General features: G+C 36.0%; 8 protein-coding genes and 2 long non-coding RNA genes across 19 annotated transcripts; 4 read left to right on the top strand and 6 right to left on the bottom strand.

Annotated features, from left to right (window-relative positions):
• Positions 1 to 51,904: 51,904 nt before the first annotated feature.
• On the bottom strand, positions 51,905 to 52,732 carry LOC147483469 (uncharacterized). 2 transcript variants are annotated; one of them, XM_086580737.1, is made up of 2 exons: positions 52,191 to 52,732; positions 51,905 to 52,091 (listed from the first exon to the last, which is right to left on the bottom strand). In XM_086580737.1, exons 1-2 carry the CDS (start codon positions 52,675 to 52,677, stop codon positions 52,027 to 52,029), a joined length of 552 nt encoding a protein of 183 aa, XP_086436863.1. In that variant the 5' UTR covers positions 52,678 to 52,732; the 3' UTR covers positions 51,905 to 52,026. The 2 variants fall into 2 exon arrangements, with proteins under 2 accessions (XP_086436863.1, XP_086436864.1); XM_086580738.1 differs by having other exon boundaries at positions 51,905 to 52,088; positions 52,191 to 52,731.
• A 1,935-nt stretch (positions 52,733 to 54,667) lies between these two features.
• On the bottom strand, positions 54,668 to 59,452 carry LOC147483468 (uncharacterized). 2 transcript variants are annotated; one of them, XR_015205917.1, is made up of 4 exons: positions 59,279 to 59,452; positions 56,255 to 58,748; positions 55,988 to 56,144; positions 54,668 to 54,856 (listed from the first exon to the last, which is right to left on the bottom strand). It is a non-coding gene; the product is annotated as an uncharacterized LOC147483468 (long non-coding RNA). The 2 variants fall into 2 exon arrangements; XR_015205916.1 differs by lacking the exon at positions 59,279 to 59,452 and having other exon boundaries at positions 56,255 to 59,215.
• A 606-nt stretch (positions 59,453 to 60,058) lies between these two features.
• Positions 60,059 to 61,208, top strand: LOC147483467 (uncharacterized). Its single transcript, XM_086578358.1, has one exon. It carries the CDS (start codon positions 60,081 to 60,083, stop codon positions 61,122 to 61,124), a length of 1,044 nt encoding a protein of 347 aa, XP_086434484.1. The 5' UTR covers positions 60,059 to 60,080; the 3' UTR covers positions 61,125 to 61,208.
• A 267-nt stretch (positions 61,209 to 61,475) lies between these two features.
• LOC147483466 (uncharacterized) lies at positions 61,476 to 62,888 on the top strand. The gene is made up of 5 exons (XM_086580388.1): positions 61,476 to 61,530; positions 61,692 to 61,804; positions 61,882 to 62,004; positions 62,202 to 62,304; positions 62,398 to 62,888. The coding sequence occupies exons 2-5, from the start codon at positions 61,710 to 61,712 to the stop codon at positions 62,638 to 62,640; spliced, it is 564 nt and encodes a 187-aa protein (XP_086436514.1). The 5' UTR covers positions 61,476 to 61,530; positions 61,692 to 61,709; the 3' UTR covers positions 62,641 to 62,888.
• A 1,058-nt stretch (positions 62,889 to 63,946) lies between these two features.
• On the bottom strand, positions 63,947 to 68,937 carry LOC147483465 (inactive receptor-like serine/threonine-protein kinase At2g40270). The gene is made up of 9 exons (XM_086576548.1): positions 68,804 to 68,937; positions 68,586 to 68,724; positions 68,005 to 68,076; positions 67,555 to 67,698; positions 67,313 to 67,453; positions 66,508 to 66,977; positions 65,965 to 66,155; positions 65,731 to 65,863; positions 63,947 to 64,694 (listed from the first exon to the last, which is right to left on the bottom strand). The coding sequence occupies exons 1-9, from the start codon at positions 68,886 to 68,888 to the stop codon at positions 64,102 to 64,104; spliced, it is 1,968 nt and encodes a 655-aa protein (XP_086432674.1). The 5' UTR covers positions 68,889 to 68,937; the 3' UTR covers positions 63,947 to 64,101.
• Positions 68,938 to 73,391: 4,454 nt separating this feature from the next.
• LOC147483464 (uncharacterized protein At5g39865-like) lies at positions 73,392 to 74,468 on the top strand. Its single transcript, XM_086577861.1, has one exon. It carries the CDS (start codon positions 73,678 to 73,680, stop codon positions 74,407 to 74,409), a length of 732 nt encoding a protein of 243 aa, XP_086433987.1. The 5' UTR covers positions 73,392 to 73,677; the 3' UTR covers positions 74,410 to 74,468.
• A 2,877-nt stretch (positions 74,469 to 77,345) lies between these two features.
• LOC147483463 (ribosomal RNA small subunit methyltransferase NEP1-like) lies at positions 77,346 to 91,010 on the top strand. Of its 8 annotated transcripts, none has more exons than XM_086576929.1 (10): positions 77,346 to 77,449; positions 77,952 to 78,244; positions 78,564 to 78,697; positions 79,807 to 80,068; positions 84,972 to 85,064; positions 85,489 to 85,633; positions 85,734 to 85,844; positions 85,921 to 86,003; positions 86,122 to 86,179; positions 90,319 to 91,010. In XM_086576929.1, exons 2-10 carry the CDS (start codon positions 77,954 to 77,956, stop codon positions 90,543 to 90,545), a joined length of 1,404 nt encoding a protein of 467 aa, XP_086433055.1. In that variant the 5' UTR covers positions 77,346 to 77,449; positions 77,952 to 77,953; the 3' UTR covers positions 90,546 to 91,010. The 8 variants fall into 8 exon arrangements, with proteins under 8 accessions (XP_086433055.1, XP_086433059.1, XP_086433061.1 ...); XM_086576933.1 differs by lacking the exon at positions 90,319 to 91,010 and adding an exon at positions 89,516 to 90,054; XM_086576935.1 differs by lacking the exon at positions 90,319 to 91,010 and adding an exon at positions 86,939 to 87,173.
• A 595-nt stretch (positions 91,011 to 91,605) lies between these two features.
• LOC147483462 (uncharacterized) lies at positions 91,606 to 108,182 on the bottom strand. Its single transcript, XM_086576936.1, has 6 exons — positions 108,046 to 108,182; positions 107,445 to 107,496; positions 106,941 to 107,005; positions 106,401 to 106,483; positions 106,232 to 106,286; positions 91,606 to 91,861 (listed from the first exon to the last, which is right to left on the bottom strand). The coding sequence occupies exons 1-6, from the start codon at positions 108,173 to 108,175 to the stop codon at positions 91,782 to 91,784; spliced, it is 465 nt and encodes a 154-aa protein (XP_086433062.1). The 5' UTR covers positions 108,176 to 108,182; the 3' UTR covers positions 91,606 to 91,781.
• Positions 108,183 to 124,046: 15,864 nt separating this feature from the next.
• LOC147483461 (uncharacterized) lies at positions 124,047 to 124,502 on the bottom strand. Its single transcript, XM_086579570.1, has one exon. The coding sequence runs from the start codon at positions 124,500 to 124,502 to the stop codon at positions 124,047 to 124,049; it is 456 nt and encodes a 151-aa protein (XP_086435696.1).
• Positions 124,503 to 131,329: 6,827 nt separating this feature from the next.
• On the bottom strand, positions 131,330 to 132,392 carry LOC147483460 (uncharacterized). The gene is made up of 3 exons (XR_015205803.1): positions 132,219 to 132,392; positions 131,723 to 131,835; positions 131,330 to 131,606 (listed from the first exon to the last, which is right to left on the bottom strand). It is a non-coding gene; the product is annotated as an uncharacterized LOC147483460 (long non-coding RNA).
• Positions 132,393 to 144,179: the final 11,787 nt, after the last annotated feature.

The raw sequence follows: 144,179 nt of genomic DNA, 5'->3' as shown, positions 1-144,179 counted from the left end.
CATACACTTGGGATATGACCGACATGTATGTAGAAAGATACAGTTTCTGGTGTTGCATAAAGATTATGAAAACAAAAGTTGTACATGTCACTTCGTGGGGCCTTGAATTGAAACTTGTCTCCAGATGTTCCCTCCAAAGAGTGTACCACATTACCTGCAAGAAGTCTAGCGGATCAAAAATAGCTGCAATATGTAGTTGCTTGTTATCTGACAAATTAAAAACATTTGGCTTGTTGGTTGAAAAGGAGGATCCAAGATTTTCCATCATTTTCAATTATGTTTATCATTCTTTGTGATCTTTACTTTCCATCTTCAAATCTTCTTTTCCTTTCTTTCTTTAAAACTCTGATTGTCACTGGAAGACATGTCAGAAAAAAAAACTTGGTAACACAGCAACAATAAACTAATAAAATTGTAAGAACAAACAGACCACAAATTTTATCCCAAGTACATTGCACAACAATATGTAAGTGATATATCTAAGGACTTCCAAAAAATAACTACAACCTAGCTAGGTTACATTGACTAACACGGGTAGGTGTGTCCGTGTCGGACACGGATATGAATTGTCGGACATAGCAAAATATCAAAATTCGAGGTAAATTACATACAATGTGTTCGATATGTGTTCGACACGACAACGCGGGGCCGGATACGTATCCGATATAGATTTTTTTCAAAATATGGCGTGTCCATGTAACCTAGACTACAACAAAAGGAGTGCTAACCCAAAAAACAAGGAGAATAAAATAAATAAATAAAACTTTCTCAAAATGTTTTAAAATGCACATAGAGAGGTGAAAAATGACATGAAAAACACTGATGACTCGAACAATCCTTAAATCCACTCTAAGAATCATTTGAATCTTATATACAACTCCACCAATTCCTATCATTATCAGCTTTAAATAACACAACCAATCAAAAATTAATATCTACATTATATCTCCTTCAATCCATTTCAAAATCCAAAAGCATCAAAGACATACGACGAAGGGGCGGGGAAGGTCGACAACTACATGAGGGGTAGCTATTGTAAAAACAATTCAAACCTAAGTGTTGCATCATTTTACCCAACAATATGACCATGTGATTTATCGAGAAGAACTTCAGAGCATTCTCACGCCATCTCCTCCAATGATAACTCACAAACTAAAATGAGAATTTAAGACCTCTGAACCCCTAAAGGCCAAATCATCTCAAATGAAAGATATGAACCATTATTGTTAATTAATTAAAATCCACTTCCAATACGTTAATAAACAATCTATCTAAATTAATGAACTTAATGAATATGCATGACTTAAGAAGATCAAATCGGGGCTCTTTACCCTCTTCGGGGTCTCTTAACAGATGTTTGGATATATATTATCATCAATTCTTAGACAAAAATGCAACCGAGGAACTGATAACACTGTAACTGAGATTGAGAGGTATCTAATTATGTATGCAGCTCAAAATGATAAGTACCATTTCATGAGCCACAATCGTAACTGTAGGAAAGTGAGATTCAACTTAGTGTGCCTTCAAAAGCAGACCCACACACACATGTAACAAACAACCTTTGATATGCCAAACTACCATAGCCCATTAATACTTTATTCACCTCTACACTTCTACTTTTCACTACTCAAAACTAATTGTCTTTTACCTTTATAGCCTACATGAATAGATTGACTTCATGATTTCTTGCTATGTGTGCTAGGTAGTAGGTATAACACACAAAACTAAAAGATAAAAATAATTTGACTATAAGATGCAATGCTCTATAGCACATAGAAAACTACATAATAAAATAACCCACACAATTTATTTAAAACACTCGACAACAATGTTATGTTGCATTAAACCAATTCACACTTTCAAGCTCGAGTTCAAAACTCCGATTTATATCAAATTCTATTGTCTGAATATATGCACCTACCAAGTACCTTAATAGCTATATTTGAAGTCTCCACCACTATCTATGTAGAACTGTAACATGTAGAAAATATATGCAGATCATAAACTGTGACGTAACAGTAGTTCTAGATCTCCACTTGACATGTATGAATAAAGCTCTCAACAGAACAATAGTTATAGGCATCCACTCGCTACACCCACTACATATGGTATTTCCAATACCTTTGACCACTTGACAGGCCTTCTGCACTCGAAGACATGCCCATCCAAGGCTACAACCCCCAAGATATTTAGGAGCATTTGCTACATTATAATCAAGTCTAATCATATACAAACTCAATGATGTTAATATAGTAATTTATAAGTACGACAGTCTACCACTTTTTACAAATTGATGATTGAATTCTAACATCTAGTACTATCGGAATCATAAGTCAACAGAAACACTATGTGATAATTTGTATAAGCCGCATTGAACCACCTTGCCCTGAACCACATGAGTGTTCCCTTGGGTTAAGGACTTCACAAACCGCTCCCAAAATGTTGAATTGTAAGTAAAACAAACAAATTCATTAAAGAAACCTGCTTGATTAGCGGATTCGTTTTGCAAGAGTTTGAATCGAAATAGAAGGCTTCAAAGATTCATTTGATCCAGATTTGACAACACCCATGAAATCGATAAGAAAATTGGAGTAATTGTTTCAAAGAAAAAACAACAAATAATAGCACTTAATACTGTCAATTTCTAAGAAAAAAACCACTCATTTAAATTCAACAGAACATCAAATTCGAATTTTTAAGAGTTTGAATCGAAATAGAAGGAGGCTTCAAAGATTGATTTTATCCAGATTTGACAACACCCATGAATTCTATAAGAAAATTAGAGTAACTGTTTCTAAGAAAAAACAACGAATAATAGCACTTAATACAGTCAATTTCTAAGAAGAAACCACACTCATTTAAATTCAACAGAACATCCAATAATATCTAGACACTAAGAAAATAATATATAGTGCACTATTAAATAATATACTTCAAAATGGAAAACTTGTTTTTGACCGTGTAGAAAATTCGAATGATTGTCTATGCATACTTTTGAGGGTAAGGATGTGCACAATTTCACTCCATTCTTTTTGGTCCAAGATATCAAAACAAATCACATTGGTTTAGTTTGGTACTGGAAGCAAAATTGGAGTATGCATCATCTTTAAAGTAAAAATGGCCATGTGACGACCTCAAAACCAAGGCGATTCTAAAGCCTTATCAATTCTTTTTTAGTTCACTTAGTATCTTCCTCAAGCTTCAAGTGCACGTGTGTGAACCTGCCTATACAATAGTTATAATAAAATTAAAACTAACTAATATAGCTAAAATAAACATAATATATGTAGGAGTGGATATCGATTAGAGACGGATTTATGAAGAGATTGAAGCCAATTCAGGTCGAAGGAATGAGAACAACCTGTTCTTGTTGGGAAAATTGTTCTCCTAGATTTGTTTCCGTGTTGCTTGTCTTTATGAAAACTCAAAGGATTACTGCAGCATATTCATTGCAGTTGCTTGATCTAGTAAAAAATGAAAGTGTTAAACTATAATTCGGATGGAAGAAAAGTTGTTGAACGGTAGCATCCCTCGCATCATTATAGTTGGAAAAAAAATATTTATTTCGCTTCTTAACAACATTTCAGCTTTAGTAGAAATAATAAATCACTGACTTAATATAAATAAGTAAAAATTGTATTCAAGCAACACCATGAAGGCCACCCTACAAAATAAGAGTATAAGCAAAAGATTTTTTTTTAGTTGATCATACCTTCCAAGAAAGATATGATGGAGCTACTAATATAAAATAAGAGTACATGCTTGAAAATATTGCACAATTTTGCACAAAAAATGCACACTAAGTTGGAAGTATAAATAGATAAAACATAATATCAACAACATCAATAAGAAGGATAATGGAACAAATGCACAACTTGATGTTTAGTTACTCACCATTCAAGATAAATTTCATCCTCTCTTCAAGCGGTTTATGTAGATCAGGTACTGCGGGGTTAGAATATGAAGTTCCACTCCATGAAAGCATAAACACCACACAACTATCGATCTCTTGGTGTTATGGACTAAATAGTTGTTCCAACAAAAAAAATCAGTTGCATAGGTTATGGTATAGAGCTCAGGTGCCCTATACCATCGAGCAAAAATCTGCTCAAAATGATTTTTGTCAAATTCATGTTTAAAATGTTTTAAGAATTCACATCGGAGGCAGTGAATTTGAGCATGCTAAACAGATTCAGTTCAAATGAAGGCAAGCATTCTCAAACGGCATCTGAGGTATGAAAAGGCATGTCGTATGGGGTTATTAGTTACTAAAAAGGACTATCGAGCCTTGGAAAGATTAATTGCAAAGATCAACTTAAAGTAATGATGGCAATTAGAAAAATTGTTCAGCCTTTTCAAAAAATGTTATGTGACTTATCTTAGTTATTCCTCTTTTGTTATTGAAATGGTTCAATATGAAAAGTATTATTTGTTATCCGCTCCGTTTAGCTAGCCTTCTAGGTTCATAGTACACACTAAAATATTCTTTTGAATCTAACTATATGCCATTTGCTTCATGATTTAACAACATGGGTCATAACCAAATTCAACCCAATAAACATGGTGCACTTATATCTACTTGTGTCCAAACAAAGTCCAATACTAACTCACACTCGCCTTCATGTCCACCAATACCTAAGTAATCTAACTAATAAACCAACTTGCAAACAGGATACCCGTCAAAGAAAGATAAAGCACCACCAAATGATGAAATTAACTCCAACCTCATCAAACTACTCAACAACCATACCCAGTTACATTAACATAAAAGACACCACACCTACAAAAAAATATTCAAAGGCAAAACAAAACAAAACAACATACTTGATGAGTAAACCTGCCATTGGGGCTACCAAAAATCTGGGCTAACCCAAAATCAACGAGTTTAAGCTACCCATCAGCTTCAATCAACAAATTATTCGGCTTCATATCCCTAAAAACCAAAAACCATCACACCCCAAACTCATAAAAACCACAACAAAAACAAACAATTCCATAACAAAAATAATATATATACATTACCTATGCAAGACCCATTTCTTAATTATGACAATAAGCAAGTCCTTTCAGAGTCATTTGAATATATGGCAAAAAACAGTTAAGATTTTGAGTAAATTTTGATGTCAAATAATTTAACTCTCAGGGCTTCACATTCAGCCAAGAAATACCCTTGGAAGCTTTATGTTCTGTGAGGTTGAGTGCTTTCACGGCAATTGGACCTTCATCAGGTTGAAGAATTCCTTTGTACACATATCCATAACTACCCATACCAATCAAATTTTCCAAAGTAAAGCCACCTGTTGCTTTATGAAGATCATTGTAAGTAACCCTTCTAAGGTCTACCAAAAACTATTCAATAGCACCTTTTGCCTTAGGCTTTTTCCTCAAATAGTAGATTATAAGGAACAATGCCACAGTGAAAGATGAAGTAAGAATACCAAGTGATATCTTTAAGGGAAAAGAAATTTCATGTTTCTTAGACTTTTGGATGTTGCACTTAGGTAATTTAAGTTCTAGAATGCCTCCACATAACTTCTTGTTTCCAACAATCAAAATTGCACTTGCATTTCCAAAGATTCCTGTTATTGTTACCTCACCATCAAGGTTATTGAAAGATAGGTTTGAACTTTGTAAAACTGAGAGCTTCTCCAATTCTTTCGGAATTTCTCCAATTATGTTGTTGCCTAAAATATCCAGAACTTCGAAGGCCTTCCTTTTAAAGAACCAAGCGAAGACGGAAGAGCTCCTTGAAGGAAATTGTGTTGAAGAAAAAGATATTCCAAATTGTCACAACTACCAAGTGTGACAGGAACTTCTGCCGATATTTTGTTCTCAGATACATCCAAGTAACCAAGATTTTTCAAGTTACCTACTTCCAATGGTATGGAACCACTCAACGAATTGTGTCCCAAGTTAAGGTAAAGCAATTGCAAGGATAGACTAATCTTTGGTTCTAGAATGGTGCCTAAGAAATTGTTATAGGAAAGGTCCAAAATCTGTGTGTTTTGATTTCTGAGACTTAAAGCAATGTCTCCTTCAATCTATGGAATTGTTATGCAAATCAAGATGGAACAATAGCGACAAATTCCTTAGGGAGGAAGGGATCCGTCCTGACAATTGGTTTGAATTTAGAACTAATTCTTCTAGGTTCTGAAGATCTCCAACGTTGGTGGGAATACTACCAGTGAATAAGTTAGAACACAAATCCAAATCAATCAAACTTCTTATATTCCCAATTTCATTAGGAATATTTTCATAAATTTAATTATGTCCTATATACATTGTTGCAAGTTGCTTTGAGAAATTAGCAATTGAAACTGGTAATGTACCTCCACACTAGGTTAACAAAGGTCTATTGAGTTCGATTTTTTTTTTTTTTTTTTTTTTTTTGACTTTGTGAGAGTATTTGGAGTTTTTGTTGGGGTTTACCTCTTTTCGTGAGTGGAGAAAGGCCGGCACAAAAAAAGTAGATGAATGGTTGAGTTTAGGGAGGAGTCCGATTGTTTTTTATTTCTTATTTAAACTTCCGATTTTATGAAAACCTTTTGCAAACTTCCGTTTTTTTCTCCCTATTTTTCGTAATTAGCTTTCCCTATTTTATCGTAATTAGTTTTGGCCACGTGGACACTCTCAAAACTCTCCCTCAATTGATGAGGAGAGAGCTATAATATATATATAAAGATTAGTTTTACTTTAAAATAAACTTATGCAAACAATGTTTCTTTTGCATATGACTTTTGCAATCCAAATAGTCAAATACCCTATATTGGTAGGTGTGTGTTTGTTTTTCTTCTGTGAGGTGGCATACGGCAACTCTTGCCTATGATTTTCCCTCTAAAGGCCATTAAATTTTGTCAGAATTCTCTCTGAGCTAGAGACTAGAATGAAAAAAATAATAATAATAATAATAAATATATAAATCAAATAAAAACAACACTCGGTTTTTTTTGTAACTAAACAACACTCAGTTATCTCAAACCTTTGTATTTCGATTTAAGGTTCAAATTTCTAACTTCAAACAACCACCAATATTTTTTGGTAAAGTCAAATAACCGCCAATCGTTCAACCTAATTTAAAGAACACAACCTTTAACTTAAATTGTAAGCTTGTAGCTATAAAACCTTGCCAACTTAAGTTTGCTTCTTACTTGAACTAAAGAGGGCTCGACTGTCCTCTTTACAAACAATTTCTCATCTTAATTGGTTTTGGAACGTTAGTTGACTAACTTTTTACTTTCGTTTATTTTTCGAATAAAGTTATGGCGATCTATCCTCTCAATCAGAGGCAGTTGGAAAATCCCCAAAGTTTATCTTAAAAATAGGCTTTAATTTCACTTATAAAGCCTAAAAGAAATGTAAATCCCTTCCTGAAAAATAGGCCTCCACACAGAATACGTGAAAAACAAATTTTTCCATTTATAGGCTTCAATTCTTAGTTTATATACCATTTTTTTTAATTAAATTTTTGAGAAAAAAAGGCCTGTGAAATCAGCCTTAGACCACACTTTGGATTGAGCCGACCCTGCTCTCAACTCAAAAGTTAGTTTATAGCACCCCGTGTTTTTATTATTTGTTTTTTTTCTATAATAATAATAAAGATAATAATAATAGATAATAGATATAATAAAAATAGGATAAGTGTTAGTGGAAATAGGAGACATGGGTTTATGGGATAAACTCTCGTCCCTATTTCGGGGGTTTTGTTTTGAACAGAACAGAAAACAGGATAGGGTTGGTAAAAACAAAAAACACCGCGAGAGTTTTTCAGAAAAGGGAGAAGTTTTACTGACAACAGAAAAGGAAGGTTTTTCCTGGTAGCTGGTTGATAATCGGAGAGCGCTACAGGTGAGTAGAGTTTATCTCTCACCACTACTAAAGCTATGATTTTCGTCTGTTTAATATTTACGTATTTTACTGTCGAGTGTTTCCGACCAGTTGTTTTAAAATTTTTAGTTCTGTCGATATGTTTAGAGTTGATTTGAACTGTTGAATCTCTGAAATCGGTTTTGGAACTGTTGGAACTCGGAAGTCGTCAATGGCGGCGTCGCGAGTCCAACAGGGAGAAATCGCCAGTATTTTTGTCGAGCTTTGTTTGGGCCTGTTGAGGGGCAGCGCCAACCCAACAGCCACAAGTCGTCCCATATTTTGGTTTGAAACCGTACTGATGGTGGTTGTGAAACCGTACTGATGGCGGTTTTGGTCGAACTCGGTTTTAGGTGTGATGCTAGATTATTATTTTGTATGGTGTTGTGATTGGGTTGTGTAGTGCGGGATGTCGGGGCAGTGAAGTTTGGAGGGAGGCGTCAATGGCGTTACTGCCATTACTGTGATACTGAAGGTTTTGATTTTTGTTTTGATTTTCGTGTTTGAACTGTTTTTTTTGTATTGTGGGTTGGTGGTTTGATGTATAGTGGTAGTAGGGAGTTTGTGGGGACTGTTGAAAGGTGGTGGAAGCCATTAATGGCGGCGGTAAGGTTTTAGATCTAGATTTGATGAAGGGGGATTGAGGTAGCAAATCGAGGTGGAGCTTTCATTAAAGTTATAGGGTTTTTGATTTGGGCCAAAACCGACTTGATGAAATGGGAGTGGGTGGCTGGTGGTGGAAGAGAATGGGTGAGGAAGAAGAACTGTGGATCGGTTTGGGCTTGGGCCTGGGTCGGTTTCAGTTCTTGGGCCTTAGTTGATTGTTGGGCCCTATTCATATCTATTTTCTGTTTTGGGCTGATTTTAAATCTTTTGAGTTTGGGCCGATCCAAATCTTTTAAGTTTGGACCAGTTCTATTTTGTTTTGATTAGGGCCCAGTTCTATTTTAATTTGTGGACCAGTTAAATTTTAAGTTGTTGGGCCGGACCAGTTCAACTAATTTTGGACCAATTTGGATTAGTTTTTGGGCCGGTTTCAGTTCAATTTTTGGGCCGAACCACTTAACTGTTTTGGGCCAGTTTATAATATTGCTTGGGGCCAGTCCATAGGACTTAATATAGATCCCAATTGGGTCAGGTGGAATAAATAAGTTGGTTTTAGACTTTCGGGTTCTAAGGTTTGGGCTTGGCCAGTTGGGTCTGAACCATTACCTTAGTCATGAGCCCATGAGCCATGCACATTGACCTTAGCCATGAACCATAGCTATGACCCCGAACCTGTTGAACATGAAAACGACAGTTTGACTTCGACCATGATGGTTGACTTTGACCAGGGTTGACTTTGACCAAAGTTGACTGTTGACCAGGGTTGACTTTGACCAGTTGACCCAATTTGACCTTTTAACTCGGATTATGATTTGGGTTATTAAGATAAGTCTAGGGCTATTAGCATACTTGACTTTAGGCTAAGACCTCTATATATAATGTGTATGTGTATTAACTACTCGTGATTTTGCGATTTTTATGATATGCAACGTTATGACACTAAGACATCTCTGAAATTAATAACGCGTAAATAAAAAATACAGGAATCAAGATACTCATTTGTTCTCTGAAATGATATATAAAATAAAGTTCAATAATCGAAATAAATTCTTGCACTCTTTTAGAACTCTCCACGCTTAAAGTTTTGGAATTGAGTTTTATGACTGTTGATGTCATATGTTAGGTGGGCATTTATGGAATGTGCCATAAATGGCCCGTTAGCGTTATCTATGGGTATTCATTGAATGTGCCATGAATGACCAGATTCTTTGGACTACCCTAGAGAGGAACTAAGGTATTAAGCCTTGCTTGGGTTAGTTGTATTCCTTGAGTGTAATGCGGGAATGTAGGGTTGGGTATTCCTTGAATGTGACGGGAATGACCTAAGGTACATAGGTTGTGAAATATGTGTATAAGAAAAGTAATTGATTATTTGATAAGAGAAATTGATTTGATTGTGCAAGTGTGCTTGGGTTTACTTTTGAATACCTATAGGATATCGACAAATGTTAGAAGTTCTAACTTTCTTTTGCAGGAGGGTAGGACTTAATAACATTTTTGTGCAGGGACGCGGTCCTACCCTTATACAGCAGTGGATATCGGTAAGTTTTAATTCAATGATTTAGATATTAAAACGAGTATTATAATGAGTTAATATAATGGAAGTTTTGCTTGGGAAGAAACTATGCCGGTTGAAATGACGGAACTACCTATCTTCCAAGCTAAGAATGAGTAAGTTATGGGAAAATATAACGTGATTGTTTGGATAATTAAAGTATAATAATGTTTATATGTGGTTAGTCTACTCATACCAGCAAATTCCATTTTGCTGACCCATGTTTGCTTTGTTTTGTTAGCGTGGGTGTGTTCTTAGGAACACTGTGGAAAGCGATGGAACTACTTGGCGTGTGATTAGGATTCTCGCTTTGGAAGCGATCTGGGAGTTTAGTTTATTAGGTCCGATCTTTTGGAAGGATGTAATAACGTAGGTTACATTTTTATATGACATGAGAATACGATGTTGGAAATTGTTATTCTTAAAGTTTGTTTATGTTTGTATTGGGATGGAAGAAAGTTTTTAATAAAGTGATAGTTGAGGAATTTGGAGATTTTTGTTGTTAAGTTGATCCTGTTGTGATGTGGGTTTTAGGTTTTGACATGTGTTGTATCCCCCCGTCATAGCCTGGGTTTTTAGACAACTGAACCAAGTGATGGTTGAGATATTTATATTTCGATTATTCATTTTTTTTAATTGTTTAGAAATTCGGGCTGTGACATAGTTACTCTCCTTCGGCTCCACTATTGACTATCAACATAATCTCGATCATTTTCGACCCAACCTGAAGCAAGTTACTAGCCTAGTGTTGGAATTACAATCAAACACAACTTAACCTCAGCACATAGATAGTAGATGTACTACTACTTTCATGAATACTTTTGGTTAAATTTGTTGAAGTTACGGAACACCCCGAAATAGAGAATAGAGAAAACAGTAACTAGTAACTGGGTTCACCTCAATTTGATTTTACCTTTATTAGATTCCCAGGCATTGTCAAGAAGTATTCACTATTCTTTTTTTTATATAGGTAGAAGTATTCACCATTAGAGGATTTAGAGCATCATCAACACGTTGTGATATTTCATTTTCAATGTGACAGTTGACAATTTTTATAGCAATTTTCGTCACTAACGCGTTGTCAAATGATCGTTTTGATTTTAAGAATTGTCAAAACTGGACCCAAATTGGTGAAGAATATAGAAATGGTGTGCACAGGACAACTTGACCTGTCCAAGAGTGGGACGGGACTACTTTAGCCGTCCAGCATTTTTTTGTTTTTTTTAATAAAAAATTCAAATCTGGAACCAAAATAGAAATGTCTCGCATGGGACAATTTGACCCGTTCAAGAGTGAGACTGGACTACTTTAGCCGTCCAGATTTTTTTTCGTTTTTTAATAAAAAATTCCAAATGGCTGGATTTTGTACCGTTGGGCTTTTGGACTATTGGGCTTTTGTAATTTGGCACGGGACAATTATTCCCGTCCAAAATTTAAAAACAAATTTTGCCCAAAATACATTGGTTCTTCCCATAAATTTAGAAATTTTAAACTGCCAAAACTGATGAGGTGTCACAAAGCAAAATAGAAATGCGTTGATGATGCTCTAGCACATCTATATATATATATATATAAAAGCTCGCGCACATTCTCTCTCCTCACCATATCGATCCATTTTGCACCTTAAGCAATATGATTGGCTCCTAAAAAATTGGATCTAATAATAATTAGTCACACCTCCCCAAATTTATTTAAATCTCCTTCATTTTTTTTTTGTATTACTCTGACCTCCTCAAATTTTATATTTGGGGGCCTCTCCAACTTAAACTTATCGCACAATTATTTATGTAAACTAATACTCAAATTCGCACCTCTGCTTGGCGCCCAGCAAGTAATCTAACACCATGTGCATCATACATCACCTGTCAAGTAATGCATCAATAAGCAATCTCCAAAGTTGACATTTGTAAACAAAACAAAATTCCTTTATTGAATAGCCGTTCTTAAAACTAAGGCCTAAACCTGATACCATGCTAAACAAAACAAAAATTCTATATGTAAATCTGTCTCTAAACCTAAGTGACGTTAGCACCTGTACATTTGCCATTGTCCTGGAAGCACTTGGATACATTGGCACGGCTGCGTTAATATTCTATATTCAGGAAACCCCCACGAGTGTTTATTCTGAACCATAACCCCCTCCTCCCCCCTTCTGTTTTTTTTCTCTGGTTGTACCATAACTTCACAGAACTTGAATTTTGCGTGTAAAATTACATTTTTCATTTGGATTCCTAGATTCTTCTAGTGTTTAATGAGTGGTTTATGCTGTTTAGCCTTTATTTCCGAGAAAAGTGGCGTTGATCACCGGTAGAAGTAATCAAGGTTCACAATCGCTTTACTTGATGGTGTTACTTACGCTCATTCTTAACATGCTTCATCTCTAAGGATTCTTTTGGTTTTATGTCAGGTCTTGGGGACCCCAACCAGAGAAGAGATTAAATGCATGAATCCAAATTACACCGAATACAAGTTTCCTCGGATCAAAGCCCACCCATGGCACAAGGTGAAAACTTTATAATGGAGTGGATGCATTTTATTTTGATATTTCCTAATATGCAAAACCTCTTCTCTTTCACCACCACTAAATCTCATCCTCCAATCATGGCGACCGAGATGAGCAAAAAAAGAAATTATATTCCATCTCTTCCCATTCTCTTACTATATATAATATTATTATTTTTTTTTTTTCTAATGTGTTCATTTTGGGTTAACAGTTTGTGGCTGACAGAAATATATTCTGACCGGTTCACCTGATCCTATTTTCCATGTTTGTTTCGGTAGGATGATTTTTCTCTTACTTGGTTGCTCTTCCTGAAGAACGTCGTCATCTTGCTCATGCCCGAGAACATGCTGCTCATTAATTGTCAGGTATGTCATATCATCCTTTTAATTATAATTAGATTCATTGATTTGCTTTAATTATTAGTCTGGTAATTATATTAATTGAATTGATTGGTTAATATAAATTGGGCATTTTGGGTATTGTTGTTTGTTAGTTGAATGTGGTTAGTTTTTAGATATGAATATAGAGGAAGTATGTTGAATAATGAATATAAAATGAGTATTTTAAAGAGGGGTTTAGTGGACGTAGTCGTCAGGAGAGTTTTGATACAATGCTTGATTATTCGTTCTTTAGCATGTTAAAGAACACGCCGATCATTAATCAGGTAGTGTTAAATTAGATTGATTGAGTTGATTGGGTTTTTATGTCCAATCTTAATGCTTATGGGATATGTAGTTATTTTGGAATGTTGGTTTACTATGAGCATTTTTTATTTGACCGGGAAAAGTTATATTTCATTCTCTAATTCTTTTTTACAATCACCACATTATTAGCATGATGCTAACAGTTACGCTCCATATAACCCGACAAACGAAAAATGCAAAGATTTTGAGACTATATTATCCCAATTCACAATAAAATCTTGAAATCTCAATTCCGTGGAGTAAGCATCGCTCCTCGACCAATTATACAAAGTCTCTTTAACTTCAATTAAGATCTTTCACAATTCTTTCTCCTTACTTTTAAAATTTTCCGATTTCGCTCTAACCAAAGAACCCACACTATTGCGTTCGGAAGATGCTCGGCAATCCACTTTTCTTTTGGTGTAAGAAACTCTATGAGTTTATAATGCTATTGCTGAATTTGGATTGTTTTGGATATGAAGGTAGATAAAGTATAATGATTGAAATGGGGTAGTTAAAGAGGGGTTTAGTTAGTGTAAGTGTCAGTATTTATCAATTATATAAAAGCGATAAAACTAAAATCATCATATGTGCCACCCGTACCCAAAAGTTCTAAGTAAATTAAATCAAAATAAAATTCTCATTTTTTTCCCGATATTTATATTTTGCTTATTGGGCTATTTGGTTTGTTAAAGGTGAGAAGGGGAGGAGGATTAGGGAACTGACATCTGTCGTTCAGAAAAGGTTCAAGTTTCCTAAAAACAGTGTTGTGCTTGCTCAAGTTGAGTCTCTTCGAAATAAGCTTCTCGGTGGCCTCGCTATTTGCAGGTATAATCTCATTTCGTTCATTAGAAATTAATATTGATTTTATGTCTGTGATTTGAGTAGCATCTTGATTAGGTCATTATTACAGTGTCTTGGTTATGTTTTTCAAAAACTCAATGGAGCAAGTACCAGTGGAAGCACCACCAGGTATCAAAAAATTTACAACTTCTCTTGAAAATTTGTTGTTTAATTTTGCATGGTCTGCATTTTTCAATATCATTTTGTTGATCGTGTTTTCATTGCGATTATTTTTATTTTCTTGCTTATTCAATATTTTGTATTGGTTTTTTTTTTTTTTTTAATGAAATAATTTCAGTTAACTTGACACAATCCTTATCAAAGATATTATCATTAAGATCATTGAATATTTCTTTTTGGTATAATATATTTTACAAACTTATGTTTTTCAGAACTTTTGATATAATATGATTTATTGTGGTACAATACGAATAGAATTTCCACAATTTTTGTAGACTTAAATATAGGGGTCTCTATTGTACTAAACTTTACAGGGTTTAGGTATTATCTCTATGATATCTTTTCAATTCCCTTAATATTTCTCTGAAAAAAGCTTACGTAATCCAGGAATCTATTGCGTAACAAAAATTAGTACTCTAGCACACGATTGCTAAGGAAAAATAATTGCATTATTTTACTAGCACAACTAGCGTGTTAAATAATATTTCTAATTTATGTTTACGGTAAGGCAGTTAGAGGAAAACAAATAGTTTGGGATTTTTGAGCAAGTAAGCTCAATAACTTTTGAACTTCTTTCAATGGAAGATGTAGTTTTTTTAGATAAAACAACAACAAAATCATTTTGTGGTATGTTGAGCTTAATCACTGTATTGTTCTTATAATCGCCCATTTAAACTGTAATGGAATCAACAGCTTTTGAATGCATAGCCTTTCACAATTTTTGCTCTTATATGGACCGAGCTCATACCAACTCAAATGTTGTAGTACTCTTAACACACTACAACTAAGATGTTTATATTTTCCGTATTTATATATCTTTAAGTTTCTTTTGATCGAGGAAGTTCGGTGCTTGAGAAATTAATTCTTGGACCCGAACAATGAATCCAACACATTCCATCGCTCTTTATTATCGTAATTTAAGCAACAACCATGCTTGCATTCAAGTCCACCTTCTTTTAATTGTTTCTATATATATTATTTGTTTATGAATGTATTTTTCCGATATAAAGTCAATAGTACGAATTCATGTTTGGATGAAAGACATCGGTTGGTTGGTATGGCGATTTTAAACCATGGTATAAATTGTTGGAAATGTGAATGAATTTGTGTCCTCATGGGTTTGAACCCATGACCTTTTGTATCTACTACACTCTAATGTGGGGGGCTTTAGTCCCACATTGGTTACTAAACTTAAGACTCTTAAGTTTATATTGGTTGTGTCCTTATGGAGGGATAGTGTAGAGATATAAGGAGGTGCTTTCGCTGTACACAAAAGGCGTCCTTGGTTTGGGGGCTCTCGGGAGGTGGGAGCTCCAGAAAACCTTAGTGCGCGTGTGCCCACACACGTCGCGCGCAGGGGGGGTGCAAATCCACCCAATTGGGCTTCGCGTGGGTGCGAGTACTGGGCTTGTTTTTGCAGAATCTTTTGGTCTTCTTTCTTTCCAAAAATAAAACTGTAACCGTTTCAAAATCTTTCCTTACTGATTCGAGTCAACACGTTTTTTGCTCTCACATTAAAAACTGGACGTGACTCTCGCCTTGAGGCGAAAGTGTGGCGAATCTATAAAATAAAACACTCTCTTGTTTATCAAGAGAGCTTTAAACGCAGCTTTTTGTTTAGTTCTTCAAATCAAAACCTAGTCCGGTATCCCGAGAGTTTCTCTTGGCGTGTCATTGGTTGGTGACACGCTTCGTCCATTGTTGTATCCTCGGAGGCGTGCGGCGAGAGGCTGGCGGCAACCACACCGGGCGTTTTTAGTCTTAAGGAAATTGTGTCGAAAGCACAATCCTCGATGATAAGTTTTACTTGCTTTATTATTACTGTTTTTCGATACTAGATTATTACAATCTTAAGATGAAAAAAGCGATTGTCTAATAACGATCATTATTATCTAGTATTGTGCTTTCGTTGTTGTAATAATTTTGCTAAGATGGAAAAACCTAGTGGTAAGTCCGTCAAACCCGAAGATTTTGATGGCAGAAATTTTAAAAGCGGTGGCGATGAAAATGCGGTTTTATCGACTACTCTGAAATTGGTTGAATGGATTTCGATTGTGAAACCCGTTTACAATGAAAATGAAGATGAACACAGTGGATTACGGTGGTGTGGAGAGATGGGAAAAGAAAGACTATTTATGTAGAAATTATATACTTGATTGTCTTTCCCTTGATTTGTATGATGTTTATCTTTGTGTGTCAATGCGCCCTCTTGAATTGTGGAGTTTACTTGATAAGAAGTATGCTCTCGAAGATCACGAGGTTCTAAGAAGTTTCTTGTAGGAAAGTTTCTGGAATTCAAGATGGAAGATGGGAAATCTGTTGTTTCTCAAGTGGAGGAGCTGCAAATAATTATTCATGAGATTTTGCAGGAAGGTTATAAAATCTGCAAAGGCTTCCAGGTTGCTTCCATCATTGAGAAACTCCCTTCCTCGTGGAAGGAGTACAAAAACAGTCTCAAACATAAGAAGAAAGAGATGACACTAGAAGATCTGATCGTCAACCTTCGGATCGAGGAGGATAACAGGAAGGCTGAACTCAATGTGGAGACTTCAGAAATGAAGGCTAAGGCTAACCTGGTGGAAGGTAACGCTGCTAGTTCTTCTAAGTCTAAATCAACTAAATTCCCCGTCAAAAAGAAACCATATGCGAACAAGAATAAACAGTCCCAACCTCACTTTAAAAAGAAACCTTACAATCCTGAAATTCATTGCTATGTGTGCGGATCTCGAGGTCATATAGCCCCGGACTGTAAATTCAAAAAAGGTCCGAATGATGGGAAGAAAGACAAGGCACAAGCAAATGTAGTTCAGGATGGTAACTTTTCTGCTGTGGTTACTGAGGTTAACTTGGTGAGTAACATGACTGACTGGTGGGTAGACACTGGGGCTACCAAACACATCTGTGGCACTAAAAGTGCATTTGCGTCCTTCACTCCTCGGGGAGAAGGAGAAAGTCCGTTCATGGGTAACTCATCCGCTTTCTAGAGTTGAAGGAAAAGGACCTGTAATTTGAAGTTCACTTGAAATGTTCTTAATTTGAAGGATGTTCTTTATGTTCACCGATATTAGGAAAAATCTGGTTTACGGTTCCCTTTTAAGTAAGAAGGGGTTCAAACTTGTCTTTGAGTCGGACAAATTTGTTACGACTAAGGGGAGCCTTTGTGGGTAAAGGTTATTTAGATGAAGGCTTGTTTAAGCTCAATGTAACTGATTTTGATTTAAATAAAGCATCTACTTCTTCTTATATGGTTGAGTCATTTGATCTGTGGCATAGTAGACTTGGACACGTTAATAATGTTTCAATTAAAAACCGATGCATCTAGGTAACATATCCAAGAATACTATTTCTGAAAATAAGAGATGTGAAGTATGTGTAGAATCTAAATATGCTAGGAAACCTTTCAAAAAGGTAGAAAGAAACACTGAGTTGTTGGCATTGATTCACACTGACCTATGTGATCTTAAAGGTTACATGACTAGAGGAGGTAATAAATATTTTGTTACATTCATTGATGATGCTTCACGTTTCTGTCATGTTTATCTTCTTAAGAGTAAGGATGATAGCTTAGCTAAATTTATTTCCTTTAAAACTGAAGTTGAGAACCAGTTAGACAAGAAAATAAAAATAGTTAGGTCTGATAGAGGAGGAATATTCCGTCCTTTCAATAAATTTTGTGAAAATAATGGTATTGTACATGAGACCATCGCCTTTATGCTCCCCCCCGAATCCAATGGGATAGCAGAGAGGAAAAATAGGACTCTCAAAGATATGATCAATTCAATGATCAATAGCTCACGGGGCTTCTATGAACCTATGGGGAGGCTTTGCTAACGGCCTGTTATATTCTGAATAAGATACCTTTTAAAGACACAGATAAAACTCCATATGAGATGTGGAAAAATAGGACACCGACTTATAGATTCTTTAAAGTGTGGGGGTGTTTGGCTAAGGTATCTATACCAACACCCAAGAGGACTAAACTTGGCCCTAAAACTGTAGATTGTGTCTTTATTGGGTATGCACAGAATAGCAGTGCCTACAGGTTTTTAGTCTTCAAATCTAAAAATAAATTTGTTGATGATAATACCATTATTGAGTCTAGGGATGCTGTCTTTTTTGAGGATAAATTCCCATTTATTGAGAGATCGGGAGGGACTCCGAGTTCTTCTACACTTGCTCCTAGAGTTCGAGAAGATTCTTCTGCTGAAGATGAAATTGAACTCAGGAGGAGCAAGAGACCTAGGACTAACACCTCTTTTGGACCTGATTTCCTTACTTTCTTAGTAGAGGAGGATCCTCAGACCTATTCAGAGGCCATGTCATCTTCTGATGCGATTTTTTGGAGAGAGGCCATTCTAAGTGAATATGAGTCCATTATAACCAATAACACTTGGGAGCTGGTTCAGTTGCCCCCTGGTTGTAAAACTATTGGGAATAAATGGTTATTTAGAAAGAAACTTAAAGGCGATGGATCCATTGATAAATATAAAGCGAGATTAGTAGCAAAAGGCTATAAACAGAGAGAAGGGTTTGATTTCTTTGATACCTACTCTCTGTGTGACAAGGATTACATCTATCGTAATGTTAATAGCCTTTGCTTCTACTCGTAATCTCAAGTAATTCACCAAATGGACGCGTTAAAACGGCATTTCTAAATGGGGAATTACAAGAGGAGATATATATGGATCACCCGGAAGGGTTTGTCTTAGAAGGCCTTGAGAGAAAAGTTTGTAGGCTAAAGAAATCTCTTTACTGGTCTCAAACAAGCTCCTAAACAAAGGCATGAGAAATTTGATAGTGTGCTAATCTCTAATGGTTTTAATATTAATGAGGCAGATAAATGCATTTATTGCAAATTTGAGGAACAATCTGGTGTAATTATCCGCTTATATGTGGATGACATGTTGATCATTGGAACCAGTTTAGAGAGACCGTCAATAAGACTAAATCTTTTTTGTAAGCATTTTGACATGAAAGATTTGGGTATCATTGATGTCATTCTTGGCATTAAGATAGTGTATAATTCTGATGGAATTACTTTGTCTCAATCTCATTATGTAGAAAAATGCTTAAAAGATTTAATCAATTTGACTGTGTACCCCGCTTGACAACACCATATGATCCTAGTATACATTTGACAAAAAATAATTGGATTAGGTGTATCTCCTTTAGAGTTTTCTAGGGTTATAGGTAGTCTCATGTATCTTATGAACTGCACTAGACCCGACATAGCTTACTGTAGTAAGCAAACTTAGTAGATACACCATAAATCCCAAAGAATGAGCATTGGGATGCTCTTATCGTGAGTATTGAGATATTTGAAATACACTTCAAATTATGGTGTTCATTATGGCGATATCCAAACCGTGTTTGTGAGGGGTACAGTGATGCCAATTGGATTGCTGATTCTCGAATCTAAATCCACTAGTGGCTATGTGTTCACTATGGCGGGGGTGCAGTGTCTTGGAAATCATCTAAGCAAACTTGCATTGCCGTTCCACTATGGAATCTGAGTTTATAGCTTTAGACAAAGCTAGTGAGGAAGCGAGTGGATCGGAATTTTTGATGGATATCCCGCTTTGGCCTAAACCTGTTCCACTGTCTCTATTCATCGTGTGATAGCCAAGCCGCTATCTTGAGGGCCAAAAATACTTCCTATAATGGGAAATCTCGACATATTAAATTAGAAGACATAACACCGCGGCGACAGCTTGTTAAGAGATGGGATCATAGCTATTGACTTTGTGAGGTCAAAAGAAAATTTAGTGATCCTTTAACTAAAGGCCTAGCTAGAGAGCTGGTTTTAGTACATCGAGGGGATGGGGCTAAAGTCTATTAAAGACTAATTGCCTATTTAATTAAATCACCGATAACCCACACCCAACCTTCGTGAATGGAGATCCCGGGATCAAGGTTCAATGGGGAAACAAGTTATCTGCGTGATTTGTGGGGTACTACACCTAGAGTGAAAAACTCGTACCCATCCCTATGATGTAGTAGTACCTTCTGTATCATTTAAAGGATGAGTGAATACTCTTAATGCTTTCTATAGCTGGTTTTCCAGTGGGGTGTAAAGATACAGTACACTCCTGATAGAGGCACCTATATGAGTGAGGAAGTAAAAGCCGCTTCCTATGAGAACTTATAGGCTTGTTCTCTAGAGCACTCATGAAACCTGGGAAGCTCATGGCTATACGAGCACAACTGAGGGAACTCTATGATGATTTTTGAAGTTATGTGTGTTACCTGTTGACTTGGCTTACATATATGTTGAACAGTTCAAGACTAAGGTCACTGGTCAACTAGTAATCCCGACAGACAAACACCAAGCGAAGGTTCAAGTCGTATGACACCTTCAGCCCATTCATAACTTCTTCATACTCCAGACATTCTTGTTTTGTTTTTTCTTTTCTTCTGTTTCTTAATAATTCCATTCATGTGGGGGATTGTTGGAAATGTGAATGAATTTGTGTCCTCATGGGTTTGAACCCATGACCTTTTGTATCTACTACACTCTAATGTGGGGGGCTTTAGTCCCATTATTGGTTACTAAACTTAAGACTCTTAAGTTTATATTGGTTAATGTCCTTATGGAGGGATAGTGTAGAGATATAAGGAGGTGCTCGCCTTAACAAAAGGCCTCCTTGGTTTGGGGGCTCTCTGGAGGTGGGAGCTCCAGAAAACCTTAGTGCGGCGTGTGCCCACACACGCCGCCTTGAGGGGGTGCAAAAATCCCAATTGGGCTTCGCGTGGAGTGCGAAATCTTGGGCTTGTTTTGCAGAATCTTTTGGTCTTCTTTCTTTCCAAAAATAAAAGCAGTAACCGTTTCAAAATCTTTCCTTCTGATTCGAGTCAACACGGTTTTGCTCTCACATTAAAAAGATGGGCGTGACTCTGAAGGGCGAGTGGCGATCTATAAAATAAAACACTCTTTGTTTATCAAAGAGGCCAAAAACGCAACTTATGTTTTAGTTCTTCAAATCAAAACCTAGTCCGGAGTATCCCCGAGAGTTTCTCTTGGCGAAAGGTCATTGGTGGTGACACGCCTCGTCCATTGTTGTATCACGGGAGGCGTGCGGCTTGAAATCGGCGGCCATACCGGGCGGCGTTTTTAGTCTTAAGGAAATTGTGCGAGCACAATCCTCGATGATAAGTTTTACTTGCTTTATTATTACTGTTTTTCGATACTAGATTATTACAATCTTAAGGCGAAAAAAGCGATTGTCTAATAACGATCCGTTGTTATTATCTAGTATTGTGCTTTCGTTGTTGTTATCTTTGCTAAGATGGAAAAACCTAGTGGTAAGTCCGTCAAAACCGAAATTTTTGATGGCAGAAATTTTAAGCGGCGGATGAAAATGCGGTTTTATCGACTACTCTACGAAATTGGTTGAATGGATTTCGATTGTGAAACCCGTTTACAATGAAAATGAAGATGAACACAGTGGATTACGGTGGTGTGGAGAGATGGGAAAAGAAAGACTATTTATGTAGAAATTATATACTTGATTGTCTTTCCCTTGATTTGTATGATGTTTATCTTTGTGTGTATGCATCGCTCTTGAATTGTGGAGTTTACTTGATAAGAAGTATGCTACTCTTGAAGATGCGAGGTTCTAAGAAGTTTCTTGTAGGAAAGTTTAAGATTCAAGATGGAAGATGGGAAATCTGTTGTTTCTCAAGTGGAGGAGCTGCAAATAATTATTCATGAGATTTTGCAGAAGGTTATAAAATCTGCAAAGGCTTCGGGTTGCTTCCATCATTGAGAAACTCCTTTCCTGTGGGAAGGAGTACAAAAACAGTCTCAAACATAAGAAGAAAGAGATGACACTAGAAGATCGATCGTCAACCTTCGGATCGAGGAGGATAACGGAAGAAGGCTGAACTCAATGTGGAGACTTGAAAAATGAAGGCTAAGGCTAACCCGGTGGAAGGTAACGCCGCTAGTTCTTCTAAGTCTAAATCAACTAAATTCCCGTCAAAAAGAAACCATATCACGAACAAGAATAAACAGTCCCAACCTCACTTTAAAAAGAAACCTTACAATCCTGAAATTCATTTGCTATGTGTGCGGATCTCGAGGTCATATAGCCCCGGATCATAAATTCAAAAAGGTCCGAATGATGGGAAGAAAGACAAGGCACAAGCAAATGTAGTTCGGGATGGTAACTTTTCTGCTGTAGTTCTTGAGGTTAACTTGGTGAGTAACATGATCGGTGGGTGGACAACAGGGCTACCAAACACATCCAATGGCACTAAAAGTGCATTTCGTCCTTCACTCCTCCGGGAGAAGGAGAAAGTCCATTCATGGGTAACTCATCCGCTTCTAGAGTTGAAGGAAAAGGGACATTAATTTGAAGTTCACTTCGAAATGTTCTTAATTTGAAGGATGTTCTTTATGTTCACGATATTAGGAAAAATCTGGTTTACGGTTCCTTTTAAGTAAGAAGGGGTTCAAACTTGTCTTTGAGTCGGACAAATTTGTTCGACTAAAGGGGGAACCTTTGTGGGTAAAGGTTATTTAGATGAAGGCTTGTTTAAGCTCAATGTAACTGATTTTGATTTAAATAAAGCATCTACTTCTTCTTATATGGTTGAGTCATTTGATCGTGGCATAGTAGACTTGGACCGCGTTAATAATGTTTCAATTAAAAAGCGATGCATCTAGGTAACATATCCAAGAATACTATTTCTGAAAATAAGAGATGTGAAGTATGTGTAGAATCTAAATATGCTAGGAAACCTTTCAAAAGGTAGAAAGAAACACTGAGTTGTTGGCATTGATTCACACCGACCTATGTGATCTTAAAGGTTACATGACTAGAGGAGGTAATAAATATTTTGTTACATTCATTGATGATGCTTCACGTTTACATCATGTTTATCTTCTTAAGAGTAAGGATGATAGCTTAGCTAAATTTATTTCCTTTAAAACTGAAGTTGAGAACCGGTTAGACAAGAAAATAAAAATAGTTAGGTCCGATAGAGGAGGTGAATATTACGGTCCTTTCAATAAATTTTGTGAAAATAATGGTATTGTACATGAGACCACTGCCCTTTATGCTCCCCAATCCAATGGGATAGCAGAGAGGAAAAAAATAGGACTCTCAAAGATATGATCAATTCAATGATCAATAGCTCAGGGCTTCTATGAACCTATGGGGGAGGCTTTGCTAACGGCCTCTGTTATATTCTGAATAAGATACCTTTTAAAGAACACAGATAAAACTCCATATGAGATGTGGAAAAATAGGACACCGACTTATAGATTCTTTAAAGTGTGGGGGTGTTTGGCTAAGGTATCTATACCAACACCCAAGAGGACTAAACTTGGCCCTAAAACTCAGATGGGTGTGTCTTTATTGGGTATGCCTGAAATAGCAGGTGCCTACAGGTTTTTAGTCTTCAAATCTAAAAATAAATTTGTTGATGATAATACCATTATTGAGTCTAGGGATCTTTGTCTTTTTGAGGATAAATTCCCATTTATTGAGAGATCGGGAGGGACTCAGGAGTTCTTCTACACTTGCTCCTAGAGTTCGAGAAGATTCTTCTGGCGAAGATGAAATTGAACTTCGGGAGGAGCAAGAAAGACCTAGGACTAACACCTCTTTTGGACCTGATTTCCTTACTTTCTTAGTAGTAGAGGATCCTCGGACCTATTCAGAGGCCATGTCATCTTCGATCTCGATTTTTGGAGAGAGGCCATTCTAAGTGAATATGAGTCCATTATAACCAATAACACTTGGGAGCTGGTTGAGTTGCCCCACAGTTGTAAAACTATTGGGAATAAATGGTTATTTAGAAAGAAACTTAAAATGAGATGGATCCATTGATAAATATAAAGCGAGATTAGTAGCAAAAGGCTATAAACAGAGAGAAGGGTTTGATTTCTTTGATACCTACTCTCCTGTGACAAGGATTACATCTATCGGAATGTTAATAGCCTTTGCTTCTACTTTCGTAATCTAAAAATTCACCAAATGGGCGTTAAAAGCGGCATTTCTAAATGGGGAATTACAAGAGGAGATATATATGGATCAACCCGGAAGGGTTTGTCTTAGAAGGCCTTGAGAGAAAAGTTTGTAGGCTAAAGAAATCTCTTTACGGTCTCAAACAAGCTCCTAAACAAATGGCATGAGAAATTTGATAGTGTGCTAATCTCTAATGGTTTTAATATTAATGAGGCGGATAAATGCATTTATTGCAAATTTGAGGAACAATCTGGTGTAATTATCTCGTTTTATGTGGATGACATGTTGATCATTGGAACCAGTTTAGAGACCGTCAATAAGACTAAATCTTTTTTGAGTAAGCATTTTGACATGAAAGATTTGGGTATCGCTGATGTCATTCTTGGCATTAAGATAGTGTATAATTCTGATGGAATTACTTTGTCTCAATCTCATTATGTAGAGAAAATGCTTAAAAGATTTAATCAATTTGACTGTGTACCTGCCAGAACACCATATGATCCTAGTATACATTTGACAAAAAATACTGGATTAGGTGTATCTCCTTTAGAGTTTTCTAGGGTTATAGGTAGTCTCATGTATCTTATGAACTGCACTAGACCCGACATAGCTTACGCCGTAAGCAAACTTAGTAGATACACCATAAATCCCAGCAATGAGCATTGGGATGCTCTTATCAGAGTATTGAGATATTTGAAATACACTTCAAATTATGGTGTTCATTATGGCAGATATCCAAAAGGTGCTTGTGAGGGAATACAGTGATGCCAATTGGATTGCTTTGATTCTCGGGAATCTAAATCCACTAGTGGCTATGTGTTCACTATGGCGAGGGTGCGTCTCTTGGAAATCATCTAAGCAAACTTGCATTGCCCGTTCCACTATGGAATCTGAGTTTATAGCTTTAGACAAAGCTAGTGAGGAAGCAGAGTGGATCAGGAATTTTTGATGGATATCCCGCTTTGGCCTAAACCTGTTCCACCCTGTCTCTATTCACTGTGATAGCCAAGCTGCTATCTTGAGGGCCAAAAATACTTCCTATAATGGGAAATCTCGACATATTAAATTGAAGACATAACAACGTCTTGACAGTTGTTAAGAGATGGGATCATAGCTATTGACTTTGTGAGGTCAAAAGAAAATTTAGCTGATCCTTTAACTAAAGGCCTAGCTAGAGAGCTGGTTTTTAGTACATCGAGGGGGATGGGGCTAAAGTCTATTAAAGACTAATTGCCTATTTAATTAAATCACCGATAACTGACACCCAACCTTCGTGAATGGAGATCCCAGGATCAAGGTTCAATGGGGAAACAAGTTATCTGCGTGATTTGTGGGGGTACTACACCTAGAGTGAAAACTCTGTACCCATCCCTATGATGTAGTAGTACCTTCTGTATCATTTAAAGGATGAGTGAATACTCTTAATGCTTTCTATAGCTGGTTTTCCAGTGGGGTGTAAAGATCTGATACACTCGATAGAGGCACCTATATGAGTGAGGAAGTAAAAGCGCTTCCTATGAGAACTTATAGGCTTGTTCTCTAGAGCACTCATGAAACCACAGGAAGCTCATGGCTATCTGAGAGCACAACCGAGGGAACTCTATGATGATTTTTGAAGTTATGTGTGTTACCCGTTGACTTGGCTTACATATATGTTGAGCAGTTCAAGACTAAGGTCACTGGTCAACTAGTAATCCCGACAGGACAAACACCAAGAAGGTTCAAGTCGTTATGACACCTTGACCCATTCATAACTTCTTCATACTCCGGACATTCTTGTTTTGTTTTTTTCTTTTCTTACGTTTCTTAATAATTCCATTCATGTGGGGATTGTTGGAAATGTGAATGAATTTGTGTCCTCATGGGTTTGAACCCATGACCTTTTATATCTACTACACTCTAATGTGGGGGCTTTAGTCCCATTGGTTACTAAACTTAAGACTCTTAAGTTTATATTGGTTAATGTCCTTATGGAGGGATAGTGTAGAGAGATATAAGGAGGTGCTTTCGCGCACACAAGGCCCTTGGTTTGGGGGCTCTCGGGGAGGTGGGAGCTCGAGAAAACCTTAAGTCTTGCGTGTGCCCACACACGCCGCGCCTTGGGGGTGCAAATCCACCCAATTGGGCTTCAGCGTGGAGTGCGAGTCTTGGGCTTGTTTTTGCAGAATCTTTTGGTCTTCTTTCTTTCCAAAAATAAAAGCTGTAACCGTTTCAAAATCTTTCCTTCTTGATTCGAGTCAACACGGTTTTGCTCTCACATTAAAAATCGGGCGTGACTCTCAGCCTTGAGGGCGAGTGGCAAATCTATAAAATAAAACACTCTCTTGTTTATCAAGAGGAAGCGACGCACTTGCATTTTAGTTCTTCAAATCAAAAACCTAGTGCGGAGTATCCCGAGTTTTCTCTTGAAAGCGGTCATTGGTGACCGACACGCTTCGTCCATTGTTGTATCTGGGAGGCGTGCGGCTTGAAATTTTGGCGGCAACCATACCCGGGCGTTTTTAGTCTTAAGGAAATTGTGCGAAACACAATCCTCGATGATAAGTTTTACTTGCTTTATTATTACTGTTTTTCGATACTAGATTATTACAATCTTAAGACGAAAAAACGATTGTCTAATAACGATCTGTTATTATCTAGTATTGTGCTCGTTGTTGTTAATACTGCTAAGATGGAAAAACCTAGTGGTAAGTCTGTCAAACCTGAGATTTTTGATGGCAGAAATTTTAAGCGCGGATGAAAATGCGGTTTTATCGACTACTCTCGAAATTGGTTGAATGGATTTCGATTGTGAAACCCGTTTACAATGAAAATGAAGATGAACACAGTGGATTACGGTGGTGTGGAGAGATGGGAAAAGAAAGACTATTTATGTAGAAATTATATACTTGATTGTCTTTCCCTTGATTTGTATGATGTTTATCTTTGTGTAACGACTCTACTTGAATTGTGGAGTTTACTTGATAAGAAGTATGCTACTGAAGATGCAGGTTCTAAGAAGTTTCTTGTAGGAAAGTTTAAAGATTCAAGATGGAAGATGGGAAATCTGTTGTTTCTCAAGTGGAGGAGCTGCAAATAATTATTCATGAGATTTTGCAGGAAGGTTATAAAATCTGCAAAGGCTTCCAGGTTGCTTCCATCATTGAGAAACTCCCTTCCTCGTGGAAGGAGTACAAAAAACGTCTCAAACATAAGAAGAAAGAGATGACACTAGAAGATCTGATCGTCAACCTTCGGATCGAGGAGGATAACAGGAAGGCTGAACTCAATGTGGAGACTTCAGAAATGAAGGCTAAGGCTAACCTGGTGGAAGGTAACGCTGCTAGTTCTTCTAAGTCTAAATCAACTAAATTCCCGTCAAAAGAAACCATATCTTGAACAAGAATAAACAGTCCCCAACCTCACTTTAAAAGAAACCTTACAATCCACGAAATTCATTGCTATGTGTCTTGCGGATCTCGAGGTCATATAGCCCGGACTGTAAATTCAAAAAGGTCCGAATGATGGGAAGAAAAAGACAAGGCACAAGCAAATGTAGTTCAGGATGGTAACTTTTCTCTTGTGTGGTTACTGAGGTTAACTTGGTGAGTAACATGACTGACTGGTGGGTAGACACTGGGGCTACCAAACACATCTGTGGCACTAAAAGTGCATTTGCGTCCTTCACTCCTCTGGGAGAAGGAGAAAGTCTGTTCATGGGTAACTCATCTGCTTCTAGAGTTGAAGGAAAAGGGACTGTTAATTTGAAGTTCACTTCTGGAAATGTTCTTAATTTGAAGGATGTTCTTTATGTTCCTGATATTAGGAAAAATCTGGTTTCTGGTTCCCTTTTAAGTAAGAAGGGGTTCAAACTTGTCTTTGAGTCAGACAAATTTGTTCTGACTAAGGGGGGAGCCTTTGTGGGTAAAGGTTATTTAGATGAAGGCTTGTTTAAGCTCAATGTAACTGATTTTGATTTAAATAAAGCATCTACTTCTTCTTATATGGTTGAGTCATTTGATCTGTGGCATAGTAGACTTGGACACGTTAATAATGTTTCAATTAAAAAACTGATGCATCTAGGTAACATATCCAAGAATACTATTTCTGAAAATAAGAGATGTGAAGTATGTGTAGAATCTAAATATGCTAGGAAACCTTTCAAAAAGGTAGAAAGAAACACTGAGTTGTTGGCATTGATTCACACTGACCTATGTGATCTTAAAGGTTACATGACTAGAGGAGGTAATAAATATTTTGTTACATTCATTGATGATGCTTCACGTTTCTGTCATGTTTATCTTCTTAAGAGTAAGGATGATAGCTTAGCTAAATTTATTTCCTTTAAAACTGAAGTTGAGAACCGTTAGACAAGAAAATAAAAAATAGTTAGGTCGATAGAGGAGGTGAATATTCTGGTCCTTTCAATAAATTTTGTGAAAATAATGGTATTGTACATGAGACCACTGCCCCTTATGCTCCCCAATCCAATGGGATAGCAGAGAGGAAAAATAGGACTCTCAAAGATATGATCAATTCAATGATCAATAGCTCTGGGGCTTCTATGAACCTATGGGGGAGGCTTTGCTAACGGCTGTTATATTCTGAATAAGATACCTTTTAAAGACCTGAGATAAAACTCCATATGAGATGTGGAAAAATAGGACACCGACTTATAGATTCTTTAAAGTGTGGGGGTGTTTGGCTAAGGTATCTATACCAACACCCAAGGGACTAAACTTGGCCCTAAAGCTGTAGATTGTGTCTTTATTGGGTATGCCGCAGAATATAGCAGTGCCTCTGAGGTTTTAGTCTTCAAATCTAAAAATAAATTTGTTGATGATAATACCATTATTGAGTCTAGGGATCTTTGTCTTTTTGAGGATAAATTCCCATTTATTGAGAGATGGGGAGGGACTCGAGTTCTTCTACACTTGCTCCTAGAGTTCGAGAAGATTCTTCTGGCGAAGATGAAATTGAACTTCGGGAGGAGCAAGACCTAGGACTAACACCTCTTTTGGACCTGATTTCCTTACTTTCTTAGTAGAGGAGGATCCTCGGACCTATTCGGAGGCCATGTCATCTTCCTCTCGCGATTTTTTGGAGAGAGGCCATTCTAAGTGAATATGAGTCCATTATAACCAATAACACTTGGGAGGTTGGTTCGAGTTGCCCCCAGTTGTAAAACTATTGGGAATAAATGGTTATTTAGAAAGAAACTTAAAGGCGGATGGATCCATTGATAAATATAAAGCGAGATTAGTAGCAAAAGGCTATAAGCAGAGAGAAGGGTTTGATTTCTTTGATACCTACTCTCTGTGACAAGGATTACATCTATCGAGAATGTTAATAGCCTTTGCTTCTTTCTCGTAATCTAAGTAATTCACCAAATGGGCGTTAAAAGCGGCATTTCTAAATGGGGAATTACAAGAGGAGATATATATGGATCAGCCAGAAGGGTTTGTCTTAGAAGGCCTTGAGAGAAAAGTTTGTAGGCTAAAGAAATCTCTTTACGGTCTCAAACAAGCTCCTAAACAGTGGCATGAGAAATTTGATAGTGTGCTAATCTCTAATGGTTTTAATATTAATGAGGCAGATAAATGCATTTATTGCAAATTTGAGGAACAATCTGGTGTAATTATCTGTTTATATGTGGATGACATGTTGATCATTGGAACCAGTTTAGAGACCGTCAATAAGACTAAATCTTTTTTGAGTAAGCATTTTGACATGAAAGATTTGGGTATCGCTGATGTCATTCTTGGCATTAAGATAGTGTATAATTATGATGGAATTACTTTGTCTCAATCTCATTATGTAGAAAATGCTTAAAAGATTTAATCAATTTGATATGTACTACGCCGAGAACACCATATGATCCTAGTATACATTTGACAAAAAATACTGGATTAGGTGTATCTCCTTTAGAGTTTTCTAGGGTTATAGGTAGTCTCATGTATCTTATGAACTGCACTAGACCCGACATAGCTTACGCCGTAAGCAAACTTAGTAGATACACCATAAATCCCAAAGAATGAGCATTGGGATGCTCTTATCGAGTATTGAGATATTTGAAATACACTTCAAATTATGGTGTTCATTATGGCGGATATCCAAATTGCTTGAGGGTATGCATGATGCCAATTGGATTCTTGATTCTCGGGAATCTAAATCCACTAGTGGCTATGTGTTCACTATGGCGGGGTGCGCGTGTCTTGGAAATCATCTAAGCAAACTTGCATTGCCCGTTCCACTATGGAATCTGAGTTTATAGCTTTAGACAAAGCTAGTGAGGAAGCCAGAGTGGATCAGGGAATTTTTGATGGATATCCCGCTTTGGCCTAAACCTGTTCCACCTGTCTCTATGCACTGTGATAGCCAAGCTGCTATCTTGAGGGCCAAAAATACTTCCTATAATGGGAAATCTCGACATATTAAATCGAAGACATAACAACATCTTGACAGTTGTTAAGAGATGGGATCATAGCTATTGACTTTGTGAGGTCAAAAGAAAATTTAGCTGATCCTTTAACTAAAGGCCTAGCTAGAGAGCTGGTTTTTAGTACATCGAGGGGGATGGGGCTAAAGTCTATTAAAGACTAATTGCCTATTTAATTAAATCACCGATAACTGACACCCAACCTTCGTGAATGGAGATCCCAGGATCAAGGTTCAATGGGGAAACAAGTTATCTGTGCGTGATTTGTGGGGTACTACACCTAGAGTGAAAACTCTGTACCCATCCCTATGATGTAGTAGTACCTTCAGATCATTTAAAGGATGAGTGAATACTCTTAATGCTTTCTATAGCTGGTTTTCGATGGGGTGTAAAGATCTGATTACACTCGATAGAGGCACCTATATGAGTGAGGAAGTAAAAGGCTTCCTATGAGAACTTATAGGCTTGTTCTCTAGAGCACTCATGAAACACAGGGAAGCTCATGGCTATCTGAGAGCCTGGTGAGGGAACTCTATGATGATTTTTGAAGTTATGTGTGTTACCTTGTTGACTTGGCTTACATATATGTTGAACAGTTCAAGACTAAGGTCACCGGTCAACTAGTAATCCCGACAGAACAAACACCAAGCGAAGGTTCAAGTCGTTATGACACCTTGACCCATTCATAACTTCTTCATACTCGGACATTCTTGTTTTGTTTTTTCTTTTCTTACGTTTCTTAATAATTCCATTCATGTGGGGGATTGTTGGAAATGTGAATGAATTTGTGTCCTCATGGGTTTGAACCCATGACCTTTTGTATCTACTACACTCTAATGTGGGGGGCTTTAGTCCCACATTGGTTACTAAACTTAAGACTCTTAAGTTTATATTGGTTGTGTCCTTATGGAGGGATAGTGTAGAGAGATATAAGGAGGTGCTCGCGCGCACACAAGGCGTCCTTGGTTTGGGGGCTCTCGGGAGGTGGGAGCTCCAGAAAACCTTAGTGCGCGTGTGCCCACACACGTCGCGCGCAGGGGGGGGTGCAAATCCACCCAATTGGGCTTCGCGTGGGTGCGAGTACTGGGCTTGTTTTTGCAGAATCTTTTGGTCTTCTTTCTTTCCAAAAATAAAACTGTAACCGTTTCAAAATCTTTCCTTACTGATTCGAGTCAACACGGTTTTTGCTCTCACATTAAAAACTGGACGTGACTCTCGCCTTGAGGGGCGAGTGGCAGATCTATAAAATAAAACACTCTCTTGTTTATCAAGAGAGCGAAAACGCAGCTTGCTGTTTTAGTTCTTCAAATCAAAAACCTAGTCTGGAGTATCCTGAGAGTTTCTACTGAGCAGGTCATTGGCTGGTGACACGCTCGTCCATTGTTGTATCCTGGGAGACGTACGCTTGAGGCTGGCAGCAACCACACCGGCGGCGTTTTTCGTCTTAAGGAAATTGTGCCGAGCACAATCCTCAGTGATAAGTTTTACTTGCTTTATTATTACTGTTTTTCGATACTAGATTATTACATAAATCAGTCCACACACAGACCCACAACTTATTGAGCCAGAATGAATATTTTGTAGCATATGTGATTGTGTGGTTTATACTATTTCTTACCAAGTAGCAACAGTTTGATATAACTACTGGGCTTGAAAACCTGTTTTTAAAGATCTTTTTGTGTGTGATTTTGTTGTGGGGTTTCCACATTGTTAAATAGGGTGTTTAGAGTGCTTCGAGATAGAAAGACTCTTATCTACTGTTAACTAGATCGACCACGTTCTACGCCTCTCTCAAAGCTCATAGCATTGATATGTAAGTTGCACTATCTTTCTTTCTTCCCTATATCTATTCTTTGTATAAGGAAATTTGATTTATATATAGTTAGGATGTTTTCGATATATTTCATGGTTCTTGGTCACAAAATAACCTATACAAAGGATCAAGTTATATAATTCAAATCTATGTTGATATATGTACTTTAATTTGTTCTCAACTTCCACTTCCTTTCACTTCTCTGGTAATTATATAAAAATATCAGCCATGCATGTCTTTCAAATGTAAACTACAGATACGGAAAAAAAAAGGTTGGGACTAGAGAGATGATAATCTCTAGATAAGGATTTCTAATTAGGTGATTGTGGGTTCGAGCCCTACTGGGGCTTTGTTCGTAATGCCCATTTTCATGGGGGTTTGTTCGTCGCATAGAATCTCAGGTTTGTGTCTCTCTATGTACATTTCTATTTCTAATTTTTGTGCCTTCTATCATAGTCTATTTTGGTGCTTTCTAATCTTTGTTTTCGTTTGATTATTCAGATTCCATGCTTCAAGTGAAAGCGAACATCCAAAGAAAAAGATGTTTGCCTTCTTCTAAGGTAGACCTGTTTCGGTATAGTATAAGTTCATCATTTTTGTTCTTTGCATATTTGTTCAGTATTGATTTTCATGTTTGACTTTTAAGCTGTTGGTTCATTGATTCAACTTTCTGAGCATAAATAAAAAATGTACATGAGTCATGAAATAGCAATGCCTAGAGTGTTTCAATCTTTCAAGGTCTTCCACAATGTGATAAGTATGCCAATAAAAGCCCAAGCTGGCCACTATAGTTTAAAGTTCGCAAGTAATTTTATTTATCAATTTGATGGTGAGTATATCCTTTAATGAAAACTTATCGTGAACTGTAGATTAGATTGTTTATTGTATTAATACGGATTTAGTGAATGTTAGTTGAAAACTTGAAATCATATTAAAAAAAAATCTCTATATGACCGAAAATTGATCCTGTAAATTTTTTTTGGATAATCAAGACTATATGATGGTTTTATGCAATCCATTTAGGTTACTCAGTATCGATCTTGCTCTTATTGTATTGTTCTTTGAAATGTATTGTTTTCTCATTGATTTGCTTGAACCTCCTTTTGTGTTTCTTGCCCATGATTTTTGTTCGTTATTATCTCTATGATATCTTTTCAATTCCCTGAATATTTTTCTGAAAAAAGTTTACGTAATCCAGGAATCTGTTGTGTAACAAAAATTAGTAATCTAGCACATGATTGCTAAGGAAAAATAATTGCATTATTTTACTAGCACAACTAGCATGGTAAATAATGTTTCAAATCTATGTTTACGGTAATGCAGTTAGAGGAAAACAAATAGTTTGGGATTTTTGAGCAAGTAAGCTCAATAACTTTTAGAAATATGGGATTTGTACATTGCATTCTTTTAGAAATAGATTTCATTTAGAAATGACGTCTTAGTACTTAAACCTACCAAATCTTAAGGGCAAAAAATAAAAATAAAAAAAATAAAATAAAATAAAATAAAATAAAAATCACTAAACCCATATTTCTTCTTTTTGAAAAAAAAGTTTTATTTCTCATGCTCTACAACCAAAACCCACAAAGCCTCAATTTGCCAACCAAAAAACAAACAACAAAGCCATTCTTTTCAATCCCTCGGTCTCCATTCTCAAGCCAATCTCTTTCACTTTATGTCAAATATTTACGGGTATGTTTTTTTTTAAAATATCCTTCACTTGATTTACTTCAGTTCTAAGTTTCATCTAACAGTAACTATCTTATCTCTTGATCACAACTTTAAAAACTAACAAGAGGAAAGATTCGTCAGGTGTGAAATCTCATTGTATTCGAAAATAGTTTGGACTATTGACAGCCTTGATTCAAGATTTTGTAATGATGTGATGACTGTAATTGATGATATCTCATCATGATTTTCATTTTTTGTGTTGTTTCAATGATTTTTTATTTTGGTTTTTGTAGAAAAAGGGATTATTATACAATAATCAATTCGTTCAAGAGGTGGGTTTTCTTGGTCTGATTTTTCTGGGAATCTCAACCTCTTCTTCGTCACCAGGTATTCATGCCTATCAACCTATCATGCCTTCCTATTCTATCAAGTAAGATGTCTTCAGTGTCTTCTTATCTCTTCATGGTTGATAAGCTTTTTTTACACGAAATGTTCATTGTCTTCTTATCTATTTTGTTTTATTAATTTTATTTATTTTTTGATATATGGGGGGTTCTTATTTTTTGAATTTGTTGAATTGAGTTATTTTCAACATGTTGAAAATAAGTATGTGAATGGTGGAGAAATTTACTGGCCAGTCCAAGTGATTGATGCTAAGGACTCAGTTGTTTGTTAGATTATTTACGTTGGTGCAAGAAGAGCAAAAATAAAAGGAAAAACAACATCACTATTAGTTTTGTTGGTCGTTGGTATTGTTGTGCCTATTTAAGTTGAACTCGGGTGATGGAAAAAACTTTGTATTATTTTTCAGTTTCAAAATTGAATATCCAATGCCAAAGCCACTAATGGCTTCTAGCGCATGTAATTTTGGTTTGCGCCAGGGTATTTGTGTACCTTGATTAATTTCAGTGACTCAAGTATAGGCAAAAAATCAAAAGTTGGTAACTTAGTAAAAGCCACTTTAAATGGAAATGTATGACAAATCAAGACTAAGTTTTTTTTGGTACAATTGATTCCTTCTTTTTTATATTAGGTTTTACATGCAATCGCGTTGTCATTGGATGACACCCATTTTAATAGCTGTTGAGAATGTATGTCAGATCCAAGTGAAACTCTTATTAGTTTTGTGTTTTTATGTTTCACTGTTTACAATTTTTATGATTGGAGCTTACCTAAATCATGTGTAACCAAAATCATGTGTAGTATAATCACTTGGAATTATATGTTGATTTCTTCAATGGTCACTTATTTTATTCTCTTTATTGTTCTTCTTATCTTTCATTTGTCAAGCTTAGATTAAAAATTATTCTGCTTTCTGCCTGGGTAAGGGAATTCCTTTGCAATGGATAGTAAAATCTTTCAATCTAAACTTGATCAAGTTGAGTAGCTTAGTGTTGGTAAGTAATTATCGTTGTTGATCAATAATTTTTGAAGGGTCATACAAGAACTATGTAATCCCTTTTGGCGGATTGGTTTTACTTTGAAACAAGGTTATTTGGTTTCATCTCAATCGACACTATGCTAAGTTGAAACTGAAAGTGTAACACTATGCTTATTTCTTCTTTTAGGTATGTGTTCAACAGTTATTTGCTGTTTTCCCTTTTAGGCATTATGTTATGTGGGAAAAGATACTGTGGTGCATATCCATCTATTAGTGTTCTCAAATTCAGGGGAATACGGTGTAGTACATATCTATGTAATAGGGCAATTATCACTCACACATATTAGTATATCATTTGTTGTCCTAGACTCTTTGATAAATGATACCTCTTCTGCAAATAATGATACTGATAGTTTAGATTTGACAGTGCTACTCATTCATGGAAACATGTTTTGGTTGTCTTGATTTCTATATATTTGAATAAGCCATTGATTGTATTGTGGGCTCTTATTTGGAGGAACCATTTTTGTGCTTCATTAAAGAAGGTTCATTTGATTTAAGGTTTAATTTTTTTGTTTCCAGTTAAAGATGCGCCTTGGCAGGGTTATTCAAATGTGAAGGATCAATGTCATCCACTATTGTTTAGGTATTTTCTCACTTATTGCATACATAACTAATATTGTTTCTCTTTTTTCATAGTTGATAAGTGCTCAAAAAGTGCTATTTAACCCTCGATTATGCCTCTTGTTTAGCCATCTTAGTGGACTAATAGTGTTTATAAGTTGTGTTTTAAGATTCTACAGGTGAAAAAGAGAGTTTTGTAGAATATTAGAAAAAATGGGGTAAAACGGAAAATCAATTGAGCATTAATGATCACATGGGAGGTCCGTGGACAATCATGGAGAAGGCTAAGGAATTGGAGCTGTTAAAGGTGCGACTTGGACCTATATTAAAGTCTATTTGGAAGCCCAAGGCCAAAGGATTCGTTGCTTGGACCAAAGCCCGCAAAAGGATAGAAGGATAGAGCGAAAGAGAGAAAATCGGCTTATGCGTGCGGGGCCACGATGGATCGAGCGTCGAGGCACGCGTTGATTGAGTCTCTGGGACGATAGATCGCGTCGGCCCAGACGCATTGATTGAGTCTGAGACGCATGGATAATGCGCCTAGGCGCATGAATCGACAATGTAGCCAATTCCTTCTCCGGTTTTGGACATGAAGTTGGACTCTCGAAAGAAACCTATTTGTATTAGGAAACAAATGGCGGTTTGGAATGCTTCTAGAGCTCATTGTAACCCCTATAAATAGAGGACCTAAGTGCCTCATGTAATTTGCCAATTCACTTATATTCTTGTCTCGAACTTGAGGCAGAGAGATTAATAATAAAAGATCGGTTTTAACTAGTTTGAGTCTTAATAAATTAGTCTTTCTAGTCTTATGTTCTTCAACTCTTCTTCTTCCTGGCTTCTTAGTGTTCTTCCTTCTTTATGGAAGGCTAATCTTCTCCTTCAAGGGAGGAGATGAAGCCGATGTTTAAGGTTTAATGATTCTTCCGGTTCATGATGTTCTTCAATCGGGTTAGTTCTTTATGTTTTTAGTTATTAGTTCCATTGCCCACACCGGGGATGGAAGTATAGATTAAGGTTTTATTTATTACAATTGAATATCATGCTAGTTTAGGGTTTTATTTATTGCAATTGAATATTTGCTAGTAACATGCTTTTATTTATTACAATTGAATATAATGCTAGAATAGAGTTTTATTTATTGTCATTGAATATTATACTATTATTCTCTACTTTTCTTCTAGTTGTGTAGTGTTTTAGAGTAAGGGAAGTATTCCTTGTGTTTTGCCTTAGATGGTGATTCATTGAATAGCTGCCCAAGCTCACATAAAAGGAAAGAAGATACTAGTAACATGAACATAGGAACAACCTTAAAGTAGAGTTAATTGTTTAACGATGTTTCACCCAAAAGGCATCGGCACTTTTCGCCTCGATTGCCCGATTGTAGTCTACTTGGAGAACAACATAAAGCAAAAGGTCATTGAATCAAAAGCATTGGTGGATTTGAATCTCTTGAATATATCTCTCTCATATTCTCTCCTTATTTCCAATTCTTAGCTTTAGTATAAGTTTAGTTAGTTTAGTTTAGCATTAGAATCTACAATATCTATAATTATAGTTTTTAATCCCTCAAACCCCTTTCAAATCCGTCCCTTCATATAAACATACACTTAAAAGTGGAACGATACCTTACTCATCCTTTACTTATTGAGGGATAATTAGGTTTTGATAAGCTTCTTTTTGTTCAACGACCATCATCTATCTACATCATCCATACCACATTACATACGCAAAAAAAAAGGTAGTGTCAATGGCGCCGCTGCCGTTTTAAGTTGTTTATGTTTAAGGTTTTCTTTCAAGATTAGAATTTTGGATCTTGAGGTACTTTTAACCGCATCATCCATCCTTTTAAGAAAGAAAGAAGCTTGAAGGACATCTCGAAGATAAGATCTACCATCCAGGTTAGTCGAATCTTCATTCTTTTTATTGCTTTCTTAGTTTAGTTGCATCATATTTAGTTTTATTCTTTTCTAGTATAATTGCATTTAGGATCTTTTCAACAATTGAAGTTGTAAGCCAACACAGCGAAAAATCAAACTCTAGTGTTTCTTGTCTGAATCTTGACAAACGGACTATCGATCCGGTGGGCGGTGGTACTTAAGCAATCCAAGTGATTCACCATAACCCTAGAAGAGATAACTTTGGAACAACGGGCGAGATACTAGTCTGCAAAGCCCAACCCAAATGAAGGAAAGTAGTTTTGCATATTAGTATAATTTATAATAGTTGCATATTAGTTTAATTGCATTCAAGCATAATAGGATAGTTTTCATCATCTTCGCATAGCAAGAATACTAGACAGGATTGATATAATGGCCGCACGCAATGATGGAAGTGTTTTAGACACCAATAATCCTGAAGCTATCCCACCAATGCAAGCACAACAGAGGAAGAAGTTGAACGATTTCTATTCGCCAATCATTGGAGACCCACCCAAAGATATTGTTTTTTCGAAAACGAAGCTAACCAGTTTGAGCTTAGAGCATCGATAATCTCTATGCTTCCAAAGTTCAACGTTCGAATAATGTTCAAATTATTATGTTCACATGAACAAATTTCTATCGATCCCTCGAGAACTTTCAAGAACCAGAATATCAAAGATGAGAGTATCAAGTTGATTCTTTTTCCGCTCTCACTAGAAGGTCAAGCATCTGAATGGTTAACTGCCTGACCCGATCAATTCAATAGACAACCGGAGAAGTTGAGAACAAAGTTTATGAACAAGTTCTACCCACCCTGTAGACATGATGCCATGCAGCAGAAGCCATTAGCAATTTCAAAGGAAAAGTGGTCAAGAATATCATCAAAGCCGGGAGAAATTCAATAATCTGCTAGTCTCATGTCCACATCATGGATATGACAAGAGCATCTTGGCTCATTTTTCTATCGAGGACTCTCGATGATGAACAAGCGAGATGATACAATCAATGCACAAAGGCAAGTTTACATCGATGGATGGAGAGGAAGCTTACAACTTTCTCGAAATTTAGGCAAGAAACACAACAATGGACTACTAGCAACGAGGATGTCGCTAGCATGGAGGGGAGCCAAAGCAATTTGGTTACCAAGCACATGAACAATCGATCAAGAACTGAAGTCTACATTGGCGGCCGGCCACCAACATTGAAACTCGAGTAAGAAATTTAATCGGTTCTCTATGAATCCCTCCAAGTTCAACAAGTCTCAAGTTAAATCTCTCCCACCATGCAAGCTAGCCATCATATCGAAGTGCGTTCGGACACTTCTCATGCAACTCTAGAATGTCACGGTTACTATCAACATGCATTAGTTGGAGAGTACAATATAAACTCATTTCGAGAGGCCCAACCAAGGTGGTAATAACTTTCAAGGTAATTATGGAGACAAAATCTTTGGACCCCAAGTTCTCAAGATCAAAGTTATATTCCACGGACAAGTCAAGTTTCACAGTTGGTCCCTCAACAACAATTATACTCTCAACAAAATTCCAATATAAATGGAGAGTTAGTGCCGATCCTAGGAGAAATTATGTATGCACTGCCAACCCGAGAATGCAATTACTTTGCTATCACGTAAAAATCAGAAGTTTGAAAGTGTTCTAGAGCTTCTTGCACAATCTCAGCTCAATCTCCGGCAATCTCGGGCAAGTCAATGTTCTAGAATGGAGTCTCTAGAGGCTAAGGTCGACCAACTCACCACTTGCTTTGTGCAGAAGACACAAGCCACTCAACCTAGCTTATTGGAACCAATATTGAAGAGTGAAGATGTATGCCACATTGGGACAACTTCTAGTATTGATCACCTCCATGATCATGTTAGCTCAGTTACTACTCTCAGATCAGGATTGAAGATAGACAACAAGGTTGACTTACCTTCTCATGATGACATTCTTCTGAGCAATCGGTCAAGATTTCTAATGAAGTTCAAAAGAAGTGGGGAAATCCTTTCCACTCCCATTTGTCAAGATGACCAAGACAAGATATGCAAGAATGCCAAAGAGAAAGAAGAGCAAACACATGCTTAATGTGTTTGTAAAAAACACCTTTTCCTATGTTTTTTGCTCAAAGCAAAAAGGACAAGCAATTTTTAGAGATGAAGGAGGCATTTGAGAAAGATAACATCAATATCCCCTTTCTCAAAGCGATCAAGCAGTTGCCATCATATGCCAAATTCTTGAAGGATGCATGCAACATAAAGAGAAGTACTCATGTTCCAAAGGCGTTTCTAATTTGGACAAACAACATCTATTATCCATCAGCAAGCTCCGGTCAAGCTCAAAAGATCCGTGAAGTCCTACAATATCATGCAGGATAGGAGAAAAATTCACGGGTAATGCTCTCTTAGACCTTGGTGCTAGTGTTAATCTCTTGCCATATCATGTGTACCAAGCGTTGGGCCTGGAGAACCTAAAGCCTACACAAGTCAAATTGAAGTTAGCTGACCGCTCTACCAAGATTCCCAGAGGCATAGTTGAGGATGTTCTTGTTCAAGTAGCCGATTTCTACTATCCAGTGGATTTCATTGTGATAGACACCCAGGAAGCCTTTGATAAAATACCAATTATTCTAGGCCGACCTTTTCTCGCTACTGCAAAAAAGCTTTGATATAAATTGTCACAACGGTGAAATGAAGATCAACTTTGGTAAGATGTCCATGGACATAAATATCTTTCACCCTGTTGCATAAGGATTGTGATGAAGCGAAGGTGGAGAGGTGTACTTCCTTGATAGCATGATACAAGAATTAGTCCCATTCAAGATACAATTGAAAGTGCTCAATCTACAAAAACTATGATGAACCCGAGAACCACACCACGAGGCGTTGCTAGCCATGTTCTTGGAATCTCTGCAGAAAATTCAGAATTTAAGTGAGCGAATGGAAAATTGACGGAGAGTATCATACCTTGAGAAGATGAACTCTACATTTCGGGATGAACAAAAGACTTACGCCCGAAAAAATCGGTTACTAGAAAATCAGCTTAGAAGTTTTGGAAAAACAACGGAATCTAGAAAACTGAAATGAGTCTTCTAAAACGAAAAGTGAACCATATTGATAAGGAGAATTGCCTTTGTTGGAAGCTTCTTCTACACCATCATTAATGAACAAGAGAAGTATGTGAACCGGTCTTCATCGCCCACCCCGAAATAGTCACCGGACATCCATTATCATCACTATAGTGGTAAAAGGCACATCGATATACTATTGTCTGTTAGAAAGAGAGATTTTCGTCAACCTTCTACACGGGGGAACCACAAGGCCTATCACACAATCATCATCGGACTGAAATAATTCAAGGTAGAGAAGCAACTTCACCAACAATCTTTCCAAAGATATCAAGGAGTATTTTTAACAACCCACAAGGTGAGACCTCCTCGTCCTCCAAACATTCGTCAGATTTGGGTAAGAAAATCTGATCTCCTCACTCCAAATTGATAATGCATGATATAAAGTCTTGAGAATCTGACTTTAAAAGACTCACATTACGTCTTAGGGATCTGACGTAAAAAGACCTAAAAATTTGTTTCTTGAACTAATTCTGATATTCGGCATCAATGGTAATATCCTACCTTTTTCTCATCCATTTCATTTACTTCTTTATACATTGAGGTCAATGCATGCATAAGTAGGGGGAGGGTGTACTTAAAAAGTACTTGAGAAATGAATTTCGAAAATTAGTTTTCAAAAACTAAAATATTTTTGTTTCTATATCAGCAGCATGAGAAAAATGAATTTTAATGATGAGTCTGGGATATAGATTCTATAACTTTTTAGTGTTGAGTTTGATAGATAGTTGATATTATTGATTTCATTACCTTTTAGACTATTTATTATGCTTTCGGACATAGTTCTTGTTGATAGAATTCTTTATCAAGGCACCACCATAATACTTGGTCGGTTTTGTGTACTTTTGCTAGAAGAGATTTAAACCCCTAGTAAACTGGAAGTAGAATTTTTAGACTTAACCCGTGAGACTTGAGCTTTATACCCATTCTTTGGAGAGTTCTTACGAAAAATCCGAAGTCTTAGTGACTCATTATCTTTCGGTTCTTTATGTCGTTGTAATATAGTCTCATTATTAGTTGATTTGGTTAATCACGAAGTGACATCAACCGGGGAGATAGCCATTAGGTCTTGTAGTCTATTCGAAGCAGTATCATCTTGATAAGTCAAGTAGTGAACCCATTCAAATTTTTATCCCACCTAGTAGGACCATCATGTTAAACCCTTTTGAGCCTTACAATAAGCCATTTTCTTTCATAAAACCCTTCACCCGTCACCAATTCTCTCCGACAAGGAGTATAGCCAAAATCTTTATCACCATACCCATATGTTTACGAATCACGAGGGCACAAGGAGGAAGAAAGACCACAAAAGGAAGATTACAAGGAAATATCGGAGATACAATGAAGTCCATCATTCTGTTCAAAGTGAAAGAAGCTAGTGGAAAACAAGCATATCCAAGACTAATCAAGGATATACCACTTTGAGTCTTAAAAAAAAAAAAAAAAAAAAAAAAAAAAAGAAATGGATGGAAAAGCTAAACAAAGGAAGAATTTTTCTGCAATACAGAATTTGAAGAAATCTTCCAAAGAAATAAGCAAAACCCTTAGTGTTTTTGAAAACAACCTTAGAATCCTTTTTTACCTTTCCTTCATAAACCAATACCCAAGCCAAGTTACAACCCACTGACTTATCACTTCAAGATGGTAATGCGAAGTCTAGAATAGGTGAGAGGATGCTAAAGTGAAGGACCCGACACTTCATATGTGATTGACATTCTTTCCATGAGACTACTTTTATTCAAGTCCGTTTTTCAAGGTAGTATGTGGGATGTTAGGATGCATTATTCTTTTCCCCACATACATGAGGTAAAATAGTAGACCATCTTCCGAGAGATTCTTTTCCTCGAGTATGACCGGTGAGGATTGAAAGTCAAGATTATCTACCTATGGTAAACTAGGGATTCCGTTTCTTGGATAGGAGAGTATAGGAGATTGACTAAGTACACACATAAGCCTTGATTGAGAATTTTGTCAATTTTACTATCTCCCATCATAATCTATGAGTCTTTTGCAAAGAATGTAGTTAGCAATGGAGACCGTCTCATTGGAGTAAGCACTAAGTGGGTAAGAATTTCTCTCTCGAAAAATACTATCATTCTTGGACATGCTATTGATTGATTTTGTGGGTATATCACTTCGAAAACCCCTCAGAGACTATAACTTCGTCCTTTTTGGGAACTTAAAGGTTTAAAGCCTTGTTGCATATGGTAAATGCAATCGCGATGCCTCTTGAAAATGAGTTAGGATTTTATTTTTGTTATTAGGATGTGATTTTGATCACTTATCTATTTTTTTATCTTATTTGCTAAAGAGACTAGCAAAAGGCTAGTTGGGAGTTGTGATAAGTGCTCAAAAAGTGCTATTTAACCCTCGATTATGCCTCTTGTTTAGCCATCTTAGTGGACTAATAGTGTTTATAAGTTGTGTTTTAAGATTCTACGGTGAAAAGAGAGTTTTGTAGAATATTAGAGAAAATGGGGTAAAACGAAGCAATTGAGCATTAATGATCACATGGGAGGTCCGTGGACAATCATGGAGAAGGCTAAGGAATTGGAGCTGTTAAAGGTGCGACTTGGACCTATATTAAAGTCTATTTGGAAGCCCAAGGCCAAAGGATTCGTTGCTTGGACCAAAGCCCGCAAAAGAGGATAGAAGGATAGAAGCGAGAAGAGAGAAAAATCGGCTTATCGCTGGGGACGATGTATCGGCGTCGTGACGCATTGATTGAGTCCGGGGCGATAGATCGAAAGCCCGACGCATTGATTGAGTCCGAGACGCATGGATAATGCGTCTAGACGCATGAATCGACAATGTAGCCAATTCGCTTCGGTTTTGGACATGAAGTTGGACTCTCGAAGAAACCTATTTGTATTAGGAAACAAATGACGGTTTGAATGCTTCTAGAGCTCATTGTAACCCCTATAAATAGAGGACCTAAGTGCCTCATGTAATTTGCCAATTCACTTATATTCTTGTCTCCTAACTTGAGGCAGAGAGAGATTAATAATAAAAGATCGGTTTTAACTAGGCGAGTCTTAATAAATTAGTCTTTCTAGTCTTATGTTCTTCAACTCTTCTTCTTCTCGTTCTTCGTGTTCTTCCTTCTTTATGGAAGGCTAATCTTCTCCTTCAAGGGAGGAGATGAAGCCAGTGTTTAAGGTTTAATGATTCTTCCGGTTCATGATGTTCTTCAATCAAAGTTAGTTCTTTATGTTTTAGTTATTAGTTCCATTGCCCACACCAGGGGATGGAAGTATAGATTAAGGTTTTTATTTATTACAATTGAATATCATGCTAGTTTAGGGTTTTATTTATTGCAATTGAATATTTGCTAGTAACATGCTTTTATTTATTACAATTGAATATAATGCTAGAATAGAGTTTTATTTATTGTCATTGAATATTATACTATTATTCTCTACTTTTCTTCTAGTTGTGTAGTGTTTTAGAGTAAGGGAAGTATTCCTTGTGTTTGCCTTAGATGGTGATTCATTGAATAGCTGCCCAAGCTCACATAAAAGGAAAGAAGATACTAGTAACATGAACATAGGAACAACCTTAAGTAGAAGTTAATTGTTTAACGATGTTTCACCTAAAAGGCATCGGCACTTTCCGATTTCGATTGGGACAGTAGTCTACTTGGAGAACAACATAAAGCAAAAGGTCATTGAATCAAAAGCATTGGTGGATTTGAATCTCTTGAATATATCTCTCTCATATTCTCTCCTTATTTCCAATTCTTAGCTTTAGTATAAGTTTAGTTAGTTTAGTTTAGCATTAGAATCTACAATATCTATAATTATAGTTTTTAATCCCTCAAACCCCCTTTCCAGTCCTGTCCTTCATATAAACATACACTTAAAAGTGGAACGATACCTTACTCATCCTTTACTTATTGAGGGATAATTAGGTTTTGATAAGCTTCTTTTTGTTCAACGACCATCATCTATCTACATCATCCATACCACATTACATACGCAAAAAAAAAGGTAGTGTCAATAGTCAAGAAGAAAATTGAAAAACAAAAACCTCAACTAAAGATTATTGCTTCTTTCTCCTATTCATTCCAGTCTTTTTTTTTTTTTTTTTTTTACTAAAACTCTCAATGGTTATGGCTCCATTCTTATAGATCTATAACTTTCTAACATCTCATTTTTATACCAAAAATTTGGTTATCTGCAAAGTTCAAACATAAAAGAAGAGTCGGTCTTTATATATACTTGAGGCCTTTTAGGCCCTTGGCAGGATTTTTTAAGTAGGATATAGAAAAATGTGAATTTCTTTAAATATTAATTTGCATGTCCGTGGGTCAATGAGATTGAGAACTATATGTCTTTGATACCAATTAAAATTATTATATATATAGCTTTTTCATATTTCTTTTTATGATTCCATGTGTATTCCTTTTTGTAGATCTACTGATTAGAGGAAGTAAATTTTCCCTTTGTAGTTAATTGCTTATATATGTTTTAAGTAATCTGATCTTAACTTTTCAATCTACAGTTGAACTAGAGATTTTTCGTTAAAGGACACTTTGTGCACAGTCAACATGTCAATAAATCACGAGGGATATGTATTTTTTTACCTACACAGGAGGAGGGTCAAAGAGTTCAATATTGTAATAGGAACTCAAAGCAGTGGAGATGGGATTTGATATCTGTGTGCAACTAAGCATCAATAAAGTCTCTGTCTATTCAAACTATCTTAGGAAAATTTAAATTCTCAAAAGTTTAGGAGGTGAATATTTATTCATGGTTTGATTTTTTTGGCAAGCAACACAACTAAACCTCAGCTATTCTTCATCAGGTATTCATGTTTTTCATGTCTCCTATAATGTTATGCCTTTCTTTGCTCTTCTTCATGACTATTTTTTTTCTCCACGAGTACTCAATCCATTACTTATAATGTTTTTGTAAAAAATTGATCTTTGCATTGCTAGCTTGAGATGGTTCAACTGTATGCATTCTTGCTTCTTTCGATATGCCATATATATATTTTCAAATTACTACATTGTTACTGGCTTGCTACTATATGTTACTTGAAATTTAATATGTAAATGGTTGGGTTGCCTTAGTCTTAGTGGAATGAGTGTATATGAATGTGCACACCGATCTTGATTAGATCGTAAAGGGTGGTAATAGATGAAAACCAATATATGGACGATGCTATATAACATGTCTATTCCTATATATATAACTTGATTTCTTGATAATAGTATATAGAGATCTACTCATCTTATAGATAGATAGTTACGGAAAAAGTCAAACTTAGAGTGTTGTTTTACTATTAAATTTTCACATTCATAACTTGATCGCTCTACCTTTTGTATTTTGACATGCATAACTTGGTGTTATGAATTTGTAGGTTTCATTGTATTGTTATGGAGATGAAGAAATATCGGGGACTGATGGGTTGACGTCTGATTTGCTTTGGTTGTTGGATAAGCCCAAGATAGGAAGCAGGAACCAAAGTCTATCCAGAAAGCAAGAGTTTTGAGTTTTTGAAACTCTACCCAACCTAATTTCAACGGCAATTCAACATCCTGCTCTTCCATTCTCTTCGTTATTGGCCTGAAGTTTAACCTTTTTTCTTTCTGGCTTTGTGGCTTTCTATCCAAAAGCCCCCTAAGCACAACAATAAACTTGGGTGCATCGATCATGTCAAACATGGTGAGGCTCTGTGAGACACAAATCATCGTGTTTTAATATTTTCTCAAGTTTGTTTGAAATCAACATGTGTTTGAGAACTAATGTAAATAATACCATTGTGGACGCACTTAAGTTGCAAAATCTTCAAGCAGTCTTATTGTCATTTTGATTTTTTCCAACATGATATATCTTCTTACATTTTTCTTTCACACATTCATTTCATTCCTTATTATGTTTACTTTTATTGTGAATATATATTGCAGTTTGATTATAAAAGGGATATGATAAAAGAAATGTTAGCAAGTTTCATTGTATATAAGCGTGTGCAACAATGGAAACCAAATAGTTTGTAAGGAATATTCATACTACGCCACTTGAGAAGCATAGATCATTGGAGTTGTTGTTAGGAAAGAGTGGTCGGGCATGATGTTCAAGGAAATTTTAAAAAATGAAGACTAAGCCATCTTAATCCCTGCTTGAATGGTTTGAAAGGAAGTGTTGGTCGATGAATCCTCTCTCTCTAAGTGAGAAAACCTCTTCGTTTTGATCAAAACTTGAATCATTCAAATATTTTGGAGTTAAAATTTTTTATACATAATAATTCAAAAAATTAAATTATAAAATATTTTAAAAAATATATATATGGATTGTTTCTTTTTATTCATCTCATTGATCGAACTCAAAATCTAATATGCTTCTTTAGTATATAGATAGCATAGCACCTCCCTATATTAAAGCAGCTAAGGTGGACAATTTCTTTCCTATGTGGCAATTTCCCAATACTTGGTTTTGTCACGTGGATCACTTAAATTTCAATTTGAGTGCAAGTGCAATTTTGAGACCGGAAGGCTATTGGTTGTTTCCTATTAAAAGTACAACTCTCTCATCTATTTCACTTCTTCTACAACTTCTATAATCTCTATGTGTGAGTAAATATAGTAGAATCAATTAGTAATATTTTTGTTTGTTGTATAGTATAACAAACTCGAATATATTGAAGCACCACCGAGAAAGAGTTCGTATATGGAATTAGAGAAGAAAGCTCCAATGGAAAAGTCTTGGACGGTGATCGCAAAAGAGGTTAGATCACCTGTTTATTCGATCTATTTTCAATTTATAGGACAAAGTTTAAGGTGTGTGATTTTGTTGTGGAGTTTCCACATTGTTAAACAGGGTGTTTAGAGTGCTTCGAGATAGAAAGACTCTTCTCTACTGTTAACCAGACCACTATGATAGATGAAACAAAAGGAACTGTCATCACGCCTGACACATAAAGTACGTCATTTTGAACGACAAAAGTGGAGAAAATAAAATATAGCTAATCAAATATTTGCCTGAGGGATTAAGAAGGGACATCAATGATATCTATGCTTGGGTTTAATCAAGAAGGTGACACGAATTACTATGCTTTGATGTACTCAGTGTTTTCATTATAAAATTGTAGAGTATTGGTTTACTTCAGAGTTATATATATGTAGGTTGATGTTTTCATTATAGAATTGTAGAGTATTGGTTTACTTTAGAGTTATATGTAGGTTGAATCATTAATTATTTGTAATTTTAACAAATGTAATCATTATGATTATGTGTATTTTTCATCAACCCATGACCTTAAACTCTATCACGTGGGTCACAACTAGCTAACAAGTTTTTTCTTTTTTTGGTAATCTAGCTAGCAAGCTTATAATATGGCATTCATGATCTTTTGATGTCTAAAACAAGTAGTGTTTTATCACGTGTATGTCATTGAACCTTAAGGCGTTGTGCTAACATCATGCTTAATTTGAATTGAATGATATGTTTTTTTTAGGAATTTCATAACTCTATTTATCGGGATTGAATTGGAATTGGATGAAAGATGACCCCCAAAAAAACACTTCATATATACCTTTGTTTTGAAGTGTGAGTGAGAGGTTTTTGGATAAGATGCTAACTTCAATTCTTTGGTGTGTATCATCAGTTAGTGCTCAAGGATCCAGTAGAACTATTTGGAATCTAGAACAGTCGAGAATATATCTTAGCAAGGAGTATAGGTTCAGACTTTTGGAGAGTTATCCAGGTTATAGAGAAGAAAGGACATCGCCCATGGAGTTGCTACAATCTAACACAGTACCATAACACATAAAACACAATGGATTTATAGTTGCATTGGATTGAGAGGTTGCTTTACTAAAAGGAGAGTTGCCTCTCCACCTACCTATTGAATCTCTACTCCCTAGAGCTTTTGATAATGAAACGACACAATAATTCTCAGACATGCACAAAAATTTGAATTATTACAATAATCTATAGTTAAAACTTTTTGGTACATAATAATTCAAAAATTAAAATTTATAGTGTAATATTCCATGACTGCATATATAATATTTTGATATGTAGTATATTTTTGTTCGGTCACTTCCTCTAACAGCCAATTACTCACAATGTGGCTGAGTTTCTCTCCCCATCCTGAATTAAAGAACCACTATAATAATTAGAGAATAGAGAGTACCTGAAGAAGCTTACTGAGAAGATTTGGAGGAGTGTCTAAAGAGAACAAAATGGGAAAAATAAAAGTTACCTTTAAGAGCGACTGACCTCACTTCTTGCTTAAGTGAACTGAAATAGATACTCAAGAGATAAGTTAAAAATATGATTGATTGACTACACCTGTAGAAATTAGAGAAACAAGTGGTGAAAGAGACACCACGTGTTAAGTAGACTAATAAAGACATTATGTGTTAAGTGGTGGAAAAGTAGACTTTGGACCTCAAGAATCCCAAACGGACCAGGCCAACCTAAACCCTAATAAACCTTATTTCTGGATAGTTGTTGGGGACCTTTTGTTGCGCTAAAACGTGGGGGGCCTTGGCGGCTACCTAGATAGCCTGCACGCCCTAGAGATGCCCTGCCGGAACCGCAAAACGATTTAGCTTTTAGTCCTAATTATAATAGCAAATTGTGTTGGCAGAACTGTTTGAATAAGATTCATGATTAGAAGATAACCTCTATCTGGAGAGAGTGCAATATCACTGCAGATGTGCTGTCCAAAAAAGGAGCTACTCTGCCAATCAATGAAGCAATCATTACTGATGGAAAACCAACTTGGCTACACAGATATGAAGTACCTTTTCAGAGGTTCTTTAGGTTCGTGTGATTGTCGCTACACCATGTTTATGAATGGTAGTAGTTAGGATTATCTAGCTTGAATCTTAGTGGGGTGCAGACTGTTGCTCCTACTACTCTTTTTGTACTATTCTTTTTTCTCTTTTTTAATCGAATTTTAATCTTACCGAGCAAAAAAAAAAAAAAAAATTGTGTTGGTCTACAATTATTCATTTATTAAAATTGATGCTTCACTGAGTTGACTTAGCGTTGACTGCGAGTTGACCATTTTCTAATGAACATCCATTTTTTTTAGGACCAAACGAAAATATTGTGATTAACAGTAGGACTAAATATTAAAAACTCCAAGGATAAAATCAACACTTTTAAAATAAAAGCAATTTTAAAAGCTACTGAATTTACTTCTTTACTAAAGTCAACTGAAGATAGATACTCAAGAGATAGGTTAACCCATTTGCTATCTTAAAAAAATCAGAGCAAGAATACACGTGTAGAAATTAGAGATGCAAGTGGCTAAAGTGACAACACGTGTTAAGTATACTAATGGGCTAAGAATTAAAAAACAAAAAAATTTAAAAGACACCACAAATTTTGGACTAATTAATTGCTTTCTTTATCGAGTTTTCTTTCCATATCTTTGTTTAATCGATTTTGATGCATAAGCTCTACTAACTATATGTAAGATTTCAACAAAATTTTGTTTTGTACTTAATTTTATTTGACCATATAAGTATTCTGAGGTTAAATACTAAAAAATGAATATTCTAAGGTTAGTTCTCTTTTGTAGTTTTTTGGAATAAGAGAAAAACAAACTTAGATTGAACCCTTAGATTAAAACCAATTGTGGCTTCTCATATATGAAAATTTTATTTTAATATGTCGTTTACAAGTATAAGTAGAAGCAAAGAGGTATAATTAATTGTTTTATTTAGTGGGTCTAAATGTTACAGTAATTGGGATTAGAAGTAGCAAATGATAAGGAAATGCCAGTAGAACTCCTTCGTGCCAGTCTTCCCCACACTGATGACCAACAACGCAAGTTTTTACTTTTTAATGGATTTTGTTCACCGCTCTATGTTTGTAGCTTTGTTTAATAGCCATAAAAAATTATTGGCACTAGAAACTTTGATTAATTAATTTACTATATAAGTTTCAATATAATTTGAAAGTCAGATTTTTTATACATAATAATAAAATAAAAAAAATTATATAAAAATAGTCCCATTCGTTGAAGGGGTCCAAAAATCTAGTTTATAAATAAGCAGTCCAATCCTGTCCATCTTTTAGGGTGATAATATTCTCACCGTGTTCACCGATAAGTTCCCCGCAAAAAGAATTTGTTACCCATTATACCCTTCTCTACCACATAGTACCAGTAGATCGACTACCACTACCACTGTACCTCCACTTTTTTTCATTCATCTTCTATGAACACCATTGTCAGTGATTCTTCTACTATCAAAATAATTTGGACAATTATGCAATGAACAATTTCTTAAAAGTTTAACTTTGATGCAAATTATTAGGTAGTCCTCATAAGCATTATTCAAAGAAGAAATCTAATGGTTAATAATTGATCAAATTTGAGGGGGTTTGAAATAGAGTGGAAGGCAGTCGGAAATTGGAGTAAATTAATTGATATAATATGCTCAATGCAAAATTATGCTCAAAATATTTCTCACGATTGTTAACACCAACAGTGTAGATGATGGTGTTGACCGGCCTCAAGAGGAAGAGGAGGAAAAGGTTGTCACTGACCGACTGATGATTGGGAGAGAAGGGTAGAATAGGTAGAAAATATATTTTGGGGGAGCTTATCAATGCAATACGGTGAGAATACTACCACCCTTTTTTAAGGGAAAGATTACTTTAAAGTTTAAACATTAAAATATGTAGTCCAACCCTTGCTTTGACATTTTCTGTTGAAGATGCTGTACGAGTGCTTGTTTACAAAGAGGACTGTTAAACGAAAACAATAAAAACAAAGAAATGTGTACTAGTTAACAAGATCTCCTAATTAATATCAAAATACAAATCATTCAATAAACTTACACATCCAAATACTTAAAAACGAAAATGTTAGCTAGTGACTAATCGTTGTAGCTATATGTTAGCTAGTCATGGATGATTGAGTGAATCAAAATGGAAGCCTCATCAGTTGGTGGTGCAGTAGCCTCTTCTGGACATAAAAATTTGTACAAAATTAAATTAGTCTATAATCAAGTAGACACTCTTCTTAAATAGTTTATAAATAATTAAATGAACCAACAGATATTACCTGGAAGAGAGATAGGCATCTTAGAGACAATATTGTTGATGATCCCTCCACCACCATCCTCTTCTTCTACTTTAGCTTTCTTATTTTCTTCAACAACCCCGTTTCCCTCTTCTTTCTTCTCTTGCTCTCCACCTTCACTAGGATGAAAAAAGTTGGAAACCAGACTACTAAATGCACCACCTCCACCATTACCTCTATCTACTCCCTTTTGTGTTTCATCTTCTCTTTTTCTTTTAGTTTCACCATCACCATCACCATCACCAACATTCTCTCGTGACTTAGGAGTCAAAGGAGATACAAAGGTGGAGATAAAATTGTTTATAATTGAAAAACCCCCATTTTCCTTTTCTTTCTCATCTTCATTTTTTTCTCCTTTCTCTCCATTAGCTTCTCTTATTACTTGATCTTCTTCATCAACTTTCGCACTTGTATTCACCTTCAAATAAGGAGCCATGTTCTTCTCACTCTCTGTTACACTATCTTCCATATCTTTTCTTTTGTTGTTTTTCTAACTCATTTTGCTAGCTTATTTATCAACAAGCATCTAGATTGCAGACAAAGTATCAATTAAAGACTTAAAGTATGGATAGGGACACGTGGTTCAGAGATGCTGTCTCTTCAATTTCAACACGTGTCAGCTTGTTATGAATTTTAAGGAGCTCAAATTTCCATACAAGGTCGGTTGTGGTCTTGTGACATCTCTTTTGGACAATAATTTTGTGGACATACAAGTATCTGTTGTCCACAAGATCTAATGTGCTGTCCCAAAAACTATTTACCTGCTCAAAAACTGTTTATCCGGCCCACAATGTGTTTGGACTAATAAGAAGCTGCTATTTGTGGACAAATTTGTTCACAAATTCACTCTCTATCTTTTGGGAGGGCGACTACAACACATGACCTAACACAAAAAATCATTTTGGAAGTCGGCTGGTTAAAAAGAGAAAAGGGAAGAGAGAGAGAGAGTTTAACTCGTTGTTTTATTGCAAACACCCAATTAGAGATCGACTTCGCACATTTGGACATGTGTGTTAGTTCTATCCATCTTTTGGGGGCGACTACAATCCCATGGTCCAGTCCCTTAAAAAGTTTCGAAGTCAATTTGGCGAGGAGGGCGACTACACCACATGGCCCAACACAAAAAAACATTCGGAGTCGGATCCAAAGTCGGCTATGATTGGCTAGTGGAGAGAGAGAAAAAGGAGAGAGAGAGTTTGACTCGTTATTTTATTTATAATCATTGATTTACATATAAATACGCGTCCGTGTATATTGCAATGTAAACCAACTTTATTCAAATCCCCTATTTTTTGGGTCATTTGTGTTAGTTCTATCCTTCGGAAAGACCCCCAAACCAAAATCTTATACCGGAAAAATAGGGGATAAAGAAAACCAACTCACAAAAAAAAAAAACCACCAAAATAAAGCCTTGCCTAAAGAATTCGAGTTAGGACTTGGAAAACAAACAAGAAATATTTCTCTCTATTTTCTTCTAATAAAAAACTTAACAAAGAATTTGACCCAAATCTTCTCTCTCTCTTTTTTTTTCGCTAATATCAATTCATTTGTGCCTAATTTGATCAGCCATGAAGAAAATTTGAAAGTCTAGACCAATTTGTAATTTTGTGATTCGAATTCAATTTTGGAACTTAATAAATTCATTCCGAGAAAAGATTGATAGAGCTTCAATATTTGTTCACAAAATTCCAATTCCTTTTGGGTGAGGTTTGAATGGTGATTGAGTGTTGAAGAATGAGAAGGGATAGATATAAAACCAGTTTGTGTTAATGGGCCTCATTTGGCCCAGTCCAATACTACTCCAAATGGATCCAAGCCTAGATAACTGTGTATGTCTGGAAAATATCACCACTTATTGACACTTTTAAAAAATATCAAAATTTTGTTATTGTTTACCCGGAAAAAACCTTCGGTTGATAGTGCTTAGAACCGAATTCAGTACACAGATATTTTGGCAACCATGGTTACTTGAACTAGAAAAAATACACGTGCGATGCACGTATTTTGAAAATATAAACATGATGAGTGAACTTTCGTAAAATGTAGAAAAATAATTGAAAAATCTCTGTAAAATTTGGTGAATGCACTTGTTTACATAGTACAGAATGTTAGTGTTTCAAACTTTCAATGAATATTCATAATCGATAATGAATTTCTTCTTAATCAAGTGACCAAAAGGATTGCTCAAACTCGACTTGCACAAATTGGACTTATAATTGCTCAAACCTTAGTTATATCAGGGGTCCCCTTACATAATTGCTCAAACCTTAGTTATATCAGGGTCCCCTTACACTGTCAAACGTAGCACTAATATACTAAACAAAGGCAAAAACCGAGCGCAGTGAATGAAATGGGATAACTAAGTTTAAACTGTTTTATGCATGCCATGTTTTAGTCCGGTATTTGATCGCCTGTATATATACGGAAAAATAAAAAATGAAGTAGACAATTGGTCAATATGACTCTCAACATATTTGTGAAAATAATTAAAATGACACAAAAATGAAATACAAAGGTCAATTGTTCCATTTCTCAAAACTCCTGCGTAGTCACTTTTGCGAAAATAAAGTGATATATTAGCAGATTCAGCAGTACTATGATCTCGACCATTTTTCTTGAGTAAATTCTCTGGCTCTCTGCATATCAACCTACCGAACAATTTTGAATTCCAACATTCAGATGGAATAGCAAGGAGGCTAGAAAAACAATAATGAAATTGTTTTGCAGATAAAAGTGAGGCACAAAGGAAAAATGTTATCATTGGCATGGTACACTTTCCTATCGCACTGAAACAGAAATGACAATAAATCTGGCTACTCGCTAGCTAGAACAACATACTTGGTAATGATACTGACAACATTCGCACTTGCTCTCGTCACAAGAGGACTGTAAAGAAACATTACTCTAAATGATTATCAACCTCCACAATTTTCAAGTAAAAAAACACTCAGTATTAAGTGTTCATTGACTTCATTCCAATAACAACACAGAAGAAATAAAAGTTATGTCATAGAAAAGTTTAATGAAGACCTAGTCAAATAGAATATCAACTACATATACCACAAAGGCCATAAGGACCTAGTCCGTCCACCATGTAAGAAGTCCTTATACAATATAGGAAGATAAAACCTTTGACAGACTGGAAAATACTTTCAATCACAATATTCCTCAACAACATATGTTTCTTAAGTTTGTAAAATACATATAGCTTATAGACAGACACACACAAAGACATTGATGGTGTCGGCATGGTGTAAAAATTAGATCACGAAGAAACTTTGTTAATTTATAGAGAAAAGGTACTAACTCATTTTATCAAATACTTGTCAAAAGTATTTCCTTATCAATAAATAATATATGTCATTACATATTTGCAGATGTACCACTTAGACAACATCATCTCTCATTATACCTTCACAATATATCACTCGGGATAAGGAACAAATCAAAGGACGTAACTCAATCTCACTTCTTGACATTATAGCCTTAAAGGTAATTACCAATTCACCATTTAGTCCAACTAGAAAAAATTATTGGAGCCAAGTAGGAAAAGAAAGCAAACAGTTTCAGCTAGACCTAGAAATATAAGGTCATGAAACCAAATAAAAAAGCTCTTAGATAGAATAACATTAATTTCTTCAAACACTCCACACATAGAGCCTTGACCTTGATAATATGGTAAAAGTATTAACAATAAAAATTATTTATATTTAGGCCAGTGTCGTGCGCACCCCCTCCCCTTGGTTTATCCCACAAAATAAATCAGAGTAGAGTTTTACCTTGGTTGTCTCATATGACACGATTTTATTTGTTGTAAGGTCAGACTTGCTTTCCATCAAAAAGCTTGTTCACATTTTTACTTGTGTAGCGATCAATTTCATTTAACCATTGCTTCACATTGTTAAAGCTCTCCCGATCTGTTACGTCATAGACAACCTGCCCAAGACACCACAGGCGTATGAGAACTAACTATGGTAAGAAAATGCATACAGAAAGTAGTTGCAACTTATATACCAGCAATCAATATCAAGGATAAGACTGCTTACAATGATACCGTGAGTTCCACGGTAATAGCTGCTAGTGATTGTCTAAAAACGTTCTTGTCATAGTGTCCCATTACACAGAAAGAGCACATGATTTTGGGCAGGAGAAGTTGAGCCAAAAAAGAAAAAAAAAATAGCCACCAGCAAAAATTGATTTGGAATTCGTATGAAGTAGTTGATGAGATCATAACAATGTTTTCCGTATCAAGATTCATGCTAAGGATTAAAAAGAAAATGTAATCTTCATGCACATCATACATTTCACAATTTTATAGGTCCATTGTAATTCGTCTCAATAGAGACATGACTTCTACATGCTACAATTGTTTAATGTCCATTGTGTTGTAACCATATTAGAAAGACTTTGAGCAGTTCAAATCCTAAAGCAGAGGCTTAAAATGTGCAACAAAGAAACATTCCTCAGCTAGGTAGCTTAATTACTGTCTCAGTCCTTACTGAAACATGTAAGAGGAATTAACAACAGTACGTTCTACCTTCAAATAACCGAAAGAAACTAACCAATCCTTATACAATTAAGTAAAAATGAGGAAAGCCAGAAGCATTACAAAAAAATGCAATACCGAGCAAGTACCTTTCAATTTGTATAGCTCTTGTTATGTAATCTATCAAACTCTAGGTTGAACCCTTCAAGCTTTCAAACTTGATAAATTGTATAACTAACTTAGCACCCAAATCCATTCACATGAAAGTTATAAGGCAGGACTAATGGACATTATAGATTGATCTCAACTTGGCAAACAAAGTACCCAAAAATCGGAAGTCATATCTTCAAGTAATTACCAAAATCGTAAACTAATCAAATGATTTTAATAATCATCAACTAAAAAAATAAAAATAACTGACCTGTTTCGAAACTTCATTAATTAATACAATAGGAAGAAGTAGTAGATATAGAGGAAAGCCTTATTTAGATGACTAACAAATTAAAACTTTCAAATGAGGTAAAAAAAAAAAAAAAAAAAAAAAAAACGTCAGCTAAAGAAACATTCCAATAATCAAGGTGTTCAACCTTTTTTACGTTAGAACCTTGATGGATATGCTAATCATTTAAAGCTAAATATATACATTTAAAGAAATCTTCCTTATGGAATTTCTCTTGTCGTGTACATTTAGATTAGCTTAGCTAAATGTTTGAAAGTCTTAACCAAATCTTTTAGAACACCACTGAAACACCACCACAAACCCATTTGTTATACTCATTGAAATAAAAATTAAGAGGACATATCATTAATCATAGTAAATTAGTACTTATATTAATATTTATATTGATGTTAAAAAAATAATAATAATAAGCTACAAACAAACAAAACATTTATCTGAAGCAGATCGAGCAACGATAGGAGCGACATTTCATTTTGTCTATTTGCATGCATCTTTGGTGGTGGTCATCCCAAAGTAACTTGTTCAGCTTGTATATATGAAACAAAATGGAATTAAGTACAGAGAATCAACAATTAAATCCAAAGGCAGAAAAACTAATGTAGAACAAATCAACAATCTACTCTATTATGAAATCTATGTAGTGAAACAATGAAAAATTGAATATACTAACCAAAACAATAACAGAAAAGCTTTTGCTAGTTTTGTGTTTACTACAGCACTACCATCCACACGCAATCAAAAACCCTATCCATATGGCACTTAGAAATTCTATTCTACGATCTCGTTGTTTGTTTTCATGTCATTTGTTTTTCTGCATGTCAAGTTCCTCTTCTTACTTGTGCAGAAATAAAATGATGGCCAACTCAAGTTACAATGACTAACGGAAAATAATTGTAAGAACCCAAGTTGATAAACAGTTTTGAGAAGAAAAATTATTGTAAGAAAAGCATACCTTACAATATAGTAATCACATATGAAAGATTTTGCAAACACCGAATAAATTTAAAGGTTTTGTTTATCGTACAACACTTGCAATGTGTACATTATAAAATCATCATGTACTCTCCTAAATATATAAAAAGAGGGAAGTCACCCAAGAACCCAAGGTCAAGCAAGGAAGTAGTGGTCTTGAGTTTAATGCCTCAAGTATAATGTCCACGACTCCATAACTACCTACAATACATGAGTTGGATCATAAGGTGACCTCCAACATAGCCCATGCTCTATGTCCCTCCCCCCGCCTATATAAATTTATATGACCAACATATAAATTTACTTTCTGACGTCGAATAATTAATTTAATACCTCGACAAAAAAAAGTTATAGAAATATATTAAGTAACTATTGGTCATTCAAGTAGCAACGTTTCTAAGCGCAACAAACCTGTATTTTTTGTCAAATGAACTAATTTTGGAGTACCTTTCATACTTCGTATGACCAGAAAAATGAATCCAACAACCAAGCTAGGGATTGGAGTGAAGAAAACCTTTGTGAGATTGGGAGGTACACGACCAGAGAAGATTTCAACCCCATTCATTAAAAACGAACATTTCCCTTTCGCTCAGCTTTTGATAAATCATTGTAAACTATTGCTCTGAGAGAAGAGAGAATGAATGGTTGTTGTTAAAACCCGTGAAATACCATAGAAAATGCAATAACTATATAGCAGATATTTGGATTTTTGAATGATATAACAGGCATAAGCTAACATAGCAAGCTCAAATCAGACGTGTAAGAGGGACAATAATTATCAACCCACCAGGGCAAGTAGAAAGCTCAAAGTTTATAATTGGATTGACTAAAAGCAAAATTACAAAGATACAAAAAATGAGCTCATTAGCTTCAAGCTCTTCTCAACTTGATTCAAACTCAGTCACTAAAAAACGACCCATCTCATTCTCTTTGCTTTTGATAAATTTTTGTAAACAATAAAATCCGATTTTTTGTGAAGATTATGAAATTGAATTCAAATTTCTATTAAAGTTTCAAGAAAGCTAAGATTGAAATGCATATCAAGGTCCTAAAATATCATACAAAAGAATAACGAATGCAAGAGGCGAAAAGAAAAACCATGAGTTAAATGTATAAGAGAAACAAAATAAAATCATAGTGTTGCTTGGGGACCTGTTCTCTGAGCTTGTTTTCGCAGCAATCTCATGGATCATCTTTATGATTGACAATCTGGTACTGAGCGATCAAGAGGCAGGGATATGGAGAGTTTTCTTAAAACCTTGGAGGTGCGTTCAATTGAAAAGATGCGTGGATTTGGTATTTTTATTAACCAACACCTGAAATCACCAATTTCACCTATTTAAAAGGTGTTAAGCCATACGTTAATTTAAGGACAATACGGGTACGAAAAATTTACACCTAAGTAGCCCTTCTAAATAGTATTTGGGTGTAAGAAAATTTAAGAGGCCCAATGTTAATTAATTATAGAAGAAGCTACTAATAGAGGATATTACAAGAAAATCTAAAATACAATTTCTTTCATTATCCAATCTCCAAAATAAACCCAACATTTCTCTCTTGCCCAAGAGTTCAATTGGTTGATTAAGTGAAAAATGCTACGAATTTCCATTGAATTGTAGATTGAATATACACTGAATTTGGGATGGAAGATTTATTAATTAATTAAGACATTTTTGTCATTTTTAACTGGATTTATTACACACTTGAGCAATCTAATTCAACTTAAATCCGTATTGTATCTCCGATATAAGCCACCGCTGGACGGTTATGTCAAAGTGTCAAACCGTGTTGGATGCTAGACTTCATTCATTGACTGTTCATGAAACTTTCTAGTAATGTTTTAGCTTTCAAATGTCCACGAGAACCCTGCAGTACACCTGCTTTTTAATAATTCCTTCAACTATAATTCTCATGGTTGGCCTTCAACCATCCACCTAAACACAGGTAAACATGCATGGAGTATCCTATTTCCCAACTACTTGATGTTTTTCATAAACAATACTTTATAGTTCATACTTCCTACTCTAGCATTGAAACTCTCGTTTCTTTCATGGAATTAGGAGATGATTTTAGCAGAATACGTTTAAGAAAGTTGAATTTAAACGCACCAATTCTGTCAACAAGGCGCGCAGGTGGCTCTAACTGCTTGAAGTCTATTGATGCAGATCAAGAAGTTTGTTCCCAAAGAATTCCTTTTTCTTGGGAACAAGTTCCAGGGACACCTAAAGGCACAGTGAACCGAGAGGTAAGTGCGGGCGAGTTTAGGCCTCCTAAGCTACCTCCGTGTCAATGGCATTCCACTAAGGGAGTTCAAGGCAGTTCTAATGATAATTATAAAAGTAATGGCGAGGATGAAGATGATGTTTTCTCCGACGCAATAGATATGTTCTCCATGTCTGAGTCCTTGAGTGTTGCGGATAGTGCAAGTAATTCGCGTGGATTGAGTAGTATTAATTTGAAAATTATGGAGTCTAGAGAGCACCAGTCACCGGATTTTATCATTCGACGCTTTCTCCCAGATGCTAATGCACTAGCATCATCGTATGCTCCGAATCGTTGTTTGAGGGAGCCTACTACTACTTCGATGTTTCATATGCAAAAGGGTCCTCAAACGGTTGCTCCGAATCGTTGTCTCAGGGCGCCTAATACTACTTCACAGTTTCATATGCAAAGGGTTGCTCCGAATCGTTGCTTCAGGGAGCCTATTACTACTTCACAGTTTCTTATGCAAAAGGGTCCTCAAACGGTTGATCAAGCTTATTCTCCCCACAAGGCTTGTGGTATTGGTCTACTATTTCCACGTAGAGTTAAGCACACAGTTTGTGGATTGAAGGATCCAATTCGACAAGATTCTCAGATTGCAAAACAAAATTACAATTTAAGACAGACTCAAGGTGCTTCTGTAGAAGTGTTATGCAAAGGAGGTGGGCAGGTTCGTCTTAAATGTGACAATAAGAGCTCAAACCAAAGATTTCAAAGATTTGGAAATGTAGTGTAGTTGTTCATTTTAAGCCAACCTGTAATCAGAAAATGTTTTTGCTTCTTATGTACATCAGAAAATAACAATGATGAAGAGATTGCATCAAAAGCCTTGTGTATGTCACAAACACAGATCACAGTATCACGCACACTTGTCATTTTTCATGTGGTAATTATATTAGGGCAAACATTCAAGTCTTCAGGATCCCATATCCTAATTGGAGGCCCATAATATGTGCTAATCTTATGGCCCAACTAACCAATTCCTATAACAATTTCCCCACAAGTCCACAACTAGATGGCACGGTTGGACTTTTTGTTGGGCCTGGTGGATCATAACCCGAACCCAGAGAATACGAACAAATACCCAAATCTAACTCACCCTCGTTGTTCTCAGTTCTCAGAACGAGCTCTACTGGTAACTGGTGAGTTTTTCTTGCCAACAACATTCTCATTTATTATTTCTTGCCAACAAATTCAATTAAACGTTTTTAGTTGGTATCGAGTAATAATAATTTTAATGTGGACTCCTGGGTTAAGAAATAATTCATAATTCTGTTTAAGAAACTGGGTATTGTTATACCAGAGTGAAAGAGGATTAAGGATGTCGTTTATGAGAGGTGATTTGCTTACGAAAACAAGAAAGCTAGTTAAAGGACTTGCAATTGCTAGGCCTACCTGGCTTAAACCTATGGAACAGTAAGTACAAGCTCACTACCTTCTTCATTCGTTATGAAATGGCATATGCTAATAGTTTTGATTGGGGAAAATTCTAGGAACCCGCCTGCAGCACTTCCGCGTACCAATGGAAAAGTCAAGCGGGTCGCTCTCCCTGAGGATGTCTATGTAAAGAAGTTCTTTCAGAAGCACCCTGATTCCTTATATCACGACGCTATTAAGTACAGGCTCTGTTATGTTTGATAGTATGGTTTTGTGAATTCCTTGTTTCTATTGTAATATTTGGTAGTTCAATTTAGTTTTTTTCATGGTTAAACTTTAATGGCAATCTTGCTACCAACGGATGCTATTATACTTGGGGCTACAATTGTAAGACCAAGTCAAATGCTAACATGTTTGGAGCTTTCATTTTCAACAGGATTAGTGGTTTTGATCCACCTCCAGCTCGTATTTTCGCTTGGAAGGTGCTTGAACTAAAAGAGCAGGGAGTAAGCGAGGACAAAGCCATGGCTGTAGCTGATGTACTAAGTTTTCTTTTTTCATGTTTCAAAGAAACATCTGCTCCATGTACTAAGTCTTTCTCTTGGGACTAACTTTTTCCTGTTCTGCCATAGATGGAATATGGGGCAGAGAAGAAATCAAAGCTGCAGGCGTACAAACGACTGAAGGAAATTGCTCGCCTCGAAGGGAAGAAACCACCTCCTAACCCATACCCAAGTGCCATCAAGGAGATACAGGCTATTGAGAGGAAGTACGTTCATGAGCGGTTCCATAGCCACAGGGCACATGACATTGTTCGGGAGATGAAAAGGCAGAGGGATGAAGAGAGAGAGAGATGGGAGTCGTATCAAGACTAGACTGATTTTTGTTTTTCTTTATGCATTGGGCTGTTGCAGTCGGAAAATTGATGTGTTGAATTTACAGAGCTCAAGTTCAACTTAGATAAACGATGTAAGGTATTATTATTCTATTATTATTATTATTAGGTTGAAGAAGTTTTGATTGATCTCTGTATTAAAAAGAGAATGGCGGGTTGTCTAGTCAGTAGTGTCAAGTACAGAACTACAGTCATTTTTGTTTGAATGGACATTTTTTTTGTTCTGAATTTTGACTAATAGCTAGGTAGCATTTATTGCAAGTGATGCAGTGAAAATATTGACCTACAGATGTCATTAACAGTTTCCATGGAGTTTGGCTGTGATAAAGCTCCACCATTCCTAAGCCATTGGGTTAATTTTCATCTAGTTGTCTAGAAGTAATGCCTGCATATTATCAATAAAGGTTTGCCTCTATCATGCAGGTCATTTTGGAAACCAATGATGTAAAATACACAACCAGGATTTTGCTTTCCATCCGTTTTCACTATATCGTGAAAGACCAGAATATTAAAGTGCTTGAACTGACAACTTTGTAATAAACCGAAATCAGTGCCAAAGTAAACCAATCCAATTGAGTAACAGTTTTCTCAATTTCCCAATTTTAGGTTTTCAGGCAAACTAAACAGTGCATTTTGTAACAATTCCTTTGCAAACTACATGAATGCAATACTTCACAAAGCAGACTTTACTGTCAGAATGTCAGATGGTTCGCTTTAGAATTCTATCGACAATGAAGTTTTCAAACTTAATAAACTCATTTTTCTCCCTCCTGGTTGTATGACAGCAGTAGAAATCCGTTTTTAGTGAACTGATCTTCTGTACTAGTGAAATTTGAAATATCAGTATTGCTAATATACTGGGGGCAGCAGATGGAAGACAGTCGCCTTTTAGATCGTCTAAAAAGTTCTGAATGGAATTGAACTGTTGATGTCTTATCATGCCTTCTCGGAAACAGGAATGCTCATACTTGAAAATGTAGAGTACCATAGATTTCTCGGACTCTGGGATTCCAATCTCTTCATATGGTCTCTGCTGGTTGTTAGCTGCTGTAATCGATCTTCATGAATATGTTGTTGTGGTTGAATAAATTTGAAGCATCATTTGGATACAAAAGCATGGAGTATTCACTCCAGACCATAGAAAGGAAGGCACACAAGATCAACCTCAAAGCCTTTAATCTGTCAAACATCACTTTGCAACATCTGACATCATGGACGTTAAAAGGAGAGGTGAAACTGTATCCACTTTACACTCAGGGACAAAAAGAAAAGGAAAAAGTAAAAGGGAAACAAAACATCTCTCTTAGATATGTACAAGTATCATATCACCATCCCAAATGAGATACAAGGAATGTCTACCTACAGACAACTAATTTTTTTGCACACACAACACTAAGAAAAACATTTTTACCATACTGTAGTAAAAGCATAGTTTCAGCCATTAGCTCGCTTCTGTAGAAAGGATCTCAAGCTCTGCCCACCAAAGAGGAGAAAGTCTCGGTGTTGCTCTATCAGGAGTCATCGAAGTAATCTCTCTTAACCAAGCTGTAATCTCACTCATTTTTGGCCTCTGGTTTGGATCTGAATGTATGCAAGATGTTATCACCTGACACAGTTTCTCAATGTCATCCTCTTGGAAAGATTTCAGGGTTGGGTCTACCATATCTTTGAAAGGCCGTTTCCTTCCAAGAAAGTTCAATGCCCAGTCCACAAGGGGTCCATCATCTAAAGAGTTTGACAACCTACCTGTTATCATCTCTAACAAAATTACCCCAAAGCTGTATACATTGTTCTCTGGATCTGTTGATGGTGTATCATCCATGCCAGCAGACCTCATCTTCGCCATGGTTGGTTCGTTCCAGAAACCAAAATCAGAGATTTTGGCAGCATAATCTTCAGTCAAATATATAGTCGAGGAGTGCAATTTTTTATGGACTACAGGTGGGTTCATTTGATGAATGTGTTCGAGACAGTATGCTATTCCCATTGCAATCCTCAATCTTACTCCCCAGTCCAGATGCTCTGATTCTTTTACTGCATTAACCATGCCAATTTAATATCAGCATTCAGCAATAAAAAATAATGCTTGAGAAGACAGAAAAGATATAGGACATCTATCAATCTACCATAGCCCAACATTACAACTATATTAGTATCAGGCAACTTGCTTTCAATCCCAAGTTGAACAAACAACTCGGCTTTTCTAATTCTCGTTACATTTAAAGGAAACCGTATTTCAACTTAAATAAACCTGATCTGAAACAAGTAACTTTGTTATGGGACCAGAATGCATTAAACCTAGAAATTCCATAGTCTATCTAACATCCATGAAATTGTGCTGATTCCCATACAGACTGGAATATTTTTACAAGACAAATCAGAATCAAACCTTATTACCTTTGTGCATTTCATTTTCTAATGTAGGAAAACCAATCTTACTTATTTAGTCTCATATTACCAAGGTTAATCCAGATAATCATCAGCTGAAGTGCTGGTCTGCATTGGTCAGATTTGGCTAATATGTGGCATAACAAGCCAATCTACTGCTGGTATAAGTTTGCAAGTTAACATGAACCATTTTTTTCATTGACCTCTCACCAGGTTTGCTCTTCTTCCAAGACTCTAATTTATTGAATTGTCAAAAGAATTTAGTAATTAAGCTACAGAAAACTGTAGCATTGGTGTTTCAAAGTAAATTTCAGAAATCCAATTGTTGACGTTGTGAATCTTAGTGGACATGTTCGAGACCGTAACTAGTTAAAGTCTTAAAGATCAGTTCCTCCTTTCTTCTCGGTAATATCTCAATCGAACTTTCTTACAAAGAGTTATATAAGTCTCAAATACCATACTTCTCTGGAAACAATGAAAATAAAGATGATGAGTCTAATTTCGACAGTACTAAACTTTGTTGAAAGAATCAGATTGTTAACTAAATTAGTCACTCCAAGTAAAATATCCTATGAGGAATTCAGCGAATGGACAAATCAAGGATATGCCAAACAAATGAAACAAATAAGTTTAGGAGAAATAACCATTTAAAAAGAATTGGGAAGAGCAATGAAATACTCACTATGCAGATGCTCAAAGAGTGTTCCATTTGGAGCATACTCAAAAATCATCATCCTAGTAAAAGGCTCCTCTTCCTCACAAAACCCAAGAAGGTTCACAAAGTTCTTGTGGTTGACTTTTGATAATGTGTCTATCTGAAACAATAACCAAAGGCAGGGGTTAAGGACATCAGTGAAACTTGATTGGAACAATTCATTTTTTGGTTAACTTCTCAGAAACTCTGTTACTAGACTACCTTTTTCCTAAACGCTCCTTCTAAATGCTTTGACCAATCCTTGGCAGATGTTACTGTTGTAGATGTCACTGCTATTTCAACGCCACTGGACAGTGTTCCTTTGTAGACTATATCATCTGAGGAAGAGCTAATTACATTACTGAAATCTTCACAGGCTATCTCTAGCTCTGATCGCTTGAGCTTTGGTACACCTGATATATTATTTCCAAAAATAATCAATTGATCTCCAATCATAAATGCAGCAATAAAATACAGCAATAATGGAGTAAACAAAGCAAATACAAAATGCCACGTGCAGCATATAAGCATATTATATATTTAGACACCCAACAAGAGAAATAAAACTAATTAAACAATTATAACCAACCAATCTTTCATATTAATCAGGATCATTCAGACAAGTAGGAAGGTCATAGCATCAAACCCAGTATCCTTTCCTTCCCTTGTGCTGTTATTACTTGGTTATACTGTTGGTAGTTTGTGTCCAGTCAATGTCCTTGAGAACTAAGCAACTTATATTTTCAAATAAGAAAGAAGATTTACCTGTTACAAATGCTTTCTGCAGCTGCCCACTCAGTCCTGTGGCCCAAGGCTTGATAATGACTGCCTTATTACCTCGAAGAATGAGAATGCCGACAACCAAAACAGACATAATAGCTGCAGCCCCTATGGATCCAGTAACAATTAGCCAAGTTGAAGGTGAACTGGAATGCTTTAATCTTGAGGGGCTTGCTGTCGGAGAAGGTAAGACTAAAGGAGAGGATGGTGGTTTGGCTACGCCATGGGGAGACTCAGCTGGAGTAGCATTACTAGGTGGCGACGCTGATGGAACTGGAGATGGAGATGGTGATGGTGTTGGTGAAGGTGATGGAGATGGAGAACTAAATGGTGATGGTGAAGGTAATGGAGTCCACACTGGTGCTTTCTTTTTGTCTTTGGCCTTTCGAGAAACAGAGGAATCTTCCAGTTGCAACAGCTTCCGATATGCTACATCTCTAGCTTCAACAATATTCCTGCAGACGCAAACACACTTTTAAAGAAGCGAACTTGGAGAATAATAAACCACTTGCGACTACATTTTCGCTAATACATCTAAATATGCTTCTGTAAGAAATAATGTTCTGAGGGGACAAAAAACAAGATCATATGTCCTAACAGGAGTTATATACCAGGACAAACCATGATGTTTTGTAAGTGTCTGGCAGCTCAGTTGTTCAAGGCCCTGGTGGTTGTACTTCATATATATTTTTTTTCGTTCCTTTTTGGTTTTTAGAGTGGTTGATCGATAATAATCATGCTAACTTAAAAAGAAATATACTGAAAATGTGTCCACATTAACTAGGCTTACCGTGAAATGGATCGGCTGTTGCAAGATTTCCCATGAACGGAAGTGGATAAATCCTTCTCATCTACCTGAATTTCAGAGAGCTTCCAGAGCTCGTTTAGTTCAGGAGAAATGCCTCGTAAAAACTTGTTGTTGTCAAGTAGTCTGCATTACACAAAATAGACGTTGAGTTAAATAAGTATAACAGTTATTGAATACCTAGGAGAAGTTTATCAGAACTCAAAAGTTAAAATCCAAATGCTCACAGTATCGTCAAAGAAAGATTGCTTCCTAGGTCTACTGGAAGTGGACCGCTGAAGTTATTGTACCCCAAGTCCAGTACCTCTAGATCCTCCAGATCTTTGATCTCTTCAGGGATAGCTCCAGAGAAAGAGTTATTGCGCAAAACACTGCATTAAAAGCATAAGTATTAACATCAGCATCAATAGAAGAAGAGCAAAGCATCTCTCTAGGCACATCCTTAGAAATGTATACAGTTCTGCATAAATACATTGGTCTTCTCTCACTAGCCTTCTCGGTGGGTACTGAAGTAACATTGATAATACTAAAGTCCGACCAAGAAACTAAACTACGATAACACTGTCCTGGATGTTACTGATGGGCAGACTGACTGCACAGAACATCTCAGGAACACTGAGATACTAAAACTATGAAAGCATTATTACTTTGAGAGTGTGGAACCATTATGTGCTTACATGGACTTAACACGAGCAAGGTTCCCAAGTTCAGGTGATATAGTTCCTTCAAGACAAAGATCCTTCAAGTTCCTGTAGTAATAGAAATTTGACTTTAGGATCAATCAAAACAGAAATTCTTGTTCACACCAACATGCAACAACAAGAAAAGACATTTGAAACCACAACAATCTCTTGTACCACCTCTATGTCACCTTAACTACTGTAATACATTTCAGATATTGCATCAAACACAAATTCTAACAGCATTTATTTTTTAGCAAAATATGTGTAACCTCTAAGAATTAGCTTTTTCAGGCTTCCACCCGACTTACGTTATCTTCTTGGATAAAATGCAATTTCTGCTTAAATCATTTCTTATATACTGCGACATCCAGTTATATAACAGATTCTATATCAAATTCAGAGTATAATCTTTTTTTTTTAGTCATATAGCAAAGATTATATATTTCAATCTAAAGAACTCTTACTAGTAGTATAAACATCTCTTATAACTAAACAAGATCTTTAATCAAAATAAGCATGTTTACCACATAATCATAAAAACTCCAGCTCAAAAGCAAAGAAATAAAAAGACTTACAAGATAACAACTCTTCCATCTGAACACTCAATACCAAACCAAGAACAAGGATTCTCTTCACCATCATTCCTATTCCAATTCAACAAAGCACCATATGGATCTTTAACTACTTTATCTCTAAATCTCAACAAAGACACACCTGTTTAACAAGAAAAAATATTATATTTTGAACCAAGGGGCAACTTCAAAAACATCAAAAGAAGACTACTTTATACTACCTTCAGAGTTAAGTGACCAGCTCAAATCCAAATTCCAGAAAAACAAGAACAAAACAAGTATTGTGTATCTCCTTTTTTTATCCATTGTGTTAAAGAAAGAAGAGAAAGAGAAGAAGAAATGAGGAGTTTTTGTTGTTGTTGTTGTTGTTTGTGTTAAAGAAAGGGAAATGAGAGTGGGGAAGAAAAAAGTAATAAAACAAGAACCGATATATGAAAAATATCGGATACGCTACAAATGGAAAGTAATGAAGTATATTTTGGATTTACGCGGGTTTGAATGTGGCGGTTTCGAGTGAGTTTCGGGTGCCGGCGTGATGTGTTGACTTTGTTTAGCTTTCAAGCTAATACTGCTTTGCTTGAGAGACAAATAATCTCAGTTGATATTTAAGTATAAGTCTACCTGCTAAACTCACGTGCTCGGTAACCTCTTTGTATGAGGTCCACAAAAAAAAATATAAGGAAATAGAATGTATCTAGCCAGTAGCCAGTAGCCACTTGCTTGAAATAACTTTTTTATTATTCTTTTTAGTTTCTTCCTAAATTCCTATTTAACTTCATTTGATTTTTTCTTGTTAGAGACTTATTAGAGCATCTTGGCGAAATATGGTGGAATTCTTGAAGCCTTCTCAAGGAAAGCAGTCAAAGCACTTCTATAGTGGTTTATCATGGTTCTTCTTGGACATAGTCATCAATATATAGAAATTTTGATATTCTAGATACTCAAATAATTAAGCAACCTCAAATAATACTCGCTCTCACTCTCTAACCCTCCAAGGTGCATTTTCACTTTCTCCATTTTTTTTCCTGAGTAGATAATCCAAAGGTTAAAAGTTGAAAAGTATACTCGCAACTATGCTACCATAGTGCTGACTCATACTCTATTCACTGATAGGGAAAGATAGCCCTCATACAAAAAAAATCATATTTTGAGTTTTCGACATAACAATGATAACATTATTTTTGTTAATTGAAACTGGGCTATTTCTCTTAAAGTCTCTACATCAATACATCACGAATTCATTATTAAGGGTGTTAGTATGAATTCATGAACTGGTCTTAGGAGGTCATCAAAGTATCAAACAACTTTTCCACCCCCCTAATAAGAGTTTTTGGTATTATATGTTTGGAACTTGGATCGGAACATGGATGATTATTATTTGACTATCTGTTGTCTATTCATGTGGTTCCAAACACATAGCTGCAAATGTGGGACATAATTTTTCTACAATATAGGCCCATATATATTTAATATGATCAATCAAATTTAATATGATTGTGATATTTTTTTTTTTTTTTTTTTTTTTTTTAATATGATTGTGATATTTTATTGCTCATTTCGATCATAATATCAAATGTGACAAACAATGCATGCATTTCAGATCTCTAGGGCATTTTGTTTCATGCATGTATACTTGGAAGTACATGCCCCTATATATCATATAATTTGACTTAGAAGTTAGAACCACAAGTCCATAATGGTGTGTTTGGCGTCAAGAGATTAGCTTCTAATAATTAGATAATGCAGAGCGACCTATTCAATTTGTGACAAGGAAAACTGTTCGCTGCCTCAGCTGCACTCCTTGCGTTGCCAGTTGCCACAGATTATTATTTTACATTTTAACTACAGAATAGTATCGTAAATATATATAACAACAGGAGCAGCAGAAACAGTCAAATAGTATAGGTCCAGAGGTGGTTAAGTTCGCCTCGAGTTGAAGTTTTGAACCTGCAGAAATTCTCTCAAGCTCTCAACCTACAGAAATTCCTTCAACAGCGAAAATTAGGCAAGTGACTCTTCAATGCTAAATGAGCCTATGGCCATATGTCATAAATATTTGTTTGTTTTAGTAAGGAAAAAAAATTATGTCAAAATGAATTGATTCATCTCCCATGCATATTGCATAGGTATTACTTTTTATTGAATATATATATATTCCGCAATCTCCCTGTTCTTAATCAGACTAACAAATCCGAATTATCAGATATCATATGGGTCAGCTGGCTTTTAATGAAGTCTATCTGTCTCTCTGAAATAGAAAGAAAAAGCTTAGAAAAATTGAGATTTGTAAGAAGCAACAATGGGGCTGGCGGAGCATGTGAACTCTCATGGTCCTAGACTTACTGTTCTACTCAACGCGTTACAGGTATTAAAGTCTGCCGCAACTCATATGGGAACCATCAATGAAGCCATGAAGGTATCTTGTAAAAACGTTCTACCGTACCATACTAAGCAACAACGCGTTCACCCAGTCAAAACTCCAAATATATAAGTTCGCCTAATCATCAGTGGAATATACATAGAAAATCTTCGCTATGTTGGTCCATCTCACAACTGATAACAGAAATTTGATTGAAACAAATACATTGCTCCATAAAAGCTGATCATTCTTCTATGGCATATGATTCTCAAAAGTTGATCATTTGACTTAATTGCTAATTTTCTATTCTCTAATTAAAGAATGCCAAAGTGGGGATTTGAAATTGTTTGTAATAGTCAACTCGAAAGTTGGAATTGCAACGCACTTGTTTTGGATTACGCCACACCTTAAAGGAGGTCTCAACTCTCAAGTTATAGTTTCCTTGGGTACCAGGTTATTGGGCCATGTTGGCTAGATGCGCGTTGGTGCAATGTTGCCTAAACTCCGGACTGTGGGTCAGTCAGTGCACTCCACTTCAAGTAGTCAAGGTTCACTGCTGACGAGAGTCCAACAGCCACAGAACAAAATTGCCATTAAGTTAGTGAAATATTTAGACATTTCGGGTAATCAATTTTCATAATAATTGGTGAAGTTGTGAAGTAGGGGAAGCGGTATTAAAAAACATCATTAGAACATTAAAAAGATAAGTTGAAATATAAGTTTATTGATAATATTGAAGAATTTATTACAATTTTTGTCATAAAATTCTTTATATAGAGAACTCTATCAAATTATTTAAAAAACCTACTGAAACACTAAGAAATATTTTTCTAATTTATCTATATAGACACTTCTAAATTAGGCTCAAAAAATAAAAACGAAAATAATTTGTTTTTAGTAAACTTTGATTTACTAAAAACGACTAGCGCTAGCATTGAGTACATATTACCATAGTTCGTGATTCCGAACGAAACTCCGGAATTCCGTTCGGAATTTCGGTTTTTCAAAAAATCAAAATTTTAAATATAGTTTCGAAATAATCAAAATTCCGAATGAATTTGAAATTCCGAATTCTATAGGGTCGAAATTTAATGGATTTCGGTTTTTGGATTTACCGGAATTCCAAAAATTCCGAAATCCCGAACTATGCATATTACACACGTGGGCCATAGAGAGAAAACCAATAAAAGTTGTGAAAGGTTTTAAAACTAAAAAAGACCAAAAAACAGAAATAGACAAAAAGTATGGAAACCATAACAGCTAATCGGCTGGCTCGTATAAGCCGTATGTTATATATAAGAAGTAAACATTAGACAATTAACATAAGCTTACATCAAGCAATAAGCAGTTCATCCAGTCTCAATGTTGAGATTTGCCCAATTTTTAATTTTCGAAGGTACCGATAGTAAAGCCCAAGAGGCCAGGAGCATTTTGAATTGCGGCAACAAAAATGAATATCAACACAAGCACAAATATGACTATCTCAAGTCTCACCGTGATTAAGTCCAAATGTCCAATGGGTTCAACATATTCTAAATTTCTAACATTTGGTTTCTTTTTAAATTGTGTGCATGTACTAGCCAACTTCATCCTCTCCAGAATGTTGTCCAGAAAATTGATATTAAACACATTAGCCCTGAGCGGCTAGGCCACTCATCAGGGCTAAATAATCACTTGGCAATCAGCTTACTAAACTGCAGTATGTTCCGACTTTCCAATACATAGATCAAAGTCATCATCAACTAACATTCTCGGCGAGCACACAACATCTGGCAATGTACACTTGGATTTTAGGTCATGATCATCAAATAGCTGAAGCCCAAATATGATTTAACAACAACAATGGGAAGGAGGCTTAAGTTTAGAATCCACTAAAACCATGATATTCAAATAGATCCCTGTCCAAAGTCCAAATAAACCATCCCCCAACTTATAATCGTACTACCCGAGTCCACGCTCAACGCTCAAGTGGTCGGTGTGGTTTCTCTACTACATTTTAGATGATTTTGATGAAGACGACTTGCATTGGAGAGCTATTGAACATTTGAACTTGTGCATATCTTCATGCCAATTGTAGAACCCATGTGCAAGTGTCGAATCTTAAAGTTCAATGAAGTACTGGCCAACTGTGATCCACTGATCCTTTACGGTGTGGATGCACAATTATATCTTGAGCTAGGAGATTTTAGCTCTAGAATTGCACGATTAACAGGCATGATCCTTTTGCACGTGAAATGAATTAATTCCGACAAGTCAAGAGTGCCTAAAAAATAATGAAAACCTACTACTTCTGGTTTCAAGATCCGAATTATTATATTGTTTTTTGGTTTTTTTGGTACTTTGAGCATACGAAACATTTTTACCTTAGCTAAAATTAGGTGAGACCAGTCGACCAGAAGTTTCTTTTTTCAAAGATCAGCCAAATCTATGAAACCTCTCTACCTTAACAAAGTAACCCTACTTTAATAACCAACTTAACAAACTCCCCAACCCCTCACCTCTCTCTTTTCATCTCCCTCCTAAAAACTTTCATTTTGTCTTTCTCTCTCCTCTCCAAACCAAAAAAGCCAAAAAAGAAACAAAGCTGACCCCTCAAACCTGCAACTCTCTTCCTTTTGCAGTTCTCCCACCAAAACCTTCACTTTAAGCAATCTCTCCCCACATTCCCACCGTCTCTATATTTCCTTCTCTCATTATCTCCATTCCAATCTCTATCTCTTTGTTTTATTCTCTTTCATGTGGCCACCATGGGGAAAATCACCATTGACAAAAAAAGCTTCTACACCATCTTCAAATTTCACTTTCTCTACGTTCAAAGACATACAATCTCTCTTCCAAGAAGAACAACAACAAATACCACAACCCCAGATAAAAAAACCGTCCATATTCCACCGTGCTCGATTTTCTAACAAAACTTCTGTCCTAAGATCTTGGTCTTCATGTCCCATTCTTCTCCCTAACGTCCAAAATGTTACAGCCCGAACAACAATATCTCTCCCAGGAACCGAAACACTTATCGTAATCTACTTCACAAGCCTTCGAATCGTCAGAAAAACGTTTGAAGACTGTCGAACCGCTCGATCAATATTACGCGGTTTTCGAATATCAATCGACGAACGAGATTTATCGATGGACGCTGGTTTTTTAGAAGAGTTGCAACAAATATTAGGTGAGAAGAAAAAAGGTGAGGTGGCATTGCCTAGAGTTTTTATTGGTGGAAGATATATTGGTGGGGCTGAAGAGGTTAGAACGTTGCATGAAACGGGGGAGTTGAAGAAAATTGTTGAAGGCTTTCCTACTGTGGAACCAGGTGTATGTGATCATTGTGGTGGGTATAGGTTTGTTCTTTGTGATCAATGTAATGGAAGTCATAAGTGTTTTATTGAAAAAGGTGGGTTTAGGAGTTGTTCGTTTTGTAATGAGAATGGTCTCATTAAGTGCCCTTCTTGTACTTGTGCACCACCTTGATCACACCCCAAATTTGTTCATGTGAGTTCATCATATAATAGACTGAGTTTTTCTTTTCATTAATTGGTTCTTAGATAGGAATCTACATTTTTTATTTGCAATTACATATTTCCAAATGCTTTAGTTTTATTATAAGCAAATGATTTGATTTTTACTTTCATTCCCAATATTGCGTCACATTTTGATAATTTTGAAGTTTCCATGGTCCCAACCCATAGACCGTTGTGCATTCCACGCGGTCACGCCCATGAATGATACTCCTTCCCTTTCAGCGGCTCTACTCACCTATCAGTATGTTGGAACTTGGAACATTGGATGGCGGTTGGCTTCGAAACTACATCTTAAGTAGCAACTCGTCAAAGCCCAAGGAGTGTAGAGCTAATTAGTTAACATGAATCCTAGCAAAAGGTTATGCATCCATGAAAGCTATGAACTGCTAGGTTGATGGCCTCTAAATGTAGAGGGTTTTAATTAGTAATGGGATCCAACATCCATGACCATCAATGTCAGTGAGTCAAATCTGATCCTATAACATTAGATGGTCATGATAATTTAGATTAAGACATTTGACCTGAACGTGTTTTAAATAAATCCTAATCCAACGTTGTTTGGTTTTGAGGCCGCATGAAGGTTGAAGCCTGCTGGAAGGGGAGCTAAAAAGAAGGGCATGTGAAACTGTACATACTTGACTTTAGGTCTCTGTTAATGCTTTTGTCAGTGCAACGATTACCCGGGGCCAGCCCATTGGGGTGGACTGTACAGAGTGCATATACTTTCTACAATGCGTGAGGGCTAGATCATTGGTTGCTAAATTATTCACGCAGCAACACTTGATGAGTTATTCGAGGGGCTGGTATGATTGACATTTTTGAATGCACCAGCCATGTGATTTATCTTAATATAACACTATAACGTAAATATGAAAAGCATGTTGATCAGAGACATTAAAATTAACATTTAAAATGATCAATGTTACTGGTTGAAAATGTGTCTGTGAACATTCATATTAACACCAAACAATGCTAAAACTCAAGAATCAGGCAACCAGCTCTAGTAAAATATTAGCCTTCGATAGTCTAAACACTTCGTAGTAAAATATTTTACTTCTAGACAAAACCCAAGACGACCAAAGGATTAATTAAGGATCAGGTCTAGTACCAGCAAAGAGCAAAACACAAGGCTAAACGGACTCTTCTAACAGCGCAGTACAGTAAGATTGTTAAAATAGCTGGTATGTCGATCTCTTACTAGATTGCTGAAATATCTAAACATTTGGTAAAACGCATCAATTTCTTCCCGAGTAAAACACATATCAAAGTCATCAACTATTTATTGTGTGCCTGACATTCCTGTTGCACTATATTTATATTAGATGTTTTCAACACACCCAACCACTTGTGGAGCCTGCATCAGTCACCTTTATCTTTCATCATTGTGGAAGGTGTCTCTAATTCTGCTAGCAGAATATGGATCCAAGAAAATGTGATTTCATTAAAAGATCCCATGATGACTATTTCAGACTAAGTCCATATAGTTCATCTTTCCGGTTTTAACTTTTAACATTAAACACTTATCCTATAGATTGCAGCCTACGCACAGGCAAGCTCCCAAAGCTCCGGAATGCTACTGGTTGCTGCTAAGCACTCAGGGGCGGCCCTAAAGACGGTCGACACAGGAGAGGGTCTGGGGGCCCCGAAAATTTGTTCAAAAATAGAGCCCCTCCTCCATAACAATGTAACCTATATATTTTTTTTTTTTTTTTTTTTTTTTTTTTTTTTTTTTTAAATACGTATGATTAGTATACTTCTTCTTTAAGTTTTCAAGCATCTTAGAAATATAAGATTTGTTTGTACGAAGCATGCTACAAAACATCAAATATCACTAAAGTAATCAAACTCGGCCCATCAATTCATACTTCGATTCAAAGTGAAAAAAGTCTGTAAGGAGGATTATACTTGCATTGTTTATATATCATTGGTTTTATCATATAAAAAAGGAAGAAGAATAAGATAAAAGATTAATAGGTTTTTTTTTTTTTTTTTTTTGAGAGGTGTCAAAGAGTTGTGTAACGACCCAACGTACCCTACCATGTCGATACTGTCCCACTTAGCCACTACGAACATCCGACAGTGTGGGGTGAACTAGTCGGATTGTTTGATTATCATGTGCGCACTCATATACCTCTGACCATTTAGTGTATCCTAAAGTGGTTGTCATGTATATGAGAGGAGGCCCAAAGTCATTTGGGTAAGCTGGCAATGTGAGTAGTTAGCGGCCATTGTGGACAAAGACTGGGGATTATTTTTTATGACATGAACTATTTAGGTTTTAAACAATATTGTTTTGTGATAGAATGGTAGTATCAGAGTCGAGGACGACTCTCTCTCTCCTAAGGTATCCCGTGGAGATATACTAAAAAAAAGTGTCATCCCGTGGGGAGAGGTTGTGTCAGGTATTTGCAAATGCGCTTAGCCCGTGGGGTGATGGCTGCAACAAATATGTATTCTACCATCTAGAAATTTGTTCGAGATCTGGAGCTTAAGTAATTGATCCGCTAAATCCTAACGTCGAGATTTTTTCCGAAATATTTGGTTGTGGATTTTGTAGGAACTCTACAGTTAAGCGTGCTAAAGCAGGAGTAGTTCAGGAATGAGGGGAAAGTGTTGTCCATAGTGGCGATATTGAGGCAGTTGTTGGGGGGGTATTATTTTTTTCAGTTCTTATTAATTACTCAAATAACCGCTGCGTACAATTGTGGAAAAAGGGCGTATCTTTATTATTTCTTTCGTGAACACATGAAAAGACAAAAAACACTCTCAAATTACAAAATAGACTAAATTCAGGGTCATTTTGGTAAGAAGAAAAGTATTTATTTTTCAAGTAGGGATTTTTTTTAAAAAATTTGCTGACGTGGAGACGTATTTACTATTTAGTATTTAAAAGAGCTGGGTGGGCCGGACTAAACCTAGCTGTTCCTACTTCCTGCCGAAATGGAAAGTGAATCGCTTAATTTACTTTCCGCTCGTTAGTAATTATTAGGGTAAGCTACTGGTTCGTTTAAGTTGATAGAGAGCTTGAAAATAATTTTGTCATTCAGTCAGTCAGTCTACAAAGAGAGAGAGAGAGAGTGTGAGTTATTATTTATTGTTTTGGGAGTGCTTATATTAGCTACGAATCGACTTCACTGATAATTGAAAACCTTCTCTTTTACCTTACTTGTAAACCATGTGTGCACATTACTCTTGTTTATCTTATAAACTCATCTTTTTCTCTACCACCACTCAATCCTGCCGAATGTGTTGCAGTGTGTGCTAATATATATATTAATTAATGGAAAGAAAAATGTCATTGAGGAGATTTGCTCGAGTTGTATAATTAAATTAAACTGGCCAAGCTTAGACGGTCTTCAACCTCCTTGTCTTGTAACTTTAATTACTTGTTTTGTTCAATGTGGTGTTTGACATGGATTATATGATATTTTAATCTTTTATGTATTTCTTCTCGGTTCACTATAAGTCACCCCTCATCATTTTTCTTTACAGAAATGGCAGGAGTTTTAAGGACAGAAAGGCAAGGGTTTCAACCTTGCTCAACAAAACGGATGAAGCAATCTGAGATGAGAAATGACCATGAATGCGTTAGGGGAGCTAAATTAAGGAAGGTAGACACGGAGCAGTCAACAATAACAGATGAACAAGAGGAAATGAGAGTAGAAAAGCCTCTAGTAGTCCAATCTCAAGGAGCCCATGTACTGTCTCCTGTTCATAATTCAAAGAAAACCCGAGTCACATTTATTCTGGAGAAGGCCTCCTTGCAAAAGGGTGTTGTTGGAAAGGTATGAGAAATCTCTACCGCCCAAATAAGGGTTTTATTGAATTCAGTTTTCCATTGCCTATACTAACATGTGTTTCGTTTTTATCTTTTTGGATGCTTTTATCAAAACGGTTAGTGTGTTTTTGTCGTTTCTTTCCTGTATGCTGAAAATTGTTTCTCATTTCTCTTATCTTTTTTTTTCGTGATTTTTTATGGTCAATCTCTGTTTCTTAATATGATGAAAAGTTTTCCTTGGCATTGCTTTTCTTTTGGTCTATCACTGTTTCTTCAAATAATGTAAAGTTTTCCGTTCCCTTGCCTGACATATTGTGCATCTGCAGATGGTGTCTGGGCCGTGTCAATCACCACGTCGGTTTGTTTCTCATGGTTCCATGTTTCCGTGGCGGTTGTCACTTCTAAACATTCTCTCTCATAGTAAAAAAAGTTCCGCTTCTCTGCGACGATGCAGATCCAGGTGTGCATACTCTCACTTGTTTTGCAACTGAATAACTTATTTATTTCGTTGGTTAAATACGGAGACCTGTTTCCTGAAACTTGTTCTTACTGCAAGAATGGTAAAAGAGGATAAAAGCATTAATGAGAATTACATCTAATTATAAAAGAAACGCATATTCTTCTTTGGATTAAATCGATTTGCCTTTCTGTATCTATAGCCTTACGCCTTTGTGAATTTCGTTATTATTGATAAGACTTCGTAAAAATTGAACACGATTTGAAATTGGTGTTCACTACGGAAATACTTCTGAGAGGCTTTGGTGAAACGACAGAGTGCAATAGTCCTCAAATATGAAATTATTGAGCACTCTCCTTACCAATGGGTATAAGGTTCTAGCTATCAAAGAAAAATTAGAAGACAAAAAACCAGAATTGAAATGTATACATTATTTTCATTGCATAGTCAACAGAACATAAAAAAGATAATGAAATCATTACTGTATTTTGTTTCAAATTTCTTTTGAGATATAAGACGAGAAAAGGTTGAAAAACAAGAACATTTGAAGACAATTACTGTATCTTCGTTATTTATAGGCAAAAAATTGTCTTCTTTACTGGATTGATCTGCAAGGCACAAAAGGAATTCATGTATCAGTGGCCTATTGGTCAAGCATGTATTGTTTGACCCAAGGTCTTGGGATCGAATCTCATCTTTACCTCTGGAGAAGGGGTTTTACGGGTTTAGGGGAATTAAGTTGTAACTATCGAAAAAGATAAAAAGAAAAGAAAAAAACACAGTAGTTTATGTATTTACTCAAAGGAACTTGAATACTTAATTGAGTGTTTTTGGTGGATTTCAGTAGCTTTCACATGCTACTACTCATGTTGCATGGTAAGTGTGTTATGTATTCAAACACCATTTAATGCTTTATAGAAGTGCAAGAGCATTTCGTGGGTCTGCATCTTTACACAGCGACCACGTTATACCCTTATGTTCTGCTCAAGTGTCTGTTTACTCTATAAATAATATGGGTATATGTTTGGCTGTTTGTGTGGGCCTAAGATTGAACTCCTAGTAAGATGGTTCTAACTTCATCTTTTTGTTTTTTCTTTGGTCTCTTATGATAGAGTACGTAACAGACAACATAATAGATTGATGTTAAAGCCTTGCTCCAAAAAAAGTTTTATGTGGACAAAGGGAGGGCAAGAAGATGTCGAAGTAACCAAGAGAGAGATTGTTAATTCAGCTCTTCTGGAGGATGAAATGAAAATCAAGGAAATTTTGCACGAATCTCCTGGGATTCCAATGAATCCTTCCGGTCACAACAAAAAATCTGGGATCATCTTTGTTTTTGAGAAGGCGTCATTGGTACCAGCTTTGGTAGGAAAGGTAAACATTTTTATATTTCCACTGTTATTATTATGGTTACTGTTATTATTTTTAATATTTTTATTGTTTGTTTTTTTGACAAGTAAATTTTATTCAATTGGTTGCAAAATGTGGTACAAGTGTGAGAGAGAAGTTCACTTACAAGGTGCAACCAGTGGACAAGCAGACTAGACACCTCCTAAAGTCCCAAGACCTCTTAGCACTACCACAAAAGCTCTTCTAAAAGAGAAATTAAGTCCCAAATGACGACCTAAAGGCCCCAATTATGTTATTATTGTTATTTTTATTATTATTCTTATTACTATAATTATTATTATTAAGCAATACTCGTCAGAGTTATCTATTATTTTTCTTAACATAGTCGTCCCAAGGTGTCCCAACCTATCATGCCAAAGTTAGCACAGTAGGATTGCTAAGCTTTGCGCTTAATTTAAGCTTTTGGCTCATGACGGAGTGTGAATCAGATTTGGAATTTTTGTATAATATAATCCCGAGGATAAAACACTTAGTTTTTCTAGTGTAAGCTTATGGCTTCCAACACTAGTGATGATGCATAAGTACTCGTTGTTTTCTTCACGTATATTTCCATATGGTATCTGTTAGAGTTATGGGAGGACATCTACCGAGGATCGGACTATTCGTTGCGTGTGTGTGTGGGGTGGGGGCAGCGCCCCCAACCCTGAATATTTCAGCAAACGAGGTTGTTATAGATGCGCCCTATCCCTTTTCATAAATAATTAAAGAATGATTACATTCTGACATAGACTTTTTCTATTGCAATTTTCTTAATGTCCTCTGCAAAGGAACTAGGGATGAGCTCTACTAGACAAACATTTGCTACATTAGAAGCTAGAGCATCTGCTAGTTTATTAGTTTCCCTATGTACATGTGTAATAGAGAACAGCTGCAATTCAGTAATCATCTTCTCGATCTTCTCCATCATCTTATTAGCCTGCCACGGATGCTACCCCACATTTCTAATGAAGGAAACAACATTGCTAGAATCTGTTTTCACCTGTAGTCTTCTCACTTGATGTCTCAAAGCTAACTTAATCCCTTGATGCACTCCTTGTAACTCAATCAAGGCAATTGAGTTATATGTTGATTTTCCTTCAGCTACGACTATGACCTGACCATCATTTTAGGCAGTTTCTATTAGTGTAAACCTTGATTTTATATATATTGAAGTGATACAAAGTCAAACCTAATAAGGGTTGTATCCACTTTTTCGCCAAACTTCTTCTCCATTAACAATAATTCAATTTCACTGTATCCATTCATTATGTTACCTTTAAAGCTAAGTAAGTTTCTTATGGAAGTATTTGAAGACAATGAATCTGTGATGAATATGTGAGTACCATTTGGTATCACTATACGGGCTCTACCGGGACATTCAACGAGTTTTACTGGTCTAGCGGTAGATACATTGCGTGGATTAAACACCAACTCTAAGAAATATTTCTGATTTTTTAGTATAAAGTGTTGTGGCACTGTCTACTAGACGTAAGTCATCCCCGGTTGTTGGATACACTAGTGATGTAATTTTGTTTTTGGGAGTCTTGGCGGATGTAGTTAGCTACTCTTAATCTCTTGCTAAGGGCGAGCTATCTTATTTGTAATACTCTGTTATAATTGGGAATGAAAGTTAACTTCTATGGATAAAAAAAAAAGTCATCCCCAGTTTCATGCATTCCATGATCCATACCTTTTACAAAGAAATAGACTAATATAACTACACAATCACATAATAATAACTAACTCATTCAAATGCTCAAGCTAAAGCTGATATAAAAAAAAAAAAAAAAAAATACGAGAGCTAAAGCAACAGATCCCATCACCTAAATATCGATCTCTACCTGGGGGATTATTGTAATATGTTTATGGGGGCATATCACCCACATATAGGATTTTACTTCTTTGCCTGAACCGAAAAGGGACTTCCAATCATCTTCCATTGAACACATCTGTCCTGTGACTTCCAAAGACTTAAAAGGGTGGGGTTCTTTTCAGTTAAGAAAAATAATATAATAGTGACGAATTCTAACTCTATTAACCAAATGCTAGATCTTCGGGTCTTAGCATGTGAAACTTTAGGTATTGTTTTGCTGATAAAAAAAAAAAAAAGCATGTGAAACTTTAGGTTTTGGCTGAAAGTCAACTTAATGTAGTAGAATTCTGGACTCCCATATTGTGGAACTCCAGGTTACTATCTGGCTTTGGGCCTTTAGTAATACAAGGCAAAAAAAAAGTATGGTATGAAAGTATCAAGTAAGAACTTCATGTTCTATTTAAATCTAAACTTCCTGTTTGATTTAACAAATTTCTCAGGATTAAGAAAATAAGGTTGTAACCCTATAATTCGGGGAGCTTTGGGTTCAAACAAGAAGGAGGGGGGGAACATCACACATAGAAACAATTTTAATGATTGAATCTAGCCATATGTAAGATTAATAATTTGAATAATAATAAAAAAAAAATTAATGTCTAGGCTTATAAGGTTAGAACTTCTGGTTCTAAGTATCTGAGAGCTTCTTCTTCTTCCTCAAAAAAGTAGCGAACTTTTGGTTCATTAAACTATAGACTAGTGAATTTTTTGGGTCAGGATAATTTCAAACTATAGACTATTTGATACTAGAACTTCAGATTATCTTTAAAAACTTCAGGTTTAGTTTGTGATTTTGGAACTCTAGGTCCCAGTTTAAAATTAATGTCAGAACTTCATCTTCTTAAAACAAAATTTAGATTTAGAACTTCAGGTTCTTAAAAAATTAGATCTTAGAGCTTAAAGAAAATAGATCTTGGAACTTAAAAAAAAAAAGATCTTTGAACTTTAGGGTCCTAAAAGTTAGATTTTTGAACTTCGGGTTCCCAAAAAAATACAGATCTTGGAACTTTAGATTCATAAAAAATAAAAAATTAGATATTTGAACTTCGGGTTCCAAAATAGATCTTAGAACTTCAGGTTCTATACTATAATTTGAAAAATATTCATTAAATTTTAAACATTGAACAAATTAAAAGAGGAAAACAGTCAAAAACAAAGAAATATTAGTTCAAATCCGAACAGTCCCGTCTTCAATTTATATCTGGTGTTTTAACCGTTGGATTTTACTGAATTTTGGATATGTTATTCTTTCATGAGTTACACATCTACGATAAAATTTTCAGGTCAATCTGACCATGGGAAGACCTTCATCTAAGTGTAAAACGAAAAATGTTTTATTAAAAAAAAATAAAAAATAAAAACTGGTTGGTGTTCTTGTACCTTTGCTGTCGTGTAGTAGATGATAAGTTGACACCGTTTAGTTAGCGTACTAGGATGTTACACAAGCACAAACTCAAGAGAAAACAGAGAACTCGCCACCCTATGGAAATCCACCAAAGGGATAAGAGTTGTGTCACTAGAACTCACCACTCTATGGAAATCCACCAAAGAGATAAGAGTTGTCTCACTAAGAACTCCTTCTTCTCAATAAAATTACTATAACTTCATTCAAAATTACATCTCTCATTCCTTTACAAGTCCTACACAAATTTATAACTAAATACAAAATGCAAAACCCAAAGCCTATGGGAAATACAAAGAGACAGGCATTAAAAACTGGTGCAGGTTTTTCCCTAGGTTCACAGTCAAAATTGAATCTTCACAGAACGTTTCTCAATACATAACACATACCACTAGAAAGCTCATGAAGACTTGTTTCCAACCCAATTTACAGTTTGCAAAACGAAGGTCTCTAGAGAAAGTTATGATCATTTTGCCATAAGGTGTCAAACTGGACTGCCAATCCGAATTAGACTTATTTGGACTATTTCTTGAACGTTTGATTAAATGTTTCGTCATCATAAGTAGAAGTAGATACTTAGTGATTGATAGTTCCTAGAGTCGTCGTGATGATAACGTGTTAAACCTAACTAGCTCAGATGGAACATCACAGTAACCAAGTAGAAGAAGAAAAGAGAGAAAGAGAGAGTAATCTTTTTGATAGAAGTGTCTAGTGAATGGGAGGAGGTTGTCTTTATATCCTCCTCTCCAGGATGCAAAGATTACAAAAGTAGAAATATATGAGGTGCCACATATGGGTGTATATATAGAGGCAGGATGCCTAGCCATCCTCAGTAGCCACACCTTACCCAAATTTGGACTTCAAAAGGAATTAAGGGCCCATTTTTTGTGGATATATAGTAGATATTGAGCTATTCACTTTGAGTAGAATTTGGACTCAAAACGAGCTATTCACTTTATCTCCCAATCTGGTCATTTGAATAGCTTCAGATCCGACAGTTTGGAGTTATTCAACATTTTACTGCTTAAGATGCTAAAACAGTAAAGGACGTATTTATTAAGATACATCGTCATCACCAAACACCAGTCTTTTTGCTCCTCTGTTTGTCTGTCTGGTGCTTTGAACCAGCAAAACCAGAACTTGGAGAAGAAAAGTCAGATCTCGACAACGAAAAGTCAGAATAGCTCGCTACAACTCTCTTGGCTGCCAATAATGGAGCTGAATTGCAGAAGAAATTTGAGATTTGCGACCATAAAAAAAAAATCCATTCCTGTTCAAAGTAATTCAGACGCACTATAGTTAGAATTTCCTTTAAGATCATATAATGCTCCTTGAGCAGTACCAAAGGCACCTTTATTGACTTGAGTGGCATAGCCACAGGCAAACTTTAAGTCTGTTTTCATCGAAATTGTATTGTGATTTTATTTTTTTATTTTTCTGGTTAGAGGCTATGCAATTGTCAACCTTTTAAAGGGTCTTACCCTTTATAGTTTATGCTAATAGTGCTTGCCTATCTGCATGCAAGTGTGTGTGTGTGTGTGTGTGGGGGAAACCTCAATTAGTTTATTTTATTTTATTTTTTCTTGTCTCTACTTATTCTCTTTTCTGTTTCTCAGACTCATCAGATTTTAAATCCAGATGATCATGCCAATTTCTTAAGGAGGAAGAAAAAGAATCCTTATAATTATCGACCCGAAATTATTCACCAGGTAATTTCTTTTGTGCCAATCTATCCTCATTTATAATCCTCGTAAATTTTCTTTTGTGCAGAAAGTTCTTTATGTCCTTCGGAGTCTTAACTTTTATGATTTCAACTGTATTCTATATAATTTATGAGGATTTTCTGAACAGGATTCACAAGGCATTTCTGTACAATTTAATTATCAGTAAAATAAAATTGGTCTCATCTTCAATGAGTATAGTAGGTAAGGGAAAAGCCTACTTGTAACTATAACAAACCGCATTACCCCAACGTTAACTACCAAATTGACATTTATTTTATTTCTTGATATTGGAAAATCAAGGTGTAACTATAAAATCTGTAAATGGAAATATCCGTGATTGTGATTATTCTTGTCAGTTCTGTGTGATTTCTTATTTATGATTCTTAGTTTTAAATGAATGATTTTTCAGGCTCTCCTTGAAGTTCTTGATAGCGCACTCTATAAGGCTGGTAGGGTGCAAGCCATCTATGTTAGAACGGAGGAAGGGGTTCTTATCAAAATTGAACCACACACTAACATACCAAGAACATTTGGAAGTTTTTGTAATATGATGTGTAAGTCAGATTACAACTGTCGGAATTTATTACTTTGTTTGTAATCTTCCTTCCTTGGTTTTTTATTTCTAATTCTATTTATCTTTTATAATAATTTCAGTGGAGTTACTACAGAAGCTCAGTATTAAAGCCAAGGGAAAGCGTGAAAAGCTTTTGCGTCTAGTTGAGAACCCTGTAACTCAACATTTACCTGTCAACAGCTACAAAATAGGTGAGCCTTTGGTATAATGTAAGCACGTTTTTCATGGGCATAGAAAATGTGACTCAAAAGACGGTGGGTTCTTCAGGGCTTTCTTTCAGTTCAAAACAGTCGGTTTGCTTGAAGGAATATGTTGGTGACGTCAGCGATGATGTGAACCTAGTTTTTGTGGTATGATTGACACCTATGAACCACATACTTTTCTGGGCTATGCATAGTTCTTCAATTCAAGTAGTTTATTTGTATTCCAAAGGAGACACTTGCTTGACAACTATTAAAATTTATCCAGGTTGGTGCAATGGCTCATGGGAAAATTGACAGTGACTATACTGATGATACAATTTCTGGTAACGCCCTTTTGAACTGTTCATTTCTGTTATATATTTCCTTGAGATTCGGATGAGAAAAAAAATCATACTGTATAGGTTTCCTTTGAAAAGACAAAGATCACAAACATACTCATCATAAATATATTTGCATGATGCACCCAAAAATGTTTATCTAAGTAAGTAGATGAAAAATGTATTTGCATTATGAAGATGAAGATGTAGGTCTAGCCTTGGAAGGTTGACCCGAGGAAATTCGGGTTGATTCCCACATTCAATGTGGAAAAGGTCTTGAACGGATCTCAAATTCCTCCAAAACCTACTAAAACACAATCAAGCCTTGGGAGGATGAGCCCAAGTCTTGGGTTTGATACACATTTAATGTGGAAAAGGGTCTTAAATGGATCTCATTTTCCTCCAAAACCTACTAAAACGTAAGGCTAGGATAACGACTACGTTGACAATTGATTCAAATGTTCACTCACAAGTTGAAGATGAATATTACTGAAAGATTGAAGCTTTACATATCAAAAGTTTTCTTCACAAGAAGATTTCAATAACTTTGAACTTTGCATATGGGTCAAATGCTGTGACTCCTATCACAATTAGCCCTTATACAGATGACCTAACCTGGTGGAAACCAAAATAATTGGTCCTTAACCGTCTGCAGCCAATTCTGGAATGATTTGGGTGGCTTCCTGCAAGTTTGGATTTTTCTTTTTCTTTTTGATAATTAGAATTTTATTCCCTAACCCCTCAAATCCCTTTTCCCCGGTCAAGGTGGGAATTAAGCTCAAGACCTTTGTTTCAATGTCCCAAGGCTTGGCAACCAAAACGCAGTGCGGAGTGCAAGCGCAAGCACGAGCTGGAGCTGGAGCGGGAGCGCTAAAGCGCCTAATCTTAAAAGCTTTCAATATTAGAAGTGCCTTGAGAGTGTGTGTGTATATACATAATATACCTATGACTACTTAATTTATTATTTTGCAAATAATAATAAGAGTAAAACATTACTGAATGTCTAGTAATTTTCCTCAAATTTATTTCTAAAGAAATTAAGCAAATTCCAAACTCCAAACTAATACTTCATGCTGGAAAAATGTTATGTGTTAATTTTAGTCGCTGATACATTATATTGTTACCCATGAGTGCTAAAGTGTAAGAAGTAGTATGATAATTAAAAAACAAGTAATTATAATATCAATTTACCTTGAAAAGAAAAAGTCCAGGCTATTCTTGGTCTTAGACTTCTAGTAGGCTAAGAATATTAATAAATCAATATTTTCTGGACACTGAGCAAAAAGTACCTTTTTATCTTCAAGTTTGTCCTACTTTACACATAAAATTAGTACAACTTTAAAGCAACTAGTGAATTCGCGTTCTCTCCAGTGCTAGAATAGGTCATGCAAAAGAACGTGTCCTTTGTCAAAAGCAGTACGCGGATTGAGTAAATTTTAGTTTATTTTGGGAGAGCACGCTTTTCAAGAGACGGGGTCCCGCTTTCATGTGAAGCAGGGTGCGCTTTCAAGGAGCTTTCGCCTTTCAAAACGTCAAATCACGACTTGAGGGCGTGAGCACCACTACACCTGCACGCTTTAGGTTGCTAAGGGCTTGACTAGTAGGCCACTGTATTTGGTTGTGGTTCCACTTGTTTGGATAGGATTAAGATTCAGATGGACAAAAAATATTCATAAAATGACATTTTTTAGGTTTTTATTAATGTATTTCTATTTATGAATCTTTTTCCTAAAACTTTTGGTTCCACTTGCTGTGAGTAGTTCACCTATTCATACCATGTCCATCTATATATGTCTTTTGGCAGCGCAATAAGAATGTGAAGAATGTGAAGGAATGATCAAAACTTTTGTGGTCTGGTCAATGGCCTATCACCGGAATCAGACTAGGGCGATTGGATGGATTATGAGTATTCAGATGAAGACATTTACGCAATTCTCGGTGTACATGATGAAACCGACTTTTCTTTCTTGAGACATAGACGGGGTGGGGGAGAATTTAGGAAGACAACAAGGTGGATATGGAGGGTGGACTTTCTCATGGTCGAAGAATGGAAGTGTGGAACTGTGGATAGGAGAAGGCTGTGCACCTTTCAGAGGGGCAAAGTGAGTTTTGCTTATGATAGGTAGTAGATCAGGAAGTATGATCCTTCTTTTGGATTAGGAGGTGGAGAGGGGGGTGGGGGATGCGTATTGCTTTGGTGTAGGTGGAGAGTGGACCAAAGTTGGTGGCTTGGTATCTAGTATCTCTGGGCTGTTGATTATAGTTTAGAGGAAAAATCTGAAAGGAGTTGGAAGATGCGAGGGGTTTGTGTGTGGACCCTTTGTGTCTTGGGGGTGTTTGGGAGGAAAGGGGTCTCAGAGAGGAAGATAGATTCACATAGGAGTTCTCTTCTTTTGTTAATAGGAATTCATATGGGTAGGGTTAGATTTTAATATGTTGATGCAGAGGTGAACCCTTTGTCGATTCGCATTGAAGGAGTTTTGGTGGATCTGGATGGGGAAGATATGTTTCCTAAATAATCTTGTATACTTTACCTAAACTGGATTCCATTCATTTTCTGATCTTGTTGGATTGGACTGCGAGGAGACGAAAGGGGCCCTATACCTTTTAAGTTTGAGATGATGTGGTTCACATCCTACATTTTGTAAGACACGTCCGTGTTGCCTTTGTATCCTTGCTTCATAGTTTGGCTGACGGTCAATAGTTATTAAATTAGAAATGATAAGACGATACAGATCTTATCGTTGATTTTTTTTGTTGATTACGATGAAACTCTCTATGAACGGTATAGATGGAGACGGTGGTTAGAAGAATTTCACCATTAAGCTTCACTAGAAGCTCTAGTATTCGAAAATGATGTGAAAGGTGGTGGATATGCTTGGGGGAGAAGAGGGCCCTGCATGGGTTTCCTTTAGCTTTAGCTAAGATCTGCTTGTCAATTTTTGAAGTGTGATGTGATATAGGTGGTGGAATCTGCTTCGGCGATTGAGTTTCTAATACCATGCTAAATAAAGAAGTTAATCCTCAAGTATACTCAGTAGTTTTCTCTGTATGTCTAACATTGCTCGAAATATGCTTTTAGCATAATTCAAAATATTTTAAATTGGGTGGTGGAGTTGTTAAACGGAGTCGTTGAGGATCTTTTTTTCCTTTCTTCTTTTATTTTATTTGTAACTAGGTTTTCTCGATCCATTTTCTTTTTTAATCAAAAAATGCAAATGTTCAATTGCACTAGTGTCAAATCTATTAGGTGCGTTGCATATTTCCCTTATAATTCCCATTCATGCAATTTTCCTTGTACGTTGTAATCATTCTCCTTGCTATCTATTTCTCCCCTTGCAGTTTCTGAATTTCCGCTAAGTGCTGCATGTTGTGTAAGACGGATATGCTGTGCAGTGGAGAAAAAGTGGAAGATTGTGTGAATCGGGATTTCTTGTTCCTAAGAGATGTTTAAACTTTCCAGTGTTCATTTAATTAACTTTATTACCAAGTTACGAACTGTGTCACAGTTGGCAAATACTTCCAACATTTGTAACGGTTTGCTGCTAAGTAGTGACCGATTTCTACAACTTCAAGGCCGGTTTTTGGATTGAAAAGGTTGGAAGACGACGGGCTGGGTCCCATAAATCTTGATAGATCTTGTAAAGATATAAGGTTTAACTTGGTTACTCCCCTTGTATGGGCAAGGTTGAGTGGTGCTAGATGACGAACGGGCTGGACCCCTTAAATATTATTATTTTATTTTGTATTATTTATGTCTTTTTCAGTATGGCTCGTTAGATCAAAAAATGTGAACGCATTTGGAGGACGGAAGGTTTTTCAGTTAGTGGGATCTTATTATTTCGTATCATCTATTGCAATTATCTTTACTACCTTAAAAATCTCGCTCCCAGCTTACATTATCTTGATTAGGCTATCCCTTATATTATCCTGATCACTGTTTTGGCCCTATAGTTTTGTTCTAATTACAATTACGTAGCACTTTTACCATTACTAGTAGGATATATGAATGCACTAATGCACAATGCAAGGAGTATGTAATAATTTCGTGTTAGACGTTAATCAAAATATAAATAAAAACTATCTTTACCAAGGAAAAAAAAGGTTAATGATATCTCTATATGTTTTCCATTCTCTAAATAGAGGGTGCGTGCTGAAAAGTTTTTGTGGTAGTGGCTCAGTCCTATTCCAGGAACTGAAGGCCATTGTAATTGGGCTGGGCATTTGCTTGGATTTGAATGTGAGGGATGTAGAAGTGGCCTCTGACTCCCTCTATGCTGTACAAGTAGTCAACAGGATAGCAGCACGGCAGCATCGCCCTTGGTCTGTCAAAACCTTGTCAACTCCATCAAAGAGAATTCTGGTACATTAGACTTTTGCTACTTTGCTCAGGTATATGGCGAAGTTAATAGGTCAGCCAACTACTTGGCTAGTATAGGTTTATCTTTTGATGTATCTTTGATGGTGTTCATTCCTACACTAGATGATAGGTCCACTAGATGATACTCTAGACCTTTTATGTTAAAGAGGATGCATCTAGAACTACTAATGTAGGGCTATTTTCAGTAATGCACAGGTGAGGGTTTGCCTTAAGCCCTTAGCCCTTAGCCCTAGCAAACTTTGCTTTAGTGCCTTTAGGTCTAAAATCACCGTCCAGGTCTAAAAGCACAGTCCACAATGCTAAGTAGTGTGCAATATGCGCAGGTATGTTACAAGGTACAGCGGTAATTGCTAGCAGTAGAAATGTGTTCTGTATTGAGTACCAGAGAATTTTTGAATCTTTCGGCTTGTTTGGTACTTTCTGGTAATCCAATGAATTTTGAACTTTCGGACACAATAGTTTCTGCTTGAAAGGTTATTTTGGCAATGTCATTATGTCAAGAACATCACGAGTTGTTCTTTCGGTCAATCCGCTCTCTCTTTCTCCACAGACCTAAGTCACAGATTATGACACAAACTTCGCATTTTGATTTTAGACCCCGTTGCATTGATTTCACAGTTACTTGAATGGAGATGATGTGCTTGATAGAATCATTAAAAGTGAACCTCCGGTCAAAAACAAGAGAGAAAATGAATGTTATACTTGTGACACACTACTCAAAACCGTATAGGCCTTTATTGGGACAACAATTAGAACCAACAGCTGTAGCTTTTATTTTGATGTGGAGTTTTTCCTGGGAGAACACCCATTAGAGGGGTAGCTCTCTATCGCTTCTCTTTTGGAATTCTAAGGAATTTTCTTTCTTTTCTTTCTGAGACTTAAATAGGTTATGTCTGTTTGGTTTTTGTCTGAAATAGAGTTTTTGTCCTATATGACTGTTTAATTTAGGTTTGTTTTGTGAGCTTTGCTATTGAAATTGTAAGTTTTGGATTTTCTGTTTTGTGGCTTCAAATGTAATTAGAAATACCTACTTCAACTACAAAGCAAAACGGACACAATAATCCTGTAAACTATCATAAAAGAAAGCAACATAGTGCTTGACAATAAAAGTATCTAAATGAACAGTGATAACGCGCGATCATAAGACACAAACAAATGAACAAGTCTTAACAAATGAGTTCATCTACGTTCATAGTTTCATCTTGATACTGGTTTGAAAGATCACATTCAGTAAATGTTGAACTTCTCTTCCAGTGCAGTGACAATGCGCATTAAACACATTGAAGTAGGCAAAATGTATCCTGAAACTGCAAAATAAGAAAGACACATTAACTAAATCAAACGGACGACACTATATAAGTGTCACAGCCCGAATTTCTAAACAATTAAAAAATGAATAATTGAAATATAAATATCTCAACCATCACTTGATTCAATTGTCTAAAAACCCAGGCTATGACGGGGGATACAACACATGTCCAAACCTAAAACCCACATCATAACAGGATCAACTTAACAACAAAAATCTCTAAATTCCTCAACTATCACTTTATTAAAAACTTTCTTCCATCCCAATAAAATATCAAACAAACTTTACAAAACAGTTTCCAACATCGTATTCTCATGTCATATGCAAATGTAACCTACGTTATTACATCTTTCCAAAAGATCGGACCTAATCAACTAAACTCCCAGATCGCTCCAAAGCGAGAATCCCAATCACACACCGCGGTTCCATCGCTTTCCACCTATGTTCCCAAGAACACACCCACGCTAAGCAAAACAAAGCAAACATGGGTCACAAATTGAATTTCTTTGGTATGAGTAGACTAAATACATATAAACATTTCAAAACTTTTCTTATCCCACTCACACTTTAACTCTATCATAACCTAATCATTCACAGCTTGGAAGACAGGTAGTTCCGTCATTTTAACCGGCATAATTTCTTCACAAGCAAGACTTCCATTATATAACTCATTATAATAACTCATTTTAATATACGACTTAATAATTGAATTACAACTTACCGATATCCACTGCTGTATAAGGGTAGGACCGCGTCCCTGCACAAAATGTTATTAAGTCCTACCCTCCTGCAAAAGAAAGTTAGAACTTCTAACATTTGTTAATATCCTACAGGTATTCAAAAGTAAACCCAAGCACACTCGCCCAATCAACTTAATTTCTCTTATTAATTAATCAATTACTTTTCTTATACACATATTTCACAACCTATGTACCTTAGGTCATTCCCGCCACATTCAAGGAATACCCAACCTTACATTCCTGTACACTCAAGGAATACAACTAACCCTGAAGGAATACCTTAGTTCCTCTCTAGGGTAGTCCAAACAATCCGTCATTCATAGCACATTCAATGAATACCGGTCATTCATGGCACATTCAATGAATACCCATAGATAACGCTAAACGGGCCATTTATGGCACATTCAATAAATGCCCACCTAACATATGACATCAACATTCATAAAACTAAATTCTAAAATTGAGACGTGGAGAGTTCTAAAAGAGTCACGGTAAATTTTTGTTTACGATTATTGAACTTTATTTTATATATCATTTCGGAAACGAATGAGTATCTTGATAACTGTATTTTTGGTTTACGCGTTATTAATTTCATGGATGTCTATGTGTCATAACGTTGCATATCATAAAATACTGCAAAATTACATAATATTTAATACACGTACACACGTATATATAGAGGTCTTAGCCTAAAGTCAAGTATGCTAATAGCCATAGACCTATCTTAATAACCCAAATCATAATCCGAGTTAAAAGGTCAAATTGGGTCAACTGGTCAAAGTCAACCCTAGTCAAAAGTCAACCCCTGGTCAAAGTTAAAGTCAACCATCATGGTCGAAGTCAAACTGTCGTTTCCAAGTTCAACAGGTTCATGGTCATAGCCATGGTTCATGACTAAGGTCAAAAGTGTATGACTCATGGGCTCATGGTTAAGGCCATGGTTTGGACCCAACTGGCCAAGCCCAAACCTTAGAACCCGGAAATCTAAACATTTAAATACCCAATTAGATCTATTTTAAGTCCTATGGACTGGCCCAAGCAATATTAGAAACGGGCCCAAAACTTATAATCGAATGGCCCAAAAACACAACCGAAGTTCGGCCTAAAACTTTAAATTAAACCGTCCATAAATTAAAACAAAACCGGACCCAATCAAAACAAAAGAAACCGCCCAACTTGAACTTATCTAGCCTCAACGGATCTTAGAATAGGAGAATACTATCCGGTCCACTTAACATTCTCGGACCCGAGCCCACAAAACCTTTAAAACCGCCCAAAACCAAAACTAATATGGTCCGCCCCCACTTAATTAGACACAAGTCTAAACGATTACACACCGGCCGGGAGCACTGGATCGTTCTCACAATCATCCCTTCGAAGACTACCGCTAGCTTCCACCACCACCGAAAATCCTTCACACACCACCCATCAATAACTTCAAATAAAATTGTGTGGGTGAAAAACCCACAACTTTACTTCACCAATCGACCACAAATTTTCGGTTTTTCGCAACCCCTCAAATCCCGGATCCGATCAGCCATTAATGTTCTTGGAGCTCTCAACCACTCTCAAACTTTCCCCTACCACCACTCATTCAACCAACAATCCTCCATACAAAACAGCTCAAACACAAAAATAAATACAAAAACAAATTTCTCAAGAATGGCGAACGCCATTGGCGCCTCTTGGGAGCTTCCAATGACAAATTCCTCAACCCATCATAATCCCACTACACAACCCAACACCCAACATCCCCAAACAAAAACAACAATCCAAGATAAAATTACAAAAAAGATGAGCGTGGCCTCCATTAACCCTCATAAGAGCTTCAAATGACCCCCCCCCAATCCGGCATTTAATCCCCCACTAATCCCCAATCAAGATGCGATTTCAAAAAACCACAATCGGTGTATAACCGAAAAATAAAACACAACAGTACTAATCATATGCAGGAACCATTGTTTTGTTTGAGCCAGAGAGGGCAAGCTCCATTGATGACAAAATCGCCTCAACAGAGTTTCGACAGTTCTAAATCAACTCCGAGTTTCACTTTCGAGTTTTAACAACTTCGACGTCAATCAAAACAATATAATGGATGGTAAAAACAGAACTATTAAAATGGGCGAAAATCATAGTTCTAGTAGTGGTGAGAGTTAACTCTACTCACCTGTAGCGCTCTCCGATTATCAACCAGCTACCAGGAAAAACCTTCCTTTTCTGCTGTCAGTAAAACTCCCATTTTTTTCTAAAACCCTCGCTGTGTTTTTTTTTTTTCCAAAAACTTTACGTGAGAAAACTCACCGAAAGACAAGGACAACCCTTATCTATTATCTACGGGCTTTATCCGTAACTGATAATTATCCTCTATCCATTATCTATTTTTATTTATTATTATTATTATTTATAGGAAAAGCAAATAAAACACGGGGTGTTATAATAAGCTTATGAAGACACTAAATCAAACCAAAACCTTTTAGTTTACTGCTTATTAATTTGTTTAACGGACGACACGGTATAAGCTTATGAAGACACTATATAAGCTTCTGACGGACATGTACATTTAAGAGAAAGCCTGCGTACATGCATATATAACATGACATAACAAATTGACGAGATAACACAACAAAGAAGAAGATTTAGTTAATTTTCTTTTGTTTTAACCCTGTTCTAAAAAGAACGCGATTGACGAGATGGCAAGAGACTCATACTCAAGGTAAGGAGCAAGAGGAAGGCATGAGATTGGGGGGAAGGTTGTAGCTGAATGGTGGAGTCCAGGTGTAAGCAAGGTCTCTTTCTTCCAAACGATCAAGTTCAGAAGTGAGCTCCTTCATGGCTTATCTAATCAAGAGCTGACTTCCCCACTTTTTGGAGTGGGGAAATAAAGTCTCGGTAGGTGGTAGATTGGTCAAATGCTATCCCTGTAAAGCCTTTCAGGCCAAAGCACAAAAGCAAAATGAATCTCAGTCTCTAGCCCAGCCTCCGCCTTCTTGGCCTGCAGGAAAAACGTGTGGTTTGCCCTCTTCTCGGTCGGCTGGGATTGATAGTTGGTGTAGCGATGATGGTAGGTTGGGTCACAAAGTCTACTAAATAGCTTCTTGCTTGGTCGGCCTTTCGCTCCTTATCTCTCTCAATCTGAACTTTAATGAAGCCTGTTCGGGTCGCTAGACTGAGCTAGGTAGCTAGGCGAACTGGTTCTTTTAGGTAACCTAGTTCATGTGGAAACTAGATGACTTACCTAATATGACCTAGTGAGACCTCTGATTCTATCAAATCCCCGGATTAACAACTAGGCTACCTCTATTAGAAGTCGTTCTTCAAGTCATAGTGTAGAGCGCGACCTGCGCTCTGCCAAAGCATGATTGGGGCGCGACCTGCGCCTATGTGTTGATGAGAGAACAGTAGATACAGCGCGACCTGCGCTCGTCCAAGGCTTAGTCCGAGCGCGCCCCGCGTATTATGTAGAAATCCACACCAACTGTTTTAGTTTAGTTCCTATTTTAGATTCTTGTAATCTCTATATAAATATCTTGTAATCTTCTTAGACAGTAATCAAGTAAATATTCTCTCCAATCAATCTCTCTCTCTCTCTAATTAATCATGGTATCAGCCTAATATTGATCCAAACCCTAATCCTAAACTCTATCAGCTTCCGCCTCCTCTCAATTCTCAATGGCCGACGCCTCCACTCCCAATAATGACTCTACTCCAGATTTTGATGATCCTTTCTATGTCCACCACTCAGATAGTCCTACGGCTATCCTCGTATCTCCTCTGTTATCAGGGGACAATTATCCAACTTGGTTACGGTCTATCTCTAGAGCCCTTCGAGCAAAAAATAAGTTTGGTTTTGTCGATGGCTCTCAGAACTCTCTCAAAGACTCCCAAAGAAAAATCCAAGTGGTCGCGATGTGATGACCTTGTTGCTTCATGGATTCTCAATTCTGTTACTCCAGATATCCGTGGCAGCATCCTCTATGCCGACTCTGCATCCGAAATTTGGAAAGATCTAGGTCATCGTTTTTTACAAACTAATGCACCCAAGATTTTTCAACTGAAGGATTCCGTCACTCTTCTCAAGCAAGATAATCGTCCGGTATCTGTTTATTTCACTTTACTTAAATCTTTCTGGGATGAATTAAGTTCTTTATCTACTATGCCTGCTTGTACTTGTGGTCATGCATCTATTTTTGCCAAAGAGGTTGAAGACGGTCGTTCTATGAAATTCATGCAAGGCCTAGATGCTCGTTTTCAATCCATCCGCAGTCAAATTCTCTTGATGGATCATTTTCCTCGTATGTCTAAGATTTATTCTTTAATCCGACAAGAGGAGAAGCAACAAGAGATTCATGCACTCTCTCTTCCTTCTGCTCCAGACGCTGCTGCCCTGAGTACTCATTTTCAGAAGACCAACTGGGCTTCTTCTTCGAAATCAGGTCCGTCTAAACCTCCAAAGTAGCCTGGTGGTTTGCCACAGCCTTGAGCGGGCCCGCCCTCAGATACAAGGCCACCAGAGTGAGCACACGCTCGTCCATTCTACAACCATTGTAACCGAGTTGGACATCATATTGGTATATGCTACAAACTGCACGGTTATCCACCCAAGCCTGCTCAGGCTAATTCGGTTGCTACAGACTCCAATTCTCCTGTTTTCTCCATAGAACAATACAACCAACTTCTTAGTTTGCTTGATTCAGGTAGTACCTCTTCACAAGCAAACCTGACAGGTATATCTCTCTCGTATTTTTCTAAATCCATATAGATCATTGACTCTGGTGCTACCAATCATGTCTGTTCTTCATTACATCTGTTTTCTCATTATCATACTTGTTTAACACATTTTACTCTTAAACTTCCGGATGGAACAAACCATTTAATTACTCATGTTGGGTAGTGTTATTCTCTCTCCCCTTTTGCGTCTTGACAACGTTCTATTTGTTCCCACCTTTCATTTTAATTTGCTTTCCATTAGTGAACTAGTCAAGTCTCACCCTATCTCTATCACGTTCACTAATGATTCTTGCCTTTTTCAGGACTAGTTAATGAAGAAGAAGATTGGATTGGGACGGCTTAATGGGGGACTCTACCATCTCCAACTAGTTTCCGTTTGCTCATCCCACAACTCCACCACAAATAATTTATGGCATTATCGCCTAGGACATCTATCTTCCACGCCTTTGCAGATTTTAGCTAAGCAGTTTCCTTTCATTTCTAGTTCAAATAATGCTACTTGCACTGTATGTCCGCAAGCTAAGCAAACTCGTTTATCTTTTTCTCATAGTTCAATAAAAACTATTAGACCTTTTCAAATGATTCATTGTGACATTTGGGGTCCTTTTCATTTACCATCATATTCCAATGCTTGTTTTTTCTTAACTATTATCGATGATTTTAGTCCTGCTACATGAATTTATCTTATGACTATCAAATCTGAAACTGCCATGCATTTACAATCTTTTTTTGCCATGGTTTACTCATATCTGGCCATAGCAACATTGATGACCATTTTCATGAAATCCAAGTCCTTCGATCCGACAATGGCTCTGAATTTATATCTCATAACATGTAACAATTCTTTTCAAAACATGGGGTAATCCACCAACGTAGTTGTGTTGCTACTCCCCAACAAAATGCTGTTGTTGAAAGAAAACATCGTCACTTACTCAACGTTGCACGAGCATTACGTTTTCAAGCTCACCTCCCATTATCCTTCTGGGGTGAATGCATTCTCACCGCAGGCTATCTCATTAACAAAATTCCTAGCACCTTGTTAAATGACAAATCACCTCATGAGCTTCTATTTACAACACCTCCCACTCTTGCCTATCTTCGTGTTTTTGGTTGTTTATGTTTTGCTCACAACATTTCCATTAAAAATAAGTTTGATCACCGCGGAAAACCTGACATCTTCATTGGTTATCCTTATGCTCAAAAAGGTTATCGCATTTATGATTTATTTTCCAAGAAAATTTATACTTCCCGTGACGTGATTTTCTATGAGACTGTATTCCCCTATCAACATTTATCTTCCCCCCCATCACATCTGCTTGTTTCTCCCTTACCCATCCTAGACAATGAAACCTTCGACATTCAATCATCTCATGTAATTCCAATGGATGGAGCGCGACATGCTCCAGCCCAAATCGAGCGCAACCCGCGCTCTCTTCTTCCTGACAATATTTCCACTCCTCCAGCTCTGTCACCCCCTTTTTTGGAAGATCCTCAGCCATCCCACCTCAATCCTCCTGCCTCAACTCGATCTACTAGAGTGCGACAACCCCCACCACTTCTCATCCAAGATTATCACTGTCCTATTCTCACCAAGGCACCTACAGTCCCTCGTTTGGCCAACCTCCTCCAATCGGACTCTAAGGTAACACGGTCTTCCACTCCATACCCTATGGCTTTTTATGTTTCTAACACTAACTTTTCTCCTTGTCATAAAGCTTTTTTGTCTAAAGTGTCTTCTTCAGTTGTTCCTACATCCTTTTCTCAAGCTGTCAAAATTCCAGAATGGAGAGCGCTATATGGTCTGCTTTGAATTGCGAGCTTTGGAACAAAATAACATATGGACTCTTGTTTCGTCATCTTTTCATCATAAGCCTATTGGTTGTAAATGGGTTTTCAAGATTAAATATCATTCAGATGGTTCTATTGAACGTTACAAAGCTTGTCTTGTTGCCAAGGATTACAATCAGATTGAAGGCCAAGACTATCATGACACTTTTGCACCCGTTGCAAAACTAGTCACTGTTCGATTACTTCTCTCCATTGCTGCTATCAGACATTAGACTCTTCATCAGCTGGATATCCACAATGCCTTTCTCCAAGGTGATTTGGATGAAACTGTTTATATGACATTACCTCCTGGATTCGCCAAACAGGGGGAGAACAGGATATGTCGCCTCAATAAGTCCTTATATGGACTCAAGCAGGCTTCTCGGCAATGGTTTGCCAAACTATCTACCACTCTTATCACTACCAGCTTCACTCAGTCTAAGTCTGACTATTCTCTATTCACTAATATTTGTGGTTCTGATTCTACATTTGTCCTTGTATATATGGATGACATTCTGATCACAGACAACAATCCATCTCATTCAGAACTCGAAGAAATTTTTAGAAGCAAAGTTCTATATCAAGGACTTGGGATGTCTAAAATATTTCTTGGGTATCGAGGTTGCTCGTTCCAAAGAAGGATTATTTCTTACACAACGCAAATGTCTTTTGGACATTCTGTCTGATTATGGTATCACTAGTGGTCGTATTTTTGAGTTCCCTATGGAACAAAACATCAACCTCCATACCGATAATGATACATTACTTCAAGATCCTACTGTCTATTGCCGCTTGATTGGGCATCTCTTATATCTCACAGTTACACGTCCAGATTTCACTTATTCTGTTAATTATCTCAGCCGTTTCATGCAGTCCCCACGGACTCCACATCTAGATGCTGCTCATCGTATACTCCGCTATCTTAAAGGTTCGATCAACAAAGGGATTCTCTTATCCGCTAATAGTTCTTTACACATCTCTCGGTTTCGTGACTCGATTGGGCGGTGCCTCCGCCACTTCGTCGTTCTACTAGTGGTTATTGCACTTTTCTTGGTTCTAGCCCTATATCCCCGAAAAACAAAGAAACAGAGCAATCAGATCCCGCTCTCTTCACTGAAGTCGAATATCGTTCCGTGGCTACTCTGGCATGTGAACTTCAATGGTTGAAGTATCTTCTCTCTGGCTTAGGCATCTCTCATCCTTCTCCGATGAACATGTTCTATGACAATCAAGCAGCTCTTCATCTCTATCAAAATCTAGTTTTTCATGAACGAACGAATCACATCGAATTGGACTGTCATTTCTTACGCGACAAGATACAGGCCAAGTTACTATCTCCTACTTTCGTTCCATCCTCAGATCAGGTGGCTGGCGCCTTCACTAAACCTCTCGGCAAGGACACCTTTCTGAGATTAATTCGCAAGTTAGGAGTTCTTGATATTCACTCACCAACTTGAGGGGGAGTATTAGAAGTCGTTCTTCAAGTCATAGTGGAGAGCGCGACCTACGCTCTGCCAAAGCATGATTGGGGCGCGACCTGCGCCTATGTGTTGACGAGAGAACATTAGATACAAAGCGACTGCGCTTCGTCCCAAAACTTAACCTAAGTGCGCGACCAGCCGCACGCCATTATGTAGAAATCCACACCGACTATTTTAGTTTAGTTCCTATTTTAGATTCTTGTAATCTCTATATAAACATCTTGTAATCTTCCTTAGACATTAATCAAGTAAATATTCTCTCCAATCAATCTCTCTCTCTCTCTCTAATTTATCAACCTCTTTGCAGTTTTATCTCGACACTTAGACGTTGAGCTGACTATCTCACCCATGAATTGACTTAGTTAGTCGGCTTTCATATCTCTTTGCTACAAAGCAAAAGATACACCCCCTCCCCGCGAACTCCTATTCGTAGATCATGTTGGAGTTATCCCTCACATGAGGAAGAAGGAGAGAATCAGTTGATTTCTGCTTGAAGAAGCCTGAGCGCACACACGCTCAGATTAGGCCTGCTCGAAGTGCTCCCCGCGTTCTTGCCTTGACGAACCTCCAGGCAATTGAGCGTGCCCCGCCCTCGACTTTGCCTGGCCAAGGGCGCGCCCACGCCCATGTGTATATTTGTATTCTAATTCGCTATAGTAACCGCGAATTTGGAAGGGCAGTATATAAACATAAATAATGTTTTGGAAAACCTGAGTACACGAGAGACAACACAGAAGTCAGAGAAAACCCAATCTTGAAAGCTATTAAGATTGAGATATAACCTTTATAGAGAGACAAGCCTGTAAGGGCATCTCCAATGGAGGGTGTAAATTGTTTAAAGTGTAAACTAAATGTCAAAAATATGTTTCCAATAGAGGGTGTAAATCCCAGGTGATAAACTAATAGTTAATAGAAAGGGTGGGGAATTCTCCATCCAGCTATTAGTTAATAAACATCTCGGGCGTCATTTGAAGTAACGTCGTAATTAAAAAGAAATTCGGACGTTACTTAAACTCACGTTTGTTTTATTTTTTTTAGAATTGTAACGTTTGCGACGGGTAAACTACGGACGTTACTCAAAGTGACGTGCGTTTTATTTATTTTTTTGGTTAAACCCCCCTGCGGACTTTGACTTTGATCATTTTTTTTCTCGATTTTTAATTTTACAAACTCTTAAACTTTGTTGCATTGGATACCATTTTGGATGTGGAAACTATTAATGTGTAAGAGGGGTCATAAAATCCTAGTGGCACCTATGTGGCACTTATGTGGAGGTGTATATATACACTCTCTATTGGAGATGCCCTAAAGAGAGAAGAGTGATCTAGTAAGGTGAGAGACTAAAAGGAGAGATTGTAATCTTCCTTCCCATTTTATAAAAGGACTAGCTCTTGTGGAAGTAGACATCATTAGCCGAACCACGGTATATCTTTGTATTGTAGTTGCTTTAATTCTACTTTACATTATTATCTATTGTTAATAGTTGTTTAGAGAGTTAATAGTTGTATAGAGAGTTGGGCATGTTAGCTAGGTTGTAGTTGATATTTAGAACTTGTTTGGAGTTGAAGTGTGTTCAAATACAAGTTATCTGTGTAGTGGGGATCGATTGATATCGCTAAATTTCCCAACAAGTGGTATCAGAGCCTTGGTTAGATTAACCTAGGGTGTTATCCAAATCTTGGTTGGAAGATGTTTGACAAAATTCCTGAGAGAAGATTTGAGTTTAAATAACTTATAGAGATAGACCATTCTATGAACACTTGCATGACTAGTCTGAATAGAGCGAACTACACCACCTGGAAAGCCAAAATGGAAGACTTGTTATACTGCAAGGACTTGGCACTACCTATTGAGAATGGGGGAGTAAAACTGGAAAAGACTGATGAGGCTGAGTGGAAAAGGCCTGACAGAAAAGCAATTGGGTACATTCGACATTGGATTGATGACAGTGTCTTTCACCATGTATCCCAAGAGACTACCACTTTTGACTTGTGGAAGAAACTCGAAGACCTCTATAAAAGGAAGTCGACCGGTAACAAAGTACTGCTCATTAAGAAGTTTGCAAACACGAAGTACATAGAAGGTTCTTCAATGTCTGAGCATCTTAATGAAGTACATAATACCATCAATCAGCTGCATTTGATGAAGATTAATATGGGAGACGAAGTTGAGGCTTTGTTCCTATTAAACTCTCTACCCAACAGTTGGGAGACGTTGACAGTCTCTCTTCACAGAGCCACAATAGATGGAGTTATTTCTATGGAGATGGCTACCGGAGCATTGTTGAATGAGGAGACAAGAAGGGGTTCACAAAGCAGCTCCTCTCACTCAGAGATACTTGTCACAGAGAAGCGGGGGAGAGGTAAGAGTAGAAAACCATCTCATTCTAGAGGTGATGACAGAAGTACATCTAGGGGTGAAGCTAGAACTCCTAAGGCAGAGAGACAGTGTTACTATTGTGCCACCAAGGGTCACTTCAGGTATGAGTGCAGAACACTGAAGAGGGATGAGAAGAATAACTGTGTACATGAAGACATGGTACAAAGGAACGAAAACACAGGCAGAGATACTACCGCACTAGTCAATGATCTAGTGGGAATTGTGTCAGAATGTGGTGTGTGCTGTCTTAGTACCTCATGCCAGGATACAGAGTGGGTGATAAATACAGGAGCATCCTATCACGTCACACCACACAAGGAATTCTTCACTACCTACAGCCGTGGTGAATTTGGTAAAGATGGGTAACCAGGGCGTCTCGAAGATTATAGGCATTGGTGATATTCATGTAGAAACCAATGTCGGTTACACCTTGACACTCAAGGATATAAGACATGTCCCTGACATTCGGCTAAGCCTAATTTCGGCTGGGAAGTTAGATGATGATGGCTTTGTAAACTCGTTTGGTAATGGGGTATGGAAATTGAGCAGAGATTCCATAGTAGCAGCCAAAGGGAATAAAACTTGCTCTCTTTACAAGACACAGGCTAGTTTGTGTAAAGCAGAAGCAAATGCGACAGAAGAAGAAGATTCCTCCGAACTATGGCACAAGAGACTGTGTCATATGGGCGAAAAAGGCATGGAAGTTCTTGCCAAGCAAAAGGCCTTGCCAAACATTAAAGGTACGTATTTAAATAGATGCACTCATTGTTTGATAGGAAAGCAACACAGGGTGTCTTTCCAAAGATTCCCATCTCACAAAAAGGACAATGTCCTTGAGCTAGTTCACACTGACTTATGTGGTCCTTCACCTGGAGGTTGAGCAGTTAGATGTTAAGACAACTTTTCTTCATGGAGACCTTGAAGAAGATGTCTACATGGACCAGTCAGAGGAGTTTGAGGTCAAAGGTAAGGAGCACCTAGTATGCAAGCTGATAAAGAGCTTGTATGGGTTGAAGTAAACACCGAGACAATGGTACATAAAGTTTGATTCCTTTATGGCGAAGCAAAGATACAAGAAGTTTGCTTCTGATCATTGTGTGTTTGTTCAGAAATTTCCAGATGGGGATTTCATAGTGCTTTTGTTGTATGTGGCTGATATGTTGATAGTTGTCCCAAACATCAACAAGATATCTAAGCTAAAGAAAGACTTGAGTAAGTCCTTTGAGATGAAGAATTTGGGTCAAGCAAAGCAGATATTTGGGAAGCGGATCACTCGTGACAGAAATAGTGGAAAGTTGTGGCTTTCTCAAGAAAGCTATATTGAGAAGGTGTTGAGGAGATTCAACATGGATCAAGCGAAGCCAGTCAGTTGTCCGCTTGGTGGCTAGTTTCGCATAACCAAAGAGATGTGTCCAAAAAGTGAGCATGAGCAGAGTTAGATGGAAAAGATTCCTTATGCATCCACAGTGGGCAGCTTAATGTATGCACTGGTGTGTACAAGACCGGATATTGCTTTCGCCGTTGGTGTTGTAAGCCGATTTCTGTCAAATCCGAGAAAAGAGTATTGGGAAGGTGTTAAGTGGATATTGAGATATCTCAAGGGCACTTCCAAATTGTGTTTGTGCTTTGGTAGAAGTAAGCCCTTACTTGAAGGCTACACTGATGCAGACATGGCAAGTGATGTTGACTCGATGAAGTCCACCTCCGGTTATCTGTTTACTTTTGCAGGGGGGGCAATTTCTTGGCAATCTAAGTTGCAAAAGTGTGTTGCCCTCTCCACTACAGAAGCCGAGTATATTGCAGCCACAGAGTGTTGCAAAGAGATGCTATGGATAAAGAGGTTCTTCGACGAACTAGGGCTAAAGCATAAACATTTTGTAGTTCTATGTGGTAGTCAGAGCGCCATCCATTTGAGCAAGAATCTGAGTTTTCATTCTAGATCCAAGCACATACATGTGTGTTATCATTGGATTAGAGAAGTAATCGAAGACAAGCATTTGTGTATCGAGAAGATCCATACCGACAAGAACGGGTTGGATATGATGACCAAAGTCTTACCGAAAGGTAAGTTTGATGTTTGTTGTGCTACCGCCTGGAATGGTAGCACACTCCTCCTGTTGATTTGGAAATTGCATGGAGGTATCGCCCCTCACTGTTTGGGAGGGGGAGATTGTTGGAGTTATCCCTCACATGAGGAAGGAGAGAATCAGTTGATTTCTGCTTGTAGAAACTGGCCTTTTCAAGACTCGCCGGATTAGGGCTAGAATACCTAGCGCCTTGCCTTAACGAACCTCCAGGCGATTGAGTGCACCCCGCTCTCGACTTTGCTTGGCCAAGGGCGCGCCCGCCCCCATGTCTATATTTGTATTCTAATTCGCTACAGTAACCACGAATTTGGAAGGGCAGTATATAAATAGAAATAAGGTTTTGGAAAACCAGAGCACACGAGAGATAACACAGAAGTCAAAGAAAACCCAATCTTGAAAGCTATCAAGATTGAGAGATAACCTTTACAGAGAGACAAACCTGTAAAGAGAGAAGAATGATCTAGTAAGGTGAGAGACTGAAAGGAGAGATTGTAATCTTCCTTCCCACTTTATAAAAGGACTAGCTCTTGTGGAAGTAGGCATCATTGGCCGAACCACGGTATATCTTTGTGTTGTAGTATACTTTAATTCTGCTTTACATTATTATCTGTTGTTAATAGTTGTTTAGAGAGTTGGGCATGTTAGCTAGGTTGTAGTTGATATTTAGAACTTGTTTTGAGTTGAAGTGTGTTCAGATACAAATTATCTGTGTAGTAGGGATTGATTGATATCGTTAAATTCCCTAAAAGATCACTCCAGCTACACTTCAGTTTGACTTCACCGGGAAAGAAGACTTAAACTCTCTTGCCGATGGGCCCTTCATAACGGAGCCGTGGACCATAATGATGCCTTCCGATTGGATCAGCCGAATGCCCCCCACTTTCCTGCTGACAATGCTTAAGAATATGGCCAAGATGGCCACATTTGTAACAGAAGGATGGCAAGCGTTCATATATATCAGTATGGTTCCCATCGATATGAACGATGGCAACACTTGTTTTACAGTAAAGCATCAGTGTACTGTATATTAATTTCCTACTCATTACCCTTAATTTGCACAAGGCTTACTGGATCATATAAAACAATTGCAAGAGTGAATACTAAAATCAAGGCAATTTGAGATTACCTTTTGTAACAACATCAACATAACCAGCGACTTCTCCATCTCTAAGGTCACCAACCTGAATAGATATTAAAAGAATTCCACAAGAGTTTGACGAACTTCGGAATAAAAAAAAGCTTGTTTTAATCAACAAAATAAATTTGTTGCAACACGTGTATATTATAAATATTACCACAATAACAAGTGGATGATCTGCACTAGTAGTATCCAAATACTCTCTGAAAGAAGCATGAGTTCCAGCTCCAGATAAGCAGCCTGAAGTTATTAAAACGTACTATTAATTCATAAGACATATGGAAAGGTTGATATTTATATCTTAATATTAAAGTTTTTCATCTCCTATTAAAACATAAATTTCTCTTATTTGAAAATGGATTTTTTTTTTTACAATGAGAATTTTTCTCTTATTATAATGGGAATTGTTCTCCTATTAAAACAAATTCTACTACTTTTAATTAGAGCAAGAATCTTTTTCCTATTAAAACAGAATGTTTCTCCCAATTCAAAAAACAGGTTTTTAAAACTTAATTAAAAATAATTTGTTAGAAAATTAAAGGATTAGCGACTAAAATGGTAGTCCTAATTTTTTTTAAAAAATCTAAATGTTTTCAAGAGAGCTGGTGTTTATGCACGGGCCTATAAGCTAGTTAATTAGTAAATTGTAATAAAATATTTGCTCAAATATTTAATATGTTCAAATATCGAAACCCACCGATTTTAATTGCATTCGCAGGCAGCTCTTGCAACATCTGAGTTCGAGTGGGAAGTAGTTGTAGCCATAGTACAAAATATCAGGATATGAGTATTTATCGATATTCAATTTCTGGATATGTATCGTGGATATATCCCTCTCTTTGGGGATATTTGACATTGTTTCACATGTAAATATCGTGGATATATCCAAAATATCGACAAATATCATGGATATTGTGGATATTTTTTGATATATTATGATATATTATTTATATTTATTTCAAATATAATGGTAAATATTAAATAAAATTGTTATATATTCAAAATATCACCAAATATTTCCAAATATCGCAAAATATCCCCAAATATTACAAATATCGCAAATATTATCGAAATATTACTGATATTTGCAGTCGTATATATCTCTAAACATATCGTGATATTTATATATCTTTTTTTGAAATATGGATAGATATCCCCAAATATCGTGATATATCGAGATATTTTGTACTATGGTTGTAGCATTACGTCGTTAGTATCTGGGTTCAAATAGCTCCCATCTCTCCGCACATCGGCTGTAGTACGTGATGTATTTCAACAACCAAACCATTTATTTGCATAGAATATAAATGAAGAACTTGCCTAAAAGCAATACATGTACGTATAGGGACAGATCTAAGTAGGCATGTAGGTGAGGCATAAATTTAGACGAGACTAAGCAAAATGGCATGAAACTATACAGCAAACAGTTTATAGTGCAAAATGACATGAAATAATTCAGTGAAGTATATTATTTTTGCACCAATCGAAACAAATTATTCGACTCAATATTATTATACGGAAACCATAAATACTCAATTAAGTTGATCCTATTTTGTAGATAATTAGACAAAAAATCTATGGGCAGGATAGCAAAAAAAATAGAACATTTTGACTAAAAATTGTGAAACCAACATGATCAATAATATAATTTAAGGAATTCATTACCAAATCATGCAATTTTGATTCAGTACCCATTATCGTGATGCAAATAATTTGTTTTTAACATAGTCTTCATTTAGCAAATTTGATTTTGAATTTTGTATCTTGCAAAAAAAGCCGAAGAAAACCAACTATATTATTACCTATCATCGTCTGGAAAGAAGATTCGGCATCATAAAAAGCTGTGTCAGGTTTCACTCTAATGCACGCAACATGTTGAACATTGACGTACACAGCTTCAACTGAACCAGCCATTTGGAGAGCGCTATGCATTATGTTAAGGATTCATTTGGCTGAACACATAACAAGTAAATTTTCAATCAAACTAAACCTGTGTTGTACGTTGAAAGAAAATTAAATTGCTGACTTTCTACAATTAATCTTTATTTACTAACCAAATGAATCGACTCGCAGAAAGATTCATTACTGGCATAGATCTCCAGATTTTGTGCAGGCTGAAAGCATAAACACGTACATTAATTAGGAAATTAACGTTAAATTTAGAGAAAATTAACCCAACAAACATCATATCTGGAGCATTTTATTTTAGGAACATAACCAACAAACCAACAAACAAATGATTTAGGAACATAACCCAACAAACCAACAAACACATCGAGAAAACATAATTAAACTCGATGGCATTTTATTTTAGGAAAGAGAGCGGATTATTAGCTGAACCCAAGCAAGACCGTATACGTCCATTTTTATATGATTTAAGAGTCATGATTTAAAATGGAAGTAGGTAACAATTAATTAAGAGTAGAAACTTTCCATATAAGCATCATATCAATGTGAGGTGTAGTTTATACTTTAATAATTAGCAAAAGCATTGCAATATGGATGACCTAGCCCTACGTAAGTTGTAAGGGTTAAGAACAAAATTAGAGGGTCGATTTTCCATTGCATAAATCTAGCTCCAACTTCCCAGATCTGTAGGAAATATTCATGTTAAAACATGAAAACTACGTACGGAAACCCTAGAATATTTGTTATCTCTATACTAGCTAGTTATTACCCCATAAAAGTCGTCACCCTCGAGACTAAGAGTCTCTAACACGAAGAACACATTTTGATTTTGAATCTCGGACACATTTTGATTTTGAATCTCCGCCATTGTCGATCACACACGGTGTTGTCTGGAGCAGTTTTCTGTAAGAAAAGAAAAAATGTTTGTGGATACGAGGTAGTTGAGAAATGATTCTTTTGGTGTTTTTCCTTTTGTGCCCCTCAGGACTTTAGTGTTGTCGCTCACTTTGCATCCAACCCGATGTTTGTGGAATTCCAACATGTTTCAGAAATTAAGACCAAGTAGAAATTTAATTAACTAATAATTAAGTAGACTTGTCTTCTTAAAAAAAAAGAAAAAAGATTTTTCTTCATTATCAAAAATAAATAAATTACCAATAATATTCATCAATATCTACTATCACCTTTCTCTATATTAAAGCAGAGTACATCTTATCTTATGTGGACAATCTCTTTCCTAGGTGGCGCATTCTTGAGACATAGATATATCACGTGGACACTCTTAATTAATTAATTATAAAAAGTTTCCTAATACAATATGAACTTTTAATCTTAAGGCCCTGTTTGGCAGTATGGATTGGAGAGCCTGTATAATGAATAAGACTCTTGATAAGGTGATTAGTTATTTGGTACGGTCCATTTCCAGAATACGGGCCACAACTTATAAATAATGAGAACACAATTAGTCCAATAACAAGTATAACGGTATCACTGGGGAAAGGTGAGATAACAATATTCATTGCCCGTTTTAGAAAGTAAAAAAAAGGTTTTTAAATAAAATAAGACCGAGAGCTCTTCTTCACCATCACTGCCTACAACTCTCCTTCTTTCTACCCCTACCATCTTCTCCTCACACACCCTTCTGATGAAAACAAAAAAAATATAACCACTACCCACAAACAAATCACACCATTTTATTTTACAAAATCTTTGATTTCTAAATCCTTTTGCACTATAATGAATTTTTCAAGAAAAAAATCCAATCCCTTGGATTTTGGGTGGGGTTACTTATTGGCAATTTTGGTTCTAAATCTTAAATCTTGATGTACTTCTTGATTTCTATGGCATATTATTGTGTTTTTTTTTTTTTTTTTTTTTTTTTTTTTTTCCCTTAATGGTTAAATGTTGGGTATTTGTGTGAATTTTAAGATGGAGTTGGATAAATACGAAAATTGTATGAATAGTTTCTAATTTTGTATCAAATGATATATCAAAGTTTTCTTTTTATTAATTCAAGGATGTTCTGTTCACAAGATTTTAATGGTATTCTACAGTTTTTTTTTTCCTTATTTTTAGTGGGAGAGCATATGAGAACTGAGAACCAAACAGCTGACAAACTAGCAACTTTTTGGATATTCACTACAAGAATTGGATACTTCAAACATGGTCAAGTACTACAGAATTTCATATGGCCAAACAAAGCCTAAAAAGTTTCCTAATTCAACACAATTATAATAAGTCAATCATCATCTGAGAAGGAAATTTTATACGACTCCAATAAGAAAATATTGCTAAATCAAGTCCAAAAACTTATGAACTAATAATTATCAGTTATTGAATTCCTCATAAAAATTTAGGGGATGTGAATTTTAGAAATGATTCTGGCCATATGGCCGGGTTTAAAACCTTGTCTATGTACTAAAGCATAGACCTCTAAGAGAGATTTTTCTCTCTCCTAAGTGGCATTCTAATATGAGAGATAATCTTTTCTCTCTCCTACGTGGCTTTCTATAGTGCTTTCTACCATGCCACGTGGACTCTTTAGAGAGTTTGATTCAATTTCCACTTTCCAAAAGAGTGCTTGCACATGGATCTACTTACGATTAATATAACTCTACCGCATGGTTTCCTATTTTAGTACAACTCTCCCAACTTAAGTGCAATTCAAATTAGTATATACAATTATTTCCTAAAACATAATTATTTTTAACTAGCTATTATTTTATCAAAAATAGGAAAAAAATTACCCCACAAATTCTATGTTAAGAAGAATTACTGAGAAAGCAACCCTTAGAATGTGCAGAAACATTGGCAGTGAATGTGATTTGGACCAGACACAATAAGTTGAAATAAGGTTGTAGTGGAGAATACATGAAAGACTATTGAAGAATTATAACCCATGGAGAACGACAGTTAGCAATATTAGGAAGCACTCGGGACTTGGCAACAGAAACCAAGTTCTTGTTTCTGGATGAAGCATTAGGCCATAATATGCTATTGACTAAATTTTTACCATATTATGAAAAACCTAAGTCACACCAATTAAAGAAGCACAACGACAAGATTTGTGTATCCTAGAATATGTGTGTGTGATCTAAACTAAGGTACACTAAATGTTTTTGTACTATATACTTTTGTTTTGTTTTTCAGATTAATTTGCTAACTAACAGTAGATTTGTCGAATTGAAAGATCATCATTTAGGTTGATTGTAAGTCATTGGTCTTGAACGAGTTGATAAAGCTAGGTGTTAGAACTTCCAGATACAAATAACATCAAATAAGGATTTTTAATTTTTTTCTCCTTGATCAGGTAGGTGCTAAGTGTTTACCAAGAAAAAGGTAGGTGCCAAGTGCACAAAGCCACACACACTTATGTTAATTTGAGTCTAGTTGCAAAACACACTTATGTTGGTTATGTGTAGTTGCACCTATTATATGATCGAGCATAAGGAAATCCTTAACAAGTGCAGAGAATTGAATGTTGGCATTGTATGTGATTTGGACAGGACACACTAAGTCGAAACAAATTTGCAGTGGAGAATACATAACCAAGTTTGGAGCACATGGAGAATGGTAGCTAGAAATATTAGGAAGCACTCAGGACTCGGTAATGGATATGTTATAATAGAAGAATGTGTTAAACTAGCGAGAAATATGAGTGTGGGTGTATGGCCCAAGGAATTAATTACTACTCACTATGGAATTCAATGAGTAATAATATGCGTAAGGGATGAGTTTGGTTTGAGGACGACGACTGGGCAGGAAAAAACTCAACATGATCTTAATCTGAAGGTGTTGTACATCCAAGTTCAATGCCTAAAGTAGAGCTCAAAGCTTTCAATGTCATGTTTGAAATTCAGAAACAGAAGATATGCACTAAAAACCCTATGCACAAGTTTGAAACAGAAGACTACTTATGGTGTGTTGATATCTAAGGAATATTTAGTGTAACAGAAAGAAATAAAAATTGAAAAGAAATTTGGTGGATTGGCACAATGTAGGTTATGGGTTATGAGGGACTTTGAGCAACAAATAAGTAAAGTCATATATCTATCTCTTAATAAGAATTGAAGTAGTAACTTAATTCTGAAAATGATTTCGATCTGTCAGTGTAATATAATATACATAATGGTGTGGTAGCATATGTAAGGGAGTCACTTAGATCAAATGCAGGTGAAGATACTATATATGGCACTTTCAAAACTAAAACCACTAATGCTATTGTAAAGCTGCAAAGTTGTTAGCTTAGTTACTCACAAGGGCAGCTCGAGACAATTGGGGACCCTAAGCAAAGTTCGAATAGGAGGCTCTCTTTAATACTGAAGTTCGAAATATCAAATTATAAGATAACAATTAGAGTAAAAAATTGATCACAAACTTTTTCCTTTTTCTCTCTTGAATAATATTCTTAAACTAACAAACTTCAATAGATTTATTTAACAACGAATAGAACTAGATAAAGAAAAGAAGAATTCTACACCACAAAAGTAGAAAGAATGAAGGATTATAGAGAAAAACTATAGAAGGCAGGGAGAAATGATGGAGGTAAGATTGTATTGTAGCTTTTAATCTTTTATATTTGTTAAGAGAGGACTAGGTTAAAAACTTTTATTAGTTATGGATAGGCGAGGAGTTTTTTGTTAGAGAAGGATGAAGGAAATGTGGAGAAGACGAGAGAGTATTATTGTTAGCTAACAGTTTAAAAAAAAAGAGAGGAAAAGCTAGGGCAATAGTGGGCTGAAATATATTGGGGACCCTTGGGCTGTAGGCCCCTAAGCAACCGCATATTTCACTATATGGTTGAGCCGGCCCGGCGGGTTACTCAACAGTAAGCTCATTATTGTGCATTATTTATTCTGAATATTCCCTATTCCTTTTTTAAATTTTGCAGACATCAATGTTAAATTTTTTTATAGCTATAGTCCATGATAAAAAAGTTTTTCACATTGTAGGGCTTTTGTACTTTAGCTATTAGGGTGTGTAAAAGTTTCTTTTTAAGGCAATTATGAGGGGCAGTGTACCAATGTTAACCGTTTTACAATGAGTTTTTATGAAACAATTTAAAAATTGTCATTGCTAAAGGTGTTCTATGGACGTGTATATGCTTGACTTGATGATAGCTTCACCTTTTTCTTTGATGGGAAAATAATTCAATTTTTTTGATATCTAAAATAGTAGTCCGATCCGGCCATGTGGGACTTCTCTAACATCCGTAATATATAATGTATACAATAATAAATTGCTTAGAGACTACAAAGTCCAAAAATTTGAAATGAAATTGGATTAAAAAAAAAATCATCCTGTCATATCATCCAAAATAACTAAAAGAGTCCGGGCGTATGCCCGGGTCCAAAATCTAGTAACAACTGTACTGAGTGGCGGTCTGGATTAAATAAATCTCATGAAAGCTATGTGGTGGCTGAGATTTTCTACTATGTCTCGAGATTTGCATTATAAAAAAAAATGATAGGAATTTAATAAGGGATTAAACACTTAATACCTGTCAATAATTAAGGAAACTAGAGGGGTTAGGAAGGTGATTATCACAAACACAATGAGATCAAATTTAGGAAACTAAGGAGTTCAAAAAGAAAGTTTCGACCATATCTAATTATGGAAAAAAAAACCAAAATATTCATTAAGCTAAATGAAGATCTGATTATGTTAGGAAACTAAATATTCCTTAAGCTTCTCACACTACACACGTTTCCAGTACCGCTAAACTCCTAAAACTATTATAATTCATAATAATAACAGAGTAACTCCCAATAGGACAAAAAAGGAAGAAAAAATCACTCTCAAACCCATTTTTTTTTTATAATCACTCACAAGGACCGCATATATTTTAGGACAAGTATATCCTTGATGCGAAATTAAAAACAGCCCAGGTGGTAAAAAGTCAAGTTTACTCGCCCCTAACGCGAAATAAAAAAATGGCCCAACCCAGCCAGGCTGACCCGACGTATGTAGTATGAACAATGTTGTTCATAGTTCATATTAAAGGTTACCTCAACATAATGTATGATTAGTGAGAACACTTATTGAAGTATGTTCATACCTATTTGGGGTATGAATAATCACTGTTCATACCTCAACATACTGTATGATTAGTAAGAATACTTATTGGAGTATGACCAATCATTGTTCTTATCTATTTGGGGTATGAACAATTATTGTTCATACCTTATTAACATAATGTATGATCATCAGTAAGAACACCTATCGGAGTATGAACAATCATTGTTCATACACTATTCATATCTCAATATAATGTATGATCAGTAAGAACACCTATTTAAGTATGTTCATACATATTTGGGGTATGAACAATTACTGTTCATTCCTTAAAATAAGCTATGAACAATCTCTAGTCTGTTGTTCATACCTCAACATAATGTATGAGGTATGTTCACTGATTTGGGGTATGATCGATGTTTGTTCATGAGGATTTGTTCATACCAAAACGACAGAAAGGGTCAAATCGAAATATATTAATTTCAAATCTTGATTATTTGTTCTTAAATGTTTTTTTCACCCGAAAATTTGGGTTTTCAGGATATTTTCGCCTGAAAATTGGGTTTGTGAGTGATTTCGAAAAAATGGTGTCCTTGGAGAGTGATTTTGGCCCAGAATTGGTCTGGACCAATTTCTTGTAATAATAATGGTGGTTTCTTACTCGAACATCAAATGTATGTTAGGAGCTTGCAATAAGCCAGATTCCTTTATTGTCTACTCGAATTTAGTCCTACACTCCCACGGGACAATATGAGCAAATGGCTACGTCCTACCCATTCACTTCCCAACTCGCAAGTAGAACTCCAAGACCTAACTATAACAGTTGAGCATAAAAGATTGGTGCCTATGCATGATTAACATTCTATTCTAATTAAACGGTGAAACATCAAGATAAATTATAAGAAGTAGTTACGTTGGGATTATTGTGCTAAGGTTCATAGAAGGCTCACGAAAGCAATGTCATGGCTGAGATTAAATCTCTTGCCTTGAGATTTGTGTTGACTAATAAAGTAATAGAAATTTAATAAGGAAACTAATTAAGACTTAGTTAAAACCGAATTATTAGGGAACAAAAAGATCAAACAATAGTATGAGATATAATCTAATTGGGCAAACCAATAATTAATTCCAAAAGAAATTGTATCCGACATAAATTAATAAGGCATTCTCTTCAAAGCGCTTCTACTTAGACTCCTTCTTTAACTCCATTGGGACTCGATCTATTTTCGACGTGGCATCCAAATCTTACTTCAGAATAAATTTGTGGACAAGCAACTGTTTGCTGTCCACAAGACCTCAGCTTCTTATTGGTGGAGTAGCTGCCCGAAAAAATTGTACCTACTGCCCAAAAAACTGTTAAACTGACCGAAAAAACTGTTAAACTGACCGAAAAAACTGTTAACCAATAGAATTGTGCAAATTCAGACTCATCTTACTTTCTCTTTCCAAAAATCAAAAAACAAAAATATATAGAAATAAAATAATAATAAAAATAACTTACCTAATTAAATAACTAAAACCATAAATAGTAACAAATTGGTTGAGTATTGGTATGGTACATGTGCTAAACAATCGGTGATTGCATGGCCAAATTAGGTATTCTCTTTCCAAATTAGGTTTAGTTGAAAACTAATATGGTAACTTAATATTGTATGATTACAAAGCCAAATTAGGCCCAACTTTATAATACACGTTGAAATTTACCAAATTTACAATATCACGTAGAAAGAGCTAGCAAAGAATTCTTACAAACAAGTTTTAGGAATTTCTACTACAGGCACCCATCCAAATACTAATGAATGCAATGTAGCAATTGCATTATAAGAGCATGTTTCGTTCAGCCACGAAGAGTGGTTGTATAACACTGTAATAGACAAGATTATATTGTATGGTTTTGTGATTGCTCATTCAATTTACACTTAATAGGCAAAATAAGCAACGTGCTATCACATTTTTTTTTTCAATTCCATTATTTTACAATTTTTTTGGCACTGCTATGCATTGTACAATTTGATTTTTTTCTTCACTTTGATACTTTTTCTTAATCTCAGGCAATTGGATGCTGACCTAGCCACCGGAGTTATAAAACATGTCAGACAATGTATTATGTGGCAAATGAAGTGTGAAACTAAACACACATCAAAAAAACTTCCAACGCGAGAAACTCGTGACTCTCTTTCTAGTTTCACACCAATTATGAAACAACCAACACTTAGTGTGAAATTGGGGATCCAATTGGAATGCTCTAATTCTCACTTCTCCATGTCTTTCTCATGAATAATTCATCCAAAAACAAAAAATCTTGTCTTAATTGTAAAAAGATAATTCCTCCAAAAACTAAAACAAGTTATGAAACGATGGAAAATGATTTGGTCAAATTCTTTGAATATTTAATTATGTTGTCTAGAACTTGTCAATCAGCAAAAATTTTAAAAACTCCAAAATAATCAATAAAATATGATTAGAATAGCAGTAAGTGAGGTATCGATCCACATCTTGAAGTGAATAAATGGGGGAAAAGAGATTTTATCATAAACCAATAGCTAACTTGGTAATTAATATTAAAACAATTGCTGAGAATTTCTAATTTCTTATATATCTAAACTAAAAATAAAAGTAACTTATAAGGAAATAATGACTAACTAAAACAATCAATTTTCAAAGATCAATTTATCAAAACCCTTCGCAGAAAGTTACTAGCTCACCAACAATTCTTGTATTTTATTTTTATACCTCTTGTTAATTTATTTGAAACTTATTCACTAAATCTTAAACGCTGCCTAGCTCTAGAATTAGTGGAAAATATAACTTTAAGAACATAATAAAACATCTCAATATTAAATTCAATCCTCTATTCTCTTTGACTCCAAATGAAGAATTTTTAGGCATTCAATGTCCACAATAAGAAGTACAAAAAATCCCGAAAATCCCTTGATAACTAATAAAGTTGAGTTTAAAGAGTTTTAACAAAAAAAAAAAAAAAAAAAAAAAAAGCTAACAATGGAAAATACCCCGTATTGGTGATAGAAACCATGCGCATTTAACCTTAGTGTAAAAATCAAATAAAAAGAGATATCATTGGATTTCAAGAAAAACACATATAATGGAGATTCTAACAAAAATGACAAAAACAAAATAATAAGAATTTCATGGAGGTCTTTCACTTTCCACCATGGGGTGGAAGCTTAGCACTCCATGCTATTAATTAACTTGAAAGAATAATTAAAGACAAGATATAATTAACATTGAAACCGCCTTTATTTCTTTGACGTTGAACTTCGGAAAATTACACACTCTAGAGCACTCTTTCTCACTAATTAAATGAACTAAAACTACAAAATAAAATTTCTACTAATTGAATACTAGAATGGAGATGCCTTCAATGCCAATTCTCTTATCTATTTATAACTTCCATGAATAAGATCTTGGTGCATAATATCTTCACACAAAATGAAAATAATTTTTAGGATATGGGAAGAAAATATAAGATAAATGAATTTAGGAAATGAAATATGAAAGAGATATTATCAGGGCATAAGGAAGGAAGGAAATATTAATTGGTAATCAAATAAAAGAGAAAATGGAATGATATGGTTTTGAATTATGAATAATGGAGTGATTGGCAAGAATATGGTGAGTAAATGGGGGAATATATATGGTGGCAATAATATAAGTCATTAATGAATAATTTGATATAATAAAATCAAGGGAATAAATAATTAATGAAAATGAGGATAATTAATGTGATGAAAATGGTAAGAATATATGGTGGTAGGTGCAATTATTCTTTCTTGATTTCCTTCCATAATTCTCAATTCTCTAACATTTCCTTCCATTCTTGATAGCATAATATATTCCGTTAGCTCTCACTTTTTGATTCTTTAAATAATCCTCTTTGGCTTATGGGCTCGGGCTTTGACCAACATCATTATTTTCTACAAAAATATTAAACCATTTAAAAAAAAAAAAAGAAGCTAGAGGTTTGGGCAAACCTCAACCTGTATTGATTACCTTCTTAAATACAAGGTTCCCACCCTATCCAATTCTACTAGAGCAGTTGCTCTACTATCTAATGGTGGAAGGAAAAAAGAGATACATTCATCATGTGACTTACAAAGTTTAGAGAAGTAATCCGCCACCTGATTCCCTTATCTAAAAACATGTTTTACATCTAACAACTCAAAAAAATTTCTAAGAGATGCAAAGGATGCCACTATATTGTTACAGTACTATGGCGCCTTCTCAATACCATGAAAGATGTTTACTGCTCTCAGGGAGTCTGATCGCATTGCTAGTCTTGTATAACCATTGTTGATGGCTACCTTTATACTCTCAGCAATAGCTCTCAATTCTTGTCCAATAATTGATTTACTTGGAGATGATCCAATGAATGCCAATTCATCACTTAATCAACATAGGAACATAATGTTTCAAGCAATAAAAATTATCCTTAATCATGGGAATACAACAAGTCAATATGAAACATGAAAAACACCCAATTATTTACACAATCACAAGCACTACACCCCAGTAAGAAATAAGGCAAACAAGTAAAGAAGACTTGCCTTGGTTACCATAAAATCAGAGTAAGAAAACGCCATGAAAAAGGTCCCAATGAACTGATCAAAGGCTCCCACCAATCATCATTGCTACTGAACTCTGTCATCAATTTTTGCCCATAAAAGATCTGAAAAACTATAACGTCTCCCTCCAAATCACCTCATGAGCCATATATCATCGGAAAGTTCTTTCAATCTAGTTTCCAACGATCCCAACGGCGTCCAAACCTAATCCATATAAAGAAAGATACAACTGTTTTGGTGAAAGGTGTCAAATTGGCTCCAATACCAATTTCCCACTATTTCTTCTTCTTGGGTGTTGATATACAATAGATATTATAAGGAAACAACCATGAATTTAGGGTATTTGAGGTTCCCCTCATCTTCTCCATGTGTGAGTGGTGATTTTGAGCCAAAAAGAAGAGACAAGGATGAGGAGATTTCGACAGTTGGTCCTGTTTTTCCCTGGTTTTATCTTGAACCGTGAAGTGGGCTCTCTTCATGGATCTAAAAAAAATGGGTTGGCAAAGCCCAGGCCCAAAACAATATGGGGTTTTACATTCTTCCCACCTTAAAAAGAATTTCGTCCTCAAAATTCAATTAATCCACAAGACTTGGCAAAGTAAATATCACATCATACGACAAGAGAAGAGAGATAAGACATCACCTTGCTGAACACATTCCAAAGTTGCTACTCAAAACCATAATCACTTCTGTGAGCAGAGTCACGCTACCCAGCTAGTTCAGTTAACACACGCTCAATGCTATTTGACCACAAATTCCTTTAGAGAGTTCATACATAGTCAAATCCCTAGACCGGTTGCAATAAGAACGCTCAAAATTGCGTATTAAGAAAACCGTATCATATCTCGATAGACAAAAGATACATGTGTTATGGACAAGCGCTCTCCAAAGCACGAGAGTTGTGGGAATAGAACAACACTAATTGCAAAAGAACAATTGGTCTATAAGAGTAGTAGTCTCCAACTCTAAAATTACATTTGATAACCGACTCCAAATATGAAAATGAAGAGATTAACTTATAGTAACCCAAATAATCCTCAATTAAAACCATCCCATGATTCCCGACTAGATTATCCATTACCTTCAATCACCAATGGGATTCACAATCAGTCATAATCACTAGATGACATTACGTTCAATCCAAATCAACATGGAAAATTTTTAACCCATAATATGAAATTCACTACAAAATCAAATTAGACAAAACTTTACTTATCAATCCTTTCACTAAAGTTCAACCCATTCTAAAGTTGCTACCCAAGACCAAATTAATTACCACAAAGTCCTTTGTGAGGAGTCGTGTCACCCAACTAGTTAACATACTTTCAATTCTATTTCACCACAAAGTCCTTCAGATAGTCGGTGTATAATCAAATCTGGGGCAAACAGTAACAGGAACTCTTAAAACTTGGAACTAAGAAAACCATATCATACCTCAATATACAAAAGATGCATACATTATTGACAAGCGCTTCCCAAAGCACAAAATTACTGAGAAAGGAATCAACAAGGCAATCACAATCATAAAAGGCTCAGGTGACAATAAGAACAATTGAAGTCTCCAACTTTAAAGTTCACATTAGATATCCAAATCCAAATCCAAGTATGTAAACTAAAATATTAACCTGTATTAGCCCAATCAAAGCAACTCCACGATTTTCCACTAGATTACCCAATAGTCGTTTTTACCACCACTGGATTTCATAATCATCAATAATCACAAATTATATTAACCTCAATTCAAAGGTGAAAATTCACCGCGAAATTGAATGAAACAAAACTTCTCAGGTCAATCCCTTAAGTAAAGTTTAATTCCAACGACAATCTAACGTTCACCAAATCTTTAGTAAGCTCATTTCCACTACCAAAGCATTTGATCTCCAAGTTCTCCTTCCCCTTTTAATCACGTGTAAGAATCAACCATATATGGGGTTCCATCATACATGTTGTTTAGGTTTTATGTAGAAGATAACCAACGATATCGCACACATTACATACACATAGTTCGTAACACTATATGTCAAATACAACCACATCAAAAAGAAATAAAGGACGTAAGTACATAATAAAATAAAATGTAACTATAGAATTTTCAAAACAACATACTGATCGAAATTGGAGTATCTAATAAAATATAATTCCGGAACAATAATTTTTTTCACTTAAAAAAAAAAATCTTTTACAACATTAATAACTTAATAATCTTTCACAAGAGGTACCATCCCCATAGGATCTCACTTGTGGTAAACTCCTTCCAACAAAGGCCTCACAAGCTGTAAAACTCCCTCTTGTTCAGGAGGACTAACACAAAGACCTCACTCACAAGTGATAGATCTTCCTCCTGACTAACCACAAAATTATATATATCAGAAATCAGTCACACATATTGTCAACATCCATATCAAACCATATATATTGATATTTCCAGAGACCACACTTGCTGCAAAACTCCCTCTAATGAGGTACTGCCCTATGGCCTCGGCAAGTGGCAAAAAATAATATACACCCTCCTGGAAATATTACAAAGCTTTCAACATCCATATCAAACCATATATATAGATAGATATTTCCAGGGACCACACTTGCAGCCCTCCACTGAGGTAAAGCCCTATGGCGCCTCGCAAGTGGCTAAACATAATATACACCATCCTGGAAAAATTACAAAGCTTTCAGGGGTCTCTTGTGCACAAGCGGTCATCTTCCCCCCCGCCCCCCCTGAAAGTTGAGAGGTACGACCCCAAAGGCGCACACACATACCTCCCACTAAACATGCATAGATACCAATTACAAAACTTTCAGGGTCACTTGCTCCCTATGGTCTCACAAGCGGTTATCTTCCCCCTGAAAGTTGAGAGGTATGGGCCCTAAAGGCACATACACACACCTCCCACTAACCACCGATCGTATATAATCACCATATCATCATTTAACTTATCATATATTCACATATAACCAAGGGAACCTAAATCCATTATTTTATCAACAGTCATACAATTTGTATTACACCCAACAACACATCAATAAAACTAATACCAAATATCCATTACTATCAAATTCACCACAATAACAAAAAGTATAAAACGATCACCCAAAAACAAATATATTTTTCAATCAAGTTCTAATTACACAAATGACTAACACGAAAATCAATATCTCAAAAACAATCGTTATGAACCGCCTGAGAGACACATTACAAACGCTGCAGTCATCATTCCCATTACAATACATACTACCAAATTATTTTTCAAAACACCAATTCACTCGGCCAAACAATAATGCATTTTACTCACTCGGCAGAAAAACAAACCATTTCATTCTGACAAATCAACAAGGCATGAATTTGTCATAACCTACAGACAATAACAATTCAAAAAGACAAACTCATTTCACCAAGCCTAAGTTGGTAACAACACCTATCAAAACCCAATTTAAAACACGAGCACGACAAAGATTTGCATATGCAAACACATATTCCTTACATTCAAACAAACATTCTAAACATTAAACAAGCACCCCTCACTCAACTCACCTCAAAATGAAACCTAAGCGTGGTTTTGAAATTTTTTTATAGGTACCCTTCCCATGAGGACACCTGAACCTAATGCTCCGATACCACTCTATAACGCCCCCAAACCCACTATATCCTAGCTGACCATCCCAAGATATAATGAGTCAGAGGACCCAACTACTTAACCATCTCGACAAATGCCAGAGCAGTTAAACAACCAGTTTACAAAATGAAACCATTACAATAAGTCAAATATAGGTGCTAACTAACAAATATGAAACAAAAACAAAGTGTCTAAGTTCTAACCCGAATAATATCCCAACTTCTCTCTCCACGTGATCAAGAATCACTTGAAAAATCTGTAAGGGCGTAAAAACCATGTGCCCAACAAGTCAACTCTACAAGCATGTCTAAAGAACTTTCAAGGGAGCAGGACCCCAAAAACAATAAATGCAACATCAAGTTAAACAACACATCATTTCCATCATTAAGGATATTTATGACCAATCATAAGAGTAACACGAGTACAAGACTTAACCACTAAAATATACAATATAAGTAAACACTAGCCTTCGTACTATATTTCTTTTCACAATTTCATTACTAATCAATATACAACCGATGGCCTATAAGAAGAACTTCTTGACATTAGTTCATACAGGCATACGATGGGCTACTCATACATCATAGTACAAAGCACCAATCGAATAATACATAGCAAACCCACATAAACACAACAATTGACAATATCAATATAACAACACAATGAAAGAGACAGACTATTCATAAAAGAATCATCACGAACAATACGTTTCAAAGTAATAAACCATAGCAATAGATAGAGTTGAACGACTAACACACCAAAGTCAACATCATATAAAACCAAGTAAATAACAAAATCTACATATATGCATCATATGTCATATATATATTCCAGCATGTATAACCAAAACTTAGACCTGAACTACACCTAATTCATCACTTAATCAACATAGGAACATAATGTTTCAAGCAATAAAAATTATCCTTAATCATGGGAATATAACATGTCAATATGAAACATTAAAAACACCTAATTATTTACACAATCACAAGCACTACACCCCAGTAAGAAATAAGGCAAACAAGTAAAGAAGACTTGCCTTGGTTAACATAAAATCAGAGTAAGAAAACGCCATGAAAAAGGTCCCAACGAACTGATCAAAGGCTCCCACCAATCATCGTTGCTACTGAACTCTATCATCAATTTCTGCCCATAAAAGATCTGAAAAACTGTAACATCTCCCTCCAAATCACCTCATGAGCAATATATCATCGAAAATTTCTTTCAATCTAGTTTCCAACGGTCCCAACAGCGTCCAAACTCAATCCATATAAAGAAAGATACAACTGTTTTGGTGAAAGGTGTCAAATTGGCTCCAATACCGATTTCCCTCTATTTCTTCTTCTTGGGTGTTGATATACAATAGATATTAAAAGCAAACAATCATGCATTTAGGGTATTTGAGGTTCCCCTCATCTTCTCCATGTGTGAGTGGTGATTTTGAGCCAAAAAGAAAGAGACAAGGATGAGGAGATTTCGATAGTCGGTGCTGTTTTTATTTAGTTTTATCTCGAACCGTGAAATTGGCTCTCTTCATGGATCTAAAAAAAATGGGTTGGCAAAGCCCAGGCCCAAAACAATATGGGGTGTTACATTAGTGGAGCTCTCACATAGACAGTAACTCGAGTGGCTCAACGCTTTCTTGTTGATAAGCTTGTCTTGTGTTGGTAAAGAACCTGCAAATAATTACCACATGGTAAAGGAATGTTTAGGAACCACCAACTTCCCCCACACCACCTTATACCATTTAACCTCTTCTCTAATCTTTCTCAAGGCCATATAAGCCGACTTAGAAGTGAAAGCACCTGTAACTGAAAGGGTCCAAACCACTCTATCTTTTTCAACAAAATTGTTGATTTGAACTTGTAGTTTAGCACTTCTCATATCCTCATCTTGAAGCATTCTAAATTTTTTGTTCCACATCCCATTTGAGAGAATGTGACTAACTCTCGTGTCAACTGGGAAGTCAAAGAGATTCCTAGCAGAAGCTTGAGTCAACAGAGGTTCATCTGTCAGCCAGGGGTCATGCCAGAACCATGTATCTTTGCCATTAGCTATAGTATACTTAATATACTTCCTAGCTGTCTTTCTGTGTTGTAAGACTCCTATCCATACCCATGAACAATCACTTGGGACCTTCATTATCCAAAAGTATTTGTCCTTTATTTGTTGCCTCCAAGTCCACTTAACCCAGATTGATTATTCTTTAGTAGCTATTCTGTACACAAATCCACAGTAAGACGTAGAATTCCAAGTCCTTGGATCAACAATACCCAATCTTCCTTATTCTTTTGAGTATCGCAACACATCATGGCTGGTATGGTGCATTTTGTGCTTCATCTTCAGACCAGTGAAGTAGACTAGTTTGGAGTATCTCAAAGATTTTGATGTGGTTCATCCTAGATTGTCTAGAGTTTGAATGTTGGGAGTTAAAGAAAGGAATGTAGACTCTTAGTTTAGGACTTGTTTAGTTTTTAGTTTATGAAGAACATTGAAAACTTAAGTTGTTTTGAAGATTAAATGACATGAATATTGAAAGAAAGTATTGAAATGAAAGATTGGAACAAAGAACAACAAAAGAATATTGATTGATTGAATAACAAAGCAAAATAACAAGATTGAAATGAAGAAAAATAAAATAAAAATGACTTGAAAGAAAAAAAAAACTAGAAATTAAATCCTACATGACACTAGATTAAGTCTAGGTGCATTCTCTCTCCCTAACTTTTAGTTTATATACCCATACTTTATGCCTTTTACTGATTTGCCCTTCTCCATTATATTTGAGACACCTCACCATTTACTTTATGCTTTTGCTTTTTGATTTCTTCTTGATCAAGGTAGGTTTTGGAGAATTCCATATTTTTAGATAAGGACCTCCATCTTTGGTCTTTTGAGTTGAGGGTTTTGACTTTGACTTTGATTTTGACTTTTTCAACACTTTTTCATAGCAACTTCTGGTCTTCATAATAAGAGTGATTAAGACTCCTTTTGGTGCTAAGACGCAGCTTTTATGATAAGTGGTTTGAATTTCTCTATAACTTGAAAAATACAATAAAAACTATGAGTTGTCTTTTTATTAAACGTAAGAAGGGCTGTAATGTAGTAATATAAGGGTAATAAAACGCACATTTGGGAGCTGATCACCACCCCCAAATAGTATCTTACATGTCCTCAAGTAAGGATGAGAGAAAAAACTAAGATCACAAATGAGTGATTTATTATAAGTTATACTAATCTCGTTTCGCAAAGTGCAATTGCATTGACCGTATGCAATAAGGCCTTAAACCACTAGGAATTCTCTAGTGGACGAGCTTTAAGTCTCGTGGGAGTTTTCCAGTGAAGGTACTCACAAACTTCTTCCATTTAGTACAAATGGTCTTGTTTCCTTATTTATTCTCAGAAATCCATACATCTTATTAGCTGGGAATAAGGACAAACTCCTTTGAACTTATAATAACATATGTATAGTAATTTAACCATCTAAAGATAAATGTGCAAAACATGAGCAATGAAATACAAAAGCAAAGTCATTTCTGAGACTTTTGGAGAGCGTCCTTAAGGTGGGTTCTCACAGGGGTGTGTTGCAATCACAACTCTCTAATATATTTACTCAAGGTTTGTTCTCTCAAGTGCTGCAGCGGGCACTTATATTCCTCGCATACTCAAATGACGTCCAAAGAAATCGGGGTCGATTGATCACGCTTGCCATTTACTATCACACCATCCTATTCCTAATTGAGCTAGATGTCTTTTATTAGGAGTTACAAGGCTAAGGTGATGGTTTAGAAATAAAAAGGAAGGAAAAAACAAAATTTGATAAGTTGAAAAATTGGGTCTTCACGATATTTGTAACCAGAGAAGAACCTTATTTTGTTCTTTTGCTTCCGAATTGCGATACATTCTTTTAGCCCTTTGGCTTTGGGACTCCATATGATTTTGACTTTGGGAGATTCGATATCATCTCTTTTTGATTTTGAACTTTTGGGAGATTCAATTTTTGACTCCTTTGATTTTTTGGAGTGGTGGTTTTTTGTGGGTCTTTCTTTTCTTTTCTTTTCGAAGCAATTAACTGATTTGTTTTTGTACAAGGTCTTCTCTTCTCTTTTTTTGATATCCATCTAGTTCTCAACTCGTCAGCTGGGTAAGCTTTTTATTGTGTGTTGTAACGGGTTAGGAATTTTTGGTGAAGAATAAAAAGGCTTTTAGAAAATGGTGAAGGCTCAAGAGGGGTAACTAGAGGAAAAACTATCTTTTTGGGGTTTTAACGTTTATTTGGCTATATCGATCCAAAAAGGGCCTAAATTCTCTCTTAGGATATGGCGTGGTGATCAAGCAAGTGGACATGTGGTCTTTCTATACGGACATTGAAGCTTTAGACAGTAGTGAGTATACTTCAAAAAGTTTGTTTAAGAGTGAGGTTCATCCTAAATTGTTTAGAGTTTGAGTGAGGGAGATGTGAAGAAGAAAGGTAAACTCTTGTATGGATTAGAATGGTTATAAGCTAATGAAAACATTGAAAGCATTGGTTGTTGTATTGAAATGACTTGAAAACATTGAAAGTAAAGATTGATTAAAACTTGAAACAAGAACAAGTAAACAAGATTGAAGATTGAAACTTGGAACAAGAACAAGTAAATAAGATTGAAATAAGAATAAGTAGATAACAAGTTGATTGAAATAAAATAAAACAACAAGAAAGTAAAAACATGAATTGAAAATACTAGACAAGAAATTAAACAAACCAAATAGTTTGGATCCTAAGACAATGGATGGTTTCTCTCTCCCTTGCTTTTTGATTATATACCCCTACTTTTGCCTTTTACAGATTTGTCATTCTCCATTATAAATTAGACACCTTACACTTCACTTTTGACTTTTGCTTTATGGTTTCTTCATGACTAAGATAGGTTTAGGGAGAAATTCATAATTAGAGATAAGGGCCTCCATCTCTGGTCTTCTGATTTGAGGGCTTTGACTTTTGACTTTGACCGGTTGACTTTGACTTTTTTTGCACTTTTCCATAGCAGCTACTGGTCTTCATAATAAGCGTGATTAAGACTCCTTTTGGTGCTAAGACACGACTTTTATGATAAGTGGTCTAAAATACTCTTTAACCTGAAAAAGACAATAAAAGCTATGAGTTGTCTTATCGTTAAGCGTAAGAGGGACTGCAATGTAGCAATATAAAGGTAATAAAACACACATTTGGGAGCTGATTAGACATCCTTTGTGTCATCACTCAATATTCATTCAGATGAGGCTTTTGGCTAGATTCTCACAGGATATGGAACTTAATTGTTCTAACCTTGGTCTCAGAAACTCACTGCTATATACAAACAAATGTTGATGTATGTCATTCATGAAAAGATGCAGAAACTATTGTACGTATATTATGATAGGGTTATATACTAAAAGCATTACTTTTGTATTAACTCTAATTCTTTATATTTTGAATGAGAATCATATAGGCAAATGTTATGCATATTATATATGTTATTAGTTACATGCATGTGTCTAATACTTTATGTTATAGATGATATGGTGTGAACACACAGAAGATCATATCATCAGTACCTTATAAAATATAAGTAATCGTTCACAACCTAGATGGATTTGGACAAACTATTGGTACGGTTGTAGTATAATCTGGTATTAGTCTATCTTGACTATAAGATTACACTAGTACACTTTGTGTGTATTGAACAGGACCAAGTGAGGTTATTTCTCTTTATACTGACTACATAAGAGAACAAACGCCTCTGTTATTATGGATGCTTGTCCTCCTAATCCGGATATAATAACGGGCACTTACATGCATTGTACATTGCTTTAAATCATCAATGAGTGAGATTCATTTGTGAATCAACAAACTCGATGGATTGGGTAATGACATTGTATGTAAGGTGTGCTATTGATTATAGAAGGAATCCGTGTCCCGCAAGAAGTCGGGTTGATGATGTCCCCTTGAGGAGCTCAAAAAGATTGTCATGTAAACCCTACAGGTGGATTTATTCCGACATGACAATGAGGTTGAGTGGTACTACTCAAGGACATAAAAAGTTGATTAATGTAGTTGTCAGTAACTTGACTTAATCAACGGACATTTGATATCTTAAACACAGGGAGATCAACGAGCATATAATATGGAGCCCATAAACGCTGACACGTAATTTGGGATTAGGGCGGTAGTGCAACAATGGCCTTTAGTGGAATAAGCCATTTGTTGTCGGACTTGGGCCGTGTGTTCTGAGCGAACATGGGAAGCCCAAGCCCGTCAGGAGGCCCAACCCTAATTTCTCCTCATGGTCCCTATTGTAGCCTATAAATAGAATAATCTCTCTCTGGCTGAAATTCACTATTCATCTGAACAGAAAAAGAGGCAAGGAAAGATAGATCCAAAATTGGATCTAGCTTTGTGAGAAAGAAGGGGATTGGTAGATCGTTATCCACACAACGTCCAATCTATTCTAAAGGAATACAACAGAAGATCAAGGGGTTGATTTTGGATTTGATAAAGCTTGGATTTTCAGAGTTATCTAAATCGGATTCAAAGGTATGTTTTCTATTCAAAATCGTGAGAACCCCATTGATTCCGCTGCGCGTGGTTCTCGCGGTTTGTAGAAATATTGGTTCTGAAATAATGGTTCCTACATATTAGTCTAAGTTCAAAGAACGAATCCTTACTCTATTGCTATAATGAGACTTTTAAAATTTTTATTCATCATAGAAAAGGAAACAAGACTTTTTAATACTAAACAAAAAAATATTTTTGGTCTTTTTTCAATTTTCTTTTTAGAAATGAAGAATTATACTATTATATCTACTATATAGAAAATTGCATAGTTTTTGCAAAATCTTACTATACCCCCAGATAGAACTATGCTTTGTCCTCAAAGTATGAAGAGATAAGAAAAGAGATTACCATAGAAATATGAGCAAAAATGGTGATACACCTGTATTCTGTTCTTCATGATGAAAATACACCACCCCCAAATAAGTTTGGTGCATGGGTTGTTTGATATAGAACGAGAAATACATGGTTTATTATATTAGGGATAATTATTCTACTATGAAATCTTTTTGGGTTTTTGTATTTTTGAAAGCATGCATGAAAGAAAAATGGAAAAATTTGGCATGATGTATCTGTATTACCTTCTACTCATATACCAAATTCCACAAGAAAACAAATAAAACAAGCATATATAATATTAAACATATAATTAAACGTCATAATAAAGAAAAATAAAATAACAAACAACTAAAGATTATAAACTATTTATATGGACACTAGGGAGATGCCTAGTCAGAATCCGTGCGTGACTCGTCTCAACGTCGAGAATATCCTTCCCCTTAATGATGTCGGGTCCTAACGTGTCTATCACTATGTGGGAGCGTGTATCTAATGCTCTACAGTGTTCTAGTGACACTGTGCTAAAAATGTCGCTGCTCCTGCTGGAAGGACCGCTGCTCCTCTCTAAGGGTCTGATGTTCCTTTCTGATAATCTGATGTTCCACTATGATGACTCCCTGAGTTTGCCTGAGCTGGTGGAGGTACGAATACAGAATCCTCTGGCCTCCATGGAGGAAGTGAATTCCGTCTATGGGCTGAGTGAACTGTCGAGTGATATCTTCAGCTGAAGTAATCCACCTTCTCAGTTGGGCGTGCTTGCTCGGCGGCAGGTGGAAGCCAAAATTTCTGGACCCAGTAGGCATAGATAGGACCTGTGGTAGCGTCCTTGACCTCCACCAGGGCGTCTGTAGCCTCGAACCCCTAGTGCTACATGATCCTGGTGACTAGCATTGGTAGAAGAGTGGTGGACTTCTTGAGTTTATAGAGTTGCTCCCAAACGAAGGTGATGATGCAGAAGATGCTCTTTTGCTCTTGAAGAATCCATTGAATATGGAGCATCACCTTACTCATATCAAAAGGCTTGGCTGAGCCTAGCAGGTTGTAGGCTATCTACTGAGATACTGCCAATTGATTCCTTCGCAGCGAACTCTAAAACGTGCAGTGAGACTTGGGGTTTTTCACCCCCTCCAGAAGTGTCTCTACCATCATCACATCGATGGTCTTGTTATTTGGGGACTGTTCCGTCTGAACATAAGCCTTTATAGGAATCCCCAAAACTCCACTCACCACCTCCTTGGTGAGCTCAAGCAAGCGACCATCCTTGACAACCGTGATGCGGTCATCCTCCCCTCTAAGCATACAGTTATAAAATGAAAGAGTGAGACAGAGAGAATAAGTTGCACCTTCCAACAAAACCAAGTGTTCTCATCCTCTTCTTTTAATCTCAGCCTTGAAGTGCACTTCAAATATATCGGAATTGAAGAGGTTTTGAAAATTTTGTCCTGGCACGATTTTAAGAACTCGAGTCATTTAGAGTAGGGATTGATAGGGGTTGAAAATGGAGCAGGTTGTGAAAAAGTTAGGTGGTGGTGTGTATGGGTGAACGGGCGGTCGCGAGTTGGCTTGGGCGGCTAGGGTTGGGGATTTTTGTGAGGAAGAAGATGGGATGTGGCACTACACCAGAAAATGCGTTTACTAACGGTTATATCCGTTAGTTCTGGGGCGTCACTCTCACGTACTTAGGACAAATTTAGTAACGGATATAACTGTTACTAATAATAATTTTAGTAACGGTTATATTCGTTACTAAAATTCTTTGTAACAGATAGCCAACTGTTGGTAGCCGATTAAATTTGTCATTTCTAACGGATATATCCATTAGTATTTACTAACTATTGTTTGTAACGGAAATATCCATTACTAATGGTCGATATATTTTTTTTTTAAAAATCAGTTTTAATTTTGGGGATACTTGCACCCCCTACAAGAAACAGTTAGTACTCCACGTGACTTTGGGTTGGCATCCATTGTACAATCTACCAAATCTTACAAAACAGACAACTTTTATAAAAAATAAATAAAAATCAACCAAGTAATAACAATATAAAACCACTTATATTCATCCACAAATTACACCAACTCTACCATTCAAATAATTTAACAAACATATATATTACAACCTCAACGATGAACTTCAAATAATACTTCTAGTGTATTTTATTCATCCACAAAGTAAACTACTTGCAAAAGAATCCATCTCTGTGCTCTCATTACCTTGTTTGTGATTTATACTTTGTGTCGTCTAAAAGAGATTCCTCTTTGCTAGGAATAAAATACTGTGAACCCACCTCATTATTCTCCTGAACATTTTCGAACTCATTTCGAGATGAAACCTGCATTTCAATCATGTATCGGTTTTAATACTATGGAAGCAAACAACTCAGTTCTTTAGCAGAAGAACAATAATTTAATAATGGAGGAAAAAGTATCGGCAGTTTGAATAAAATACCTTGTTTTTTACTAGTGTAGAACAAAGTTCAGGAGAGAGCATTGTCTTTGTGTCCATTCAAACATCACACTATCAAAAGCATCTGCAAGTTTGGACTAAATATCCATTTTCTCCTTCAAGAATAAAACAATAAGAAAGTAAGGCATCAAACAAGAATAACCATGGCCAAATACTCTCACTAGACCACTTGTATATATCAAATGGATTATGAGTTTATATAACTGAAGTGAAAACTGACAAAGTTATTTCAGGATTTTATTCATACTTGACTGGTTCAATAAAATCAAGAAAATCGACATTAAGTAATAAAAAACTAGGGGATGGGATGGGATTATGGAAATTCCTAATATATCTCTAATTATTAAAATAGAAGCACAAGGTCTAAATCAACACTCTTAAGGAAATTGTTGGAATCCAAACCCAATTCAATAACATTGCAAGTTTGCAACTAACATTATGTTTTGTCTCCTGAAACAAAACAGATGTGAAGGCCTACCTTATTCTAGAAATCCATGAAGGTTCAACGTTTCATGGTGGGCATATTCTTTTCCCTTGACAGTTCTGGGTATGGCTTCAATGGAGTACGCAAGAGAGGTCAAAGACAGAGTAGCGGATGCATCCCCAAGATGATAGCAAGTAAGCAATTTGAAAAAAAAAATGAAATAGTCGTACAATGGAAAAGAAACTTATATTATCGGAATTAGAGAAGGATACACCTTCATTTGTTAGATTCTGTAACCAAACAAATGCAAGAAAACATGTTTCAATTCCATTCTTATTTCTGGGATCTAAAGAAACTTACATCACTGGTCCTATCAAAAGACCATGACATCCAAAAATGACCATCTACATATGTTAGTATATGGCCTCTAGTTTTCTATGGCTGTCTCGGTAAGGTTTGAATGTAGCTGACAACAAGTTTGACATTCATGTTTGGAAATCAATTATGTCCTCTGTAATCACCTGCAACCAGATTCCTAGTTTCAACTTCCAACATAACGTGGTCCCGGATACACTTTGTTATGTTTTTTTTTCTACAACTTATTAAACCTAATCAATCACAAATGAGAACCTTCTTGCTCTTCTGATTTCGACAATGACTTGGAATTTTGTTCTTTGTAAGAAGAATTGGCTCAGACTTATGTATTAATTTATGCCCATTTAAGCTTTAAAACATATTGGAGGTAAAAAAGAAGACTATCTATATATCCACAGTAAAACATTAGAACTGAATAGAAGGCTCACCAGTAGGAACACCACATCTAAGACAAGAAAATGGAGCAACTTGCATGGTGTCTCTGCCACTAATTTTGATGGATCATGATCATTCTGAAAGAAGCAAAGACCAATGATACGCGAAACACCGACTACTTTTGCACCTTCTGCAACCTATTGGATTACAAACAAACAAAGAAATAAAGAATAAATAACACTAACTATAGCCTGTGTAGTACTAGAAGGTAATATGAAACAGTGTTTTGACTTATTGCAAGACCAATGGTGCCAAGACCAAATATAGCCACAATGGAACCTGCTTCAACCTTTGCTGTGTTCCATACTGCCCCAAGTCATTTGAGCACATTGCAAGTAAGGTTCCTCCAAAGATACGCTCAGCAGAAAATGTTGGTTGTACAATCTTCTTCTCCTTAAACATAAAAGATCTATTAAAATCCATTAATACGCTCCAAAGATACGCTCAGTAGTAAGTTACATCAATATGACTGTAACTTAGAATCACTCCAAGATAAAGTAATCTAGAAGCAAGCATGACTTCAAAGAATTCCAAACCACAAGAGATTATACAAATAATTAAAAATCATCCATGCATACAAATAACGTCACTTGAATGTGTCAAGAAGTTATATCTTGGTTGAAAACAAAAGTATATTGAACACAAACTCAATGACATGGAATATATTTCAAGTGAAGAAAGATAACATTACTCATGCGAATATCATAATAGGACACCTAGATGAATGTGCATGTCAAGACTTCACAATCATAACCTGTTAAGGTTTAAATACATTACATCTATGGATACAATCATTAGTGGGCTAAACATAGACAATAATAAAGAGGTCCTCTCTTCTGACATTAGGCAAAACACAAGCGCAAATACCACAGAACGAAAACAACTAAGTTATAATAGTTCTTTACTAAGTCTATTTGCATGAAACATGCATAGGATCGGATTAGGAAGAGTAAGCCCAATATCAAAACAAAGTACAAAAGAAAAAACCATGTTCCAACACAAACTCACCTTTTGTATCCCATGATACATAAGACTAGATTCTATTGCTGATCGGGCAGTACTTGCTTCTCCATACGTCATCCATTTGTACATTTACGTGCAAAGTATAAATAAAAATTAGGATAATGAAATTTCAATTATGAACTTAGAAACAAAAAATGCAAAAAAAATTGGAATGTAAACATACTCTCCAGCTGTTCCGTCCACTCGAATTCATGTGCCCAAATTTTGTTATCTTGGAATGTTTCAACTGCGGGCCTATGTTAACAATTGTATAGACAGTGTTTTCAAAGTTTCAATTCAGGTAAATGTAGCAGTAGATAATTATTTTGAGGAAAGATCAATTGTATAATTAAACTAAACAATTTAGATGAGTAACTGAGAAGAACAAATGAATACTCACACAAAATTGTCATGCAAAGTTCCAATTTCATAATGGTATTAACAAGCTTCAAAGAAGAGCGTGCTAATCTGAATCAAGAAACAATATATTAACCAACAGACACAAGGAAACAGGTAGGAGCTACTAGTTAAAAACCCAAAAAGTAAGCTTACCTTGACATGTCTTACCTATCTTTCTGTGAAATTAATCCTTCTTGTAATTATCACAGATTTCATTTGACTGTACCAAAATCAGTACAGAAACAGAAACATAACAATTAGCAAATCATTCAGATTTAACTTTAATTACGTGCTGCACAAAGTAATTTGCATTTATCTGTTTTATTGTTACTTCAATTCAAACTTGACATTCATACTTCCTTTCACTTTTATAAATGGTTCTAATTTGTTCATATCCCTTCTGAAATCCTAGTAATAAGAAGAATAAAACTTACAGATTTGGTCGACAATAAATTACTTATAACAAGTTCATAGCAAGAGTGAGAAGCCCAAGTAAGACCAGAGAGTAATATGCAAACATCACATCCGAGTTATCAACAAGTGCAAAAATATATCATTATCTTCAGTAAATGACATCATAAATGATAAGAGAGTCAAATCAGTGGTGTATCCACTCTTCTGGTGAAATTGATAGGAATATAGATATGAGCACTTTGTACTATCAAAATAAAACCTCCTTCAACAAAATAGAAAACTCCAGTACTCTATAGCATATGATAGTAGCTATATGACATATTACAACCAGCAACCCAGCAAGGGTAGTAGCAAAGAACATACTTAAAAAATCCTAACACAATACTTGGTGGAAGACAGTTATTAAAAGTTCATCCACCCATGAGTGCACACATGGGCTTGAAGTGTCATGTCAATCAATTGTTTAACCATTAATTAAAAAAATCACTTACGAAGAAAGAAAAACACCAAACTTCATACCTGCATTTTCGTACCGCATCCTCAAAGCTATTTCAATCATGCAAGCCTTTTGCAGTCTCCACCAAAGCCTGCCTTCATCATGTATGTAGGGGTTCAAGATTTAAAGGGTAGACCAGACCTGAATATGTATTTTTTGAACATGGCTAGTTATTTATTAATATATAGTACAAAGAATGTCCAAGGGAGAAGAGCATATTAATTATCACACCTAATCAATCATAGTAACAACTTGACGAAGATATAAATAAAATCCAGTAGTTGAAAAGATGAGTCAAAGAAAGAAACCCCCAAGTAATTTATATATATAAAAAATCTTTGTTAAAAAGTAGTCTACCTTCATATAATCTGATTTCAGTAACCAAGATTCTTCATATAGTCTACTTTTATTTATAGAAAGAACAATCATAACACCAGTATGGCCATCCCCATCCCCATCCCCATACTGTTATTATCCCTCCCCCTTTCGTATAAACCACGTCCACCTTATCTCCAAGTAGGAGCAATAAAACCCAAGTACACCTTACGTCTTTAAGAGTAAGACACATCATGCTACAATTAGACCCTATATGCAAATGACCAGTCCTACCTTAGGACTAAAGTGTTTCCACTACCCCCTACTAACTTTAGTAGTAAAAGTATTCCTTGCTGCCTATGATTAGAGCTACTACGAACATTGTACTTTGGGGCCAAATTTTCAAAATTAACCCATTGTTTGGTTCATATTGCTTACGCATATGAGTTAAAGAAACAAACATAATTATTTCAGTACAATGCATATTAAAAGCTAAAGAAGATAACTATAAGAAGTGGGCATTGAAAAAAATATATAAAACTGAATCATGCAAGCTAGCTTGATAGGTAAACATCAGGAGCAAATTAAAGTAAAAAAAAATCACACCACACCAATAACGCATTATTGGAACAGATAACAAAGAAAGGTGCATGAATTGGTAGTCCCATGGATACATACCGTCTCAGTTTTGTATGGTATTGCAGTATATTCTGATGCCTCAAGTGACTCAGTCGAGCGATTTCCCATCAGAACATCAAAATCAGGTAGTGTTACTCGTAAAAAGTGAATTTTAACCATAACCCAAGTTACGTACCAACTACCAACACTTGAATATCACTTCTAAAAATTCCTTCGATAACAATAGAAAAAGGATTAATATTTAGAAGCCATATATAATTTAGAACAAGTTCCCATAAGGGGCAGTTTAACTTACCTACCCCAAATTGAAAAACCCAAAAAGAAAATAATTAGAATTTTGTGCGCAAACAAATTAGAGGAGAGAGAAATCAGACCGAAAATGGGGTTATACCTGATTCGTCTTCCTCCTTCAAGCTATCCTCCTCGATCTGGTTCGTCTGATTCGTCGCCCCTAAACCATAGAAGAAAAAGAGAAATTTCAAATTTAACCGGCCGCCTTCCTCTTTTGACTGATAGATCTGGAACCCTTCATTGTTTGAGAGGAGGAGAGTGAAGGGAGACGAGCTTGAGAGAAGAGAAATGTACCCTTTCGGATTTTAGACTCTATTTAATTTCTATTAGGGCATCTCCAATGGGGGGGGGGGGGGGAAACAGTATATTTACACTTTTAATTGCTAAAAAACTCTTTTTAATAGGGAATAGATCGGGTGGGAAATTCCTCATCCCGCTATTAGTTAATAAAAAAACCTGGAGGTCACTTATAGTAATGTCTGTTTAACTTAAAAGCTTGTACGTCACTTCAACTCACGTTTGAAGCTTTATTTTTCTGTTTGCGACAGTCTAAGTCCGTCGCTCACTGATTTACAACTATTGCAAAACTCAAACGTTACTTTGAATAACGTATGAAAGTGGACCACTATTTGTTTTAATCTTTTGCGACGGACCAAACCCATCATTTTTCATTATTTTAAATGGGTTGTGACAGTTTAAGTCTGTTGTTATCTATTTTTACACATTTGCCTCCACCTACCATTGGAAGAGCCACAAATAGTAAATATACACTTTATGTATTTGGGAGTTAAATAGAGTGTATAATCCTAATGGCGCCTATGTAGAGGTGGATTTTTACACTCTCCATTGGAGATGCCCTTAAGTATCTTATTTCCACTTACGGGCATTTCTAATGGATACAATTGTTACCAAAAATTAGAAAATAAAAAAATCCTTAGAAAATAAATAAAAAAAGGGAAAATAGATGTACAGTAACAGATAACGGAATGCCTAACGCTTCTATCCGTAAGAAAGCTAGTGACGGATATAAGTACTGTTACACATGGAAAATTTGCCCTGTTACAAAATGGCCATTTTGGTGTAGTGTGGGCAGTCGTGTGGGCTAAAATAGATTTGATGGGACGTGCCTCACATGTGCCTTTTAAGTGAAAATGAAATTTTGGCCCAAGTCCAAATAAAATCAGAAAATTCCGATCTTGTCCTCAGTGCCTTGCCAACTTCAAGAGCCGATCTGCGCTTCGTTACTTGTCCGATCTTGAACCGTGAGGTACCAAAACGATCAACATCGAAAATGTAACATATAACGATATAGGGTACACTCACATCCAATGGTGGATAAAAATAGATGAAGGAAAGAAACAAAAAGGAACTGTAGGGAAACATGTACAGACAACAGAAGGAAAAATTTAATTAATTTTTTTGGGTTTTGAATAAATTTGATTGAAATTTTTAAAAAGGTGGGTCGTTTTAAGTCAGATCCCCAAGACTTAGAAGTTTTTAAAAAAATGAGTCAATCCCAACCAGAAGGTTGGATTACTCTCCTCAGCTGTGCTCAATGAGGTGGCTGGCACATGAAAACTTTGAAAATTGAATTTTCACTATGAGGTTGAAGACCGAGACAAGTTGGTGTTTGACAATTCGAGCACTAACCTTCTCTCATAGCTCGTCTCTTACGTGCGTATAAATTCTTACCTAAACTAGGAATGATTTTTGGTATATGTGTCCACATATTTAGTTGCAGTTATGTAGGAAGTGCTTGCACACGATCATTGAAACTTATCCATCTAGTCTTGCTAGGTGGAGGGTTTTTGTTTGTTACAGAAGACATTTTTGAAAAGTTTTTAGAGAGAGATAGATTGAGAAGGGGAAAAAATTTAAAAGAAAGGGGAATTTTTTTGAATTTTTTTTACAAGTTTGAGTCTTTTAAGGTAAGATTCTCGAGACAAAATAGAGAGTTGGAGGCAAAAGATAGAATTAAACAGAGAATAGTATCACTTTGGATTACTCTATTTGTTTAATTTTCGTTTGGAGACGCCTCATTTTTTTTTTAGTTGGTTTTCTCAAACAAAAGGTATCTCTAACCATATAGAGGTTTTGACAAGAAGATAAAATTATACGTGAATCCAATATCATTTTGGTTACTCCGGGGCATATAACTTTCATTTTTATATCCTTTAGTTTTGAAAAGTATGGAAAGATGTTTTAAGAAACTTGTACTCAAAAAGCTGTGATGAAAAACAAACCATAACAGAAAATCTCAAGCAACTTTTGTGTCAGCTTTGTGGCGAACCCAATCTAGACAGATAGAGTTTCAGCTACGTACTCGAGTTGGGGGATTTACTGCGCAAGACATGGAATGTCCTGACCCGGGCGAATAGCTCGGTGATATAGGCGACCCTTAGTAAGCAAAACTGATCTCAAACCGCCCCTAGATTAAGTTGTTCTAGGGGTTGGTCTATGTAAAATCCATTGCCCGTTTTGTTTTTGAAAAAGCACATAACTATTGATGTATCCAGAATATTCTATTATAAGCGCGGTGAAAACAAACAATTATTTTTGTAGGGAAAAGAGAAATAGTTTTTGTTTTTGTTTTTTTAGTTTTTTGGCTTTTTGGGTTTTTGTTCCTACATTACTTAACTATAACAGAAAAGAAGAAGAAGAAAACTACTAAGAATCATCACTATGATGAAAAGTGATCCTCCCAATTGAAAAATTGTTTGGAATTAAGTGACTCTAATTGAGAACCTGCGTGGGGTTTGGCTTCCCTAGATTGTGCACCTCCTTGTTTTTGCAAGAAAGCGAATCTAGTGAAGATGACTAGCTCTATTTCTAGATAATCTAGTCTCTCCTCTCCTAATCTCCAGTTAGCCCTATTTGGTAGATATTCCAACCAGAGAGAAAGATGAAATTTGAAACAACTAGAAAACACCCATAGAAGGAAAAAGTTTTTGAAATAAATGGCTCAAGCTGCCAGCCATCCTATGGTTTGGCATGCCTATATATGGAAGACGAAGCATGCTAAACAACCATGAGAGTCAACTATAAGACACCTTTTCTCAATCCCTATCTCACCTCTGCTTTGTTTCACATCTCTTCTTAATAGAGGAAAGACTACTCAAGCGTCAAAGGTGAAGATTGAAAGAAAGTATTTATGTAAAAACAAAAAGCAGGGAAATGTAAAAAATAACGACAGGGAGTTTTAAAAACAATGACAAGGAAAGAAAAGCTATTCTAAAAAAAATCTAAAATAAAAAAATAAAAAAATTGTATACTTGCTCCATAGGGGTACACTACTTTAATGATGAGTAAAAGTGCTAACGTGGAATGCGCAAGATATACGTGGACTCAAGGCTCCGACACTTACAACCACACACTCCAAGTGGAGTGGTCCGGTTACCTTATTGATGTATTCCTATAAAGCAAAAGATGGAATGGAATGGAGAATGAATACATTGGAAAAGAGGATTTAATCCTCGTAGATAGAACGATTGAAGAATAGTAAAGTGGTGAGTGTTGGGTTGTGTTGTTCATCTTGAATCCTTTGGTTAGAGGAATAGTGTGATGGTGTAAAAACTAGACTTCTAACTCTTCTCTCCTACTTTCTAAAGGGTATTGAAATGATTTCTTAATGTAAAACTCTTGTTTGTAAAAAGGTAGAAGGATTAAACTTTGTATTTTTAAAACTTGTAGATTAAAACATGAACTAGAGATGGATTTGGTAAAGTGGACCAACTCACCAAATTACATTCATTTGAACTTGTCAAATGAACATAGCTTGGTTTTGGATTTTGAATGAAATGAACTAACAATAAAAACAAGGTTGTATGACTTGAAGTAACTTTTGTAAAGAATGAAAACTTGATAGAACTTTGATTTAAGAACTTGTAGAGAATGAAAACTTGATTGAACTTGAAATAACAATAATTGAAATAAAGCAAATAAAATAAATTAAAAAGACTTGAAATTAAATGACTTAAATGTAAATTAGGTTACTCTACTCCTAACAAACCAAATGGTTTGGACCCTAAAACATTTGATAACTAATTCTCTACATCTCTTTGGTTTATATAGGACACCAATTACATATTTGCCCCTTCTTGAGGATAAGATTAAGCTTTGTGGGCTTTTAAGTTAAGCCTATCTAATTTAATTCTTGACTTGGCTTTAAGTCCTTGAGTCTCCAGCTTTTGGCTTTGAGTCCTTCAGAGTTGACTTTGATAGTTGACTTGGACTTTTTGGCACTTTTGCTCCTAAGCTGGAATCTTCCCAAGCAACGTCAATAGCAATCCTTTTTGCGCTAAAATATAATGCACGTTTTAGGAATATACATCCTAAATAGCTTATATCATCCAAAAGGTAACAACAACTATAAGTTGTTTGTTCATTAAGCATAAGAAGGGCATAATTGAACCATTGTAAAGGTAATAAAACGCACATTTAGGGACTGATCAACTACCCCCAAATAGAATTTTGCTTGTCCTCAAGCAAAGATGAGAGAGAAAAAAACTAAAATCACAAATGTGTGATTTATTATACTAGTCTCATTTCGTGGAGTGCGATTGCATTGACCATATGCAACAAGACCTTAAACTAATAGGAATTCCCTAGTGGACGAGCTTAATCCTCGTGAGAGTTTTTCCATAGAAGGTACTCACAAACTTCCTCTATTTAGTACAAAAGGGTCTTGTTTCCTTGTTTATTCTCAAAAGTTTATACATCTCGTTAGCAGGGGAATAAGGAAAGGCTCTTTTGAACTCAGAATAACATATACACAGTAATTTAATCATCTAAAGATAAATGAGCAAAACATGAGCGGTGAAATGCAAAAGTAGAGTCATTTTTGAAACTTTTGGAGAGCATCCTTAAGGTGGGTTCTCACAGGGGGGTGTTGCAATCACAACTCTCTGATAGATCCACTCAAGTTTCATTTTCTCAAGTGCAGAGGGCCCTTATATCCCTCATATACATGAATGACATTCAAAGAAATTGGGGTTGATTGATCATAATATTCACTTACTATCACACCATCCTATTCTTAGTTGAGCTAGAGGTCTTTTATTAGGAATTACGGGGCTAAGGTAGTGGTTTAGAAATAAAAAGGAAGGGAAAACAAACTCTGATAAGTTGATAAATTGGGTCTTTAGGATATTTGTAACTAGAGAAAACCTCGCTTTTGTTCTTTTGTTTCCGAATTTGTGATTCATTCTTTGACCCTTTGGCTTTGTGACTCCATATGATTTTGATTTTTGGGAGTTCTAACTTTGCTCTTGTTTCTTTTGAAATCGACTCCTTTTTATTTTGAACGTTCGGGAGATTTCGATTTTTGAATCTTTTCTTTTCTTTCTTTTCTTTTTGAATCTTCTAACTATTCATTTTTTGTACAATGCCTTCTCTTCTCTTTTTACTGTTCATCCAATTCTTAACTCGTCACCTGGGTATACTTTTTATTGTATGTAGTAACGGTTCAGGGATTGATGGCGAAGAAATATAAAGGTTTTTAGAAATTGGTGAAGGCTCAAGGGGGGTAACTTGAGAAAAAACTATCTTTTTGTGGTTTTAACGTTTATTTGGCTATATTGATCCAAAAAGGGCCTAAATTCTCTCCTAGGATATGGCGTGGTGATCAAGCAAGTGGACGTGTTATCTCACTATCCGGATATCCTTTGTGTCATCACTGAATAATCATTCAGATGAGGCTTTTGACTAGATTCTCACAGGATATGGAACTTAATTGTTTTAACCTTGGTCTCGGAAACTCACTACTATATACAATCAAATGCTGATGTATGCCATTCATGAAAAGATGGAAAAACTATTGTATGTATATTAGTCTGAGTTCGAAGAACGAATCTTTATTCTATTGCTATAATGAGACTTTTAAACCATTTATTTATCATAGAAAAAGGAAAACAAGACGTTTAGTACTAAACAGAAAAAAATATTTTTGGTTTTTTCGAAATATTTTAAAAAAGAAAGAAATATAGAAATATACTAAATCTATCTAATATAAGAATGATATATAATAAATGCCTAGTTTTTGCAGAATGTTACTATACCACCCCCAAACAGAAATATGCTTTGTTTTCAAAGTATGAAGAAAAGGAAAGAGATTACCATAGGAACATGAGCAAAAATGGCAGTAACCTGTACTTTGTTCTTTGTGATGAGAATATACCACCCCCAAACAAGTTTGGAGCATGGTTTGATAGATATAGAACAAGATGTACATAGGTTAACTATACAAAGGATATACATAATTATTCTACTATGAATTTTTTTAGTTTTTGTATTTATTTTTGAAAAACATATATAATACAGAAATGTTGGCATCATATATATGTATTAGCTTCTACTCATATACCAAACACTAAACATGCATACATGATTATTATTATATTAACAAGGCAAGAAAGAAAAAGTGCGAAATGTAAAGTATGTAAACAACTATCTATACAGACACATATGAAATGTGTGTGTGTGTGTGTGTGTGTGTGTGTTTCATTTTAGGTTGTTTTTCTCAATCTAAATGTATCTCTAACCATATAGAGGTTTTAACAATAAGATAAATCATATGTTTATCCAGTATCATTTTGGTTACTCTAGGGCATAAGATTTTAATTTTTATATCCTCAAGTTTTTGAAAAACTCTATAGAGATGTCATAAAGACAACTTGTACAAAAGCTGTGATTTTCTAAAGCTAAGTTTGAAAATAACCCATAACAGGTGATCTTAGGCAAGTTTCGTGTTGGCTCTTATTAAACCTAATCTAGTCAGACTGTGGCTTCAGTTATGTGTGTTGGGGGATTTATTGTGCAAGACATAAGATGTCTCGTACGAATATCATGGTAATATGGGCGACCCTTAGTAACACATAACTGATCCTCAAACCGCCCTTAAAAGAATTGCACACTTCTAAGGGTTGGTCTATGTGGAAAATATTGCCCGTGTTTTAGAAAATCATAACTATTGTTGTAATGAGAATCTTGCATTAATAGAATAGAGAAAACAACATTTATGAAAGGGTGAGAGAAGGAAGGGTTTTTCTTTTTGGGTTATTGTTTCTAAATTACTTAAAATAATAACATAAAAAGAGAAAACTACTACTAATAAAAATCACTATGAGGAGAGTGATCCTCCCAATAGAAGGAAAAGAATTTTGAAATTAGGTGACTCAAATTGCGAACCATCCCATGACTTGGCCTCCCTAGATTTTGCACCTCTTGTTTTGCAAGTAGGCAAATCTAGTGAAGAGGACTAGCTCTATTTCTAGATAATCTAGCCTCTCCTCTCACTACTAAAAAAAAGACATGTAATGACAGCTAAAAGCCGTCATGAAACAGGTTTAGTGACGTTTTTTCATTAAAAAAACAACCGTCATTATAGAGCCCGTCATAAATGTTAACAAAAAGCGTCATTATTTTAATGATGGTTCTGGAAAAGTTGACATAAACGCTCGAACTTAATATGACAAAAGTTAATTTATAAACGTCATAACTGGATCTTTTTTAGTGACATGTTTTATTTAACCGTCATAGTTTTACTAGAAAAAGCGTAAAGAAATAAACAACCTTTATGACTGTTTTTATTTAAGCGTCACTATGAGAAACAAAAGCGTCAAGAAATAAACAACATTTATGTCTGTTTTTAT

The sequence above is a fragment of the Coptis chinensis genome, chromosome 8 (genome assembly GCF_015680905.1).
Source record: "Coptis chinensis isolate HL-2020 chromosome 8, ASM1568090v1, whole genome shotgun sequence".
In the NCBI taxonomy this organism is placed as follows: domain Eukaryota; kingdom Viridiplantae; phylum Streptophyta; class Magnoliopsida; order Ranunculales; family Ranunculaceae; genus Coptis; species Coptis chinensis.
The sequence above is the reverse complement of the archived record's forward strand: the minus strand, read 5'-3'. Positions and strand labels throughout refer to the sequence as shown.

Coding starts and splice junctions, on each gene's coding strand:
- LOC147483469 (XM_086580737.1), bottom strand. CDS start 52,677: ATGGAAGATAGTGTAACAGAGAGTGAGAAGAACATGGCTCCTTATTTG. Junction 52,092..52,190: donor GATGCCTATCTCTCTTCCAG/GTAATATCTGTT, acceptor TTTTATGTCCAG/AAGAGGCTACTGCACCACCA.
- LOC147483467 (XM_086578358.1), top strand. CDS start 60,081: ATGGAGTATCCTATTTCCCAACTACTTGATGTTTTTCATAAACAATAC.
- LOC147483466 (XM_086580388.1), top strand. CDS start 61,710: ATGTCGTTTATGAGAGGTGATTTGCTTACGAAAACAAGAAAGCTAGTT. Junction 62,005..62,201: donor TTATATCACGACGCTATTAA/GTACAGGCTCTG, acceptor CATTTTCAACAG/GATTAGTGGTTTTGATCCAC. Junction 62,305..62,397: donor AAGCCATGGCTGTAGCTGAT/GTACTAAGTTTT, acceptor GTTCTGCCATAG/ATGGAATATGGGGCAGAGAA.
- LOC147483465 (XM_086576548.1), bottom strand. CDS start 68,888: ATGGATAAAAAAAGGAGATACACAATACTTGTTTTGTTCTTGTTTTTC. Junction 68,077..68,585: donor GATGGAAGAGTTGTTATCTT/GTAAGTCTTTTT, acceptor CTATTACTACAG/GAACTTGAAGGATCTTTGTC. Junction 67,454..67,554: donor AATCTTTCTTTGACGATACT/GTGAGCATTTGG, acceptor TGTGTAATGCAG/ACTACTTGACAACAACAAGT.
- LOC147483464 (XM_086577861.1), top strand. CDS start 73,678: ATGTGGCCACCATGGGGAAAATCACCATTGACAAAAAAAGCTTCTACA.
- LOC147483463 (XM_086576929.1), top strand. CDS start 77,954: ATGGCAGGAGTTTTAAGGACAGAAAGGCAAGGGTTTCAACCTTGCTCA. Junction 80,069..84,971: donor TACCAGCTTTGGTAGGAAAG/GTAAACATTTTT, acceptor TCTGTTTCTCAG/ACTCATCAGATTTTAAATCC. Junction 85,845..85,920: donor TGTCAACAGCTACAAAATAG/GTGAGCCTTTGG, acceptor TGGGTTCTTCAG/GGCTTTCTTTCAGTTCAAAA.
- LOC147483462 (XM_086576936.1), bottom strand. CDS start 108,175: ATGCATAGCGCTCTCCAAATGGCTGGTTCAGTTGAAGCTGTGTACGTC. Junction 107,006..107,444: donor CCAGATACTAACGACGTAAT/GCTACAACCATA, acceptor TTTTGTACTATG/GCTACAACTACTTCCCACTC. Junction 106,484..106,940: donor TGCGAATGCAATTAAAATCG/GTGGGTTTCGAT, acceptor TAATAACTTCAG/GCTGCTTATCTGGAGCTGGA.
- LOC147483461 (XM_086579570.1), bottom strand. CDS start 124,502: ATGAAGGTCCCAAGTGATTGTTCATGGGTATGGATAGGAGTCTTACAA.